General features: G+C 27.9%; 8 protein-coding genes, 1 non-coding gene and 1 pseudogene across 11 annotated transcripts in view; 3 read left to right on the forward strand and 7 right to left on the reverse strand.

Moving 5' to 3' along the window:
* LOC111312463 (HVA22-like protein a) overlaps positions 1-701 on the reverse strand; it is a 1,938-nt gene extending 1,237 nt beyond the window's left edge. Inside the window, exons 1-3 of the mRNA XM_022912736.2 lie at positions 470-701; positions 329-355; positions 82-204 (exon numbers count right to left, since the gene is read on the reverse strand). Coding sequence (XP_022768471.1) covers positions 82-204; positions 329-355; positions 470-531 — 212 coding nt within the window. The 5' untranslated portion in view covers positions 532-701. The remainder of the gene's footprint in view (positions 1-81; positions 205-328; positions 356-469) is intronic.
* Positions 702-3,021: 2,320 nt separating this feature from the next.
* LOC111312469 (transcription factor bHLH47-like) lies at positions 3,022-5,828 on the reverse strand. 2 transcript variants are annotated; one of them, XM_022912759.2, is made up of 5 exons: positions 5,686-5,828; positions 4,952-5,051; positions 4,346-4,461; positions 4,028-4,155; positions 3,022-3,920 (listed from the first exon to the last, which is right to left on the reverse strand). In XM_022912759.2, the coding sequence occupies exons 2-5, from the start codon at positions 5,014-5,016 to the stop codon at positions 3,480-3,482; spliced, it is 750 nt and encodes a 249-aa protein (XP_022768494.2). In that variant the 5' UTR covers positions 5,017-5,051; positions 5,686-5,828; the 3' UTR covers positions 3,022-3,479. The 2 variants fall into 2 exon arrangements, with proteins under 2 accessions (XP_022768494.2, XP_022768486.2); XM_022912751.2 differs by lacking the exon at positions 5,686-5,828 and having other exon boundaries at positions 4,952-5,669.
* An 8,635-nt stretch (positions 5,829-14,463) lies between these two features.
* LOC111317433 (transcription factor TCP14-like) lies at positions 14,464-17,171 on the reverse strand. The gene has a single exon (XM_022919863.2). It carries the CDS (start codon positions 16,894-16,896, stop codon positions 15,676-15,678), a length of 1,221 nt encoding a protein of 406 aa, XP_022775598.1. The 5' UTR covers positions 16,897-17,171; the 3' UTR covers positions 14,464-15,675.
* Positions 17,172-24,770: 7,599 nt separating this feature from the next.
* On the forward strand, positions 24,771-26,081 carry LOC149516899 (uncharacterized). The gene is made up of 2 exons (XM_089765951.1): positions 24,771-25,286; positions 25,943-26,081. Exons 1-2 carry the CDS (start codon positions 24,882-24,884, stop codon positions 25,943-25,945), a joined length of 408 nt encoding a protein of 135 aa, XP_089622077.1. The 5' UTR covers positions 24,771-24,881; the 3' UTR covers positions 25,946-26,081.
* A 2,308-nt stretch (positions 26,082-28,389) lies between these two features.
* LOC111312481 (NAP1-related protein 1-like) lies at positions 28,390-33,942 on the reverse strand. Its single transcript, XM_022912774.2, has 10 exons — positions 33,674-33,942; positions 33,029-33,151; positions 32,878-32,928; positions 32,624-32,695; positions 32,359-32,469; positions 32,207-32,268; positions 31,300-31,360; positions 31,146-31,202; positions 30,992-31,036; positions 28,390-28,844 (listed from the first exon to the last, which is right to left on the reverse strand). Exons 1-10 carry the CDS (start codon positions 33,800-33,802, stop codon positions 28,767-28,769), a joined length of 789 nt encoding a protein of 262 aa, XP_022768509.1. The 5' UTR covers positions 33,803-33,942; the 3' UTR covers positions 28,390-28,766.
* Positions 33,943-41,268: 7,326 nt separating this feature from the next.
* Positions 41,269-44,424, reverse strand: LOC111317442 (protein PHYTOCHROME KINASE SUBSTRATE 1-like). The gene is made up of 3 exons (XM_089766219.1): positions 42,451-44,424; positions 42,327-42,362; positions 41,269-41,614 (listed from the first exon to the last, which is right to left on the reverse strand). The coding sequence occupies exons 1-3, from the start codon at positions 43,801-43,803 to the stop codon at positions 41,570-41,572; spliced, it is 1,434 nt and encodes a 477-aa protein (XP_089622345.1). The 5' UTR covers positions 43,804-44,424; the 3' UTR covers positions 41,269-41,569.
* Positions 44,425-46,500: 2,076 nt separating this feature from the next.
* TRNAL-AAG (transfer RNA leucine (anticodon AAG)) lies at positions 46,501-46,581 on the reverse strand. The gene has a single exon. It is a non-coding gene; the product is annotated as a tRNA-Leu (tRNA).
* A 1,023-nt stretch (positions 46,582-47,604) lies between these two features.
* LOC111317453 (glutathione S-transferase U9-like) lies at positions 47,605-48,660 on the forward strand (annotated as a pseudogene).
* A 1,094-nt stretch (positions 48,661-49,754) lies between these two features.
* Positions 49,755-52,494, reverse strand: LOC111312485 (eukaryotic peptide chain release factor subunit 1-3). Of its 2 annotated transcripts, none has more exons than XM_022912787.2 (3): positions 52,424-52,494; positions 50,246-51,741; positions 49,755-50,125 (listed from the first exon to the last, which is right to left on the reverse strand). In XM_022912787.2, the coding sequence occupies exon 2, from the start codon at positions 51,691-51,693 to the stop codon at positions 50,383-50,385; it is 1,311 nt and encodes a 436-aa protein (XP_022768522.2). In that variant the 5' UTR covers positions 51,694-51,741; positions 52,424-52,494; the 3' UTR covers positions 49,755-50,125; positions 50,246-50,382. The 2 variants fall into 2 exon arrangements, with proteins under 2 accessions (XP_022768522.2, XP_022768532.2); XM_022912797.2 differs by having other exon boundaries at positions 52,283-52,494.
* A 12,428-nt stretch (positions 52,495-64,922) lies between these two features.
* On the forward strand, positions 64,923-66,597 carry LOC111312496 (myb-related protein 306-like). Its single transcript, XM_022912807.2, has 3 exons — positions 64,923-65,235; positions 65,506-65,635; positions 65,717-66,597. The coding sequence occupies exons 1-3, from the start codon at positions 65,103-65,105 to the stop codon at positions 66,447-66,449; spliced, it is 996 nt and encodes a 331-aa protein (XP_022768542.1). The 5' UTR covers positions 64,923-65,102; the 3' UTR covers positions 66,450-66,597.
* The last annotated feature ends 77,582 nt before the right edge of the window (positions 66,598-144,179 follow it).

Raw genomic sequence — 144,179 nt, forward strand, 5'->3', positions numbered from 1 at the left:
CCCTACCAAGCAAAACCAAAGCCACATATTTTCCATCGTACAGCAATACAAACTGGATCATTAAAGTGCAAATAAATTTACCATTCAATTACTTTGGCAAAGGTGAGCTCCAGCAATGTTATCATGGAATACAGAACCCAATATGTAAGCCATTGTCTGTCATCGGCACGCGACTCAGACTCAATTGCCCTAACTGAGGCATAGCTATTTAAGAATTCAACACCACACAACAGTTAAATCAATCCAGTCTCAAATTCTGACAACTTCTGAACTACATCATCTAAAAAAAAGAGCAAATTAAACCCAAAAAAAATTGAAAAACACTTACAGAGGATACAGGAGACTAATAACCGGCCTGCAAAATCAACCAAATCAAATTAGCAAATAAATATTTAAAAAAGTAAGAAATAAAAGATAAAATCTTGGATGTGTCTGAAGAAGAAGAAGAAGAAGAGGAAAGGTTAATTACCCAGCAAGAACATCAAAGTTCTTAAGAAGAACCTTAAGGAAACTTCCAGCCCCAGATCCCATCTCTGATGTCCTATGCCCTTTTTTAGTTTCTTTCCTGTTTCTTTCTGAAACCTCTCATCTCAAAACTAAACAAAGGGTAGGGTTTGGCTTTGTTTATGTTCTTGTTGGTCTGTTTCTTTTTCCAGTGACAAGACTGTGTACTTGCGTTTTTGCGTAAGAAAGCTACTGACGCAGAAAGCTAGTTGAATATAATAATTTATTCTCTGCTTCCGGTTAATTGGCGGAGTCATCTAAAGGAGGATAGTTAACAGTGAAAAAAACGGACGGCTGACAATGTTCCTAACTTTTTTTTATGCCTCTAAAATTCGGGTAAATAAATTGCACAAGATATATTATATATAATAATTTAAAATAATTAATTATAAATCGTGTTGATAACGTAATAAATAATCACGAATAAAATTTACATTTAAAAATTTTTTTTAAAAAAAATTAATTTTAATCGATTAAATTAATTATTTGTTAATGATGTTCTTAACTTTTAAACGAGGTTTTTCAGTTTTTTTTATTTTTTAATCTCGCCTAAACCATCGTTTAACTGCTTGACTCAACGTTATGCTTTTAAATCTTTTTAAACACACAATTTTTAAAAGAAGGGTAAATTTCATTAAATTAAAGATATCTCATGAAATTTAAAAATCGATATTTAATTATATTATGATTTGTTTCATTAGTTTATTAACATAATTAAAATTTTTCAGAGTTTTCTTCGATACCTACTTCAAAGAGAGAGAAACAATAAAAAAAAGAGAAAAATGGAAAAAAAAAAAAAAAAAGGACAAAGCAAGTAAAAACAAGAAACAAGGAGGAAATGACTGTCAATGATTAAATATTAAGATCCGTCATATGATGTAGATGTTGGGAGTTGTTTAAAGAAAGGAAGAAAAGTAAGGAAATGAACAAATTTTTAGGCCTTTGTTTTTCTTCATTATAATAAAACAAAATAGTATTAAAAAAATAATAAAACCAAAACCCACGCAACTTTGACGAAGAAACGAGCAAAAAAATCAAGAGAACGAAAGAGTTGGGCTGTAGATCCAATTATTGGGCTTTCATTCACTTCAACATGTTAATCAAATTTAAAATTCAAATCCAATTAGAAAGTAAAATTTTTATTTGTAAATTGTGAAGAATTATTTTTAATATTTTATTTTATTTTTTGTTATTGTATTGTTAATTTAAAATCAAACATTAATTTAATACAAGAAATAAAAAGATCATTGAAAAAAATTAAAAGTTAAAATAATATTGAATTCATAAAAAATTAAAATTATAAAAATGAAAATCTAAAAAGTTTTTAAAATTTTTAAAATTAAATTTTGATTAAAAAATTATATGTATTCATAGCATTTGAACAATTTGCCAAGTTTTTTTATTTTCTTTATTGGGGGAAATGAGATCCATTTGATGCAACTAAATAGATTTGATAATTTCAAATAAGATATGATATGATTTTAAAAAAATAAAATGGTATGATTTAAAATTTTAATAAAAATTATATATTAATTTTAAAAAAGTAAAAGTGTGTTTTATAATTGTAATGTCAATATAAATTGTATAATAATTTTTATATTTTATATATGTTAAATATAAAATAAATATATATAAACATATAAATTATCAGACAAATCACTCTATGAAAAAATAAAATGAAGAGATTTCTTTTATTATAATTAGGGATGCCAATTGATAGGGTATGGGGAGAATAAAGTATTCTTCATTCTTATTTTTGAATTTTTATATTATACTCATCCTCGTACTCATATCTAATGCATATTTTAAATCTATCTATATTTTCATTTCTACACATATTTAATGGGTATGAATAATTAGGGATGTCAATAAGTAGGGTATGAGAATGATAGAGCATTCTCCATCTCTATCTTCGGATTTTTATATTATACTCATTTTATAATAATTTTAATTAATCTAAAATAATAATTTATATTACTTAATAAAAATATATTTACTAAATATATATATATATAAGGTATAGATGCGGGTACAAGTATGAAACATGTGCTATATTATTCGTCTTCATTTTCATAGTCAATTAAAATTTAAAATCATATGCATCCCAATCCTATACCCATTATGTAAAATCTATCTCTATCCCCATTAAGGTTAAAAATCTGATTCCTCATTGAATATAGGTAAAATTGACATTTCAATAGATAATCTCCATACTTATAGCTTTTTTTAGAAAATAAAACCAAAATTTATTTTTTAGCTTTTTTTATCTTATATATTTAAGTAATTTTTTATAAATATATTATATATATTTAATAAAAAAATATTAATTTTAATTAATCTAAAATAATAATTTATATTATTTAAAATCTATTTATTAAATATGTATAATATATATATATATATATATATAAAGTATGAGTATAGAATGTGTGTTATATTATCCGTCTCCATCCCTACACTCAATAAAAATTTAAGATAATAAGTATTTCCATTCCCATATTAATAATGTAATACTCATTCAAGTAAAACATCAAATTTTTTATTGAATATGGATAAAATTATGATCCTACTTAGAATCACAGAATTGCCACTTGCTTTGTCCAGCAAGTTCTTTACAAAAAAAAAAAAAAGCGAATTGCCCTTAAATTCAGTGAGCCTCTGCCAGACCAGAAAGGCGAGTCTTTTTAATCTTTTGCCCCACATGGTCACGCGTTGAACTTACGAAAAGTGTGAGTTGTTGCGACCACAACTCAACGGGTAACTGGATTTTTGACTAAATGGACTTTTGCCACACCAAAGGTGGTGGTAACTGGATTTTGCTGGCAAATTAATTCCTCTTACATTCACATCAACATTTGTCAAACTGTTCTCAAACAACTCTGTTGTTCAGTTACTTCAATGCCTTCAATAATTACCTCTGTTTTGTGGAGTTGAATGACCAAAAGCAAAGGTTAGGAATTTTGCAGAAGTAGCATTTACAAGTTAGTTGGACTTTTCTCCCCTGTTCTGCAAATATCATTAAGTTGAAACTCATTACTGATTGCTGACTGCTTCCCAAGAAGTTGAGAAGGCCATGAATCTGCCGGAGTGGGATACCGAGCATGTGGTTTGCTAACAATGGAGTTAGCCATAGCCGCTGGTTGTGGGGAATCAGGCACAGGATAAGACTGGATGTCGGCACGAATAGGAACAACAATGAGAGCAGATGCTTGTTGCAAAGCAGGTTCAACAGCAGGCAAACCAGGATGATCTCCATGAAAATGTGATGACAATTCTGTTTGCTGAAAGTCAGGAGGAGGCTCATTCAGGTCAGGTTGGGATTGAGCCACCCTTGTCCCTATCTCACTTTGCAGCTTCTGAATTTGAGTTTCCAGGGCCATGTTCTCCTCCTTCAGCTCATTCTTCTCAGCGTCCATCTGTCCACATTTCGGATGAGTGGTTGAATAAAAGCAAGCATCAATAAAATGGGGAACCATTTTTCTACATTCAAAGAAATTATCAAAGACAAGTTTAGGGGTCTTACATAGTGAGATTCCGATAACAAAGAAGCATTCTCCTTTTTGAGGGACTCAATTTGACCAACCAAGTCCTTTAATAGCCGAGTAGCTTCACATAGAATAAAGGCCTTCCCATTGTTCTGCTGATTTGGATCTGCACAAGAAATTTCTCCAAGTTAGACATAGAATGATCTATTAACAACTCAAAAAGGACGGATCGTACAAATCAAAACCTATGCCAATCATTAATAAGCATCACTTCTATGACTGGACTGAAACAAAGTTCTAGTCTTAAAGAAGAATAAGATAGAACAGGAACTTAATAAGAGCTTAAATTAAATTACCAAGAGCATTTGCCAGGTCAAGGAAGAGCTCATTCAAATGCTCACGCTTGAGCTTCTCCCTCTCAGCCTTGTGAATTCTTTTGGGAACCTTTCCCTTGGTCTTAGGAGTACAGGACCTGCATCAAAAATAGTTTTCAGACAAGCAAAATTCGCTGCTTTCTTCGACAATTTAGGCACTCAGTATGCATATTTTCATTGCAGCCAGAACCAGATGCCTCTGGAAACGCTTAAACGGGTATGTGAACCATAAGTTATACACTATGAAAATAAAAAAAAATCCAATATCATTCCAAGTTAAATATGCTGTTATGCAGACATCAACCAGTGGCGCATAGACAAGCAACAAGTTGTACAGCTAAAAAACATCAAAAAGTTAGAAACTAAAATGCATAAATAAAGATTGATAACTTTGCTACAAAATTTTGAAGCTTCAAACTACAATCAGTTATTTATCTTTTCTCCCCTTCCATATTTGACTAACCATGTGATCATTATGAGTTGGGGCTAACAACATTGAAAGATATGGTTTTAAGCCATGAATTTAGACACAAACCAGCAATTACAGACAAGAGGTAAATAAAGCTCCTAAGATCTTCAGTGACTAACCTGACGACAGTTGTCTCCACTGCTGCATTTGTATTCTCAACCAAAGGAGGAGTCTCAGAACCCATGTTAAATCAATAAATTTAAATAGCACCAGAATTCCCTTAAAACACCAACATAATAGCAATTTAAAATCTCAAAAGTTCATTATCCCTTCATCGATGTTTTATAAAAGAAAATCAACAAAAGCAGAAACCAATTGGAAAGGGAAAAACAATTGCACTACAGAAATTGGGTATTACTTCGCAACCAAGGAAGTTGAGTTTGAATGCTAGTTAAATCAAAGAATGACCTTTTTACAGGAATTGAAGACCTTTCTTTTTTCTTTTTCTTTTTTTTTTGCCTTTTCTCTTTTGCCAAGAGTGTTTCCCAGAAAATAACAACTACCGCTTAAATCACACTTCATTTGCAGCCCAAATTAAACTTTGTTTCATCTATACTTAAGTTGATTTAAACCCACAAAAAAATCTCAAAGTTCCATCTAATTTACTGAAAAATTATGATCAAGCAAATATATAATTTTAAGGCAAGCTCACCATTTTCTTATCAATCAAAAAGGGCAAATCTAAAATCCTAAAATCATCCATCTCAATAAATCACTAACAAAAAGAAAGACCCCAGATCAAGACCAACCTAGGCCAACAAAAACAAGAAAGACCCACCAAAACCCACTTCAAGATCAAGTTGTTAGAGATCCAAAAAAGACATAAGTGAGGAGACAAGGATTGTGAAACAACCTTTGAAGAACACAGGCCTGTGTTAAAGGATGATGATTTTACAACGAGGAAATTTGAGGCTTAAGCAGTGTCCTACGGGAAAGAGGATTTGTGGCGTAAGTAAAGAGAACACACGGAGGCGCGTGGCTACCAACTGACAAATGGTTAATTGAACCATTACACGTGGACTTTAACACGTGCCTTCATTACTACGAGATTTAAAAAACAAAAAAAGAATAAATGTAATTTAATATTACTTTTACGTGTAAATATTTAATTAATTTGTCAAAAGGATAATACTGTGACATAAAAATTATTACATAAACCCCTTATATCTAGTTAATTATAAATTTTATAATAATAATTTCATCATAAGTACATAACAATTTTCTTAAATTAATAAACCATGAATTTATTAATAATTTATAGGTAAAATAGACATATGAAATAATTTTTCATAAAGAAAGGGTTTGTTTAAAAAATAATTACTACTAGATCGTCACATATTAAGACGAAATTCATTTCAGTAAAATTCTTTTCATTATTAAAAGTAAAAAAAAAATTTAAAGTATTGTCTATAATTGTTATATTTAATTTTTATTATGAAAAAAATTTGAATTTTTTAAATAAAAATATATATTTCAGAATCAAATATTAATTTTTATTCTTGTAAGAAGTATTTCAAATATAAAATCTTGAATGTATTATTTCAATACGAAAAATTATGACATTAATAATATTTAAGAAAGATAATAAATTAAAATAAAAAATGAAAACATATATTGTTCGTATTAAAAAATATTATATTTAAAATTTTTACTCATGTATTGTTTTATATTTTTTTATTTTTTAAATGAAATAAATTATTTATGAATTGTAAGATTTAAAGTTTGCAAAAATGAATAGATAATCTTTAGTTTATTTTAATTATAGGCAAATACATTAATTGAAACATTTATTTTATTTTACACATTTTTCATCACTTAATTTGTTAAATTTTCATAGGATTATATCAGATAATTAACTCAAAATTCCATCTCAAACTTTAAAATATTAAAGATTAAAGTAAAAAAAAAAGTATTTTGATAAAATCCCAAATATACTATCATTATTTTTATAAAAGTAAAGTTAACGGTTTCTAAGTTTGGAAAAGTAGAAGCACGTTTTTAAAAAAAAAAAAAACAAAGAAAAAAAAAAAAGGGAGAAGCGCGTGGCGGGCATAAGATAGCATAGTGTGGCGTACCTGGCTGACGGCTCAATTGAAACAGAAAGAATACGTCTCTTTTAGCATTGGATAGATTCGTGCAGAGGCGTGTGCCGTCCACCAGCTCCAAAAGTGAAGGTGTTTTATTTTTTTTCATAAGTTTTTGCCATACGAAATTTAAATACTTGTAAGTTGTATGGTAAAATCTTTGGTTCTTGGACCACTTCGAGGAACTTCGGAAGAGTCTTCCTCTTCCTAGGAGTGGAACTACATAAAAATATCAAAATAATTTATATTTAATTAATTTTAATTCATATTATATTGATAAATAAATAATAAATAAAATAATTTTAGATAATTAAAATATTTTAAAATTTTAAAATTAAAATAAAATTTTACTAAAAATTTAGAAACCATGATACTATTACCATTTTTTTTCTTTCATCAAACTTCATTCTTTTCACTTTTAATTACTAAGAAATCATGGAATGAATATAGAATGAGAAATTAAAAACTTCACAGGGGAAGAAGTGGCAGAGATTACTAGAAGAAGGAGAAAAAGAGGAGCTGGAATTCTGGAGGGCCATTGAGTAAAACAAAGCAAGAAAGAACAAGATTAAAGCAACAGTTTTTGAATGGCTCCACCAATTTCTAACTCTACCCATTGCCATTTCTTTGTTTTTTCTTTTTTTTTTGCTTTCTTAAATTAACACCCAATGAATGAATTATGCCATTCCCGAAGAAAAGGATCAGAAAATGGTATAGTATTTAACTATTTCTAATTCTCTACGGAGTAGAAACTGGAAAAAATATCGAAAAATATTCAACACAGCAGAACATGGCCAGGTCTTTCACATGGACGTTTTTGGGCCTTAACTTGCCTACAGGCTACCATTTCAGTTCCTTCTTTTGTCCTGGACACCGGGACTAGTCAACTGTTCATTTCACTCTAGTTTTTTTTTTTTTTTTTTTAAATAAATGGGAGGTTCGATTTAACCCTTAATACGTGTTTTTTCTATAAAAAATTTTAGATTTATTTTTTTATTTTCTAAACTGTAAATAATAGAATTATATTTATATATATAAAAAAAAAACCAAACAAGTCAGATTAATAGCAGTGAATTCAATTTTTTTTTTTCTGAAATATTTATTTATAATATATAAAATTATCGACAATTTTATTCATTTTAGCTATAAAAAAATTTTAGAGGAAAATTTAAATGGTTCCAATATTTTTTTTAATTTTTAAGTGTCCATAATGTTATTATTAATTATTATCAAATACACATCAAATGATTTTATAAGAAAATTTAAATATGATTAATAAATTAAAAATTAATTAAATAATTCTTAAATCGTTATTTTAAGTTAAAAAATTGCCCTAAATTCTTTGAATTTTAAGTTGGCCCAAAGCCCCAAACATAGAATCGAATGTCAAGGTATTCTTACACTTGGGCTGGGATGCGACCACTAAATTTCTAATAATCCCTTTTAACTTACGCGTTAAATATTAGGCTAAAGGATATAAAAAACCACGGAATTATAATTCAAAAATAATTTAAATTCTTATTTTTAATTGTAATTAATCAACCTTTATAATAGTTATTTACAATCAATTAAATTTTCATTTGAGTAAAAAAATTAATATCGTTAATTTTTTTAATTAACTAAGATAAAATTTCATGTAATATCAATAAAATAGATGAAAATTTATCATATGACATAACTAATATATGTAAATATTAAATAAAATAAACTTTTTCTTCTTTTTCTTTTTATTTGTCTTCTCTATTTTGTTTTTTCCTTTCTCTCTGAGATCTCTCTAAAGATTTAACTTATTGTAGTTTGGGGATTAATTGATTTAATTTTTCTATATGATTAAATTTCATCCAATTAAAAAATTCAACTAAGTCAAAATAAAAGATTAAAAACTTGATTAATTATAATAAAATATTAAGGGTTTAAATGATTTTTAATTATGATTCAAGGGCATTTTTGACCATTAGCCTAAATTTTAACATAATAATATAAAACTAATCATATATTAAATTATTAAAATATTTTTACCATCGTTTCATAAAAATTTGACACATGAAATTATATTTAAAAATTACTATAATACTCTTATTAATATATATATATATATATATATTAAATTTTAACATAATATAAAGTTAACTATGTATTAAATTATTAATTTCACTGAGATTATTAAAATATCCTTGTGGTTTTTTATTAAAAATTGACATGTATCCTAAATGATTATAATATATTTTTATTATAATTGCAAAAATGCTTCGTTTACTATAAATCAGTTAAAATTACAATGATGCTCTTCTTATCATAAATTGACAAAATTATTATGATGCTTTTACTGCCATAGTTATGAAAATGCCTCTTTTACCATAATTTATCAAAATGGTTATAATATCTTTTTTATTATAATTATAAAAATATTCATTCTATCATAATTGACTTAAATTACTATAATATCTCATATCATAATTACAAAATTACCATTATAATTTTTATAAAAAATTAACATGTGACTTTTTTAAAAATTATTATAATATTTTTATTAAATTACATATTAAAATAATTATAAATATATTTAAAATAAAAAATAAAAATAAAAAATTTTAACAGAAAAATAGTTCATCTCAATGTAACGAGTAATTATTTCTAATATATATTTTAATTAATATTATTAAAATTTAAATCTTATCACTAAAATTAAAAATTTTTTTACGTGACTGTAGACAAAATTACTATAAATTTATTAATGGGTCTTTTCAATCTTAATAGATTTATGATTAAATGTTTGGTTGGTAACAAACAGGCAGCAAACAGATACTACGCATGCAAACTTGATTAACCAGACTTCACTTTTTGCCACCTTCCTCTTTTCATTGCTGCTTTATATCACGTGAAATGTCTTGTAGTTCCTTTTTGTATGGGAAATTGATTGGAGAAAATACACTCAAAATTTCAAGGTAACAATTCATAAAATTAACAAGAACGTGCAGCTTTTTTTTTCTTGGATTAATTGGTTTGTTAAAACATTTTTTAATACAATCATAAATATCTTAAATTTTTTTTTTGGAATTTAACTTTTTCTTTAATGATTTTAAATTAATTTTTCCTTTAAATTATGAAATTGATTGAGTTAGTAAATATCAAATACCTGTAATATTATCCCTAAACTTTTAGTATAGTTGTTAAAGGAGCTTGATGGAGTATCAAAGATCTAATTTCGAACTAAACTTCCTCTTTTCTCTTACTTGTATTTAGGAGTGTAATCGAGTCGAGTCGATATAATGAGAAGCTCGAACTTGAACTCGAATCCCAACTCGCAGCTCGATATTCGGTTTGAACTTGATCGAGTTTCATTTTTTTAACTCGATCTCGATTTGTGATTGAATTCGCTCTACTCGAACTTACTCGATTAAGCTCAAAAATATATAAAAATAAACTCGATTCTTATACTCGATAAGAGCTCGATTATTTGTGCTCAAGTTCGAACTCGAATTCGAGATATTTTATTAATTAAAATAAAAAAAAATAAATATAAAAGCTCGATTAGGCTTACGAGCTACTCGAGCTGAGTACAAAAATATTCGAACTCGGCTTGAGCGATGAGTCGAGTTATTCGAGCTTGAGTTCGACTCGATAATAATCGAATCGAATTCGAATTTTATTCAAATCGAATCCGAGTAACTTGCAAGTACTAATATATTATTTACACTTTTACTTGTACTAAAGCTTTACTTTTCTAATGTAATAAAATAAAAAAAAAAGAATACCTGTAATATTTATGTTCCATTTTCACTGTTAGCATTGAGACTTTTGGTATACTCTGATACTGAAATGTAAATATTTTCACTTATCTAAACTTTTTTCTTTTAAATTGATAATATTCAATCCTTAATTTTCCCTTTTGATTTTTTTTCTAATTTTTAATCAAATAATAGGGAAGTATAAATTGATGGATTAAAAATTATATTCTCATGTTTTTCATATTTTTGATTAATTAAAAAAATGTACCAATGAACAAATGGCTTTAATGAAACAGTTTATCAACCATTTTTTTTAGTTCTAATTAAGTGCCAAATGTAGGAGCTAAAAACAATGTCCCTACCATGAGAGCACTGTCAAGGCCATTTATTTTATTGTCAGACAACAAAACAGCAGATGAATTAAAGGTGCTAGCTCTTGCTTGAGTTTTGAATGCAGTCAGGTTGAGTTATATTTTTTCTTTCTGTTCAAATTTATGTCTTATAAATCCTTTTTAATTTACTGAAAAAAAAAACTGTAAATAACGTATAAAATTTATAATTTAAAATTTGATATAATGATATAACATAAAAATATTATAAAAATATATAAAGATAATATAAATTAAAATTTTTTAAAAAATTATATATAAATTTAATAAAAATTAAAAGATATACTTTATATTTTTTATATCAACAAAAATTGTAATATATAATTTTTATATAAAATATTATATAAATATAAATTATTAATATATTACACTATATAAATACAAAACTATCATTTTTTTGGCAAAAAATGAAATTCGAGGATAGATAAATTATTTAATCTCTCAAATCACGATAATATGTATATTCGAGATGATTTTAACAAATGATTATTTATAAAATTCAAACTCGAAACTTTTTCATAATAAAAAAAAATTTTAATTAATTGAATCGATCGCTTGTTGGTCGTATTTATCATTTTTGATAACATAAAAGCTGAGGGGGAAGAAATCCCAAAATCAAATAACAACTAAGTTGGATTGGGTTGATTAATTTTGTTGGTGGGTCTTGATAAAACTTACCTCTTTTTGCCAACTACCAACCTGCAGCAGGTACAACTCTGAGCAGTGGAGCAAGCAATGTTGTCTGCAGAAGGATGAGCATCATCATCAAATCATGGAAGGATTAAGAGATATTCTGGGCCCAAACAAGGCATTCAAAAACTGGCATTAAGGGATTTCCCGGGCCAAAATTAAACGAATCTGCTGTTGTTATCAGCCACTAAGCAACACCAATTGACAACTAATTGCAGTCCCCAAAAGCTGAAACCCCTTACCGACTTGTTTGTGCAACCACCGAGTTGAGTGGTCTAATCATGCAATTTTGGATGGGGCGGGGGGCCTTGTTTTTCATGTGATTGTATCAATGGGGTTCAAGTCCATGTGCTGAAATTGGGTATGAACCGGACCGCTTCCATTACTCGATGATGGTTTAATTTTTGACACCATTTCCCTGCACAAACTTCCATCCATTGGTCAATAAATGCCCCAACATGTGCTTGTATTAAATTGGAATCAACATTTTAAATGCTTCCCTTTGCCCATTTTATTACCATGCAGGCATGCTCCATTTAGATATATAGATATATATATATATATATTATATACACTTGACTTAGAACTGTGAAATTGACTTGAACTTGAAAAATTAATTCGATTTTTTTGAATTCAAATTCAATCAAATTTAATTTGACCAAAAAGCTCAATAATTCAAACTTAAATTGATTTAAACCCTAAAATGACTAATCTACTAAAGGTCGAAATGATTATACTCCGATATAATTTAAACCCAAATAATTTGAAAGATTGACTGTTAAACCTTAAATTTTAAAGCATAAATCGTAATATATTAAATTAATTAAAATAATAATATAAAACAAATTAACAATATATTAATATTTAATAATTTTAAGTTTTCTATTAAAAAAATAACTTTGAGTCAAAGTTTTTTTTTTTTTTTATATATTTTTAAAAATCTAAACCAAAGATTTAGAAAGATGTTGTATATAAAACTATTTTAGGTTGCCTTTGGATTTCAAAGCACCCCCAAGTGGTGGTGCCATTACAATGGGGAGTTGTCCAATTCGCACTGTACAGTCATTTTTGTTTCCTTTGGATTCAATTGTGCCACAAAAAACATACTGGTTGGTCACTGTTATTTTTGTCCACTGAAACACCACCCATTCAACTATTTTTTTTACCCTTAAGTTTTTATTATAAATATAAAAAATATTTTTATAATTTTTTATTTAAATAATTTTAAATAATTTTTTAAATTTAATATAATAAAAATATTATTATTTTTTAATAAAATTAATATTTGCCATAAAAATAATTTAATAGTTTTTAATAATTTATTAATATTATAAATGTTAAATAATTTAAAATTTTTATTATATACAAATTTTAATATAATACCGTTGATGATCATTTTTTTCTCATTACAATTCATCTTATGATCATCACTGTTATTGTATTCAAACACATATTTCATCATTAATTTTAATTTCACATTTACAATAATTAATCTCACCTCTATAACAATTTTTAATTTTACCGGAGTTCATTACACTACCCATCCAATTAAAACCTTAAATTACATTTTGGTTGATAATTTTAACATTTATCATTTATTATTTTTTTCCAAAAAGCAAAAGACAAAATTACCAACTAAACAAAACCTTAATTAAGTCCAAGTAACTTCTACTATATGTTGTTTTTAATTTTCATTAACTAGTTTTCTTGTTTGTCGAATTTACGAATTAGCTGTCGACTGTAATAATAGAAGTAGTAATGTAATAGCATTGATATAGAAGGAAAAGCAACTACTTTCATAAATCATATTTTAATTTCGATGATGTATATATGTAATTGCATTTGATAATTGATTTTGATCAATATATAATTAGTTTTTACAAATTACAAGTAGTACAATCCGCTCAACAAACGCATGGAAGAACATAAGGGTTAGGTTCATATCCATAGATTTAACACATTATTTTTTTAAAATAAATTCATATTATGAAGATCATAAAGATAAAATAAAATTTATTATAAATATTAAATATTATTTTTTTTATAAATAATTATATGAATTAATTAAATTAAATATAATTTTTTTTTTCGTATCTAAATATATATGTGAGATGTGTTAAATGATCTGAATTGAAAAAACAATATATAATGCTTATGCCTATTTGATGACTTTCTTTCTATTGTTTGCAATCATTGAAATAACAGAGACTATTCCCAGTTTGGACCTATATGTTTTCCTCTCATCTTTTTCCCTCTCTCTATATATCTTTATTATCCTTTTCTTTTTGATATATAATAATTTAAGAAAAAAAAAAAACTTCAATTTGCTTCAGTGGAAACTAAAAACGAGGGAAAGAAGAGCATAGAGAATGAGAAAGTGTCGAAAAATATTACGTCTCTTGTAATTTTTTTTTATATACTTTATGGATGAGGATGTGTTTAATTAAATAAATGATTGTCTGCATGAAAATTATATGTAGATCCTAATGATGTAATAACTAAGATGCCAATGACATGATGACTAGGGCATAACACCTTTATTTTCATATGATTTTAAAGAAAATGAGCATGAGATTAATATGAGATATTTGGTATGATAGGGTGTCGGTCATATATGAAGATATTTTAGAGAAAAGTTCCACTTATGATTATCTCTCAGTCTCACCACCATCACAGCAACACAAAAAGATTGTTGTTTGTTATTGTGAAAAGAAAAATATAACTAAAAAAAAAACCCTAATTTTGCCTGGGAAAAATATATGGACTCTTAAGAAAAGAGCTCCATTTGTCAACTAAAGAGAAAAAAAAAAAAGGTCGTCTGAAACAAATTTGACGACAGTAACAACTTGGAAGGGGAGAAGAGGGAATAGTATTCGCATAGGAAAGAAACTCTAAACTCCAGATTCCACATCTTTAGCTTCAAACAACTACTACTAATCAGACCCAAGCATTCAATGTTGCCCATCAATAAAGGAATGGCCCACAATCCACCCCAAAAAAGAGAAATTCAACGGTCCAGATTAATGAGTTATGATCGGACCCCTTTTTCATTTGTCCCTCTGTAGGGTCATTAACACCCACCGACGATCTCAATGGTGCCAGCAAAACTCTCTTACTTTTCATTTCTCTCTTTAAGAGAGAGAGAGAGAGAGAGGAATGATCCACCTGTTTGTCAGTGACAACGTACATTGGTTTGGGCAATGAGTAGCAGCTGGGACCCACCACCTGGAACTGATAAGATCTGGTCCCCTGTCCTATTACCTATTCTCTCCCATTTCTCTGAACAATCTTAATCATTGATGCAGCAACACCTTGAGCTTCATGGCATATATTAAAATCAGAATGAAAAGGAAAGGAAAAGAGAAAAGAAGACAAAAAAAAAAAGTTGTAAAATTTTTATTACTGCTACAAAGAGCAGTAAAATTTTTAACACTGTTTCATCTCTATCTCTTTCTAATACTACACTAGTGTACTACAGAGAAAAGAAAGGGAGTGGAAAAAAGGGAAAAAAAAGTAAGGGAAGGAAGAAAATTCAATTGCTGGTTAGGTAGGAGACTTGCCCTAAGGCATGTGTATAAGTTAATTTTCTTTTTCATCTCCAAGACAATTGCATAAAAATAATATAAGCACCTCTTCCAAAACAAAATTACACAAACAAATGATGAAATGAAATTAATATTGTGTAATAAAATAAATATAAAAAACCCCAAAAAAATTGACGTTTTCAACCAAAGCAGCCAATACCAATGTTAAAAATGGTGTCTTATCTCTCAAACCCCATAATATTATTCACACCAAAAAATTAATTTCTTCCTTTTTTTGGGGAATAATAAAAACTCAATTCTTTTTTTTTTTTTTTTTTTCAAAATAGCAATCAAACCTCACGTGTGTTACACATCAAACTACACAACAGGTCAAAAGAAGCAAGGATGATCCATGGTGATGATCATCTCTATGAGTGATGACTAGTTCCATCATGTCGATCATCGCCACCACCACCACCACCTCCACCGTGGTGTGAATGGGACCCGCTTGCTTGTGATTCCGATTCGCTTGAGCCGGAGACTTGCCGATAATGATTCATTCCGGTTAACATATTTAAATGCCCTTCACTTATGCCACTACTTCCACCACTACCACCACCACCACCACCACCACCCCCACTAGTTACACTGCTTGAACCCAATTGTTGGCCTGGCAATAAGGCCATTGGAGCAGGGAAATTCATGAAATGCAACCCACTAGACATAGTACTCCTATACAAGGCACTGTTATTAACTGAAGGAAATGTCCATATAGGGTCACCACTCATAACTTGATTATTAGAATTAGTTACCATCCAAAAATTAGCTGGAATCTGACCGTGACTTGCTGGAATTGCCCCTGTGCTTGACTGCAACAAGTAAGCTCCCATTTGATGTTGTGAAGATAAATCTTGTTCAAGTCTTCTTTTTCTTCCTACAGTACCTTCTTCAGTTTCTGATAATTCCAACGAAGTACTATTGTCACCCAACTCTTGCTTCGCTTGGAACATGGAATTCAAGTTACTACTAGATTGGTAGTTAAGGAATGTTGGAGTTGTTTCTAGGCCAATCCCAGGGAACAAACTTCTACGTTGTTGCATAGATAAGTTGGAGTTGAAACCTGAGGATCGTAACTGAGAAGGAACTGAGATGCTTGAGCCTGAGCTACGGAGGGAGATGTTGAGGGAAGTGAAGTTTGCTGGGATAGTGCCAGTGCCCGTGGAGGCGATCACTGCAGGTTCAGCTTGTTGGAGTAGCCACTCGATTGTTTCACCATCGGATTTGTGACCTAGTTCACGAGTGAGTTGAAAAACCCTAGCTGCACAAAGAGCTGGCATGCGGATTCTACGACCCCGTCCATCGACCTTGGTGTGTCGATCTTTGGTTGAAGTTCGTTTAAGGGGTGGTTTCTTGGAAGGTTCCGGTGAGATTTGGAGGCTTGAAATGGAACAAGCTGTGTTGGGTTGATCGGCAGCGGAAGAGGCTGGGAGGGGAAGGAAAGGAGGGGAGGAAGAGGAGGAACAAAGCTGGTTCTCTTCTTCTTTCTTCTCAAGTAATTGGAATGGGAAATTAGGGCGGTGGTGTTGTTGATGGTGATGATGGTGGTCAAGGTGGTGGAGTTGATGATGATCACTTCCTCCTCCTTCCATGATAGTATGAAAGTAGTAGGTTGTTTCTCTAATGGCTTTCTTTCTTTTTCTTTATGAGAGAGCCTAGCTACTTGTGGTGATCAATGGGGAGTCTTTAATTTAATCTTTTTGTGGGTCTTTTGATATCTTTCTTTTTTGTAGACTAAATGTTTAAAGGGAAGGGAGTCTTTTGATTTTCCTTCTTTTTTTTTTTTGGGGGGGGGGGGGGGGGGTGGAGAGATTTGCCGAAATTCCTTTGAGAATTGATGTGTTTTGAGAGAGATCCAGAGAAAGTGAGGATAAGGGAAGAGGCAAGCTTTACGCAACAAAGATTATGACTGGGAATTATATTGGTGGGCTTTAAAAAGCAAATATTCTTTTTAGAAAAGAAATGGCTTGGTTATTGTCTAGGGAGGGAGCGTATTAAAATTTTCTTAAATTTTGAAAAGAAATAAGAAAAACAAAAAAAAAATTATGAGAAAAAAAAAGGAAAATATGGATTTTTGTTTGTTTTTAATTTCTGTGAATCTGAGGCTCCTTTTTATTGTGGTTGGACAGACCCTTTGGTTCAGACTCCACGTGAGGTGCTCTTTTTATCATTCAATCCATAAAGACAATGGTGGCCGAGGTGGGCCCCGATCCCAAGTCAAAAGATTGAGCGACTTAGAAAGGAAATATTATCAGATGGGACCCATCTCATTCAAGTAATCATTTCATTTTGCGATTGGCCTTTGCCTTTGTTCTTAACCTTTGCCTGGTGAACTTTGGGATTCCTCAAAGCTTTGCCCTTCCCCTTTCCCCTCGTCAGCCCTTTTGGTTAGGGTTAAGGTAAGGGTTAGGGCCTATGGTTCAAAGGATTTTCAAATGTTTTTTAGGTTAAAAGATAAAAATGTTTTAAAATTATAATTAAAAACTATTTAAATTTTTAAAATTTTATTGCATTCAATTGAATTTTTTATCTTTAATTTTAATTGAAATTAACCTTTAATTGAATAAAATATAATCAAGCTTCAAAATTAAATCAATTAAACCATTAAAAGATTTTAAAGAGAGGTAGAAAGAAAAAAACAGAAAAAAATTATTTTATTTAATTTTCATAAATATTAATGGTGTCATGTGATATACTATCATCTATGTTATAGACATCACATAAAATTTTAACTTAATTGGTAAAAAAATTAAAAGGTATTAATTTTTTTATCTAAATCAAGGCTTAATTGGATGTAAATAAATATTAGAAGAGTTGATTGACTGCAATAAAAAAAATAAGAATTTAGATGATTTTTTAATTATGGTTTAGATGTTTTTTTATATCTTTTAGCCTATTTTTATTATTTTTTTTAATTTTAGATTTGATAATTTTCAATATCATATAATAATATATAAAAAACATAAAAGTGATATGATTTAAAATTAATAAAAACTATATATGAGGTAAAAATTTAAAAATAAATTTCGTATTTGACATATATGATATGATAATTTTTATGTTTTTGTACATATTTGATACCAAATAGGCATGATAAATATACAAATTACCAAATCTATTTTATCCCATTTCTTTTGATTTGCTAACAAATACCAAAAAGGGATAAATACACATTTGGCTCCTGTACTAAATATTTTCTATCAATTTGGTACCTAAAAAAATAAAATTATTAGTTAAATATTCAACTTTCATTCTATCATCTACTTTGATATCTAAGACTAATATTATTAAACAGCTTATTGATATGGTATGAATATTCAATGAGATGCTGGCATATGTCAAAAAATCTAATCAATACCGTATCATCAATTGCTACGTCAGTATTAAAAAATTTTCAAAAAAAGTATAAATAATTAAATTTTTTTTAAAAATCTAAAATATTTTTAAAAATATATAAAAAGTAAAAAAATAAAAAAATTTTAAAAATTATGTAAATTTAAAAATTCAAAAAATTTCAAAATTTTAATAAATTTCTAAAAATTAAAAAAAAGAAAAATTTTAATAAAAAATTACCACATTAGTATTAAAAGAAAATTTTAAAATAATTCTAAAAATTTATATAAAAAAATGAAATATTGTTAAAGATTATAAAAAATTAAAATATTGAATTTTTTAAAAAATAAAAAAATATGAAAATTTTAAAAAATAAAAAATCTAAAATTGATAAAAATCTAAAATTTTTTTGAAAAATAAAAATAAAATTTAAGAAAAATAAAATTTATTTAAAATTAAAAAAAAAGGTTTACAAAAACTTAAAAATTTTGAAAATTAGAAAAAACTAACTTTTTTTAAAAAAATTCTAAAAAGTTTTTATTTTTTAATTTTAAAATTTACATCTTAATATTTTTTTGAATTTTTTAAATTTTCTTGGATTTTTATTAAAATTTTAAAATATTTTTTGTTTTTTAGAATTTTTTAGAATGTTTCATATTTTTTTTAAATTTATTAATTTTTAGAATTTTTTCAAAATTTTCAAAAAATTTCAAATTTTTTAGTTTTCAATTATTTATATTTTGTGAATCATTTTTTGAATTTTAAGAAAATTTTATTTTATTAAATTTTTTTATTTTTTTGAAAATTTTAAATCTTTTTATTTTTTTATTTTTATTAAATTATTGATTTTTTTTCAATTTTTTTTAAAATTTCATATATTTTTAAAAATTTTTATAACTTTTTAACAATGTTTAAGATTTTTTTAATTTTTAAAAATATTATAAATTTAAAAAAAAAAAAATTTTGAAAATTTGAAATATTTTTAAAATTTTCTTTTAATTTTGACCTATAATTGATGATGTTACATTAACTAAACTTTTTTAACACGTGTCAATATTTCATTAGATGTTTACGTCACATCAACAAGTTGACTAATAATATTAGTTCAAAGTGTCAAAGTGGATGTTAGAATAAAAATTAAAGTACTAAATTGATAATTTTATTTTTTAAAGTATCAAACTGATAATAAATGTAAATTACGTGTGAGATAAACTATTATTTAATCCTAAAAAGAAAAGAAAGAGAGAAATCACTTTGGATTAAGATTTTTTCCCAACTATATATACTAGTTACTTTGGATTAATCGTTGGAATTATCTGCTACATGTGAACAAGTTTCTTGGATAATTTGGATTCTAATGGAGGGAGTACAATCAAATTTCCCTTTAATCATTGCCAAATCCTATTGCCTTGACTTAAATAGTGCTATTTGATATCAGCTGTGTCTCATCTGCACAATATATTTTGTTTAGTAAAAAATAGTCTCATTTTACCAACCATTTTTTTCCTCATTATTGCTACATGTCCTCCCACACGTCCGAAGTTGTGACATGTTTAAAAGAAAATTGTGTTTCTGAATTCAACCACCGAAATTTCAGTTCTTCATGATTTGTATCAACTGCTCCAGCACAGGAACCAACTTAAAACTTGCAGCAGCAACCCATACACAGAGCTGGCACAAACAATAACTCATATTGGTTTGTTATTCCCATAAACATCGAAGCTGATGGGTGGCAATGGATTGGATTCATTGATATCTTTTCCCCTGAAAACGTTTTCCCAAACTGAGATAAATAAGCAATGATGATCCTACTGCATGGAAGGCAGGCAGGCAGCCAGGCTTTCTGGTGCCAAATCTAGCCAGATCATTTTCATTAGTTGGAATTCCTTTAAGGCTCTCTCACTGCTCCTGATTTCCGTTCATTTGAGCAAAATCAAGAGGAACAAAGCAAGCCCCTTTTCGGTTTTTCCCTTTCCTTAGTGTACTTCTTGGCAGGTTGGAACTTGGCTTTAATTTGCATCATTATTATTAATTGCTGCTGGTGGAATAACTTAGGTAAATTATTTATATATTTTCAACATTGCTTTTAATTGCTTAGTTTATCTCTATCTGCATACTCCTATATAATTAACAAGCATTTGACACTACTTTTTTTTCCCATTGTATGATCAACATATTACACTATATATATCTAACAAGCACATATATATTGAATGTTTGATATGTGAAAGATTAAGTATATAACCCCAACATATGATTAGTGAATAGTAAAGTTTTATATTATCTTTTTAGAATTCAAATTTGAGAGTTTCCAAAGTTTGATTGGAGGACTTCCATTTCACCAAGAGGTGATTTTAGTTTATTTTATAACTGATGAGAACTTTCAATTTAACTTTCAAATGGACAAACATTTAACTTGGACTCTATTTTTAATTGGTAGAACTAGAATGTCCTTTTGAAACTCAACATATATAGCATGTTATAAAAAATGTAAAAATTGAATGCGTTGTACCAAAAATGCAAGAATACTATATGGTTGTATCTATAATAATAGACTAGTTTTATTTCTTTAAATGCAATCTGTCCCTTCCCATTATTTTCAAAGTGGTTAGCATCTGCATGACCAAATTTGTAGGTAACAATATTTAACTAGGAAATATTTGATGTTGTGTTGTACAAAATAGCTGGCTGGACATAATACAGATGAGACTATGCTTTAGAGTGAAAGGTGGGATCTTTTCTTTTTGTTAATTCTTTTTTTCCAACTTCTTCAAGATAGTTTGGGATTGCAGCTTTATTTTAGACAAAGCAAAAAAAATTATCTCTCCCTCTCTTTATGGCTGCAAACTAGATCAAAAGCTTGGTTGAGTGCGGAATCAACTTAAAAGGTGTTTTTGTTGCTGAAGTGATCAATTGCTTTGTTTTTTTTTTTTTTATATAATTAAAATTATTAGAATTGAATCACTAAAATTAAAAATTCAATACTTTATCAACATGTTAGGTTGGCTCAATTGCTTTAGGTTTCCTTCTCTTTAGTCTTTAATATTTAATTTCTTTGTTTGCCTTTCAGAAACTTTGACAAAGCCATTGTGCTTGACCTTACTATCTTTTGCCATTTGGATTCCTACAAATTTTGAATTTAATTGATTGCTTTTATAAGCATTATAACTCCATAAATACAGAGCTACTTTTAATAAGCTTTGAATTATAGCTTTTTCTAGGTTGTTGATTTGATTTAATCAACATAGCATGTTATTTTTGGCTGATTTAATGAATCTTTTTGTTGTAATGCCTGAGATGGTGACAATTTGAATAATTAGTTGAAGGTAGTGTCCTTTTGTTCATTATAGGTTTAATGAAATATGAATTTGATTAAATAATTGTGACTTTAATAATGTATATGGATGATTCATACATGGGATTTACTGCAAACCATCTATATTATGCTTATTGATAATGCAAGAACATATGTAGGGCAGCAAAGTTGGCAGCACAAATTTGCAGGCACAAGTAAAATGTTCATGGCCTCCACCTTTTGCAGGGGGCAATTAGAGAAGGAAAAATTAGAAAAGACACAAAAAGGAAAAGAAATACGAACTATTGTAGTAGTAAAAACGTACCCTGGTCCATAATTAACAAATGACAACCACATAAAAGAAAGTTAGTTTGGATTCATTTATCGCACTGGGGACATTTGGGTAGCATTCTGCGGTTACAATTACCCCGATTATCAGACTGGAGGCGAAAGGATTCAATGAATAATTGGACCCTTAGGGCGGTCGACTGCCACTGACGGATCCACATGTAGAGTGACTGTGTTCATCAACGCTTTTAAAAATTAAATAAAAAATTTAAAAATTTAAATTAAATTATTTTCTAAACATTTTAAAAAAATTTTCCTTCACTTCTTTTTGTTGATAAAATTAATAAATTTTTCAAATTTTTATATATATATATATATATTATAAGTGGACATCTGTAAAAATATTCTGAAACTGTCATAATCGACTGTTTTAGTGTAAAAATAAAAAATCTCAACGTCAATATTGCATTTACATTCAAAAATATTTTTATCATAAATTTTAATTTTATTACCATAATACCCTAATCTTTATTTTTAATTTCATTGTCCATCTAAATGATCCTTAATAAACAACGGTCTCCCACTTTGTAATCTAGTGCTGAATTTAGTGATATAATGCAAATGTGAATAAGATGTGAGGCAAATTCCAATGCGTCAAATGCATGGGGTGGACTACTGTGGATCTATCAGTTTAGACTGCTGGAGGTGGTACCAGGGATGAACTAATAGTTGCCTGTGCCCCACCAAGTTCTGCATGTGGAATGTGGACATTTGGCCAGGAGCTATGGGACGAGAGGTGACTTAGCCCACTGTTGCCTTTTCAGAGACCAAATGTCTTGCCACTTATGCAGGCTTCTGAAGAAGACAGTTGACCGTCCAACTTAGCTTTAGCCTTTTGCTAAGAGCTCTTTAGTATTTTATCTGCTGTGCTGGGAGCTGGAGATCGGCTGCCAATTTATGGTTGCCGCACGACCAACAGACAGGAAAGGTGGGGGCTCATGATCTGCCTCACATCTTAGTCACGTTTGCATTGTATCACTGGTTTCTGATTTGACTCCCCATCCACTAACTAGCTTGCTGGTCTTCTTTGCAAATTGCCATGATCTGATCGTCATCTCTTCACTGAATGGTCTTATGTTGCTTTGAGTGTGCGTCAAACTCAAAGCCAGGGCCACCAAGCTGGATTCGAGAGAAGAAATGAATGCCCCGAGTTCAGTAATGGTGGGGGTTCAGATTCTAATAACTAACCATCATATGAATATTGTACACTAATTTTCTTGAATTGTGACATAGTAATTCATATATACATACATACACACACACACATATATATATATATATATATATATATATATGAATTACCTGGGACAAAGTTAGCTGCTAGCAGTTCAGACAGTTCTGTCTAGAGGGATTAATTTAGAAAATCCTATTCTCCTACTGTTACTAGGTCAGGATGCTGATGTTGAATATTATATTTTCAGGTCAACCTAAAGCAGACAATTTTGTCATATGTTAATGGGTAAATATCATGAGTGGATCATAAATTATAAAAAAATATATTTATATGATATTTAAATTTAAAATTTTTTTAATATAATATATGAATTATGAATCTATTAATTAATTAATATGCTATTTAATTTGACTAATTTCAAGTGATAATACGATATGAATAAATAATTTTACATGTATTATTTTAACTAATAGATTCATAATTTAAATAATATATTAAAAATTTTTAAAATTTAAATATTATATTAAATATTTTATTATAATTTAAAAATTATTCATAATATTAATTTTATATTAATATTTTATAGTATGAAAATGTGTTTTTTTTTTTTAAAATTATTCAATGGGAAAAAAGGAAGCCAAAATATTAGTGGAAGGTAGTGTGGCAAAGTAGCCCAATAGCCAATGCACATGATTTAATTTTTGATCTTGGGCTGAATTCAAATCCACCAAATTAGGCCTCAACAAGCCTAATTAGTCTAGGGTTCTTGTTTTTCAAGCCCAATAAAAGAATTTTACATTCAATAAAAATGGGAAGCTCGAAACCCCTTTTAATAAAAATAGTTTGCCGATTATATTTGAATGTTTGATTTAATAATAAATAATGTATTTTTTTATTTAAATAATTAAATTTAAATAAAAAATACATGATGTCTACTATTAAGGATTTTTTTTTTCATTTCACTTTTTTATTGTACCCTTTTTAGTTGTAAGTAAATGGGAAGTAGACTTTAATTATCAAGTATCAATATGAGATTAGATGAGTTTACGAATTCGACTCGATTCGATTTTAAAATAATTAATTAAAATCCTAAATGATTTATCGGATACACAAAAAATTTCAGGTTAAAAAAACATTTTAAAAGTATTATGGTAGCTTATTCACGTATATCCTAGTAAAATATTAGTGTTTAATACGGTAATTGTATTTGATTTTCCGAAGGTGTGTAATTTTAAACTACATTAATAAATTAATTCATCATTTCAACAACATTAAAATGTTTTAATTAAAATTTAAAAAATTTTACTGTAGCGGCAAAATATGATGATGAATGGAATTGTATAAAATTTCTAATAAAAAACACCCAATATAATGCATGGTAGGAATGGTTGGTGCAGTGGAAAGTGCAGCAACCCTTAAGTCAACAGATGGTTATCTTTCGCATTACTTGGAAAGACAATCCAGGGACAGAAGCAAAATCCAAAGCCAAAATGGGAGATGAAGTAGCTTCTACATCTGCAACAGGTTTCAGTTTGGCTGACGAGTTGGCTCTGGAGAACTATATTCTTGGGCTTGGTTTGATGGAGGATCAGGACGATCATGTCCCATTTCCCCTATTGAGTCCCAGCAGTAATCAGGAGGCTCATCAACCAGTATCTTTTGATCGTGAAAACAGCAAAAACGGGGGTGGAGTACATTGCTGGAGTGATGGGTGGTCGGCTGTGTCAGGGGCTCCCAGTTTCACTACTACTTATGGTCCAGACCTCGAGGAACAGCACTTGACACCCCTTGGAATCACTGAAATAACTATTACTCAGAAGCGGCAGAGCCAGGTAAGTTTTTCAAAGAGAGGGATTATTTGCACTTCAGCTTTTTTTTTTTTTTTAATACACCTTAAAAATTATATTATAAATTTAATTTTTAATTTAAATATTCATTAATTAATATATTTTTATCTTTAATGTCCCATTTCGAAAATAGTTTTTTTTAAGCCCTTAAAGGTTTTCGGATTAAAAATTTTTGAAAAAAAAAAGTTTAATTTTTTTTAAAAATTTTTAGAAAATTTATTTATGAAAATTTCGAATTACACTTAAACGTTTTAACGTAAAATCTTATAAAATTAAATACAAATCAAACAAAAAATAAAAAAAATATTTATCTTTGATTTTATGTTTTTTAATTTTAAATGGATGAATTTTTTTTTTAATTTAGTTTGATTGGATTAAAAATCTTTTAAGATTTTTGGTTTAGAAGAGAGAGAGAGGGGGTGTGGTGTGAAAGAAAAAAAAATGAGGTGTTCGAATTTTTTGAAAAATTTATGTTTTAGATATGAGGTGTGTTAAGTAAAAAATTAAATGTTAAAAATAGGTGTGTTGAGTGAGTATTCCTTGAAGCGCAAATAGCAACACTCCTTTTCTATTCTAATGACTTGATTAATAATTGCTGATCTGCCTGTTACTTATATCCTTTATATTTGTACGTTCATTAGTAGCGGACAATGAAGGATCAAGGGCAATATCTAGCCGCTCATATTTTGTAGGGGATTGCTCACAACAACCTGTCTGCATTTCTCCTGACCTCCTTTTACCTTCACAACCCACTGTCCACCAATTCAAAGTTTTCAGCAAGCCAATGGGTAATTTGCAGGTAAAAAACACGAAGTACTATGTGAATGGCTCATTTGTAGTTAAGGAACTGCACTAGAAGATTAGTGTTTAGCAAGTCGTCTATCGTAGACTATACTATGTTTTAATCAACCTGGGGCATCTACACTTGACACACCAAGAGGGAGAAGGGAAAAAATTAAATAAACCTGGAAACTAAAAATTAGTTTAATTGATTTATACAATCATATTTAAAAAGTGACGATTTGAGTTTTAAATTTTAACACTTATAATCTTTTCGCCTATCACTAGACCGTAGACTCCTATGTATAAAAAAAATTAAATAAAAAGAGAAGAAAAGATAAATACTTAGTATGATGCAGGTGAAACTTTGTTAATTTCTTGTGAATTTTAAGTATGGCTTTAAGTATGGCTTATGATACCAATTCACCATTCAAAACAAAAAAGGAAGAAGGAAATTTAACAAGTTTTGGGTTCCATAATGCTTTCTATTATTCTTTTACATTAACTGTAACTAGAATTCCCGGTTTGCATGTTATATTTTGTAATTTTGTATAAACCAACTTGAAGTAGTCATTTTTAGGATATTACTATGTTAACATATGATTGTGCCTTGAAGTAAAGGACCTAATTACTGAACGTCCATTGATAGAAGTTCTAGATTTTATACAATGTTTTTACCAATTTGGAAATATGAAATTAACTAAGCTTTTCAAGTCATTATCACACTGCTGCCGAAATAGATTGATGAACCAATGCGAAGGCCTGATGTAGTAAAGATACAAGTTTGGACTTGGATTTCTGTGATTTTTTTTTTTTTTTTGGGTACATTTGAAAACTAAAACCTGAAAAGAAATTGATATGCTTTCCCTTAAAATTGAAATTGATTTGATTCCTTAAAATCTTGACATTTACCAAATTGATCGAAACAATAAATTCCTTAGCAAATTTATTTTCTTTAACGTGCAAAAAGTAGAAAAAAAAAAAAGTAAACTAATATCTTCAGTAAATGCAAATAAAAATAGAGTTCCTGGCCATTTTAAACTCACTATAATTCATGACCTTCTAACTATTAAAACTAAAGACATTGTCACAAGTCACAAGTTTGTTGTGATTCCTAACTTTTAAAATAAATTTTGTACCTAAAAATCTTTTATGGTTACCGCTAATTCTTAACATATTTTGAAACAATTAAATGAGTTTACTTTTCATTTTATGGTGTCTAATCTAAAACTTGTCCAATTTCATTAAAGAACATGGTTGATGAAGTTTGCAGTATGACAAATTTTAATTCCTTCCAAATTGAAACATTACATGCCATGAAAAATACCCTGGATAATCACATAACGTCAAGCCCCTCAACTTTCAAAACTTTTTCAAGTATGATGTCCCGGCAATGAAAATTGAAGATCACAGAATGAACATGGATGATACAGCTAAGTATAATGGGTGATGCGAATTTCATCTTCAGGTCTAGTTGACCACTAATGTGCCTGGTGTAGGGTTAACAGGAACCCATTTCAACTTCCAGACCACCAGCTTCGCCCTGGCACATGAAGCTGATGCAATTGAAATCTTCATGTTCTATTAAACCATTGTTCTCAGTTTCATTAGCTGGGAAGTAACGAAGTGCTACAATGAAACCCCAGCTCCTGTCATTATTGAATTCCTTGGGGAAAACTTTCTGCTACAGGCTGGTCTGTTAACTGTTTTAACAATTTTGTCAGAATGATTTAAAATTATTCTTATACTTAAAGGGTGCTCATACTAGCAGGATTCTATATTCATTGAATACGATCATTCACTTTCTAGATGCCTCGAGATATGAAAGACATAGGACACGTGACTCAAAATTTCGTTCTGAAGAGCACCATAATTCCATAAGACAAAAGGGGGAGATGGTGGATATCACGCCCGAATGCAAGCTTTCCATGTCTCAATATTTTGCCCAACAGAAGGGGGAAAGGAAACATAAACCAACTTCCCTAGCCAGCGTGGTAATTCTAACAACAATAGTAATGCAAGACAAAACTATCAGCCATAAGCATTAATGCCAATTCCACTTTAACCTTTCGTATGACACTGGCTCTCCTAATTGTTTTGGCAAACAACAGTAAGAGCACGCTCAAGTTCATTATAGAAACAATCACTTAATACGACTCAAATTCATAGAGATGTCAGCTCAATGCTGACAGCTATATTCGGTATTTTTTCAAATACAAAGAGACTATACCAAATAGAAAAAGAGATTGTGGATGCTGAGATTTAAAATCTCATACGTTCTAAATGCTGCCTCCCAAAAATGATGATATGAACTGAGTCAAGTCTTGAGTTCCTATATTCAGCATTTCCACACCATAATACAATTTTAGTCTTCTAATTAACGGAGTTTAAACAAAACTAAGATAAAAAGCCGGTATTCCAATATCATTCCATGTCCCCACGGGGAGGAAACCAGAAAAACAAAAACATAGAAAAAGATCAAGAAGGTAAAAGAGAGATAGGCAAAAAGAAATGAGTTGAAAGCTATGCTGACAATAATGCCAGTTGCTTATATAGCAAAGAAAGCTATCTTAAAGAAGGTCATCCTCCCCATAACCTTACTTAGCAAACACTACAAGACAACTTTACACAAGTTCTTAGTAAAGCAAGGCAAGCGACAAAGACAATTAAGGCCAGTAAGTGATTTTAGTCATCATCACCACCATCATCATCATCCTCATCATCATCTTGATCATCATCATCAGAGTCATCTTCTTCTTTTCCCTGTCAATGGACAACAGTATAAGAGAACAAGATGCAGGTGAAATATATTTTGCCTGGGTCCAACAAAATTGTCTCTTAAGCAATGAGTAGGGCTCAATAGTAATTATAATATTCCACTTAAGTGGGATTGGTGCAAACTTTAAACAAGCTTGAGACAATCGGATAGAATGATGTCTATTTAGTATAAAAAAATTGGCTAAAATAACAAGACCCTAAAATTTATCACTTTACTTAAATATGCCTTTATACTTTTATTGCAGTTCAAAAAGCCCTTAACCTTTAATTTAAACCCAAATAAGCCCTTAAACTTTAATTTGTATTCAAATAAACTCTTAACTTTTAATTTGTATCTAAGTAAACTCTTAACATAAATTAATCTTTCGTATAAAATAAGAGCTTATTTGGATGCAAATCAAAGACAAAAGCTCATTTGGGTACAATAAAAATATAGGAACTTATTTAATTAAAGTGAAAAAATTGACGGACTTTTTTAATATTTTATCCAAAAAAATTTAATCCAAAAAAATTCAATCTGACTTAAGAATGTGCATATAAATGATCTAAACATATAATAAATGAAATTTTGTTGGTCTCTGTTATTTTACCATCTTTAAACAGAACACATAATTAAATCATTGGCAATTGACCACAATGTTTTTATGTCTGACAATATTCAAAAGCAGTAACAAATTCCAATAGGGTTATACCTAAACAGTGACCTAGATGCAAGTATTCCCTAGAATAAAGAGATAATGTATCTAACGTTTTCTCAAATCACCACAATTTTCATTATTGCTATTTCAACCTCATTACAAATTCCAATAGAGTTATAACTAAACAGTGACCTACATGCAAGCATTCCTTAGAATAAAGAGATAATGTATCCAATGTTTTCTCAAATCACCACAATTTTCATTATTGTTATTTCAACCTCATTCTCCCACTTTCCTCTATACCACTAAATCAAGTACGTCATTGGTCAATATTCCAAACTACAAAAATCTTCATTCTGAACCTCAATCTTAATTTGGTCAATGATCATTCATCTCACAACAACTAAACTTTCTCTACACAAAATTCATTCCAACCAATTACCATAAGCATCTCAAATTATACTATTAAATGCCACCTGCAAGCTCAAAGTTCTTCATCCAATGTATGATTCCAACCATGCTGAATTTGATAGAGTTCTGGAGCTAAACTAATCCAAGGTAATCTAAAAGGCATGCACACAAGACAAAATCCAAATATCCAATCCCACTGATTTGGGTCAGTAGGATAAAACCTTTGCTCAAGTATCCTAAGGCCAAAACATAACAATACATGTTATGAGAAGTAGAGACATGGACCTAGTTCCTACCACTATCCTGCTTTAGCAGGCTTCTCCAGGATTAGTATGGCAAATATTGGCATGGCATGCTAATATATTTATATAATGCCAATCGGTCACTTCTGCATTACTTTAGTACAATCAGTACAGGAATCATATCAAAAGAAACCAGCATATTACAGCATTCACTACATTGTAGAGTAGTAAGCACACTCTTAAGTCATAAAGAAGAGAACAATAATTTCCAACATAAATTAAATTGTCTTCAATAACTAAGTAGTACATGATTATTAGAAGAACCAGTTATAATTATGAATACCTAAACCACAAGGAAACTTTAAAGTCCAACTGCAGGTATAACAGCCAAATTCATACGGCAAGCTCTAGCAAGTATATCTAACACAAATGTCACCATAATTCACAACCACCCAGCAAAAGGAAATGAGCAATCCTCATCAACATATACTTTGAAGAAAAAGTATGAATCCTTTCCAACCATTTCATAAAACCCTAAACCCTAGTAACCACTGTCTATATTTACATTTTGTTATCACAAATTCCTGATTCAATTGATAAATTCACATTTTAACTGCATGAAAAACTCTATCAAATATAAACTACCAAACAAATTTAGCACAAAATAGAACAAACTACTCAATCTTTGGTGAAAATTAAACAAAAAAAAAGTTAAAATAAGGACCACAAAACCTACTGCAATGCAATTTTGATCTGAAAAGAAAAACAAGGTAGAAAAAGTGGTATACGAAAAGCATGTATTAAGTTTTTCAAAGAAACATAAAAAAAAAAAATGACGTACCTCTTCATCACCTTCGTCACCATCAAAATCCTCTTCATCAGCTTCCTGCATCAAAGAAGTTACCAATAACATTTAGCAAAGGAAGCAAAACATGATTTTAAGCAACAGGCATGTAACAAATCAGGGGAAGAAGCCAGAAGAAAAAGAAAGTTACATTGTTGAAATAAGTAAGAGGATTGGGCCATAAATCCTCCTTGATAATCTCTGCTACCTGTAATGTTTCTCAAGTGAAAGCTTAGACCATCTCTGATACAAAATGAGACCAAAAAAAAAAAAACTACAGAGACAGCACATGCATATAGAATTACCTCATCATGAATTTCATCCATGTCATCTTTCGGCTGAGCATCAGTAAACCAGGTAAAGAAGCTGCATTAATGTGTAAGAAATTTAGGACAATATAGAGCCGATTCGCAGCATGACTGTGTCAGAAACTAGGAATCAAATACAAGACTGGCATAAATTGATGCAAACTTTACAACTCAGCAAATGGTTAGCATGTTATAGTTATAATGCAACTTACATGAAAATAAAAAATATGCATAAATACATACCATTTAGAAGCACATGATAAAATATTTGCCAAGAAATTACAATGAATAAAACTTTATTAGAGTAACAAGACGAGGACTCAATAATACACAATGCATATATAAATGCTAATCAGACTCTCTTCTATTCAAAAAATTGAACCGGCCAATATCTTTAAGAGCAAAACCTAGTTCTAATAGCTAGGATATCCTCCTTACGTATGAGTAGTCTTTGAACAAAATTCAAAATAATTTTGAAATTTGTTACATATATCCTCTTACTTATCAAATCTTAAATATATTTAAACAAATACTAGGATTATATATTCTTACATGTATATTTATCAAGAGGACATATATATTCTGTTTATATGTTCTCTGGTTTCCCCCGTCTTTTCCCTTATCTCCATCATTTCATTTTCCTTTGATGCTTTACAGTTTGCAATTTGAACTTAGAAGATTCATCTTCACTAGAGAGGAAACTCAATCTGTCAAGGTTTGGCTCGATAAAACAGAAGGAAGATGACTCATAAAAAATGAGATTCTTATAAAATGCTACGCTAAAATAGGAGAAAATTATTAAAACATTGAGAAAACAGTAACAAAGTGGCTACATTTCACAACCTGAAGTTGTTACAGAAATCCTAAGACAGAGAAAATTGATTGACAGGTATGATAAACAAACCTTTCCTCAGCAAATTGCCGTTTGTTTCCTTTCTTCTGATGATTAACTCCATTTGGCAAGCCCTTGACATTTAAGGAAAGTAATTGATAAAATAATCCAGGAAAACAGATAACAAGGAGATGAATAGACATCATAAGAGAAGAAGCCCTCACCATGCCCTCTTTCCACTTGATTTGGGTGGCAGCAATTTTGGTTCCCTCGTCAAGGAAAGTAAAGGTCTTCGTAAGCTTTGTATCTTCAAAATATGGATTGGGGTTGAAGTTCTGAAAATTATAATGGAAGTCGGTCAACAAATCACCAGACCGATTAGAGCATGAACTGATATTCCTTCTACCAGCAGTTCAGTGCAATGAAAAGAAACTAAGAGCAATTTCAATTGCACACAAAAAAGATAAAAAGGAACATAAATTAACTTACAAATGTAATAGAGTATCCTGATTTCAGATCTTTAAAATCCTCCACTTCAAGTGAGCTAATATGCTTGAATATCTACCAAGTATTAACAATTGAAAAAAAGATGAGGAAATCAGAAAGCAGTTAACTAAAATTACATAACAGGCAACCATCCAGAAACATTTTTTTTTATAAAAGAAAATGGAACCAAGAATCAATTTTGCAACGTAAAAAAAGTGCAGAACCAATTTCAGTTTGGGAAAGAAGTGACATTAAACCTTCTGATCCTCTTCAGTCAAAAGTTCACCAAGAGCAGGATGACTCAAGAACTGCGCATGAAGAATGCTTGTCAATTTAAAACCTTCTTCTGCACATGGAGACAGATTTTAAAAAATCCCTAAATTAATAGGAAAGAATACAATCACTTACAGCTGTTAACCAGAAATCAGGTATCGACTTGATGATTTCATTCCGCTTATCATAGACTGGCTTGCGTATTACATTGTACTTCTGCTCCACTTCCAAGACTTTCTCACTCGCTTCCTCATTGATCTAAAACCAAAAAGGAACCAAAAAATTAAATATAGAAACACCAGATGTAACATTTACCACTTCATCAATAAGCTCATAAGCAAGCATATCTATATTAAATCACCTTCTCTACAATAAGACACAATAACCTGAAGTAACCCCAAAAAAACCGGGTTTAACGAAGAAGGGGGAATAGTAGACAAGCTTTCTACAATAATTCAGATATATCCAACATATAAACGACATACAAAGCCGATCAGGTACATAACAATCACAGAAATAATATTTGTAACACTTACATCATTGAACCACAGTTGAAATTACAAAAAATTCAATACTTAAGACACTTCAAACAACGTTCGATAAAAATTATCCCCGCAAAACAAAAGGAAATCCAAAATTTTTTTAAAAAATCCAAATTTAGCTAGTATATTTTCCTCAAATTTTCTCATAAGACCCTAAACAAGCAAAAAGTTAATAATAATCAGCATATACATGCACCGGTATATAAATGAAAGTAAAATGCAAATAAAAGAAATGGACCTTTTCAAGCTCGTCTTGGATCTCTTGAAGCTTCTCGATGGAAAGGACGAGGTCTCCATCGATTTGTTCTGAGTTCTCTTCTTCTCCTTTCTCTGCTACTTTCATCTTCTTTCCTTTGTCTACCACCATTTTTTCTTTCTTATTCCAAACAAAAAAAAAAGAAAACCCTAACCCTAAAAATTTTGCCTTTTCCCTATCTTTTGCTCTCGTTCTCTCTGTTTCCTCTTCTCTCTAAAACCCCATCATGTTTTCTCTCATTTGATAAACATAGAAAAAAAATGAGTGCTAGGGTTTTGGGAGTTTATATAAGGTCTTGTTGTGATATACAAATGGACCAATTGGAATCTGACAGCTGGAAAATAAAGCGTATTATAGTCATTTGATTGAGAAATATAAGGGTAATATGGGAAGAAAAGGACATTCAATCTTTTGATGTTTGGACACGGAATCTTCTAAAGTACTTCAGTTACGAAGGCGTTACACACTTCCACTCGATATTTTTATATGTTTATTTTAGCAAATCGAGTACTACTTCGGTCTACCAGAATCCAAAAAAAAAAAAAAAAACTTAAGCCCACGAAATTATAGATGTTCAGCCCAAACTAAAACGACTTCAGAATTTTAAAAGATATATATAAGAAGCATCAACTTATATTGATGGAAATTTTTTTAGTTTTATATTTTTTAATAATCGATTTTAATAAATTTAAAAGATAATATTAAATTATTTTTTACAAATTTTTTTATTTATCTTTCTTATCTATTTGATCTATTAAAATTAATATTTATAAAAATGTGTAAAAGTAAAAAATTTTACATTAATATAAGTTGGTATATTCTTTTATATGCATAAAAATGGAATGCACATATAAGTAGTAAAAAAATGAGTTGATATAAGCAAAAATTTTCATTTTCACTTGTCCTTGTCACACTTTTTTAATTAATTTTTTATTTGTAATGCATCTAAAAAATACGTGTCACTGTATTAATTTTGTTAATAAAACTTAAAAATTTTAGTATTAATGTATTTGATAATTTTTTAAAATAATATTTTTACTTTATGGGAGACTATCAATTGAAGAATGGATATTATTAACTCATGGGATAGCTTTTCCATTAAATAATCATTCCATTAATCAAATGCATGCATCATTGTGCATGTTGAAATAAAATATGAAATGAAATAACCAAACATTTTGCTATAATATTTTTCACCCAAATTTAAATTTAATTTTTAATATTTATTCTGAAATAATGAAAATGGATTTATTCTCAATTCAAGTTTTTGAGCATTAAAAAAAAGAAAATTATAAAAAAAGATTTTGTCTACATATGATAGATTTTCACCACATATGCTCCACCTTAATGAGAATAATTCATAGAATTAGATGTATTTTATCAACTTATAGACAAAATCTTTGTGTTTCTAATATATATGAATTTTGGTTCATTCATCAAATAAACTAGTAATCTGAATTATTGAATTGATGATATGATTATTTTTTGGTTGATGTGACAAGCTGCATAACATGTTATTGGTTAAATAAATACATGACACATAATCTAATGGAATTGTGATGAATTAATTTTTATTAAAATTAATATTATTTTGAATTAATTATCATGTGCATCGTTTGTTAATAATGTGAATTAATTATCATGTGCATCGTTTGTTAATAATGTTATATAACTAGCCATGGTAGTAAAATAAATAGTATCATCAATTTAACAATACACATCATAAATTTAATAATGCTTTATGGGAAATATAAGAATAGGTTTTCAAAAACTTCTTTCCTTGAGCTATTCTCATCCTATTAGTTTATTAATTGATTAATATTTTACTTGTAATTGGGGCTCTGATACAAAAAAAAAAAATAATTTACAGAACGGATATTAGAAACAAGTAATTTGTAGTTCAGGTATAAATCAAAATATTTTAACTAATACTTAAGACTTAAATGTTCTTTTAGTAAAATGTTGAGCAAGTGATTTACCTTTTATAGATAATCCTTTTCGTTATTGTAAGCTATTAAAATTTTTTCTTCTGAATTAATGGTCTGATATTTTTTTTAGAGTGGAATGGCTGATTTTAATGAAATATTTACAGTCAAATATGGAATTTAAAATTTAAAATTTAATCTTATTAGTTATTATTATTTTTTGTTTAATTGGATATGTTAGCCTTTAAGTATATATTGAATTTAAAAAAGAAAATGTGTCAAATGCCTAACTAGATTACGATTACCACAATGGTTTTCAAAATATTCTTTCCCAATCAAGCATACAAAAGCAAAAAAATAATATCATTTCAATTTATTATCCATGCCAAACCTTTTGACATGTTTGAAAACTCTCCCACTAATCGAAATGATGAAACTTTCATCATCTTCTTTTCATCACCTTCAAAATCCCCCATATTCTTAAAAGCTTTCTCTTTCAGAGAACAATTGCTGGCCATTTTAATCTCCTTTATAATCTTGACATCTTCATGTAGAACCTTTCTCTTAAATTAGAGCAACTCATTGCAACAAAAGTTTTGGATGCACAAGCCACTCATTTTTTGTTTAAGTACCAATTTTTAATACCTGGAAGACATGGAGACACCTCTATCCAATCTCCAGAAATACACCTATCCATACATCTATCAATTCACCACCTTTAACCACTCAACTTTCCCAAAAAAATTATGTTTCTTATAGTACCGTTGTCAACTTTATCATATTACGATTGAATTTTCCTTGTATGATCTCATGAAACATTTCTAAAAGATATATTAAAGAATCATTGACTTAAAAAAGAATATTCTTAATCCAAATCATGAAATCTTGAAACATTTTTTCCCAAAGATTTAGATCAATTCCGTTGTGGAATCATTGGTTAAAATTTTATGAAAGATATACAAAACACTTCTGTTCACCACATCACTATCTTTTTTTACAAATCATGTCGATATGTCACTAACACAACCCAATACTTACACAAAAATTTATGGTTCTTAAAGATAATCTCCCGCAAATTCAATGTATGAGCATCCACATGAATATCGTGAATTGCAAAGAAAATAATGTAAACTTAGTAAAAAAATTTCCCCTCAAACATGGCCTTCCGCCAAAGATGACACTCTATGAGAAATGCTTCCATCTAATTGCATCTATAAGCTTTACACATATATAAAAGGTATATGAAACAAGGCTTTTAAGACCATGGTTAAAGGTTTTGCCTCTTGATATTGAATTGAAACTCAAGCATACATAATCTTTTTCATGGAATCTTTATGAAAACCACTTGAAGTACTTAATGAATCTTTGCTATATTAGCAAAACTCTTAGAATTCAATTTATATTGATGATCTGGAGTTTGATTTAAACCAATGATTTAATAATTTTGAGTATGATTCTATTTTTGGAGTAAATAATTCTTACTTGAATCTCCCATAAATTACATCCAATCTGCAAATAAAGCTTTTATCACAATTAAGGGTGTAAATGATATACAAATACGTGCAAGTTACTCGAGTTTAGCTTGAATAAAATTCAAATTCACTTGGTAATTGTTGAGTCAAGCTCGAGCAGTTTGACTTATCGAGTTAGTTAAGTTCGAGTATCTTAATATCCAGCTTGTGAGTCTAATTGAGTTTTTAAATTTTAATATGTTTTTATTATTTTAATTAAGAAGTTATTATTTTAACTTTATATATATATATATATATATATATCAATTCGAGCTCGAGCTCGAGTTTGAACATATAATCAAGCATAAAAATGAAACTCATTTTTATTAAACAAGCTTAATCAAGCAAGTTTGAGTATCTTGATTTTTATTTCGAATTGAATTCGAGTTTGAAAATTAAAACTTGATTGAGCTCAAATCAAGTTTCGAACAACGAATTTCGAATCAAACTCAAGGTTGAGATTTTCACTATAATTTTTATTGTATTGACTCAACTCAGCTTGATTGCACCTTTGATCACAATCTTATTCCAATAAAAATTATCAAGCTGTATAATTAAAAAGAAAAAAAAGTGCATTTTATTTTAATCATGTGTCTACTCGATAAATGTGTCTTCCTTTTTAATTAGTGTGTAACTTGATTAGCTCTTTAATATAAATGAAAGCACTAATATTTTGGAAAAATAAATATTCATTAAAGGTATATTTGCTCATGATTTATTTAATTTTTTTTATTTTTTATGGGGTATGATATAGGATTTTTGGTTACATAAAAAATTTAGATATTGTTTGGTTGAGTTCAATATTTAGATTTTGTCTAACTTTTATTTTGGGTGAACTTTATTAGAGTGACCAAATTTGGTACACTTAACAAATTTTAGTATCTTGTATTGACAAATTAAAATTTAATAACCTATTTGGAACTTGGGTGAAAATTTAATGACATTTCATGAAATTACATAGGTTTAATTAGTTGATGTGGCAGATAATGTGGTGGCCATGTTATTTTTCTATCAAAATTTAGATGGAATCCGTTAAGATGATCGATTTTGTTATACTTTATAAACTTTAGTGACTTGATTGAGACAAATTAAAATTTAGTGACTTAAATGGAACTTGAGTATAAGTGCAATGACTAATGATGAAATTTAGTCCAAATATTGCCATATAAGAATTATAGTTACTTTTCCAAGCCTATATATATATATATATATATATATATATATATATGTATGTATAAACTCTTATGTAAAGAAGGCAAAACTTTTTTTTTTTTTGTAAAATATAAATTCTTAAAAAAGGCTTTCCTTTGGCTATTATTTTCCTCTCGATCTAATAGTTGATTAATCTCTTACTTTTATGATTAAACAATGATATGTTATATGTTTTGCAATTGCTATAGTAAGGGATCATTTACATTAAAAACCTTATGGAATTAATAATAGACCATTGATCTATAAGAAAGAAAAAGTTATTGTTGCAAAAGTTATTAGTAAGTTGTCGTAGCAAATTGTATAATTTCATAAAAATTAAGTTACTTGCTTGTCATTTATGTCAATTGGGTATTTAAGTCTTAAGCATCAGTTACAATATATTAATTTATGCCTAAACTACAGATTACAATGGCAGATCTAAGTTGTAAAACACAAAAAAATTTTAAAAAATTGAAAGAAAATATTTTATTGAACACCTTTTCTGTCATCAAAATTGGTAAATTCTTCTTAAAAAAATTTGATTCTTGGTCAAATGATTGTTTAGTTAATATTGAAAATGATATATTAGCTATAATGCAATTTTTTTTTTTTTAAGATATGAGAATTTGTCGTTGAAAATTATAATAATAAAATAATATATTATTTTAATTATATATATATATATATTATAAGTAGATACTCTAAGAAAAATCTTAAATTACTACTGACTGATTATATGTTTACGATATCACTCTTATAAAGGCCTTTCACTCTCTAATTAAACAAAATTTTTCTATCACCAAGGAAGACAGTCTCACTACAATAGCTTGAAAATTTACATATGTATAAATTCTAATTAAATAAGTACTTGATAAATAAGTAGATTAATTAAGAATTCAAATGTCATATGCTATTGCACCTAGTGCTTGATGCAATAACATGTGTGTAACTTTTCCTAAAAGAACAAGTTCGAATATCTTTTAAAAAATAAAAACCAAATCATATGCTAATGTGTTTCTAAACTCAAGGTAATTTTTGGCCAAAAAAAAACCTTAAGATAATTATGGTTACCATATAGAAATCTAGGTAAGATTTTACAAAGCCAAGACAATTCTATTAATGTTATACCTGCTTTTGGAAATGCCAAGAGTTTGCTTGCTGTCACTATTTCCATGAATTCAAATCAATTTCTTTCTTTTTTTTTTTTAATTGTCTATATGCTTGACAAAGTCCTTTGGAATACGCCCCTTTAACAACAAAGGCATATGATAACAAAAAAATCGTTTGTTATTATTGTCCATTGACAGAAAATGGGAATTAGTTTTGGAAGAACTGAAAAAGAGAAACTTCATGAGTATTATCATGCATCAATGCTAATTGCAGAAGTAACCAAGAAAAAAAAAACACGGTTAAAATTTTATTCTTATGCTGCAACTTCTTTGAAGTTTTTTTGGTTTTTTTTTTTAGTGCAAAGATCATTTTTAGCCTGATCAATCATATAGTCTCACATGGTTTGTAGTATTCACCATTTTTGTTTAATTCCTCCTCTAATAATTCCATTAGTTATGCTTCCTTTTCGGGTACAACTGGTGGGGTCAATCTTTATGGTTCGCATAAAGTGTTTTTGCCTTTCAGCTTGTATTATGTCCAAGACATTGCTTAACAATGGCATGGCCTTTGGTCCATTTTTCTTGTTTTGCCTCGCCGACATGCCCTTCTGAGTGTTTTGCTTTATGGGTTTATGCTGATGTTAGAATTAGATGACAACAGTAGGGTTTTTAAATTCATGCTCTGTTTTTTTTCTTTTTAATTTTCTTTTTAATGGTTCAAGTGGAGTTCATGATTCTCACTTCTCATGCTTAATAATCAGTGGTTGCCCTATTCCAAGTGGTCCATGACAATTGATAACTATTTGTATTTCAACCACCACCAACATTCCATTGCTAACCTGTGGCTTAATTTTTATTAATAACCAATATTAGAATTTTTGTATATAATTTTGATCTTTTAAGGTTGAATGTGATGGATAACCTCTCCTTTCCCTCTTTCAGTTTTGCATTTATCCCTCTTCATCACATCATGCCCATGAGTCATGCCTTCAGAATTCCAACATATATTTGTTCCTTTTAGGATTAGGTGCAGTTACCTAATGCATGTTTATGCCTTGTAAAAGACATTGGATTTTGTTAGACGCTAAGCGTCAAGGTCAGCCCTTTAATCGCCAAGTTAGCTCCCGCCAATACCCACCAACCATAAGATAGTCAAGGCTTAACACCTGGCCAACTAGCCATCTACTCAAGCAACACTTCCTCACACTGTAAAAACTAAGGTTGGAGCACACATACATCATTGGAACCCCCTTACTCTAGGGCTCCCTTACCTTCTTCATCTTCTTTTACATTCTTCACTCAACTGGCATGAGCGTCAAAGCATGCTCTGGAGCCCTATCTCCGGCGCCCCTCACCCGTTCTTTGTCTTACAAGTCAGCTCCTGACAACCTTCCAGCGAAGCACCGGGTCATCCCTTCCAAAATACCATCAATAGATTTCTTTAGTGTATATGACATCTGTGATATGTAATTTCAGTCTAATTATAGTTTGTTGCAAAGAAAAACCTCATATTCATCCATATGTTTGCAGTTCATCTGTCTTTCTTAGTTTGCCAGGGTGATTTTCACCATTCCATCTCAAGTCAACAAGCATAGAGATTTTGCTGCTATGACCTAAATAACTTTATTTTACTATCTGATAGGATTTTCCAAATCTAGAATGGATTGTTTTTACTGGATACCTACCTAGTTTCTATGAGATGAAAGGGAGAGTAGAGCATGGGGAACCACCCTCACATCAACCTATCATTTTATGATGGTTATGGAATTTATTGTAGCTACCCAACTTGCTGCAATATATATATATATATATATATATATTTATATATGACTGACTGCCATCAGTTGAAGATGTCATTGTGGGCAGCATTCTTAGTAGTTTCCATCATTAAATTACAACCCTATTGAAAGTTGAAACTTTCAGCTTTCCATTAAATCCAATGGGCAAGGAGAAAGAAACTCGATGCCACAATTTTAGAACTAGTGGCGCCTTTTCATCCTATTGTTATGATTTGCATGTGTATCATGCATACTTGAAAGCTGGATTATCCATCTTCCAAATAATTAAAATTCTGGATAAGATTGAATTTAGCTCAGTTGGTTCATGCATCCATTTGTAAGAGTTGGCATCTAGTATGTTGATTCAAATTCCAACATTTGCAACATCTTCGCTGCTGCAGCTTCCCTTCTACAAAATAAAATTCTGGATAAGACTTAAGTAACTTTTTTTCCTCATAACTACAAGTAAATAAAGAAGTACAATATCTTGTCATTGAGGTCGTGTATTTCAGTTTGGCACAGATGGATTGCATTATAATTCATGATTCAAAGGCAGAGTTAAATGGCAAAGGTAGGAGTGGGATTTTAGAACATATATCATATATGCCACTTTTCTAAAGCATGTATCTTCATGTTTTAAGATCTTCAGTTTTGGAATAGAGAAATAAATGCCATCGCAAATCTCTATATATGTTTGTAGTCTCTTAGGTGAGGCAAAGATGGCTTGTTAAAAGGCAAATTCACTCAAAAGTTGGAAAGAAGCTCCAAAACATGAATGTCCCCCCAGTTGAATATAAAGAGAATAAGAATAAAACTTGAACACATGAATAAAAGGTAATTGATTAGACAAATGTGGTCTGATTTAACCCTCTTTTGGGTCCAATTGCCTGGACAAATTCAGATTCTCATTTTATGTTTCCAGGCTGTTATGCATTTTAGTGACACAAACTATATGACCTTTGTTGCTAAATTTATTAGAGAGAAAATCGGTACTTAAAAGGAATAGAGAAGAAGAATAATGCCGACTTGAAATTTATATGTAATATTTAGGAGAAATTACATAATTAAAAGAAAATTTATGTCAAATGGAAAAGTTTCTAGCTATCTTCTTCCATAATCACCTTTGATTTACCCGTGCCCCGCTGCATAGGCAAAGGCTGCATAGCATGTGCAAAAAGGAAGAATAACAGTGAGATTTCTCATGGAAAATGCTTGTTCAGCTCATGGGAAATCAAGATCTTTTACCTTAATATCAGCTTGTAAGAGTCTTTCTGGCATGGGGTTGACTAATTTTGGAAGCTGGTGCAGGTGAGAAGGATTTGACTTCTCATCACTTCTGTATGCGGTTTCAGCAACCATAACTGCTTTGTGACTCTTGCACCCCAATATCCCGCCTGTTCGGCTTCTTTGTGTCTCTTTATCAGGCAAAGTTTTGCCGTTCGCCACTCTACTGTATGTTTTTGATCCCGGAGCTTTAATATTTTCTTTTGGTTTCTTTTCATCATAATCTGAAAGAAATGAGCAGTCAGCAGCATTGGCACTGACGACACTCCATTCAATGCTGGTCTTGCTTGGTGCATATGGGGTAATGCAGCTAGACATGCCATCAGATGCTTGTCTTGTGAACAAGGCCTGACCGCAATCGAATATGTTATCTATCTCAAAGAGATCTGAGCTAGCATCACTCTCAATATCATCGCCTACCTGGCTGCTTCTGTAAATAGATGACATGGTTGGAGCATTTGGAATGGCATCCCAACTTAACATGGACAGTTTCCTCTCAAGGTTATTGGCTATGTCTCCCTTCTTCATCGCAGTGGAGCCAAACACTTCCAGGGATTTCCGTGGATCATCCAATTTTGTTTTAACTGTCACATTTTCCTGCCCCGGTTTCACAACTGGTGGTCCAAAGTACACTTCTCTGTTTGATCCCACGCTCATCTTATCGAAACTCTGGCTGTCAAACTCATCTTTTACCTGATATTTTGCTTGGGGCAGTTTCCTCCTATCCATATTGACATGCCTGTGATTGATTTGGATGTGTTCTTTTCTGTAATCTTTTCCATGATCAACATTTTGATTGACATAAACAGATTTCCCATTTGAACAAGACCCGATGCAGCTAAGAATAGAGAAAAAGCTCCTTCCATATGCATTCTTTTGCTTGTTTTCAGATCGATTCCTCATAGAACTTTGTAACAAAACAGTTTGGCTGCCCCAACTTGCCTCAGAACTTGCACTTGGTGTGCCAGGCCAGCGCCTTGGGGTCATCTGATGCAGATCAACTTGTTTTTCCATCTTAAGACTATGCTTGTTAGAATAATTGTCATTAAGCCTTGGACTGTCATCATCCAGTTTCATGTTGAAGTATTTTTCAGAACCAAAGACACTGATTTCACCCTCTTCAGCCTTATTTCTTTCTAAGCGTACATGAGCATGAATTCCTCCACTCGGAGCAATGGCAGGATGGGGATGCTGAATTGCAGGTTCTATAAGCTTGTGCACAAAGATCTCTTCAGCTGTGCTAAGGTAAGAAGAGAATGAGACCTCGCCAAAACTACTGTTTTTCCCCTTCTCACCATCCCCTATCTGAGACATGCAGCCAGGTACAAGAAGATGTCTTTGAAGTTTCAAGGACTAGAAAGTTAAAGAGAACTACAGGACAAGGAACTAATGCAGCAAAACTTGGGAGAAGCAGAAACCAGGTGGAGAGGGATTCAACTTGACAAGGTGGCCTTTCAAGTTTTTTAACTAGAATCTTTTTGATTCGAGGAAGGAAAGGAGATTAACTAGCTTCTTGAGAAGCAGAATTGTGTATATGTAGATTTGTTGCTGTAGGGCTGCAACTTTTCAAAGAGGTCCTACTAGCCTGGGGCTTGATTGACAATTCATCATCTTTTTTTTTTTTTTCTCGCTAGATGTACTCATAGTTTTCATTCTCCAACTATTTTCCTGATATGGAGAATTATCTTCATTTTTCTTTCAACACTATGCACATATAATTCAACACTGTTTCATCTTCAGTCTGCTTCTATACATGGATGGTGTGGTGACAAGTTGCACATGCCTGCAATTAAAGGTCTCTACCATCCATGGGAGAGAAGCTAGCCTATGGAATGACAAGAGTCCAAAATGGTGCTGGTAGTAGAAGTGTGGTGAACAAGAAACAGAAGGTAGATTTACCTAATGCATTAAACAATAATAGCAGCAGAGTTAAGAATTCAAGTATCTTAGATCATCCACACTAAAAAAAAGAATCCAGATTTTATGGAGATGTGAATCCCAATTTATAAATGCTCACAATAATTGGTAGAAAAAATGTCGTTATCATTGTTATCATCATCATCATCATTCATCATTTCCTAAAAGGAAACAGCTTTAATTTCTTTATAAATTGGTAATCACACTTTCTTAAAGTGAATGAATTTTTTCTGCAAAATATTCAAAAAAGGAGCAATAAACAGAACAAAGAAAGAAAAACTAGGCACCCTTAAGGAATAAGACAACTTCCTCAATGAAGAAACTGAACATAAAAATTAGAATATACAATTTTAACTATGACAATGATATGATACAAAAAAGGACACGAAAGTGATAAGATTTAAAATTTCAGCAAAAAATTGTATATAAATTTGGCAAAAAATAAAAGAATATGTTTTGCATTTAGAATGTTCACACACATTATGATATCATAATTTTATATTCCATACATTTTAGATATGGTAGACAAATACGCATACACTAATTGTCAGGTCTAATAAAAACCATTAGATATATAATAATAGAGTTAAAAGGGAAGAAAAAAAAGGATCTTCCTTGTCTAGATAATGACACTGATATTTGTAACAACTCTTCTAGACATCTTTATCCTCATTCACAACATTGCAGTGCTAACTGATAAATGAGTTATAGCCCCGTCCGATCGCCAAGGCCGGGATTCCTGTTAGACGAATTGGACTCATTTGTGCAAGAAATGGATTCAATTATTGTACTATGGCAAAGCTACTTTGTCATTTCCTTACAATTCATGGCTTTTTCTTGTGTCTTACAAACTTTCCCTCAAGGCCTTTCATCACAAAATGGAAAGGTGGGAAGACTTGGATTAAAAACTGAAGATCACATCTGGACAAAATGCTTCTGTGATGATAAAAGATAAAGCCAAATGGGTTGGTTGAGTCGATAAGGTTAGAATGGTTTCCCTGTAAAGCTTATGTTCGAATCCCCTGTTAGCAGTTCTTGATGCACGATCCGTAAATACAATATAAGTAAATTTTAAGACCTAAGGTCTTCTGTGGCCCTGAAATAGGGAATACAATTGAAAATCAGTAATATGTAGCTTTCTGAAAGAGGGTGGCCTAATCTAAAACTTTTTTTTCTGTTTTTAGAAGAATCCAGGTTAATCTATTACAGAGAATGCTGATTCACTTGCTAAGATACATATAGGTGTTGCCATCAGTTTCTTGTGCTAATGAAAAATAAGAGCATTTCAGGAAAAGATTAGTATAAAGCTTCCTCATTTTACTAATCCGCTCACTCCAAGGACATTGTATTATTTTCGAAAGCAACTCGATACTTTATTTACTGCAAATACTACCTTTTCTGAGACAAAAGGGGGCCATCCTCATGATCCACCACCATTCTTGTATTCCGTCTCATTCCTCCCACAATTTTCTTTACCTTGATTAGCACGTCCACAATTTGTAAAAACTGAAGTTCATTTCATACATGCTCTTGCCTCTTTTGTAAAGTTAATATCTTAAGAACCAAGATCCAGGGCGTCAGTGATTCATTTCATAAGATCTTCAATGACTTGTCAATGCCATCCACTTGAAATTCTAGGCACCCCTGTCAAAAGAATCACAAGCACAAGCTAGCGAGGCTGGTAAAGCCTGCTGGATCCTGGGTGAGAAAAATGAGTGGAATCCAAATTTTATTAAATCACGATCATTGGGTTTTGTTTTGGTTTGGTTTATGGCTTTGTTGCCGTGAGGGAGGAGATTCTTAAGAAGACTAAAAGGAAGTTTTCTGAATTAGTTGTTTGTAGTTTGAGATTTGTGGGCAAGTACAGTTCGTTGAGAATCTGGCTCTCTGTATTTCGGAGGAAACTGACTTCGAACTTGTTCTGTTCTATGTCCCGTCAAAAGAAAAATTTCTATGTCCGAAATAAAAAGCTTAAATTTGGAAACTGACTTCGAACTTGTTCTGTTCTATGTCTCGTCAAAAGAAAATTTTCTATATCCGAAATAAAAAGCTTAAAAGCTTAAATGTGGAGAAATTCAAAATAAAAAACTTAAATGTGGAGAGTGGGATTTGAACCCACGCCCTTTCGGACCAGAACCTTAATCTGGCGCCTTAGACCAACTCGGCCATCTCCACCTTCGACTTTTGTGATTGAATTTTATATATAACTCTATTTTATTCCCATTTCACGAGTTATTTTTTTTTTCTGCTCCTTTGAAATGGAAAGTCCTGAACCCAATGATGGAAGAACCGATGAGAATTCTGGAAAGAAATAGATAAGAGATTAGATTATTAGTTAGTAACTGCTCAAAGGCTGATTCATAGGATGGTTAACTACTCTCTCAACAGATGGGTTTTCATATAAATTCATGAGAAAAATAAGAGATTTGGGTTATATATATATATATATATATTATATAGTATACATTTTATAGAAAAGAGAACGCATTGGAGGGGATGAATTTGCGGAGCATCCGCATCATGTTGTTCTTCTGGAAAAAGAAGATCTGAAGCACCAAAGCAGGCCGAGCGGGCTATGGCTTAAGTTTTAGGTACTGGTCATAAAAGGAATAGTTCGAATCCCGTTGTTACCACTTTTTCTTTTAATATTTACAAACATTTTGTTGAAAAAGTTTCATTTTTTATTTAGCTTTTAGAGGCTTGCTATTTGCAAACAAGGCATCAAATTCTGCTCTTCTCTAAAAAAAAAAAAAAAGAAAATAAAAATCGATTTCTACATTAGTTAATATTTATGTCATTTTTTAGTATAAAATCTTTATATATAAGATGTGTCAGTTTTCAATAATCATTTTTTAAGATGAAACGGATTAAGGAAAGAGAAATCAATTTGAAAAGTGATGGTCCAAGAGAATACAGATAACAATCAAATTATCCTAAAACTTTAAGCAAATTCAAAGAAATATTTTCAATTTTTAATAACAGAAACAAGCATGTATAGTTAAACAAAAGTTCCTTAGATAACAAGGAAATGATCCTTTGATCCATTACCTAGTCAGTGAACACATCAATGATGTAAATGACATGGAAACACTTCATTGATCGTAATTCTTTGAAGGGCTGTTAGGTAAGCAAAAAGTTGACAAAATCCATAAAGAAGATTGTTTGTAAATAGTGTCTGACAAGAAAAGCTTTTGAGAGATGGGAGAAGAAAACAAAGTGATACTACATGGGACGTAGGCTAGCCCTTTCAGCAAGAGAGTGGAACTGGCTCTGAAACTTAAAGGCATACCGTTTGAGTATGTGGAAGAAGATTTGCAGAACAAAAGCCCACAGCTTCTCCATTATAATCCTGTTCACAAGAAGATTCCTGTTCTTGATCATAATGGAAAGCCAACTGCTGAATCACTTGTCATCCTGGAATATATTGATGAAACCTGAAAGAACAGACCTCATCTCTTGCCGGAAGATCCATACAAAAGATCTAAAGTTCGCTTCTGGACAAGCTTTGTCCAGCAACAGGTTAGTGAATGATGGATGGTAATACGGGACATATTAAAAGAGTGATTGATTCTATTGAAGTTTAACTTAATCTTCAAGATAAAAGGAGGACTAATGCTTATTTTCTTAAATGCATCTGTTTGAATCAATGGTCACGTGATCAAAACAGATGAGGAAGCATAAGAGAAAGCCATCAAGGAATTGTTCAAGAAATTAGAGGTGCTAGAAGAGGGAATAAAAGAGTTTTTCCCAGATGGCAATCCTTGCATTGGCAGCGACAATATTGGATTCCTTGACATTGTAATGTTGTGACTATTTGCACCCCCCCGAAAAAAAAAAAAAATTCAAGAAGAGGTTCTTGGCATAAAGATTATAGATCCATAGAAGACTCCATTGATATTCTCATGGCTGATAGCTATAACCCAACTTCCTTTGGTGAAAGAGTCAACTCCTCCTCATGATAAGTTGGTGGCACTTCTTAAATTTCTTAGAGAGAATGCCCTCAAATATTCTTCAGCTTAGAATCATGTGGTGTTTGCTTGATGTTATTAGGCATTGTTCTAGCCTTAAGTTCCTTTCATATGACTCAAATAAACAGGAGTAAAAGCTATATTATCTATGTGGCTTAGATTGTTTGAACAAAGCCTAGGGCTTCCTCAGCAGTAAAAGCTATATTTCATTGGCGATTCATGCATTTTCAAACAAATATGATTCTGCAATTGTCAATGACAACAATTTGAGTTAAAAAAAGTCATGGGACTTATGATGGCATTGATTGGCATGATGAGCTTAGTCTTTGGGATTAGGTGCGTTTATTAACCAGGATTCAAGCACTGCAAGAAAAGAATTACTACTACTATTTTCTTTCACCTGTTGCTGGATATAGCTTGTTCTAATTCCAAGGATCATCAGGCAGGAGTTGTGGACCAAATTTTCCACGCTTCCATGAGCACTATGTAGTGTAGTTTTCCACTGGGAATTAAACAAGAATAAAAGCTTCCTCATAGAAAGGATCATACTTGAGGAGAAATGAGGTGACGTTGTTCATCAAAGTTACTTCCGCATTCTCAAATGGTATGCCTTCTTCAATCTTTATTACCTCTCTGTCTTAACTTGGACAAGTGCTAAGCTCATTTGACCAAGTTCTAATGTCATAGCATCATATGAAATCCGAAAACAATAAAATTGTATAAATATTGCATTAGTCGAGTCAAAGTTTCCCCCCTATTCCATTCATAAGATTTGCACATCTCATATATATATATATATATATATATTCTTGTGTCAATAATTACAATTAAATCAAACTAATTCAATCCAAACTCAAATGATTCAATCATTCATTGATTTGAATTGACTTGATTTAATCATTCATTAACTTGAATTCAATCAAATTCAAACCCGAAAAAATAATTCGACCCAAAATAATCCAACTCAGACTCACGCATTCGCCACCCCTATACATGCCTCATCATTTTGGTGTCATACTATGCAACCAAGTCAAACTAATTATCACATTCCTATTAAAATATATTTAATAATTATTAAATTAGTTATAAAGAAGGACACAAGTGATAATATTTCAATCTAACTTGTGACGTTTTAAAATTTTATCCATTGTAAAATAATAATTCTTAATTACATAATAATTTTGTTGGAAAAATAATGAAGTATTAAAAAAATTATAACAAGAATAATAGAATTAATATGAATAAAAATAAAAATATCCAAATAATGTTATGAATGAGCTTAAATAACAATTTTATAACTATAATATGCATATACATAATCATTTAAACAAAATAAATTCCAATAAGTAACTTCTCGAGTAAAACAAAGCATAGATTAACTTATTACTAAATATAGTTATCTTATTAATTCAATAAGATATGTTTCCAATAAGTTGGAATCAGGAAACCACACATTACAACGTCCACGAGAAATAAAATATGACAAATCATACTCTTTCAACCAAAGGCAACTAGGGCATAACACGAGCATTATTTCTACAAAGTAAAAGAGACAAACAAAATAGCTCCAGACAACCACAGATTTGTAACCGTGGCAATGTTTAAATAACAGCAATACGCTATTTGAATATATGCAAGGGCCCTGGTCCAAGAAAATAGAAAGGAAGCTCCATAGAATTCCTAGCAAGTGTAAGCAATCTTCCCAGCTATGCCTTTTCGACATTTTATCTGCTCCATCGTTTGGTTAAAGCCTGTTGTGAATCATATAATGGCATTTAGTCTCTAAAATGAATAAGCAAGTTACCTTTTTTATGGGTAAATAATAACCTAGAATTTATCGAAGTAAAAGTAACACATTTTAAAATCCAAACCTTAATTAGATGGATGCATGGTAAACTTTTGAGGTATTGTGAGCAGCAGCAGTATCCGCGACAGCTCCGGCATTGGTGCAGGCTTTGCTTTCAACCCCATTATCCTGCACCAGTAATGGGGTAGGGTTGATTGATTGCTATTCAGAATCATCATAGACTTCATCATCAGAAAGCTCATCAAATGATCTCATGTCAAGCTGGTATCGAAGGATACCTCCTATCCCACCAAACCCCCTGCAGAACTGAGAACCCTCCTGTGATTTGTTGGTAACGAACTCAAGACTACAACCAAACTGCTTGTATTCATTAGCAAACCACTCTAAAAGAGCCATCTTCTCCTGAACCTCCATAACAGAGGAGGTGGCTGAATCACGAAAGTTGCTCTCATTAGCTTCCTGCTCCTTGTTCAAATGTTTTATGACAACATCACCGGTAGTAGTGTTCTTCAGCACATACCTAGTTATGTCCAGATTTTCCCACACAATAAGTATCTCAACAGCTCCCATCTCCAAGGCCTTCAATGAGTCATCCACACCAAAAACATACTTCCCAGTATCTTGACTGATCTCCTCAAAGTATTTCCCTATTAAGCGCTTCTCCTGTATAAATTTCACATTTGACAGGATTTCTGAGGAAAGCTCAATTGCCTGGTTGAAACCATTCTCTCCTCCATAAGAGACATCAACCACATTCAGAATCTTAGCCTGAAGCCGCTGATCAAACATATCTGATTGGCTCAGCTCAGTTTTGAAATCAGCTGATCCAGCCAGTATCAATCCAGAAACGTTAGGCTGGCTGGTGGCAGGATTGATAAAAAACTGAGTGGCAAGCTCAGCAGTCTTCCTCACATAGTTGTGGCGCTTTTCCATTCGAAGTCGAGCAAAACGAAGGGCTGATTGTCCACCTCTCCCATGCTTCTTTGGAAGATCAACACTGAACTTATGAAGCACCTCTCTGGTGTTACCACTTAATGTCCCGAAAAGAGTCCCATTACCATCCATCACAATAAAACCAAACTTGTCATCTGATTCCAAAAGTTCATTCAGTGCCTCTGTGTGAAACTTGTTGTCACAGAGATAAAGAGATGCATTTATAGGCCTGAAAGGCTCAAAATCAATTGTGACTTTCTTCTCCTTCCCATCTTCAGTCACAATTGTTCCTGTGTAGAGCACAAGCCCATTGGGAGGAACCTTACTATAAAGTTTGAGCCTCTGCTGTGCAGAAGTGATTGCACCTAACACAGATTGACGATTAACTCTGCTTTTGATGTTTGAAGCAGTTCCAAATTCATCTCCCAACATCTTTGTAACCCTCGCTATCTGATCACGTGGAGGCATTATGAGTGATATCATGCTGGTGCCATTGCCTCTAGCAGCTTCAAGTGCTTTAATCAGCTTCTTGATCTTCCATATCTCAATATTTTTATCAGTTTCGTGACCATCTGCCATTGTTAGGTAAAGTAATAATTGCCGAAAACAAGCAGCTACAAAATTTACCTAAAAAGCCACCAAAGCAACAAACTATAACTCAAAAGTATTCAAATCCATCACTCCCGCAACATAAGACATAAAAATTTTTCTCAAGCGTATAAATCAATAAACAAAAGAGTCATAACAACATGAATATTAACAAATAAAAGATCTACATCCAACAAACTGCCAAAGATAAAAAGCAAGTGTTAATCAAATCATAAGCACCATCCAGTCTAAGTCACAGCAAGCATCAAGCAATTGTTTATATTTGTGTTAACAAAACCAAGTTCCAATTAATTCTGCGAACAGCCATCACAAACTTCAAATAAATTAAAGAATCAAGAAAAAGAAAAACACGGGCCGCTTAGTAATTGGTAATACTAACAAACAAGATCTCAATGAATCCCCTCAACACTGAGGCTTTTTCAATTTGTTTATCCATGGTATTTGAAAAGAATAGGCAAAGTTAAACCCCAACTATTCAAAAACAAAAATCATCAACAAAGTGAAATTTGAAGCGATTTACGCGCTAGGAGGAAACAAAATTGAGTGATACAGTTCATACTTAATTCCCAAAGTTGCTTTGAATTTGATAAAAGATCGAATCAGAAATCAGACGGAGATCAAATAGGAAAAGAAAAAAGAAAAAAAAAACAAAGATTAGCAAAAAAAAAAAAAAAGGAAATTAATAGATAGAGAGAGAAACCTGCGCGTAATCGCCTTCAAAGGAATAGAAGAAGAGGCTGTAAAGTTGATAGGTTGGGAGCGCACGCCGATAAGAATATTTGTTGCTTACTAAAACCAATATAATGTAAGACGGCTTTTGGGTAGAGGTGGGAACGGTACGGGCGAGACGCGTTTTCTCTCGTCCCAAATTTAATCCGATTTTATAAATTCAATGCTCAAATTTGATTTGATTTAATGTTAAAATATTATTTTAATATTTATAATTTATATATATGAAAATTTAAAATTAATAAAATATTATTTTTTAAAATATAAATATAAAATTAAATATAAATATAATATAAAGTTAAATAAATAACAAAAATAATATATATACAGAATCGGCTTAAAACAAATTTGTATAAAATCTAATTTGACTTGATATTTTTGCAACAATACTCAATTTTATTCAATTCGAAATTTTAATTAAAAAAATAATTTTATAGAATCAGATTGGATGAAAAATTTAACCGGATGAAAAATTTAACCGGTAGGAATTGAATTATCAACTTATTTTGAGTTTTAGGAGAGAGAAAATAAAAGCAATTACAAATTAGGGTGATCTGACAAAAATATTTATAATTGATATCATAATAAAAATAATTAATAAAAATGTGAATACGTAAAATTAGACAAAAAAAAATAGGAATTTGCAATTAAATTTATGCATACTGCCGTTGAAGGCCATCGGTCGGGTTATCAGAAGCAATGAAGAAGTAAAAAAAAAAAAAAAAAACACCAATGAATTGCTTCAACAAATGGATGTATTAGAAGAAAAAGATGAAAAAAACTTTCCCCGATGGCACTGAATGAATCCAAAACGAGAACATAGGGCTCCTGGACATTCTAATTAGAGCAACATTTAGTCCCTACAAAGCTCTAGACAAAATGCCCTCAAATCTTCTACTTGGCACTTCTCGTGAGAAACTATCAATGTTACAAATATGAAATTTGGTGGCCTAAATTAAGTTTGAGGAATTACAAAACCATCAACTATGACCCAAAAAAGAACCAAATTTCGTAAAAAGACATAAAAGAAAAATGAAAAAAAAATCTTATTGAATAATCGTATTTGTTTTGATAAATTTATTCTTCCAACAATTAAACCTACTTTGATTATATCAAGACAAATAGAAGCAAGGAACTATGCAATAATATGAAATGTACGCCATGATGAAAAAATATGAGTACGTATATTTTAAAAATAATCAATTACGATAAAACCTACAAAAGTAGGTATGGATTGGAGGAAAGGATCTGTCGAACGTTTGGCAACTATTGTTAACCCGAGCTGAGTATTTTATGAAGTGAGCAAACTAGTCGAAAATATAACAAGAAAGGCTATTTCAATAATGGCAAGCTTGCTTGCATTTGGAATAAAGCCTGTTGGCATATGTATCAACTTCTGTATCAGCGCAGCTACTGCGGTCTAAATATTGGTAATTGAGAGTCAATACTGTTTTAGGAAAGTCCACTGTCTGCTATGTTTCCAATACTTCCTTAATTCTTGTGAGCTAAATGGCAGGGATGAATGCATGTATTCTAGTGAGGTGTTTATGAATATTTTTAAAAATTAGAAAATAAAAAATTTTGAAAGTTCATTTATCTTTGATACTTTCAAAAATTTTGCTAGACACTCTCAAAATTTTCACTTAAACATCATTCAATCATAAAAAAAATTTCAAAATATGAGAAGGATATATATGTTGAGAATGATGTATTTGATAGTTTTATGGATTGATATGGCTATGTTTTTCTTTTTTTTTCAAAATATGAGAACTTGTCTTGATAATTATAACAATGTAGCAATATATTATTTAAACTTTTTATTTACAATTTTTTATATATTATAAATGACACACCAGAAAAGAATCTTGGATATGTCACTTGTAATGGTTCAATGTGTTATCTTTACTTTCTTTTCAACCAAAAAGAAGAGCTAAACTGTTTGCCAATTTGGAGGGGAAGATGCCTTTCTGGTTGTCAACTGAGGGATCTCCAAAGAGATGGAGTAAGCAAGTTTGTCGAGGTTCCTGGTGCCTTTTTACCACAAGAAGAGTACCCTACGATGGTCGCAGAGGAGCTTTCCCAGTTTTTGCAAAAGAATTTTGAAGTGAATGCTTAAAATCCTTCATGATGGTTCTTCTAACTTCTGAGGGACAGAGTTTTCTTCCATAACAATCCAGCTCTAACATTTTCCCATTGCTGGTCAGAATGCTTGTGTCAATGCAATTGTACCCAAAAGGAGACCCTGTAAGATGACATCTTTATATTTATTGGGGGTAATGATGGTTGATGAAGAGAAGTCATGTAATCAATTTGGGTACCCAAATGGCAAAAAAATGCCTGAGATTAATGCTTTGATAATTGCTTCCTTCACTCTGCACTTTACATGGTGATTTGTGAGGATTATTTATCTGCGTTCAGGCTTTTGTTTGTCAAATTAACTTCATCCAAGCCCAAGATTCTTACATTTTCTTGTTTGTGTTGCCCACCATCTCCCAATCAATGAAGCCTTGGACTGGGCATCGGCCCACTGTCCTGCCGCTCAGGCAATATGTGTAACCTATTGATAAATTGCTAAACTTTTAATTTTAATGTCCAGAATTCAATAAAAAGAAACTGCAAGAAGCAGTGACCTTACAGTTAAAATAATAATAATAATAATAATAATAATAATAATAATAATAATAATAATAAAATGAAATTGTGTTAGAGATGGAATACAGATTTTTAGTCTTGGAATAGTAAATGCTGCTGTGCAGAGGAGGCATTGATGGCATTGCCATTGACAACTGAGTCTGAGAAGGCTACTCCTCTTAATTGTGCGCTTATAAAGCTTGCAACTTGACATATCTTTAACTTTCGTACTTAACTAAGTGTTTAGTAACTGAACATATCATTTAGCAAAGGAAAAAGGTTACTGTCCTTTGTGTAGTCTATGATGTAAAGAGTCCTTTCATGCTTAATAGAGAAAAAAAAAACCACCAGACTTAACGGTATTTATCGTTACAATTAAATTAAAGGGCTAGAGTCCATAAAAAAAATGGACTGGAGATTGAGAGAGAGAGGTTCAATCTAATAGTGAGAATGAATCATTCTGGGCTTTTAATTTTTCTATTCATCTGGGCTATACAAGAAAAGGGTTGTAGTCACTAAATCACCCTTTCATATTTCACATTTTTTATTTATTTTTCATTGAATAACGGAATTCGAATCCTACTCTTTTGATTAAAAAAATCATGAATCAGTATGATTGAATTAAATGCTTGAATGCATCCAAGTTTAGGTCATGACTGTTGCAAAAGAAATTGTAAATGGTTACTGTGAGAATAAATTCTTTATCTTTTTTGTTTATAATTGTGCTTTTAGTAACGTTTGTTTTCATCATTTAGCAACGTTTATGATTCACTTTTCATGAATATTCAAGTTTTCATCGCATATATAACTGTTCAAGCTGTGATAAAAGAAGCTTGAGTTTGAATTAACATGGGGTTGACATTCTAATTAATTAAGCCAGACCATCAAATTAAACCTAAAGTTCAATAAACTAGCTATAAAACATCTAGGTTTGATTTGGACCCTATTAATTTACATGAACATGAACATGATGCACGTGAATGTGGAAATTGCAACCTTTAAGCCATCTTAGGTATAACATGTCAAGATGTTGCAATTAAGAGATTTTATGATTTTAAAAAATTTTAGAATTTTTACTATATATTTGAAGTTTCTTTTCTTATTAATTCAGGAAACTTATATTGTTAAAGTCAAATTACAGTATTATTAGGTTTTCTCTAATCATCATATTAGGTAATATTATGCATTAATATTAATTCGGTAGATTTAGAATATATTTGACTTTGGGAAATGAAGTCTAATTGAATAATTTAAATATAAATTTTTCAAGTTTTAAAAGTGTTTCTCTATTTCTAAGGATACCATTTGCTATTGTTTTGTTGGAAATTAGAGTTGGCACCGGGGTTGGTTTAGCGGGTTTGGATTGAGCTATTTTCGGATTTTGTTTTTTTAGATTAGGATTTATTTTGAGTTTAGATTATTTGGATTTATATTTTTTTGGATTTGGATACTTTTGGATTTGAGTTTTTTTGGATTCTAATAATTTTTTATTCGGATAATTTTAAATTCAAACCATTTTGAATATGAATTATTTCGGATTCGATTCAATTCGAGTTATACGAGCTTATTGTTTAGATGAGTTTGAAATTTTTTTTAAATTTTATAAGTTACAAACATATTTTTATAATTTAGAATTAAGGATTAATTTCATTTTTATATAATTAAATAAAAATATTACAAAAATGTTAATATTAAATTTTAAAAATAATATATTTATATAAATATATATTATATATTAATTTTATCTTTAAATATTATCTATTATTTTTTAGTTCATTGTAAAAATTCAAGTAAAAATTAAAATACTCAAATTTCACCAGCTGAGTAATAGACATTATTAAAAAGGATTAGTTGTCTTGTGGAAGACTATAACAATATTGAATTAGTTGCCTTGTGGAAGATGATTAAAAGTTTCTTATTACAATGTATGTTGATATTTTACTTTATAATAATTTTTTTGTTGACAAAAAAATTGAGAAATTTTTATTAACAATAATTGTGTTGCTTTAATTGTAATTTGTAAGATCAAATTTTGGATATTTGAGTGACTTGATCTTGATGATGCATTATTCTTAAGAATTTGAAAACTTTGGTTATTTGATTTTAGGAATTGAAGAATATATTTTATTTTATTATATTTGTTTGAATATTGTACTGTTTAATTTAATTATTTTTTATTTTTATATTTCAATTTTGAAATAATATATTTTTATGTATAAGATAATGTTTTTTATTTTCAAGTAAAATTAATATTTTTATGTAATATGTTTGAAACATTAAAAAATATAATTTAAAATTATTTTTTTATAAATAATGGTATTAATGTTTTTCTTAAAACATAAAATTAAATCAAATAATAAAATTATGATATAATTTTTTTATATTTGAATTATCAATATATTAAAATTAAGATTTAATTATATGGAATAAGTATAATGTATCGTTATTATAAAAGAATATTTTATAATGAAATTAAAATTAAAATTAATGATGTTATTTTTTTTGTTTTATATTGATCATTATTGTAAATATAACGAGATGATAGTGTTAAAAATCATTAGACATTAATATTTAATGTGTTTTAAATTACATTTATTGTATAATCAAAGTTAAAATTCTAACATTAATTTTGTTGATTATTATTGATATAATTATTTAATATGATCAATAATAACAATTTTTATTTATTTAAAAAATATATAATTATAGTTTTGGTTTTTTTGAGTTATAATTTGATTTTTTTTTATCAATTTTATATTGGATTGATCTCGAATTTGAATCATTACGAATTTGAATTGTAATAGATTCATATTGTATCGATCTTGAAATTTTTTGGGTTTAGATTTTTTGGTTATAGATTTTTTTTGGATTCAAATTTTTTCATATTAGATTTTTTTGAATTTTGAATTTTTATTTTTTTATCAAATCGGGTTGATTTGAATTAGATCATGGATTAATTTGAAAAAATTTTTGGACTTAGATCAACTTTATCACCTCCATCGAAAATGATGATGAACTTGTGTTTGTTAATATTTAAATAATCAAATTAGAGTTTCATATGATAATAGTAGTAATGGACAAATCCAAGTTTTACATGCATTCATTTTTCTTACATTTAAATTACAGTTTTTTAAATAGATAAAAAATTTATAATTTTTAAAATTTTTTTAGACTTAAACTAAAAATACGAAATATATTTTTTATTTTTATTAAATGTATATTATATTTAATTTTTTTATTATTTTTATATTATATTATTATATCGTATCTCTTATTTCTTGAAACTCATCTTACAGTAAACGCGTCATGCTGCAATTGGCTTAGACAATATTTTCAAGTAGGAAACCATAACAGCGACAATTCAAGATAGCTGTCGTATCGTCCTTTGCCTTTAAGTGAACAGAAGAATTTCTGAAGAGTTTCACTTTTGTATACCGTAATCAAAGGAACTCAAACTAATTATATCAGATCATGGGATCAACAGTCAACACCTCACAAGTTTAAACTGCACTGAATCATTTGTCGGCTTAATGGGACCCAGTTTTTTAATCAATACGTGTCAATCTTTTGGCGGTTTTATATATGATCTGATCTCCAGCTATTTTCTCCTAGTTTATCATCTGTTTGACAAGTGTCCCCCACTGCCCTGATACAAACAAAATCGACGGTGGTAAAACGATTAAATTAACCAAAAAATTTAGAACCTGAACACCTGGCAACCAAATTGAAAGAACTACTGGTAAGTGGGCCCCAACCCATATTCCCTATTGTGGGCTCCCACTGTTACCTAACTAGGCCCAATCATGGAGGCAGCGGTCCTTTTGGGCAATGTCTTGCTCTTTTTCTCTCTCCTTTTACAAGATTATGCTTATCAAACAAAATGTCTAAGAAATCCCAATTTAATAATTTTGAGTTTGGAAAATGAAATAATCGGGACATAATTTTTTAAATAAAAGAACACAAATGTTGTTGAATAGTATTAATTAATATATTATTTGTAATAATTTTGCATTAAATACAATAATAAATAATTCATGATTTTTAATGTATGAAAAATATTATTTTATAGAATAAATTTACAAGTGTCTTAAAAGCATTGGTTAGTAAATTTTATATATTATTCAAAAATTATATAAAATTGTTTTATTTAATTTGGTATATGGTGACATAATTTAAGAAAAAGACGGTTTCTATTAAAACTCAAAAAAGAAAAATACGGTTCCTAATTCCAAGACATAATTTTTTTTCTTAATTAAAAAAGAACTGACTATTTACTCAAAATTTTTTTTTTAAATACATGGAAGGTGCATTACATATTATGGATTTCTAGTATTATTTTATATTCGATAAATTATTAGTTTATGAATTTTATATATTATCAATGAATTAAATAAAAATATTTATTAATTAATAAATATATTAATTTTTAAAATAAATATATAAAAAATAAATATTTTTAAAAAATTTATTTATTAATAAAATGATATCGTTTAATTTATTTTATTATAAAATAATATTATTTGATTCACTAAAAATAAATAATATTTATAAACAAATAATATATTATATATAAATCCTTAAAATAAAAGACAATTCAAGAGCTTAAAGATACTTTTTTTTTTTTTTTGCTGGAGGTTATAAATATTGTTTAAGTATAATTAAAATATTATTTAAAAAAGGATTTTACATTTAAATTATTAATTTCACTAAATTAAAAAAAAATAAATTAAATATTGCCACTAAGCACCGTATTTTTGTGAGTTAATAATAACTAGTTTCTTTTCTTTTCTCTCTTTTGATTTTATTTATTTATTATTCTTTTCTTTTCCATCTTAAATGTTTTTTATTTTATTACGCAAGTGGACGGGACAAGCCGACAAGGGTAGATAAAGAGAGAGCATAACTTAAATGAGAAAATAGAACAAAAAAGATGTTCCTTCAAAAAAAAAAAAAAAAAAACTAAATAGATATGAATGCACGTCAGGAATTAATTAACAATATATCCCCTTCGCTTTTTACGCATCGATTTGAGTTACAATTATTGTTTTCCAATTACTCTCTTTAAATGTGAAATCATTCGTTGCATCAAGATCAGCCATACAAGTGTCTTATAGGCCATATCCTTGGATTCCGTGGAGGTGTCCGGCCCCACAAAGCCATGTAGGCTACCTCTAATCTTGACATTTGGTAAGGCGTCTTTATTATAAATATATATATATATATATATAAATATTCATTAATGCATGAACTGAACCTGGGCTATATATATAGATGTGGAAGATGAATATGAAAATATGAAAAAATTTATAAGTATTAAAAATTAAAAATTTAAATTATTGAATTTTATTTTTTTAAAAAATAATTATAACATTAATTAAATTTAAATTTAAATTCAAATAATTCATCTCATTTTAAAAGAATTTGAGATAATTTGAAATTAGATCGAGTTAATAATTTTTCTTTCGTAACACACCAAAATTAAAATTTTATGTTGTCATATTAATATTATCATCCTTGTATAAAAATTATTAAAAAAAAAAAAAACTCATGCCTAATTTTTTTTTTTTGCAATAATTTTCCAAATTGAGATGAACAGTTTAGAGAATGGACTAAGAGTCTAGGAGCCTAGGGATCTAGTTTTCTCATCACTTCCAAGTGCATGAACTTAATGGCAAAGATCGTTTTTATTTTTTAGCGTTGTCGCAAAATGTGAAAGGCGAGAAAAAGAAGAAAAGGGTTAGAGATGGCGAAGGCTCAAGACCTAGGAGAAACAGACAAAAAAAAGGATGATTTCTGGAAATCTCATTTGCTATACTTGTCTTAGTGATCTCGATATTTCAGCAATGACTTAAATTTCAACGCAAAACCAAATGAAAAAAAAATTGCTTTTGTTTGCTTATTAATGTTTTGTCATGGACACATGGGTGTAAAATGAAACAGACTTTGCTGCGTCGAACATGATATTACAATGTTTTTTCTCCTTCGTCGCCAATGGGCCATGTGGCTTGGGAAGTGTCCATTTCAGCAACCCCCGCCCAATAAATACTCACTCTCTCGAGTAACAAATAGTCAAAATGTTTATTTAAGAGTGATGGCATCAAAGTCTTCAAGTTTGTCAGCTCTTCGCTGGTGATAAGAACACATTAACATGGTTTTGCTTTTGCTTTCACTGTTGTCCTTATTTTACAATCAACCACAAATTTTAATTGATTTTATTTCATATTTATACTATATAATGTTGATGACCCAAAGTTGTATTTGTCATGCCATGAATTGTGGAAATAATGATGGATAAGGTTGGAAGACTTGTTTTTCTTCCTCGCAATCTCCTAAAGCAGTATTCAACTCTATCCCCTCGCTTGTGTCTATATGAACATTTATTTTACTTGATAGAAAAGATGTAAAGTGACCAAAATAAAAAATTTATTAACTTAATAGTTAAAATTTATAATTTAACTATTAAAAATTAACAAAATTTCAACTCTTAACCATTTTTTTCCTCTATCAAGTAAAGCTTAAAAGTTCAGTTTGAGTTATGGTTTTCTCTTATATCCTTCCTTTTTTTTAAAAAAAAAATTTCTTTGATTTTCTTTTTTATTTTTATTAATCTGACATCAAATATGAATCTATTGTTTGGTTATTGTTATTACAAGACAAGATCACAAGATGAAGCACCAAAAGGCAAATTTATCTTTTTGTCCGAAGTCATCCCATCTTAACTCTTGAGCCAAAAGCCAAATGGCCTATATTCAGGTATATTTGAATATGAACAGTTATACGATGTACTATGACGAGAAATAATGTATACGATCAGGGTTTTTTTTTTTCCTCTATCTTTCCTACTTTTCTTTAAGAAGTATTTCTTTCAATAATATTTAATTATCCCACATGATATATGGATTAAATATCGTATATGAAGAGTACAATAATGAGAATATATTGAGTATACCAATTGACTACCTTTATTTGGCTAGATAAATGTAAATGGAGAGGCTTTTCACAGAGCAAATTCAACTTGCAATTTGGGATGATAAGTCATAATCATTACAAGAAATATGATATTTGACAACGATATTTGACAACAAAAATTTCATGTTCTGCATGCTACAAGGTACTGCAAAACGTGTTTGCAATAATTTTGTTATAATATTCTTGTTGCAAAGGGTTGTTTGTATTTACCTAGTGCAAACACAACACTTTTTATATTACAACAAAGAAATATTTTACAATATTACGTAAGTTACTTCAAAAGTTACTGACAGTTGTGTAGCTTGTTATTAGAGTGCAAGATTTTTAATTTCAATAATCAAAATTTCGATTTGAATACCAAAAAAAGATACTTCAAAAAGTTCCGTTGTTAAAAATGAAATTTCTTATAGTTTTTAATGTTATATTGGCATTGGACATTTTAAAAAATAATTGGTCTAATACTGATATTAGATAAACCTAGATGGCAAATTCTTGCTATATATAACAATGAAATCGTCCGTTGATGGATTCCCTAACCCCTCAGTCCCATGCCATGAATTTTGCAATACGTCGTTTAGAGCTCCTTTTGTTTATATGCTCAAAGAAAACTTGTTTCGATAAATTTATATTATTAGAAAGTTACTCTTTTTCCAAAAAATCCACTCGGAAAGTTTCCTTTAACTCGTTCGAAGAAGGTCAACTCGATTGCTGCAGAAGTTAGTATATATAATTATATGATATGATATGAATTCATTTTATGGTTTGACATGGGGTTTTCAAAAGTTTCTTTCTTTTAGAAAACAAGGCCATTGACTTGCATCGACAACGTTATCTGAATTTTTTTTAATTGATGAAAAATGTTCCTATGATCTTCCTCAGCGGCAAACATCTGTTGTTGTTTCAACTTGCAATCAATTGCTAGGGTAATGACTGATGAATGAACTGCTGGGTGCTGATTGTCTCTACGTGGATCGTTCTAATTGATTTCCTGTAAGAAACTTGAGTAGTCATCCAACAAACCTAATTATTGACATGTCGAAAATCCCTTCGATGGTGGTTCATTCTTGCCTCCCAAGACGTTACTGATTCTACTTTCGATTTAGCTTTTGGAGGGATTATCTGTTACACTAATTTGATCTCTTTAGGATTTTAGGGATTAACAAAATCTGCAAAATTTTGAATGAGTTTGCTAAATGTTTTGAAAATCGATAACAATAGCGTATGTAAATAATATAAAGAAGATAAAAATGTATATATTTTGTTCGAATTATCCGGACTCTTAATCATTCTTTTTTTTTTTTGAATTATATATCATACAGTGGCGCACCTCACGGTGAGATTTTTTGCTCCCAACTGCACCATTGATGTGCTATCCAAATGCACCGGTGATTTTGGAGGCAAAAAGTAGCCAGAATTCCATAACACCGGGGTGTGATGAAATCCAAATAAACCCGGTTTATAATTGGATTATCGCTTAACTAACAGTTACGAACAACTTTTCTTGGCCATTAGTTGGTAACAACTTATATCATTACTAATTGTGGCATCCTTACCCTACTTAGTTAATATGGATCGATTTTCGCGATGCAGATGTTGATTGCTTGAGAAGGACTACAAGTAGCCAAGCAATCTGTCACTATAAACTATTGGAACTAGGAAAATGTCTTCTTACTCTTCCTAATTACTTCCTCTCTTCTCTCTCTTTAATAAATGAGTAGGGCATGCAGCTTGCACGGATGCAGTTATTTTCTTTCTTCCTTGCTTTCAAATTAAGTTATTGAATTAATTCACAATTTGTTACGAATTTATTAAATAACCTTTAATAATAAAGGGTATGACCTATAAATTGCATGCCCTTAAAGTTGACAACTTTTTATCTCATGTATTATTGATATTTGATAATAATAATAATTCTCTTTATGGATAATTACTTTTCCTTTTTACACATAACATTCTATTTTTATTTGAAGAAGGTTACAAATTTGGCTCTTTGAGCAAAAAAATTCATGTATCAAACAATATTAAAATGCAAGAACTTTTTAATCACATAATGAAAATAATTTCCGATCATCTCATAAAACTTATTTTGTCTGATTCAAAATTTGAATTTGAAACATCTAAAAGGAATTTTCTAATTCTATTCATCAGGAGTTACCTTAAGAACATTTTTTTTGGATAATCAACCAAGCAAACTGAAGTTTTAAACTTCCTTTTTCTGTAAATTATTATGTTGATCTCTTTTATTGAAACTTTAACAAATTACTAATTAATATTAAAATTTATGATTGATGTATTGTCAGTTTACAAATTTTATACACTATCAAAAAATTATATTTATATATATATATATATATATATATATGCAACAAGGATCACTAATCAACAATGGGTAACATGCAAAAAATAATTTCTCCGTTACTATTGATGCATATCTGCAAATTAAGAATTCTACTTAATTACTTAAGGCCTTAGGGTTACTTTCCCATTGATGCAAGCATCACAGAGTTTTTGGAGGGGTGTTTTTAATTGTACATGAAAAACCGACTTTCTTGTATATAAATTGTAAAAAATTAGCTTACCCTAGAAAACCTAGTCACTGACTAAATCATGAAACGTAGCCATTAAAGAGGATAATAATAAGAGGTAAAATTAGGGGGCTTCCACCTCCAACTCAAAAAATATACCCCATGATGAATGACACACGGCTTTGAGAGAGAGCTGACTTGTGGCAAGCAATGAGTAAATGATGTTTGCTGTCCGTTTTGACTCTTTAATACAAATCCCTTTTACATCATCACTCAGGTCAGCGTAAACACCTCTCTCGGCTTTCTTCTCTTCTCTATATATAGATAAGGCAAACCCTTGCCCTTAAGGCTTGTCTGTCTCAGCATCTTTTCTCTTAGGATAGATAAATATTCCTAGATTTCAAATTCTAGCGAGATAAATATTAAATCAAGACCCTTTTTTTGTTTGAGAAGAATTAAATCAAATCTTCAACTGCTCAACAACAACTTGTACTAGTGTAAGGTGAAAGAGAGAAGAAAGTGGAAATGGGTAGACCTCCTTGCGGTGACAAAATCGGTGCGAAGAAGGGACCATGGACTCCTGGAGAAGATATCATACTGGTCTCTTATATTCAAGAACATGGACCAGGAAATTGGAGATCAGTTCCTAGCAATACAGGTAAACAATTCTTGGTTTTTAGTTAATTTAATCCCATTTTCTTGGTTTTTAAAATCTGTGTTAGTGTTTTTTTTTTTTTTTTGAACTTTTTTTTTGGGTTGTTGTGATCATTAAAGAGGGGCAATAAATATACAGGCTTATTTTTTTACATTAATTCATCTGGTTCCTTCTATTACTCTCTTTCAGAGATGTGTGGGGTTAATAACTTTCATCTTCTCTTTTGGGGTTTGGTTTTATTCACAGTTGTTTTTTTTTATGTTGATTTTTCAGGTTTGCTTAGATGCAGCAAGAGCTGCAGGCTCAGATGGACTAACTATCTCCGGCCAGGCATTAAACGTGGCAACTTCACTGAACAAGAAGAGCAGATGATAATCCATCTCCAAGCTCTTTTAGGGAATAGGTAAGATCATCTCTCTCTCTCTCTTCCTTTCTGATGTAAGGAGGGCAATAATAACAATGAAAAGTTCTTTTTTGGGTGCAGATGGGCTGCCATAGCTTCCTACCTACCTCAGAGAACAGATAATGACATAAAAAATTATTGGAACACCCATTTGAAAAAGAAGCTGAAAAAGGTCCAAACAGGCGTTGATGGCCAAAGTCAAGATGGGTTCTTTTCTACACAATCAGTCTCAAAGGGGCAATGGGAGAGAAGGCTTCAAACAGATATCCGGATGGCTAAACAGGCCCTTTCTGAAGCTTTGTCCATTGATAAACTAAACTCTTTAACAGGCTCAAAGGACATCAACCTCTCTCACCCTTACTTAAGACCATCTCTATCTCAAGGATCTACTTATGCATCAAGTGCTGAAAACATATCCCGGTTGCTCGAAAACTGGATGAAAAATCCACCCAAACCAGCCGCTCATCAAACAAATTCAGGTGAAACAATGACTCAGAATTCCTTCAACAACACAATGACAGCTGGCTCCAGCTCGAGTGATGAAGGAGCATTCAATGCAACTACACCTGAGGCTTTTGACTCTTTTTTTAGTTTCAACTCTTCCAATTCAGATGTTTCTCATGAATCCGTCTCGGTGGATCAGAACGCCAATTTGACCCCTGAAAACAGCCTCTTTCAAGAAGAAAGCAAGCCCAATTTGGGGACTCAAGTCCCTCTCACATTGATAGAGAAATGGCTCTTGGATGATAGTTCAGCTCAGGCTCCTGAAGACCTAATTACTATGACTTTAGAAGATAGTACTGGTCTGTTTTGATAACATCATCTTAAATTAGGGTTCCTTGTTTGTTTTTGGGAGGAGAAAGAAGTGTAAATTACAAGTATATCCATATTATTAGTTATATGCTTTATATGTACTGGATCATAATAAATTAGAAATCTTCTCCTATCTTTTCTTTATATAACTTGGGAATTTCTTCGTTACATTTTCTTGAACCTTGTGATCCAAATTTCACATGTATATCCTAAAAATTACGGTTAGAATTGGGGTAATTTCAATCATCATTTTTAAAGGTCCAGTAAAGTTGAATGAATTTACCTAAAGGAAATATAATGCTAAACAGTCTGAAAAAGTTACAATATCCAAATAGAGATGCAAAACTTTTAGAGTTGAAGTGAACATTCACATTATCTTTTTTTCATGTCATGATATTTGTATCTTCAGTTTTGATCACGGTTTTTAGATTAAGGACATATTTGAATGGTCAGTAAAAATGATTTCATAAGATTGAAAATAATGGTGATAGTAAAATTAACTTACATCAGTATAAATATCATGACATGATATATGTAATGTGATAAGGAAAATTTTCACTCTGAAATTGTTCCTCTGCTGATCAGTCTGAAATTGGGATATGACCTAGTAAACAAACTTGGAACTTTTGCATCTTTTGCTAAAATGGTAAGCTTAAATTGGCTGCGAAACCATTTCTCTTATTCATTATGAAGTAATATCAATCCATTACTGCATATTTTCTTAGAATGGCACTGTAATAAATCCATTTTGACTGGCTCATTTGGATTGAAAGGGGTCCAATCAGAAAACGCGGCTGTAACATGATGAGAATCTCTCTCACTTTGTTCCCAGATCTAAAAATACTGTTATTAATTTTGAATGACGTAAATCATCCTTAACTATGATGTTGAAACCTGAATTTAAGCAATGGTGACAAACTGGTCTGGCGTTGTTGAACATAATAATACCAAAGGGTAAGTCAGCATTACCAGACACTTGAGTCAAGAACAAGGAACTAACTACTTGTACTACAAGAAAACTGTCTGACATTCAAAAAAATCATTAATAAAATTTAAAAATTCATAAAGTATAGTACAACAAGCTTCGTACTGTGTATATTTTGATAAATTTTTAATTATCAACATAGATTTATATTGATGATTTTTAAAGTGTTAAAATAACTCATAGAGATATACTAATGGTTCAAGTCTGTTAATAATTATATATTCATTGATATAACATTTATTGTGTGTTCTATCATTATACCTTTTACAGACGATTAGCACCCATCAATAGTATAAATTTGTATGTTTTAATTTTTTTTATTTATATTGATGATTAATGCATGTCAATTAGACTTATAGTTTTTATTTTTCTTACTATATCAACGGTTAATACCTATCAGTATAAATTTGTATGTTAGAATTTTTCTTATTTATGCTTATGGTTACTGCCCATCAATATATATTTTATTTTTTATTATATTTTACTGATGATTGGTGAATGTCAATATAGCCTAAAATATTTCAACGGTCAAGTACATCGATATAAATGTTAAGACGTTGGTAATTTTTTAATTATATTTTTAATTATTAATATTAATTTATTTATAATCAAAATATGATTTGTTTTCATATAAAGAAAAAATAGACAATAAAATAAAAGATATCTAACAACATTAAAACTACAAATAAATTTTTTATAATCCACAAATTTAGTATAAGTCAAGAACTAAAGTCATTGTACCAAGTCTGATAAAACAAATATCGATAAAACAAACATCATTAAATGTCTATAATTGAATGTCTACAAACATGTTACTCAGAATAAATAAACAACTTTCTAAAGCAAATGATTCAATCATAGATTTCTACAAATAGGCATCTACGTAATATAAAAAAACATAATTAGATAATCCTTGTAAATTGTCTTATATATACAGAAGGTAAGAATAGCGAGAAATGGCAAAAAGTCATAAAAAACCAACCGATTAACTATTGATAAGAAATAAAAATCTATATGATAAACAAAGTGTGCATGCCTATGACTAATGGCCAACATTAGCCTAGATGTGAGATGTAAAAGAAACAATTTAACTTTAAATTAGAAAAAGCAAGTAGGCAAAGGCATAAATATTTATACATAGACAACCTAAAATAAAGCTGATAGCTAACACTCTGTCTATCAAAGATGTGGCTCCAAAATTTCTTTTTGCTCCTATATGATTAGGCTTTAATAGCCACATAGTGTAGAAATTTGGTACAACAATTGACCATTAGTGAAATTTATTTTGGTCAGATAAGCATCCAAGGTAGAATACATCCAATTTGAGAATACAAATGAGCTTAATCTAATTTCCAATAGCTACCTTAAAAAATAAAAATTTATATAAGCTGCATGAAATGCCATTGCATTATTTCAATATGATAAATCGAAAAGATCCACTTCATTGTCAGCGGATAATCATTCATTCATATACTAGCAAACATAATTTTATAAACATTCCATTCATTAATGTAATCACCAACAACATAATTAAAATAAATTTAGGCTTCAAATAGATAATAGTTGTAAGACTAAATGAAAAATACTATAACCTACTAACATAAAAAATAGAAAAAATAATACAAAAATAATAATGCATGGATAAGTCCATACATAAACACAAACTTAAATACAATACCATCATTTGATTAATCAAGCCAAGCACAATAATCAAACTAGACGATGAAAAAAGCTCTAAGCTTTAGTAAAGTTAGTACATAATATAAATGAACTTGGAAAAACCATATTGATTATTTTTGTGTTTGATTAACTAATGAATGATCTTTTGTGGGACTAATTTATGAAAAAAAATGCATGAATAACTTAATGAATAGCCTAATTTGAACGTGTAATCTCGTCATTTCTTTAGTTTAATTCCAAATAATAACTTAATAAAATCAATCTAAGATTGTTTTAGTTAACAGAACTATGATTAAACAAATAAATCTAGGAATGCCAAAGATTCGAATACAATGTACAATAAGATAATCTTTAAAGACCTACACCATGGCAAAATCCAATTGCATGGTTTTAAATGCATTTAGTATTTTATGTATAAACTATATTGCTTACAATTTCTTTATAAGACAGTTTTCATCCATAAATATATATATATATATATATGCATTAGTTGTTTAGCATCCGAGGCATAAAGCTATTACCATACAATAAAAAAAATTCAATAATTGACCAAAAGAGTGCCATCAAATCATTAGTAAAAGACAAATAAAGGTGGGTAGACATACATGTTTTTGCGAACAAACTCTACCTTAATTGTTGATAATTTAAGTTTTCAGTTACTGTTAATTGAAGCTTTAGCATGTTACCAACTAAGCTTAGTAAGTAAAATACAAAAAGTTGAAATAGGCATCCCTAATGTGCATAATCACTAGTGCATGGTATTTAAATTTTCAAAACTTGGGTTATTGAGTAAAATTATTACTAGCAACAAGTAAGCAATTTAAAAAGCTTAGAACCAATCAAACATTTAAATACAAAAATCATTCAACTAACTAACCTTAATTAGCTAATCTGAGTAATATCAATCATATTAATTTGAAATAATTAAAAGATTAGAGCAAGATTATACACTTTGAAATTGCATCATATCATCAAAAACTTGAAACTCTGGGACAAAGAGGATCCTAAAAATCCAAATCCTATTAATATCAAAACAATAAAAAATTAACTTGAAGTTGGATGCAATCCAGTGAAAGAGTAAACCAATCTTGAATAGCAAAACAAATAGAAGGAAAATAGTATGATTGCAACAACCTAAAGCATAAAGTAGAGAAATCTGACATAAGCATTTTTGGAAACAAGTTTAGGTAGCTTATCTTTCTTGAAGCAGAGTGTAAAACTCATTAATAGTGAACTTGATTAATGGGTATAGAACCTTCTTGGATTTATTTTTCATGTCAACAGAATTCAATGCTTGGAGTTAAGGCTGTTTCAGAAGATTCAGTAAAATCTTTACTTCCATTCTACTGGTCCTTGAAAAATCAATTTGTTCATCTTTGTTTGCAGTGCTTATCATTGAATGAAAGCTTTTTTCATTATCATTAGAAAATTGGACACCCTAAAAATTCTAACATGAAAATTTCTCATAATTTAAAAAAGAAATACTTAATTAAATTGGTTAATTTAAGCTTCCAATTATAATAAATTTTAGGGATTAAAATTTAAAAAGAAAAAAAAAAAGGCAAAAGAAACATATAGTAATGTAATCAAAAGAGACTAGCAGTTGACAGAGAAAGATAAACGGTAAGCTGAGGTGAGATGGGAAGAGTTGCCATTGTTTTTCATATCTAGTTTGCATTTATACTTTTTTTTATGGGTTTTTAGAGAAGAAATATAGAGATTTTGAAGAGATAAGGAAATTTAATACAGCAAAAGGAGCTTTTTTGGAGGATTTTCATATAATTAAAATACATAGTAATATTATTAAGCATTCTATTTCCATGATTATTAAGGCCTTAATAATGTTTGATTAAAATACATAATAATCATGGCTACCTCTTTGATTAGTAAGGCCTTAATAATATTTTAGTACATATATTTAATGAAATTATCAAATTCATTGATACTAGAGTTCTTATATTTTATAAGTGAAATTAACAAGATGATTATATATTAAAAATAAAAAATAAAGTTTTTAATAAAGTTTTGATTTATTGACAATGAAGAGTCTTTAAAAGTGTATGGTTCAATTTTTATTGTGTGTGGATTTGGTTCAATTTATGTTGGATTTGTATTCTAATCTATTGATTGATTTTTCAATGGCTTATTGAATGTAATATATATTTTTTTAATTGTTGTCAATAACTTGTTTTTTTGTCCAACAATTATTTAATTTAGTGTTTAATTTTTGGGAAGTTTGAGGAATTATAGTTTTTAAGAATTTTTATTAAAGGAAAATCTTATGAATTAATATTTTTCAAAAAAGAAATTGGGAATTAATATTTTCTTTGGAGGTTATATTAGCAGTTATTATTATAATCATCAGTATATAACATACCTATACTTACGGATATTTATATGTTGTTAGGAAAAATTTACCTATATCAACAGTTGTACAAAGTGTTGATATAGATATTGTATATTCTAATGGTATTAAAATCCATCAATATAAATATCTTTTACGAACACAATTTAATTGTCAGTATAATTAAACGTCAGTAAATGAAAAAAGTCATTTGTGTATACTAATGAGTAGATATAACCGTTAGTATATCCTATGACTATACTAACAAGTAATTACTTATGTTGGTATAAGTATTGTTTACTTGTGGATAGTTTTACTATTTGAAACTTATATTGATAGTTAAAATACAATCCATTAGTATATAAATAAGTATATTGATAATTATTTATATATTGTCAGAAAAATATCAATATATACTGAAGAAAGAATAAAGTATTAGTATAAGCATTGCCTATACTGACAGTAATAAAAATCAATAAGTATAGATGCTTTTTACTTACATAATTTTATTGTAAGTATAGGTAATTGTCAGTATATAATATACTTATACTGATGGATAATTACATACCATCAGAAAAAGTTTATCTATACTGACAATTATATAAGGTGTCAGTATATATATGATATATTCTGACGGTATTAAAAAATCATCAATATAAAATCTCTTTTACTAATACAATTTAACCATCATTATAATCAAGTATCGGAATATGAAAAATTCCTTGTATTGTTGTTTATATAAATAAAAATAGTACAATTTATGTGTCTTATCTTTTTTTCCAGTGTTTCCTTTAGAATTCTTCATCTTCAACCTCTCTTTCACTCTCTTTCTCTTTATATATATATATATATATACATATATATCTAACATGCACATATTTTCATCCTTTGTTTCCTAGAATTATGATATGTGGACTATTACATATAGAACATTCATTTACCATGTAAGACCATTAAGTTGCCAAATATTCATTTTGAGTTGCCAAATCATTCAAGTTTAATTATTCCCTTTCTATATCTTTCATCCTTTAGGATTCAAAGCCAAGAATGATCCATCTTGCATTATCGGCTGCTTCCTCAATACTTGTTGATGATCTATCAAGTACTTTATTCTTCAATTGCCTTTCGAAGAAAAATATTTCATCAAAGGTATGTTACTTCCAATTGAAACAGAATAAACTTCATATGGCTTTAAGAATCCATTTGAACAAAAAAAAAATCCACTATTTTAGAAAAAATCGCCAAATTTAGAATTTGTTTAATTATTATTTGACCATTTATTTTTTATTCAAGTTATTTGCTTTTTCTCTTACAAATAGGTATATTTCTTCTTTTTTTCCCAATTTTAAAAATTGTAGTTTTATTATATTATCATTGTGCTATAGTTTGGGTTTAATAGTAAAGATTTTAATGCTAAAAAGTGAAATAAATCAAAACAACCGATTAGTGATTTGAAGATGAAATGAGTAAGAAATTTATTTGGGATTGTGAGTTAATTCATAACTTAGATGAGATTCATTTGCCTTTTTTTTTTTTAAAAAACGGAAAAGATGATATTTTTTTATTTTTACCATTATGACTTTTTCATTTTAAAATCTATGAGATATTTGAGATGTGACGCTTTTATTTTATCTTTTGAAATGTATCTTTTATTGTTGTAATATATATTAGATAATAAAATGATATACCACAATATCGCTTGAATAGCTATATTATATATATGTATGCATTACTTTCATTATTCCCTTCCAAATAAATTAATTGTTGCATACATTGAATAGGAAAATCCTATATAGTTAGCCTGGAATTGTATTGGAAATATGCAAAAAAATACCTCTTTAACGCAATACATTGCATGTTTGTGGCCTTCCCACCCCCTCCCCCCCCAATTCCTTGGATTTGGATGCCTAAGTATACTTTTTAATAAGAAAAAATACCTCTTTAATTGCATTGGAAATTCACCGAAGAAAAAAGAGAAGAGGATTGAATTTAGTAAAATGTGGCACTGGTAGTTTTTAAGGAAGTGGTAGTGTTCTTTATAAAAATGTGGTTTTATAAAATGAAATAAATGATATATATTCTCAATTTTATATTTATTATTATTAGTATATGAATTTATATTTAATTTTTATGTAAATTCAAAAACTGAATTGATATCATCTAATTCATGATATCAAATACTTTCAAGAGCTTCATATATAATATAGATATTTTTTTAAAAATTTTTTTCACTTCTAAATAAGCGTATGTTATTGCCAAAGATATTTTAGATACGTTTATTTATCTCATTCATTATTTGATGTTTTAATAACTGTGGATTAAGTTGTTATATCGGTATTAACTTACTAAAAAGAACCGAGAGCATTTAAATTTTTTGAGCAACAGCTAAGCGGAAATCCAATTAATGATTATATAACCTGCAGAAGATCCACGTAAATGGGTGCGAAGGGCCTGAGCCTGTTTCCAGGAGCCCGTAACTTGAGCCATTTTGCAAAACCCAGGGTAGCCAAACCTTTTGAATTGGGCTTAACATTGAAGTGTAGGAAGTGTGTGGAGGAGCTGCAAACAAGGAAGGGAAGAGCATGGCCCAAGATTTGCACATAGTCAGATGGAGAAACAAAGCGAGAAAAATCAAATTTGGTGAAGGCTCTTGTTCATGCAGCTGTCAAAGGAATATGTTTGTTGGCTTTGGGCACATGCATCCATGTGCTACCGCTACTTTCACTTGGTGTAGGACTAGGTCCACAAAACAAACCTCCTCTCGTTCTATCATCTTCATCAAATTAACTTGACGTAGAGTAGGTCCACAAAACAAACCTCCTGTCCCTCTCTGCTCATCATCAAATTAATTAATTTGTGATAGGTACGATAAATGAATTAGTTTTATTTATTTATTTAATATTATTTATTTTATATATGTAATATATATATATATAATTCATATAATAATTAATTTACAATATACTTTAACTTGATTTGTCAAAATTAGGATAATTATGAACTAATATAAATGTTAATTAAAAATCAACTATTAAAAAAAGATAATATTAGAAATAGTAATAAAAAAAAGCTATATATTTCTTTCATTTTCATTGTCCAAATTTTATTTAATATAAAGATAATAAAAACATGATAAATAAAATTTTTAAAAAATTATTTATCCAAAAAATAAAAAATTATTGATTCATGACTTACCAATTAAAGCTCAACAAAACATTAAACATTAAATATGATATTTACTATAATTAAATTAAATATTAAAGAGATGTTATCAATTACAATTTAATTAAAGAACATATTAAAGAGAGATTTGACAATTGTAGATTGATATATTTATTTTTTTAAAGTTTATTTGACACAAGGTTAAAATAGATTTGGTTTTGTTTATTTCTTAATTTGTTAGATATCTTTATTTGTTTGTATAATTTTTGTTTATACTCCTTTATTAGTCCATTCTATTCACTTTTTTTTTCAAGAAATAAAACTTTTTAAAATGATATTGAAAGTCATGCAATTTACTGAGATCTGATAATTAATATATGCACTAAAAATAAAGGTTCAAATTGTATACTCTTAAAATCGTTTTCATTATATTATATTTTATACTAAAATTCTTATTATCCTTTGCTTTCTTCAAAAATCTTTTAATAAATAATTCATTTAATTTTACAACCCTACATAATGCTTACAATTGAGAAATATAAATAAGAAAATATAATCATATATAAGATCAAAATGTGGAGGCTTGATTTAAAATGATCTTTTAACATATAGTATATACTACATATAATATTGAGATAGAAATATTGAGCAATGAAATTTTAAGCAATGATTTTTATAAGAACATCATTGTGATAATTAAATAGTCTAATTGATTTCTAACCAAGTATCCAATTAAAACAAAATATACAAATGGAATGTAAATTAGAAAAAAACTATATTAAAAGAAACCTTTACAATATAAAAAGCAAAATTGGAAAATAAAATTAAAAAAATTCATGTTATTTTTTATCTAAAAAAATAAAATTTTATTATAATTTTAAATTCTCTTTAAAGACAATCAAGTAAAAAAGAAAAAAGAAAGAAAAATTTTTGCAAATATTGAAAAAAAAAATCAAGACAAACTTATTATATTCAATTTATTGATAAATTATGATGAACACTCTATTATATAATATACAAGTAATAATATAAAAAAAGAGTTTGTACATACCAAAATAAAAATTCCAAAGAGGCATAATAGATCAAATGAACACCTACAATAGATTAAAGCAAAATCTTAAAAAAATCAAGATTAAAATGATAATTAACTTGAATAATAACCAAAAAAGCAAGAAATATAGAAAAAAGAAAGCAAGAAATAAAAAACATGTAACATAAAAAAAATAATAAATTAAAGTTGATAGTCATTTACATGTTTTTACCTTTGAAAATCATTAGTGCTATTACCTTTCCTGCATTTTTGAAACCTAGTTTACTCTTGACATCATCTGCCACCACTTTTTACAGTTTATTCATTGTTGAGATTAAATATTATTGAGGTTTTAATCTTGATGTACCTCAATTGTTCAAATGATTTTTTCTTTTGTATAATTGTTATAATTGTTTTTTTTATTTTTAGTTTCTTTATGTTTTTCTTATTTCTAGAATTCAGTAGATCTTCAAATGATTTAAAAGCTACTACTATGAAAATTGGAGTTAAGGTTTGATTCTTTTTTTTTTTTTGTTTTAGTTTTTGAGTTTACATTATTTTTGCTTTGTTTTTGTTGTTTTTGTTTGGTTTTGTTTCTGTTTTTATCTATTGAGTAGATGAAAAATAAAGTTGTACAAACTATTTTGGTAGTTGGTTTACTAAAACTACACAGTTGCATTAATGTAAATGTTGTTGTAATTGTTGAAATAATATTTGTATTTAATTGTTAAAAAATGTTTATTTGTGATTTGTATTTTTATTGAGTTTTATCTAACTAGGTTAGATGGTTAGTCACAATAAACTTAGAGAAAATAGACTTGCAAGATTAGTAAGGATGCTAGTTGATGAGTCTGATCTTTTTGAAGTTTAAGTTTTTGTCAATCATAGGAGTCATGTAACTATGAATAGGCTTAGAAGGTTAAATATACTTCTTTCTAATAGAATAAGATGACAAAGAAGTTTAATTATTTCTTATACAAGTGATGTCATGTTTGGTGAAGTTAATAATGTTGTTCTCAGATTACCACAGTTGTTTCTAATCAAGTGAATAATAGTGATAATTTACTTGATTATACTGTTGTTCAATCTTTCAATCATGGTTCTGTGGTGAATTTTGATATGATTAATCACAATATAAATCATGTTAGGTTGCATTCAGTTGTGGAAAATAATGATGAGTTAAATATTATGTCATTTGAGTGTTTAACAGGTGATGCATATTTTGATTCATTTGTTAATAAACCACAAAATTATGATTATCTTGTTGGTCTTAGCAACTATTGACTGCCTATAGGTGAAAGTAGGTTAGGTCATGTTAATAGAGAAGTAGGTGGTTATGATTCTGTTATGCCTTTATCCGTTGATGTAAATTTGAGTGATTCTAGCGTTGTTTATCATCTAGATTGTGAAAGTATTGAAGTGGTTACTGATTTCTCTAAGTCATTCTGAATATTTCATGGTAAATATTTTTTAATGACAAGTTTGTTTTTTTTATATTGTTTTGTTCTTAATATTACTAAAAGCTTTCTTTTATTATATTATTAAGGTTTTGGTAGCATTTTGAATACTATTATTGATAAATTGAATGAAACAAATGGGAAGCCATTTGAAGGCAATAGTACAAGTCATTTAAGTAAGTAAATTAAGTTTTAAGAAATATATTACTGTTATAATGTAGAATCAATAAATGTATGATGAATAGTTTCCTTATTCTTACATGTTTTATTTGTTTAATAAAAAGATATTTTGCATCTTATAGCTTTGAAGGTTTTAGTTATGTTTGTCCTTTTTGTGGCGCTTATATGTGGTATGAAAAGAGAATTGATATTTAAAAAAGCATATCTCATCTTGTATTCTCTCTTTGTTGTAAGCAAGGAATGGTTAAGTTACCTCTTTTTAAGCCTATTTTACCTTTCTTAGATAAACTGCTTGATTATGATAGAGGTGCTAAAGCTGCTCATTTTAGAGAGAAAATGAGAGTTTATAATTTGATGTTTCAATTTATTTCAATAAGAGGTAAATTTGATGATTTTGTTAACAATTCACAAAAACCTTACGTTTTTAAAATTAATGGATAGAATCATCATCGAATTGGTTCATTGTTGCCTAATATGGGTTGAAGATAAAGGTTTGCTCAACTTTATATTTATGATATAGAGAATGAAGTGTCGACTATAATGTTAGCTTTGAGACGCAATGATGAAAATTTAATTGTTGATCTTGAAATTATAGATGATTTGATTAAAATACTTGATGAAAAAAATAAAATAGTGAAGGGTTTTAGGATGGCACGAAATAGGTTTGCAAAATCTGATTATATTCTAATGTATTTGAAATTAATAAGTAGCATAAATAAATATGATTAAAGTTATCATACTTTTACTGCATCTGAAATTGCTAGGTTGCTTGTTGGTGATATAAGAGAGTTTGATGGGTAAAGAGATATTGTTGTTGAGCATAGATCAAAAAGCTTAAAGCATATTTCTGATTAGCATCTTTCATTTATGACTATGTAATATTCATTGTTATTTTCGAGAGAAAAAGATGGTTTTAGTATTGGTCTCTCTTACTAATCAAAGTAAAATTAAGAGAGAAATAATTACCATGCATGAATATTATGCTTACCTTATTCAACAACGATATGTATAGAAGAATACATTATTGAGAGGAGGTAAGTTATTTTAGTAATTTATTGTGGATGTGTATTGTAGTATTGAGGAGATGAAGATTCAATACATCAGACAAAATCAAAAGCATATGAGGTCTGAATTGTATAAAAGAATAAATGATGTAATGGAAATAGGTGATGAACAAGCAAATGTTGTCAAAAAATGTATTGTTTTGCCAGTTTTTTTCATAGAAAGTCTTTAATATTTATTTCAGAATTATCAAGATGCTATGACAATTTATAGATATTTTGGGTATCCATATCTGTTTATAACTTTTACATGTAATGCTAAATGGGTAAAAATTTAAGAAGTATTAAGTTTGATCATCGAATAAAGAGTAGGGGATAGATCATATATTATACACAAGATTTTTAGGATTAAATTTTGACATTTGATTGATGATTTAATGAAGCATAATTATTTTGGCAAAGCTATTGGTGGTATGTTTTATACCAATTTTCTTCAATTTTTAATTTATTGGTTTTTTAGTTTGTCGTTTAATTCACTATTTTTTTATAGTAACATACATAGTTGAATTTAAAAAATGAGGACTTTCACATGTACACATTCTTTTATGGCTTCATTTAAATGATAAATGTTTTTCTCCTGAAGCTATAAACAAGATTATTTCAGCTAAAATTCTTGATGATATTTATGATTCACTAGGTTATGAAGCTGTTACTAATTTTATAATACATGGGCTATGTGGTGTGACAAATAATTAGGCTCCTTGTTTAGTAAAAGGAAAATGTTCAAAATTTTTTTCAAAACAATTTCAAGCTAAAACGATTATAAAAGAAAATGGATTTCTAGTTTATCAAATGAGATCATAGTTCTATTGTTATTAAAAATGGTGTTGAGTTAGATAATTATTTTGTTGTACCTCATAACATTGATTTTATTGTCAAGTACTAAGCTCATATCAATGTAGAGATCGGCAGTTAAATAAAAGTTATTAAATATTTATTTAGTTATATTAATAAAGATGTAGATAAAATAAGAGCAGTTCTTTAATGAAGCAATCATACACAACAATCTAATGAGGAATGAAGAGTGGTAAACATTGATGAGGTCAGAATGTATTTAGATTGTTAATATCTTTCTACTTATAAGGCATATTGAAAGTTGTTTGAATTCTTGATTCATCATAATGAACCATTAGTTCAAAAACTGATCATTTACTTGTTAGAAGAGCACAACATTTACTTTTCTAATAGAGAAACGTTGTCTAGAGTGGTTTAAAAATCTGATGTCCATAAGACTTCATTTACTGAGTGGATGATTACTAACAAAGAGTATGAAATTGCTAGAATATTTTTTTTATACAAAATTTTCTACTCAATAGGTATGGTATAAAGCAGAAATGAAGTAGAAAAAAAGACAAAATGAAAGGTCGGTAGGTAGAATAGTATACTTTCATCTTGCAGTAGGTGAATTATTTTATATGCGTATGTTATTAAAATTATTAAGGGACCTAAAAGTTATGAAGAGTTGAAGACTATTGATGGAGTTTTGTATTCATCTTTTCGACAAGCATGTCAAGTGCTTGGTCTTTTGGAAGATGATGAAAAATGGGGTGAGGCTTTGTTTCAAATGTTGGAATGGGATACAAGTCATGAACTTAAAAAACTGTTTGTCACAATTATACTATTTTGTCAAGTAGTAAATCTAAATGCATTTTAGAAAAGTAATTGGAAATTATTGGTAAAAGATATTGAGCATAGGTTGAAGCAAGCTATTGGTGTTACACAATATATCATTCCAAACTTTGAATCAAAAAATTATGTTCTTGTGGCATTAGAATGGCTTTTCAATGAGCATTCCACTTCTCTGATAGAACATAAACTATTTATGTCTTCTAGTAGAAACATGCATTGAATATTTGACAGACTCTTGCATGACGAATTATATTATAATTTCGCAAACCTTTATCGACAACATTTACAATTATTATCGAATTTAAATGAAGAACAAATGCCAGTTTATGAAGCCGTTAAATTTTCTTTTCACAATAATGACGGACAAATGTTTTTTTATTTATGGCCATCGAGGAATTGGAAAAACATATTTGTAGAACACAATTATATTTGGTGTGAGGTCATTGAAAAAAATTGTGTTTGCTATAGCTTTATCTGGTATAGCATCTTTATTTTTACCTAGAAGTAGAATAGCTCATTCAAGGTTCAAAATTTCTCTTGATATCACTGATTTGTCAACATGTGAAATAAAAAAAAAAAAAACACAACTAGCAAGATTAATGCAGAATACAAGTCTTATTGTTTAGGATAAAGCTCCTACGATGCATAAAAATTGTTTTGAAGTTTTAGATAAATCTTTGAGAGATGTTTTAAGTGTTTAATCACCATATGAAAATAAAAAACCTTTTAGAGGACTAATTATAGTTTTAGGAGGTGATTTTATGTAAATATTACTTGTGATCAAATTTGAAAAAAGGATTGATATTATGAACGCTGTAATAAATTAATCTGCTTTATGGCAGTACTGTAAGGTTTTTAGGCTTGAAAAAAAAAAGATTGTTCAGAAATGATATTGATGAAGAATCTAGAGTTGAACTTGAAAGTTTTGTAAATTGATTGTTGGACATTGATGATGGAAAGGTACCAGATGAAGAGAAAGTAACATAGATTAAGATACTATATGACTTATTAACTCCTAGTTTGGATGATCCTGTTAATGCTATATGTTTAGCAATTTACACTAATTTTCAGTCAAATTTTGTTGATTTATTTTATTTAAGTCAAAGATTAATTGCTACATCATACAATGACATTATTGATTTTGTTAATGCACACATACTTGAGTTAGTTTCAGGGAAGTGTTATTATAATTCTGACACAATTTTAAAAGCATCTAATTCTTTATCAGATACAAATTTGTTATACCTTTTTGAAATTTTAAACTCTCTTAAATTTTCAAGCATTACAAATCATAAGCTTTAGTTAAAAGTTGGTTGTGTTATAATGCTTTAGAGAAACTTAAATCAAACTTTTGGTTTATACAATGGGATAAGAGATTTGGTCACTCAATTAGTTTCTAATGTCATAGAAGCTAAAATTATAACTGGTGCTCATACTGGTGAAAAAGTCTTTAGACTTGGAATTGTCATGATAGTTAAAATGAAAAACTGCATTTTATCTTTAATAGACAATAATTTCTTGCCAGAGTATGTTATGCTATGATAATAAATAAAAGTCAATGTCAAACATTAAATATAATTGGTTTATACTTACCCAAACCTGTATTTATGTATGACTAATTATATATTGCTCTTTCAAAAGTGACATCTCACCGTGATTTGAAAATTTTGATTCAAAATGAATATGACATAAATAATTCTAAAACAAAAAAAATAACATACAAATAAATATTTGACAACTTGGATCCAGGTTAGTATGCATTAAATTTCATTGTTGTTTTATGTTTTGTACTTAATTTTCTCTTTTTGCTTCTTTTTTAGAAATGGTTTATAGTTAGAATCATGATTGTTATAGTTATTATAATTGTATTACTTATTTATGATCTTTATTATATCTATATTCAAAATATTTAACCTATATGTAACATATCTATAACCTGAGTTTCAGTATGTTTGCAGTAATGACTATTTTTGTTTCTTCTATTTTCTTTCATGTGTTTGAACTGATTATGATCTATTGTTTACTTTTTATGTCTATAAGACTTTTTTTTATATTCTTCTTTTTTTATTATTTGTATAATGTATTATACTATATATCACTGTTTTGTATTCACAAAGTGTTACTTTTGTTACAATTGATTAGTCATGACTCATTGCCTTTTATCACAATTATCACAAATCGATGATAATCCAATTGTGAAAGTCGGGATAATGCAAATTTGAGATTCTATAAATCCTAAAACAAATTAGTTCATGACTTTTGACTTTCTTGCTATAGATACTGAGGTATGATTAAAAATTAAATAACTGAATAATTTTACATAATTTTTTTATATAATATTTTAATATGCTTTTCTTTTTTCAGAATAATGTTATGCATGGTATCATTAGAAGTTTAGAAACAAAAAAATTTAAATCAATACTGAAAGAAGGTGGTGTATTTTAGGGTTCTTGATAAGCAAATCGAAAACATCTTTTAATTCTATTTGTGGATAAAATATAATCACACTCATTAAGAATTCACAGATCAAAGAAATGGAAGATGATTTAACTGTGTATCCTCAATATTGTTTCTCATTCCAAGCATATATACACTTGATGGAAGAGTAAATGAAGACAGATATATAATAGGTTATTTAATATTTACTTTCTTTCACCATTGGGCTATTACATTTATTACAATTATTTAATCTCTACTTACTTTTAATATTTGTGTATTATAGTTATTCACTTTCTATATTTTGTTTTTACTAATTTGAATGCCTCTTAAAGTAGCTGTGCATAGATGTTATTGGACTATTGAGATTAATAGATTTTGCACAAGGTGTTGAAATACAATCATACAAATGAGTTGTTAACAAATGAGATTTAATCATCTAAGAGCTTAAGTTAAGAAAAGTTTTCTATTAATGAATGCACATCAAGATTTTTTTTTCTCATGTTTGATTTTGTGTTACAAACATTGATTTGATTTTCATTATACAATGAAAAAACTTTAAATGTAACAATTTGCAAAGACACTCTAATTAATTAATGAGAAACAACTTTGTGAAGATATTGAAAATCCTGTTTTTATAGTTGCAAGAGCAATTATAAGACATTACAAAGTTAATCTGTAAAAAATCTTTTTTTTCAAAGTTACAAATATAGTTTAATTTGAATAATTCTAATGTACTCACATTTTAAAGACGAGGAACAAAATTGTTATAATAGGTGAACCATACATATCTTCATGCTCTACAATGAAATTTTATGCAGTTATCGATATTCCAAAAAGCAAAGAACTCAAGGGAAAATATGTTGTTTACTCCTTCCAATGATTTATATATAATTTTAATACAATTTGATTATATATTCTTTCTAACCTTTTATTATCTCAATAAATAAAGGTTTGAAAATCAAAGGTTAAAAGTTGATTTGTTTCATACAAAAAAACCCTATTTAGCATTCAATCATAAGTAAAAAAAAATGAAGCAAATTTTTATTGCAAATCTTCTCAGTTTTAATTTAGTTGAAATCAAGCTAATATTGTGTAAATATAGCTTGCAACTTTTCTTTAAACATATGATTTTTTGTTTCTTGTTCTCATGTTTTCCTATTACCTAAATTTGCATGCAGAAAAAAATTAATTGTTCTTTTATTTACTTAAAATAACAGTTGAGTAAAATTTGTTTTATAATTTGACTTTTATTTACCTTGTCATAATGTTCATTCTTCAATTATACATTTTTTTCATTTATTGTGACAATGAATCATATAAAAAAAAAGAAAAAAAAACTACTTGGGTTAATATTGTGACAACAAGGTATAATGTTTTTTTTATACTTGTGGTTACAAGAAAAAAAGATAGTCAAAATTTCTATAAATAAAAGGAATGACCTACATCAGGTATATGATATATACTAAGAATAAGTTCAACACTTAACTATAATGGCTTTGGATGCATGATAAACTCTAGAAGATTGAAACCTTTTCGATTTTTTTTCTTGGCTGGTAGATTGGTAATATAAGCATTAAACTAATCGTGGAAGATAATGAATGATCTCGATATTTATGACATTTACTTTAAGAGAATGACTGCAAAAAAAGGATTCACATACTTTTTAAGTGATTGAATGCAAAACTTTAAGTAGTTACATATGAGAATTGCATTATATAGAAAAACAAAAGTAGTAGAAAGTTTAAAAATTAGAAGATAAGATGAAAAAAAATAAAATGCAAATGAAAATGTCTTTGAAGTGTTTTAGGAACAAAAGGACAAATTTATGCATTTAGCTACTCCTAAATATATTAATACCAAGTTTTGTTGTATTTTTAACTAGCCAAGTAGACAACGGCTCCAAAGTTTTTTCATAGAAAACAAAAAAAGCTTTAACTAGACCTCTGTCTGTATTCTTAGCTAGCCAATTAACTAATAGCTTCAAGATTTTAATATCAAAATAGAAAGATGAGATTTGAATGATTTAGTTTGTAATAGTTAAAATATTCTTTTTTCCATTGTTTGTATGATAATATAATATATGAACAATGATTGGAATGCTTAGTATATAAACTCAGTTTTGATTTCTTTTCACATATTTAAAACTTAATGTTCACATCTATTATATATATTCTTTTATTTTACATTTTTTTACATGTAATTCAATAAAATGAATTATATGGATTTGAAGTTTGTTTTACATCTCATCAAATAATGATTCAAAAAAAGAAAGAACCACTAGTTAAATCATAAAGATTTAGTCCTTAGTCTATAAATGGTTGTTTGTGAAAAAGTTATTCCAAGCCTAATAATGTATACTACCTTGATGTATGATCATTGGCTAATTAATAGAAAAACCAATGTTTTCATTGCTTCATATTCAATATGTTGTAGAAGATTAGGCAAAATGCTAATTCATATATGAGGAAATCATATATACAATTACTTTATTTTAAATATGCTAGTGTAGCTTGACTATATCATTCTTTTTAAGTTTTCTTTATCAACTATTTTTTTTTCTGGTTAGATTTTATTGTTTGTACATATCTCATTCTTATATTTGTTTTTTTACTTCTTTGATAGAATGAAAAATTTTCGTGTACAAATAACAATTATAAATGTTGATCCATCTAATAGATGATTTTACAATGCATGCAATCAGTGCTTAAAAACTTTACGATAAGATCATGGGTCATTGTACTGTAATGAACATAGAGAAAAAATTTCAATGCTTATGTTGGCTTTTTATATTTATATTTATTAGATAATATTCATATTGAGAATTTTGCTTATTTTAAGTTTTTGCCAACAAAATCAAGCTTAGCATGGTTATAAAAGATTTCATTAAACAAATAAATATTTTGGCATTTGGAAAACCAACTGAAAAACTCATTGACTCAACAATTCAAAAAATAACTTCCAAAGAGAAAATTGATAGGTTTACTCTTTCAACACCTATAATTGAATTATTTTTATAAAAAAAAGGTGAATTGTTTTAGAATATATACAAGTTTACTTTACAAAAAAAAAAAAGCATTTAGGAAACTTGTATATATTTTGAAGAAAGTTACTTTTTTTAAAAATTAATTTACAATTCCATCCCTATTATACGAAACAAAAACTCTTTTTTGTATATACAAAAAAAAGCTTTTATTATTGTCTAACATTAAAGTTACAATTGTAGAAATAAATCACATTACTTCATCACATATTTACTACATATGTACTTTTCATAATATCTTTAATGCATAAAATTCAATTACAATATTGAATTATTCTACTAAATCATTATTAAACATATGAATATTCTAACAAATACAATGCATTAACAATGTCTACATTAACATAATTAAATCTAAATATACATTGTAAAGCATTGATAAAATATAGTGTATAGTATATTATTTAATTATTACTGTAGTGACAAACATTTTAAAAATCCTAATGTTAACATGTATACATTTATCAACTTTGAATAAAATATAGTTATTCATTTAAATATTTGAATATCATATTATATGTAAATTGTTTGCTAATAATTAAATTTTAATGTCTCAAAAACATAAATATTTAAATTTGTTTTAACCTTTACAAAACAAAATATACGTTCATTGTATAAAAGAAAATTTCATTCCTCTTTCAAAACAAAAGTATTTAAATTTGTTTTAACTTTTACAAAACAAAATAAATAAACCCAAATTTTATACAACAATGGCCCACTTTTTAACAATTTTAAACAATTTCTAACAAACAAAAACCTAAACTTGCATACAATTATAGTCTTGGGCTTAAACCAAAAATATCATTGACTCAACTTTTCTCAGCCAATTAACAAAAAGCTCAAAAACTTTTAACTATGTTAAAAACTCTTAAAGCATCCTTTTTAACTTTTCGCTTTCTTTCATAAAAAAAAAAGCAACAAAAAACTCTCTGAAACTCTTGAAAATTAGAATGTTTGACGAACAACGACAAAATTTTTCAACTTTTTCTAGATGAAAGGACATGCCAAAATTCTTCAAAGTCGTCGTCCAAGGCTCTTTCTCCATAAATTGTTTAGTAAGCTTTTACTAAATTTTAAAATTCTTTCAAAAAAAGTTAATACATGTATAAATTCTTTTATTTCTATGTTATTCAAAATAAAAAAAAATATAAATTTCATAATATTTTAAAAATTTCTCACAATCTATTCTTTAAAAAAATTATTTACACAACAAAAAACAAACATGTAAACACAAAAACTATCAATTGCAAAACTCTGTCTTCAAAAAGGTTTTAACAATAAAAAAATGTGAAAAATCTACCCATAAACACAACTATGTTACAAATGCATGGTTTGTTATTGCATAAAAAAATAAGAGAATTTTAATAATTTTAACAGATTTTCTTTTTGATATAAAATTTTTGAGAATTAGGTATAGCAATCACTGTGAAAAATTCATAAATCAACAAAAATATTTAATTATTTATTTTGAAAATTCTTTACTAATAGTAAAAATTATTTTCATTATCCTATATCTCATTTAACATATGCATGTCCAATTTTAATATATATATATATATATATATGTTTCACATGCACTTTTTCTTTTTATAAGGATTACTATACTTATATCAATGTAAATGTAATAGAATATTAATTATGTATAGGACAACTTTGAATACCAATCTTTCACTTTGTTTTGCAAAAAAAATAAAAAGAAAAAAAATGCTTAGAGCAAGCTTTCTAACTGATGCCTTTGATTTAGTCACTGAAAAGTAATAATTAGTTATATTGTCTATTATATGAAAGCAAGAAACTGCTTTGAATAAAATTTACAAATTTATTAATACCTTTTAGTAGAACATACTGTTATGATCATAAAAAACTTAAGTTATAAGCTTTTACCATACTCTTATCACTAATATAATAAAATTGAACAAAACTTTTAGTATCTACCAAGAGCATTTATTAACAGCTACATAAAAGATATTTAAATACCAAAAGTTATATATCTTAAAGGTTTACTAACAAAGATATTTAAAATAGATTTGGTACGAGTAAACAATAAAGTTTATCTTCAAAATGGTTGAAGAAACTTCATGATTACCCACAACATAAAATTCAAGGACTTTTTAATGTTCAAATACAACAATGATGTCACATTTAATGTTTATCTTTATGCCAGAAACACTACTTTAATGACAAATATTGTTCTTCAAAGAAGAAAAGGTAAAAATTTATTTTCAAATCCTAAACTATGTTAGAAATATCAAATTAACTTAATATTGATTTTTTTAATAGATGAACAAGCAAAAAATCAATAGCAACATCTTTATGAAATTATTGAAATAAAATATTCAAGTTCAAACACAAGTTCTGACATTGAGTTTCCTCTCTTTCAATGCACTACAAGCATAAGAAATGTTTGAACATTATACATTTAGGTAAAAAAAAATTATGTTTTATACCACTTTAATTACATAACATACTTTTCTTCACTTACTTAAAACAAAATAACTATGTTCTTAACATTAATTTTTGTCATTTTGTTTAATCTGTTTATACATATTAATTGTCTTGCATATATTAATCAAATATACATGTTTTACAAATAAAATGATGTTGAATACAATCAATTATATAATTAATTTGTTATTTAAAACTTGACAATATTACTTTAGTGATATTCATGTTACACTAATTTTATTACTATTGTATTCATATTCATATTACACCAAGAGTTATATCAACTTTATTATCACTATATTAATATTCATGTTTAAACAAAGTAACATTAATACTTTATTTTCACTATAGTCTATAATTTGAACAATATTAATTGTACTCATGATTAACACAATTTGAACTATTTATATACCATATTTCTGCAGTGTTTGTCAAATAGTTCTTTTTAGCTCACCTAACAAATGTAATCCTTTTAATTTATTAAAATAATAAATAGATTCCTCTATTCAAAATACTAGCACTAAATGAATCACCAAGGAAAAAGATGGCATGTTCATTATATTTACAATGAAAAAAATAAATGTTTCTCAGGTGATTGGTAACATTTTGTAACTAACAATAAGCTTAACCTTAGGGATAATGTGTTTTTCACATGATTGTACTAAATAAATTTGACCTTTTTATTTATCGTACTGTATGAATAGACAACTACATGAATGTTATTAGTGCTATTTTGTCATATAGTTGTTAATATCTCTACATTGCTAAAATACACTTTAATGCTTATTCCTGTTTGCAAAACATTTTTTGTTCTCTTTTTTTCATACAACTACTGTTTCTATATTTTGTTAAAAGACATTTTAGTTACCATTTCTATATACATAGATTAGTTTTAAAGCTTTAACTATGTTATTAATTGTTTTTACAATATTTAAAGTTTCGACCAAACCAATAGTCATTCACTTCCTCCATAATCAGAAAAAACAATGATACTTTAAGATAGAAAATATATTAGATTGATTATATTCTATGAAGTTCATTTATCTAGTATTTTATCTTTTGAGCATATACTGATTGAAACTTGAAATACTCCCTACTGTTATTATTTCCAGCTTTAATCTTTATCATGGTTGACATTATTCTAAAATTTTTGTAAAACACCCATGTTAACTACTGTTTTATGCTTTGAATTCATTCTATTAAACTCTTCAAATTGTAACATTGTTAGATACAAAGTTAAAATTTTTGCAAAAAAACCCATATAAACTATTGTTTTCAACTTCAATTTACTTTGTTAAATTCTTCAGGTTATAACATTGTTGCACACAAGCTAACATTTTTGCCTCCATAGCTTTTTTCCAACATATAAATCCTTGTTTTATCCTTAAAATAGCCATATCTTCGACTTAAAAAAGAATTTCATTTTAGCATATATTTTTTGATAATTTTTTTTTTAAATTTAATGAAACATTTCACTCTAACCTTTTTTTTTTAATCTTTTCAATACATTTTTAATATTTGAAATTCTAAATGTATAAATTTTATTTTGATCTTACATGCAAAAAACTATTAACTTTTTTAATTCCATGCACTTTGAACTAATGTCTTTCACTTGACTTTAAAACCATAAAATTAAACAAAATCTAAAATAAGAAAATTTCCTATAAACCTAACTACATACATTACCCTATATATCCCTAATTCTAAATATAAAACCATGATATTAAAAAAAGTTTAAAACAATAAAATTATAAATAATAAGCAACAATTACAAAATCTAACAAATCAGTATTTATAATCAAATCAATATTTATAATCAACTGAATACACATTTTAGTCATCATTTAAATTCCTTATAAAAAAAACTTCACAAATGTTTTTATAAACTTCTTAAAACCCATATTTAGTCAATCTTTTAAACCCAAAATTATGCTTACAAAATGTAAACTATGCTTACAATTCTAAAATTATAATTTCAAACATCAGTATGCCTATAAATCCAAAATCAAATTATAATAACTGCAAACCCAAAACTATACTTACAAACCCCAAACTTCTACTAAAAAGTATTATTATTTGATTCAGTAAACCCAAAACGTCATCACTTTCAATCCAAAAAAGCCAAATATTTCAAACTTCTTTCTTAAACTTCCCTAAAATCCTATTAAAATTTTGACAAAATCTAAACGTCAAACTTAATTTCTACCAAATACTTATTATCTACAGAAGAAAGATTAGCTAACAACAACTATTCTTATGGTCAATATAGCAAAAATCTAATGAAGTTTCATAATTCACCATCATTTTACAACATTAAGATATCATTCAAGATCTTATGGTAAAATCTTTCAAATCTAACTTGATTTTATTTTAAACATCTAATTCTTTCAAAATATATGCACAATTTATGTATGATAATCATGGCAATAATTTATGTGTGGTTCTTCTATTTTTTCCATTTTATATTCCATGTAACTAAAACTTTAATCAACCAAAGTTAGGGTTTTATCTTTTTTCTATATCTAAAAAAAAACACCTAAATTTAGTCTTATTAGATATATTCGGATCTGCTCATATTTTATCAAAATTTTAAATATATAGTTTAAGTTGTAACTTGTGAAACTTTGTTTTGTTCTGTAAAATTTGTCTAATTTAACTTTTATCAAAGTTGTTTTATCCCTTTCTACCATGTTTTCACTCATATAAAATTATGACTTTTTGAACTTTACTCTCTATATCTCATTTAACTTGTACAAATTAACTTTTATTAAAGTTGTTTTGTCTATTCTTTGTATAGAATTCATTGAGATTATTTAAATTATATATTGCTTTCAATCTGGTTGCTAAACAATTAGAATGAAGATAAAAATTGACTGTTTAAGTAAAATATATCTGATAAACATTACTAACACTAAATCATTCAAAAAAATATTAATTATTTACAAAATTTAATTTAAATGAATAGCTGTTGGAATATAAATATCAAGTTCCTGTGATAAATAGTATTTGTATTTTAATAAAAAAACACATAAAGCTCAAATTCACGTTCACTTTCTATTGTTTTTTTATTGGTATTTTAACTTGGTAATTGTTTAATTGTCTTTGTTATAAATGTTTATATAATTTTTCAATTGAATTGATAAATTTTTTTATTTCGTTTATGTAACGAGATTTTTAGTATAAAAGATATTTATCAAAATGTCTTTTGGTGTTATCTATCTTGGTTCTTACTATTGTTAACTTTTTGCTATTGCTATTACTGCCACCATTAGGTGGATTTTCATGATTTATCACATTTATACATAATTATTTCTTATGCATTTTTGGATTTCCATGTATTTCACTTTGTCCAAACTATAAATGATAATAAAAGTACAAATAAATTTTAAACATAGTTTACTCTTTAAATATCATTTATCATTGTAAATAGTTTTAATAATTTGATTCAGCAATGTTTTATCTATTATTACTTTGTTATAATAAATACATTTTTAACAAAATCATAAACTAACTATTTTCATTATGCTTTATTATTATAGGTACTTCTAGAAAGTTTCAGTGAACAACACTTATTAAATATTTCAACTCTAACACCTGTGCAAATTAATAGTTTTCTCCCAAATTCATTCAAAATAGAATTGAAAAAAAACTAATGGTAAATTATGCTTGCAAAATGGATGAAAGAAATTTGATAAAGTACATATTTTTGAAAATGATAACATTTTAATTTTCAAATACAACAATAACATGAATTTTAAAGCTTTTTTACTTGTTGAATCAATTGACCTACAAGAAATACAAGGTGATATCTTCATTTGACACTTATTACATTTATTTCTTATGCATTTAAATTATGCTTATTATTTTTTCTACCATTTCAATTGAAGAAAATTTAAAAAATTGAAAAATCTTTAATTCTAATTATCATATAAAAAATGAAAATGATGCTTACTATGAAAATCCTGTTTAGCACTCAATCATAAGTAAACAAAAATGAAACAAGCTTCTCTTATGGATCTTTTTAGTTTTAATCCAATTGAAATCAAGGTAATACTGTATAAATATAGCTTGCAACTTTTTTTTTAAACATATGATTTTTTGTTTCTTACTCTTATGTTTTCTTATTAGCTAAATTTGCACGCAGAAAAAAATTAATTATTCTTTTATTTACTAAGAATAACAGTTGAGTAAAATTTATTTTACAATTTGACTTTTGTTTACCTTGTAATAATGTTCATTCTTCGATTATATCTTTTTTTTTTCATCTGTTGTGACAGTGAATCATATAAAACAAAAAAAAAAAAGAAGAAAAACTACTTGAGCTATTATTGTAACAACAAGGTATGATTTTTCTTTTTTTATACTTATGGTTATAAAGAAAAAAGATAGCCAGAATTTTTATAAGCAAAACGAATGACCTGCATCAGGTATATGATAGACACTAAGAATAAGTTCAACATTTAACTATAATGGCCTTGGATGCATGATAAACTCTAGAAGATTGGAAGCTTTTCAATTTTTTTTCTTGCATGGTAGATTGGTAATATAAGTATTAAACTAATGGTGGAAGATAATGAATGACCTCGATATATATTACATTTACTTTGAGAAAAAGATTGCAAAAGGAGGATTCACATACTTTTAAGTGATTAAATGCAAAACTTTAAGTAGTTGCACATGAGAATTGAATTTTATAGAAAAGAAAAAGCAATAGAAAGTTTAGAAATTAGAAGATAAGATGAAAAAAATAAAATGCAAAATGAGAATGTCTTTGAAGTGTTTTAGGAACAAAAAGGCAAATTCATGCATAGTCAACACATTTTTAAAATCATTGTCAAGTTTTGCTACTTTAAATCTATTAATATCAAGCTCTGTAGTATTCTTAACTAGCCAACTAGACAATAGCTCTAAGTTTTTTACATAGAAAATAAAAAAGGCTTTAACTAGACGTCTGTTTGTATCCTTAGCTAGCCAACTAAATAATAGCTTCAAGATTCTAACATCAAAATAGAAAGATGAGATTTGAATGATTTAGTTCATAATAGTTAAAATATTATTTTTCCATTGTTTGCATGATAATATAATGTGAACACTAATTGAAATGTTTGGTGTATAAACTCTGTTTTGATCTCTTTTCATATACTTAAAATTTAATGTTCACATCTATTATATATATTCTTTTATTTTACATTTTTTTCACATGTAATTTAATAAAATGAGTTATATGGATTTGAAGTTTGTCTTACATCTCATCAAACAATGATTCCAAAAAAGAAAAAACCACCAATTAAATCATAAAGATTCAGTCATTAGTCTATCAATGGTTGTTTGTGAAGAAGTTATTCCAAGCCTAATAATGTACAATACCCTGATGTATGACCATTGGCTGATTAATAGAAAAACCAATGTTTTCATTGCTTCATATTCAATATGTTATAAAAGATTAGGTAAAATGTTGATTCACATATGAGGAAACCATATATACAATTATTTTATCTTAAACATGCTAGTGTAGCTTGGGTATACCATTCTTTTAAAGTTTTCTTTATCAACTTTTTTTTTCCTACTTAGATTTTATTGTCTGTACATATCTCATTCTTATATTTGTTTTTTACTTCTTTTATAGAATGAAAGATTTTCATGTACAACAACAATTATAAATGTTGATCTATCTAATAAATGATTTTACAATGCATGTAATCAGTGCGTAAAAAATTTGCGATCAGATCATAGGTTACCATACTATAATGAACATAAAGAAAATATTTCAATGCTTACATAAGTTTTTTATATTTATATTTATTAGATAATATTCATATTAAGAATTTTGCTTATTTTAAGTTTTTACCAACAAAATCAAGCTTAGCATGATTATAAAAGATTTCAATGGAAATGAATATTTTGGCATTTAGGAAACCAACTGAAAACTCATTGACTCAATAATTCAAAAATAACTTCCAAAGAGAAAATTGACAAGTTTACTCTTTCAACACCTATCGTTAAATTATTTTTATAAAAAAAAAAGTGAATTGTTTTAGAATATATACAGGTTTACTTTACAAAAAAAAAAAAAAAGCATTTAGGAAACCTATATATATTTTGAAGCAAGTTATTTTTTTAAAAATTATTTTGCAATCCCATCCCTACTATACAAAACAAAAACTCTTTTTTTGCATATATATGGCAACAAAAAAAGGTTTTATTATTGTTTAACATTAAAGTTATAATTGTAGAAACAAATCTCATTACTTTATCATATATTTATTATTTATGTACTTTTAATGATATCTTCAATATATAAAATTTAATTATAGTATTGAATTATTCTACTAAATCATTATTAAACAGATGAATATTTTAACAAGTACAATGCGTTAACAAATGTCTAGATCAATATAATTCAATCTAGATATACATTGTAAAGCATTGATAAAACAGAGTGTATAGTATATTATTTAATTATTATTGAAATGATAAACATTTAACAACCCTAATATTAACGTGTATACATTCATCAACTTTGCATAAAATATAGCTATTCATTTAAACATTTGAATACCATATTATATGTAAATTGTTTACTAATAATTACATTTTCATTTCTAAAAAACATAAATTTTTAAATTTGTTTTAACCTTTACAAAACAAAATATACGTTCACTATATAAAAAAAAATTTCATTCCTCTTTCAAAACAAAAGCATTTGAATTTGTTTTAACCTTTACAAAATAAAATAAACAATGCCAAATTTTATGTAACAATGGCTCACTCTTTAATAATTTTAAACTATTTCTAACAAACCAAAACCTAAACTTACACACAACTATAGTCTTGGGCTTAAACCAAAAATATCACTGATGCAACTTTTTGCAACCAATTAACAAAAAGCCTAAAAACTTTTGGCTATGTTAAAAACTCTTAAAGCGTCTTTTTTAACTCTTCACTTTCTCTCACAAAAAAAAAAGAACAAAAAACTATCTGAAACTCTTGAAAGCTAGAATGCCTGACGAACAGCAACAAGATTTTTTAACTTTTCCCAGACTAAAAGACATGCCAAAGTTCTTCAAACTCATCATTCGAAGCTCTTTCTCTAAAGATCGTTTAGTAGGCTTTTACTAAATTTTAAAATTTTTTTCACAAAAAGTTAATGCATTTATAAATTCTTATATTTATATGTTGTTTAGAATCAAAAAAATATAAATTCCATAATATTTTTAAAATTTCTTACAATCCATTCTTTTAAAAAAAATATTTACATTACAAAAAACAAATATGCAAACATAAAATATCAATTGTAAAATTGTCTTCAAAATAGTTTTAACAATAAAAAAAAATGAAAAATCTACCCATAAACACAGTTATGTTATGAATGAATGGTATGTTATTACATAAAAAAATAAGAGAATTTCAATAATTTTAACAAATTTTTTTTTCGATATAAAATTTTTGAGAATTAGGTATAGCAATCACTATGAAAAATTCATAAATCAGCAAAAATCTCTAATTATTTATTTTAAAAATTCTCTGCTAATAATAAAAATTAATTTCATTATTCTACATCTCATTTAACACATGCATGTCCAATTTTAATATATATATATATATATGTTATGCATGCACTTTTTCTTTTTATAAGGATTACTATACTTATATCAATGTAAATGTAATAAAATATTAATTATGTATAGGATAACTTTGAATACCAATCTTTCACTTTGTTTAGCAAAAAAATAAAAAAAGAGAAAATGTTTAGAGCAAACTTTTTAACTGATGCCTTTAATTTAGTCACTGAAAAAACAGTAATTAATTATATTGTCTATTATATGAAAGCAAGAAACTACTTTGAATAAAATTCATAAATTATTAATGCCCTTTAGTAGAACATACTGTTATGAGCATAAAAAACTTAAGTTATAAGCTTTTACCATACTCTTATGACTAACATAATAAAATTGAACAAAACTTTTAGTACATACCAAGAGCATTTTTTTAACAGTTACATAATAGATATTCAAATACCAAGAGTTGTATATCTTAGAGGTTTATTGCCATAGATATTTAAAAAGGATATGGCATGAGTGAACAACAAAGTTTAATTTAGAATGGTTGGAGAAATTTCATGATTGCCTATAACATATAATTTGAAGACTTCTTAATGTTCAAATACAACCATGATGTCGCATTTGATGTTTATCTTTATGTCAGAAACACTACTTTAATGACAAATGTTGTTCTTCAAAAGAGAAAAGGTAACAATTTATTTTTGAATCCTAAACTATATTAGAAATAACAAATTAACTTAATATTGCTTTTTTCAATAGATAAACAAGCAAAAAATCAATAGCAACATCCTTATGAAGTTATTGAAATAAAATATTCAAGTTCGAATAGAAATTTAGACATTGAGTTCCCTTTCTTTCAATGCACCATGAGCACAAAAAATGTTTAAACATCATATATTCTGGTAAAGAAGAACTATATTTTATACCACTTTAATTACAGACATACTTTTCTCTACTTACTCAAAATAAAATAACTATGTTCCTAACATTCATTTTTGTCATTTTGTTTAATTTGTTTATACATATTAACTGTCTTGCATATACTAATCAAATATACCTGTTTTATAAATAAAATGATGTTACATACAATCAATTATACAATTAATTTGTTATCTAAAACTTGATCATATAACTTTTATTGATATTCATGTTACACCAATTTCATTATTATTGTATTCATACTCATATTGCACCAAGAGTTACATAACTTCATTATTATTGTATTAATATTCATGTTTAAACAAAGTAACATTAATACATTATTTTCACTTTAGTCTGTAATTTGAACAATATTAGTTGTACTCATGATTGATACAATTCAAAATACTGGCACTAGCATGAATCATTAAGGAAAAAAATGGCATGTTCATTATACTTACAATGAAAAAAAAAATGTTTCTTAGGTGATTGGCAACATTTTGTAACTAATAATAAGCTTAATCCTAGAGATCAATGCGTTTTTCACATGACTGCACCAAACAAATTTGACGTTTTCATTTATCGTATTGCATGAGTAGACAACTATGTAAATGTTATCAGTGTCATTTTGTCAAACAACAGTTAATATCTCTACATTGCTAAAATGCACTTTAATGCTTATTCCTATATACAAAATATCTTTTGTTCTTTTTTTTTCATATAGTTACTATTATCTGTATTTTATTAAAGGACATTTTATTTATCATTTTTGTATACAAAGATTAGTTTTAGAGCTTTAACTATGTTGTTAATTATTTTTATAATTTTTAAAGTTTCAACCAAACCAATACTCATTCACTTCCACCACAATCAGAAAAAACAATGACACTTTAACATAGAAAATATAGTAGATTTATCATATTTTATAAAGTTCATTTATCCAATATTTTATCTTTTGAGCATATACTAATTGAACCTTGAAATACTACTTGCTGTTATTATTTTCAACTTTAATCTCTATCATGGTTGACATGATCCTAAAATTTTTGTAAAACACCTATATTAACTACTGTTTCATGCCTTGAATTCACTCTATTAAGCTTTTCAAATTGTAACATTGTTAGATACAAAGTTAAAATTTTTGCAAAACACCAATATTAACTATTGTTTTCAACTTCAATTTACTTTGTTAAATTCTTTAGGTTGCAACATTGTTGTATATAAGTTAACATTTTTGCCTTCGTAGCTTTTTTCCAACAAAAAAGTCTTTACTTTATCCTTAAAATAGCTATATCTTTGACTTAAAAAAAAAATTCATTTTAGCATATATTTTTTGATAATTTTTGTTTAAATTTAATGAAATATTTCACTTTAGCTTTTTTTTACATTTTTAATAGTTGAAATTCTAAGTGTATAAATTTTATTTTGAGCTTACATACAAAAAACTATTAACATTTTTAATTCTATGCACTCATAACTACTATTTTTCACTTGACTTTAAAACCATAAAATTAAACAAAATCCAAAACAACAAAATTTTCCATAAAACCTGACAACATACATTATCCCATATATCCTTAGTTCTAAATATAAAACCATAAATTAAAAAAAGTTTAAAATAATAAAATTCCAAACACTAGGCAACAATTACAAAATCTAACAAATCGGTATTTATAATCAAATCAATATTTATAATCAATTGAATAAACATTTTAATCATCATTTAAATTTCTTACAAAAAAATTCACAAATGTTTTTACAAACTTCTTAAAACCCTTATCCAATCAATCTTTTAAACCCAAAATTATGCTTACAAAATGTAAACTCTGCTTACAATTTCAAAATTATAATTCCAAACACTAGTATGTCTACAAATTTAAAACCAAATTATAATAACTGTAAACTATACTTACAAACCCCAAACCTCTACTAAAAAGTATTATTATTTAACTCTTTAGCAAATCCAAAATGTCATCACTTTCAATCCAAAAAGGCCAAACATTTCAAACTTCTTTCTTAAACTTCCCCAAAATCTTATTAAAACTCTATCAAAATCTAAACGCCAAACTCAATTTTTACCAAATACCCATTATCTACATAAGAAAAATTGGCTAACAACAACTATTCTTATGGCTAACATAGCAAAAATCTAGATGAAGTTTCACAATTCACCATCATTTTACAACATCAAGATATCATTCAAAATCTTAGGATAAAAATCTTTCAAATCCAACTTGATTTCTATTTTAAACATCTAATTCCTTTAAAATATATGCACAAGTTTTGCATGATAATCATGGCAATAATTTATGTGTGATTTTTTTGTTTTCACCATTTCATATTCCATGTAACTAAAACTTTAATCAACCACAGTTAGAGTTTTATCTTCTTTCTATATCTTAAAGAAAAAACACCTAAATTTAATCTTATTAGATCTATTCAGATCTACTCATATTCTATCAAAATTTTTAAAACATAGTTTAAGTTTTAACTTATGAAACTTTATTTTCATTTCGTAAATTTTGTCCAATTTAACTTTTATTAAAGTTGTTCTGTCTATTCTTTATAAAGAATTCATTGAGATTATTTAAATTATATATTACTTTCAATTTAGTTGCTAAACAATTAGAATGAATATAAAAAATTGACTACTTAAGTAAACTATATCTGATAAACACTACTGACATTAAATCATTCAAAATAATATTAATTATTTACAAAATATAATTTAAATGAATAGCTTTTGGAATACAAATATGAAGTTCTTGTGATAAATAGTATTTGTATTTTAATAAAAAAATACATAAAACCCAAATTCAAGTTCACTTTCTATTGTTTTCTTATTGCTATTTTAACTTGGTAATTGTTTAGTTGTCTTTGTTACAAAATGTTTCTATAATTTTTCAATTGAATTGATAAATTTTTTTATTTTGTTTATGTAACGAGATTTTTAGCATAAAAAATATTTATCAAAATGTCTCCTAATGTTATCTATCTTGGTTCTTACTATTGTTAACTTTTTGCTATTATTTTTACTGCCATCATTAGGTGGATTTTCATGATTTATCACATCTATACATAATTATTTTCTTATGCACTTTTTTATTTCCATGTATTTCTCTTTGTCCAAATTGTAAATGGTAATAAACGTACATATACATTTTAAACAAACTTTACTTTTTAAATATAATTTATCATTGTAAATAGTTTTAGTAATTTGATTCAATATTGTTTTATCTATTATTACTTTATTATAATAAATACATTTTTAATAAAATCATAAACCAACTATCTTCATTATGCTTTATTATTATAGGTATTTCCAGAAGGTTTCAGTGAATAGCACTTATCAACTATTTCAACTCTAACACCTATGCAAATTAATAGTTTTCTTTCAAATTCATTCAAAATGGAATTGAAAAAAACTAATAGTAGACTATGCTTGCAAAATGGATGGAAGAAATTTGATGAATTACATAATTTTCAAAACGGTTTTAACTTTCAAATACAATAATAACAAGAATTTTGAAGCTTTTTTACTTGTTGAATCAATTGACCTACAAGAAATACAAGGTAAGATCTTCATTTGACACTTATTACATTTATTTCTTACGCATTTAAATTATGCTTATTATTTTTTTCTACTGTTTCAATTAAAGAAAATTCAAAAAATTGAAAAACCTTTAATTCTAATTATCATGTAGAAAATGAAGATGATGCTTACTATAATAATCCTATATTCCACTGTTTGATAACCAACATAAATGTCGGAATAAATCCTACCTTGGTAAAAAGTTATACATAAACTACTACCATGAATTTTTATATCATTTCACTTGTGAATAAAATTGAATAAACCATGAATTCAAAATACCTACTAACAATATTTTTATCATGTTCTATATACAAAATATTCTATCTTCTTTTCACAAGTATCTCCTAGATCAATATATTTTAATTACCTTACTAATTTCTGAAGAGAACAAATCCTAAAGTATTTATTACAATGCCTGAGACAAAGCATTTACAAAAGAATAAAGCAAATTCGTCACTGATAATTACTTGAAAGTTGGTGATTATTATATCTTTAGCATAATCAAAACCAACACTTTCAAAGTCATCATCTATTCTAATTATGAATAATCTTTTTCATTACTATGCTATAGAGTTTAATTTGGTTTCTATGTTATGTTCAGAACCAAAACAATATTTTCTTCATAATTTAGCTATAAACTATATTATTATCAGTATGACAATTTTAATCAAGCCCATGACATAGCGCGGGCATCACATCTACTTTAGACAAATTTGTAGGTTTTTTAATTTTAAAATCTAAGATTTTTTTTTTATCTTAGATTGAATGCAGATGGAACACAATTTCTTCAATAAAATTACAAAGATTGTTGCTTCGAGTTTTTGAAATTTTGAAAAAAATTTCATAAGCATGTGTTGAGACCTTGAAATTTTTCAAAAAGGATAAAAAGAGAAGAATATGAAGGTATTGATCAAGGTATTGAATCGATTTGATTTGCAGGAAACTTTAAGAAAAGAAGATGAAACATTATTTTTATTCCAAGAACTACAAAAATCAAAATAAATCAATTCATGATAAGAAAATTGAAAAGAATAAGCGAAAATGATTAAAACAACTCTTTTTATTAATCCTGTACAAATGCAAGGAATTTCTAATTTTTTTTAATTCTTTTGTAAATAGCTTTACAATCGTAATAACTCAATATTAAAGAAAAAAAGAGTTGAAATAATTATCCTTTGCATTATTTTTATTTTTATCAATTGTCACATGTCAACATCAATTGGATAAAATATATATGTTGGATATATATTTTTCTTTTTTGATTTTCTTTTTGTCTTTTAATATCTATATCTATTAGGGGTGATAACAATTTCGATCAGATTATATTCGTTTTCGTTTTTTAAAATATTATGTTATTATAAATTTTTAAAATTTGATTCGAATCTAAACTAACTTTTCATGAAATTCAAATTGAATCGAATAGAATTTTATTAATTTGATTTATTGATTTTTAAATTATTTTAATATATTTAAATAAATTTTTATATAAAATAATTAATTTAATTTTATTAAAATTAAAAAAAATAAAACTAATAAAATATGTAATTTGATTAGGTTCATTTTGATTTTTTTTTACTTTTTACTTTTCGATCCAAACTTAATATATATAAATATATATATTTAATAACCAAATTTAATATGAATTGAATAAAAAAAGTAATCTAAACCAAACTAAATATTATAATTTTAAATGATTTTTGATTTTAAAAATTTTTTTACTCCTAATATCTACTCAGCTCATTGAGCTAGGGGCTAAAGGGCTTTGGGCCCAGAAATGGAAAAAAGATATATGATTGGTGGGGTGGGTGTATTACATTGAACAACGTAGAAAATATTAATGGCCTAAATCCAAGCACAGCATAAAATTCCGGTTGTCTCTTACATTGAACAAAACGACAGACTTTCAAGTGTTGGCATTTGGACTAATGGGTATTTGGGCCTTACCCCTTCCTGTTTTTTTCAAGGGATTGAAGGACAGATGCTTTTTGTCTACACATAATAATCCCTCGTTGCAAAAAACGCTTTCCATCCCAAAATTGTGGGCCCGAATTTTTTTTCATAGAAAGAATCCCAAAAATTAAGAAAAGAAGAAACCGAATAAAAATAGCCACAGAAAACAAAATAAAGCAGAAGTCAGTGGTGTCCTCACTTTAAGCCTTTGATAATTCTTTCATAGTTCACCTGGTGAAAAGAACAAAAGCATGGCCAACTCTGCATGCTGAGCCTTCCACACATTTCATGTATACCCTTTTTTTGACCCTCTTCTCTTGCAAACAAATGGCTTCTCTTAGTGGTCAATTCAATATGAGCTTATAATAATTTAAGTTTTTAAAACATTATGCTTCTTATTTCTGTCTCTCTTGCTTGGTATGATACCTTTCTTTTGAGTACATGAATTCTAATTAAAGACCAGACTTTGAAATGAAGAGTCCATCCTCAAATCGAATTAGAGAGGGAATGCATTTTCATAAATTTCAAATCTTCATTTGGGCTGCTGATGGAAGAAGAAGAAGAAAATGAAAGAAAGTAAGAAGGTAGAGAGAAAGTGAAGAAAAAAATGGGTGGTGGTTTCTAAATTTTAGTTTTTATATTAAATCAAAGTGCACTATTTTGAAGAGAAGAAAAAAGAATAAAAAAAATTAAAATAACAAAAAATCTCTTGAAATTTATCATTTTATTTAAATAAATTTTTATATTTTTATTATATTTAAATAAATTTTTAATTTATATCAAAATAAGATTTTAATTTTCAATTTATATCTAAGTCTTTAATGTAAATTCGTTTTTTTTTTTAAAGTAAGAATTTATACGGATATAAATAAAAAATAAAAAATTATTTAGAGATAATAAAATATAAAAATTTATTTAAAAATAAAACAATTCAAATAGTTTTTCAATATTCTAACCCAAAAATATGTTGCCAACCTTACTCTCTACTTGAATCAAGCTTGATTTCAAGCGCAATTCAAACCCAATCTCGTTGTTTGAGGGTTTTTTTTTTTCTTTTTGTGTTTATAAAAGAGGGGAAGAACTCACTTAACAATTTCGAGGATCTATTAATAATTGATTGACTCATTTAATTAAGATTTATTTTTTTCGATATAGAAGTTTTGGGTTTGAATCTTGTTAATAATCGTTTATTGAGTTTATCTTAAATGTATGACTTACATTTATCTATCTTAGACTATTAGGTACGGTATATTTTACTCTGATATAAGAAACTGAACAACCTATTTACTTTAATTTTTTTTTTAAATTCTTTTTTGAGGATCTAAGCCTAGGATTGGCAACCGGGTCAAGTCGGGACGGATTTTTGCTCGTTCCGAATTCGACCCGATTTTATAATCATAAAAATCAAACTCGACCCAACCTGAAATTTTTTTTTTAATTTTTTCATAACGAAATTTGACCTGACCTAAAATTAATAAAATATTATTTTTAAAATATAAATTATTATTTTTTAAAATATAAATATAAATATATATATAAATAAATAATTTAAAAAATTAATTTTTATATAATATTGGGTTGGGACGAATCGGGTTTACCTAAAACCAAAACCCGATCTGACCTCGAATTTCTTTTTTTTATATTATCCGACCTGACTTGATTTTAAACTCGATTTAAAAAAAATAATCAACTATATGAGATCGGATCGGATCGAAACCCATAAAGAGCGAATTGAACTGCCAACCGTGTCTAAGCCTTGAAATTCTTAAAATATCCTCATTTATAAATTTCATAACACTAGTTGGAGGATTAGCCAAAACTCCACAATCCTTGTTCCCTCTAAAACGCAACCAACTAAAAAAAAATTTTGCACAAAAGTTAACATAACAAAAAAATAATATAATTTTATTTTTAAATATATAGAAAAAATGAATTTCCTTTTAGAAAATAATCTTTTATATATAGTCTGGGTATATTTAAGAGGACAGACATGAACTATGGCTCCAAAAATAATTTAACACCTTTATACATATCACTAGCTTATTATTCGTACAATGCATAAATTATTTTTATTTATTTAAATGTGTTTAAATATATAATTTAATATAATTTAATTATTTAGATGTTTAATATATATATATATATATATATATATAAACTACAAATAATTAAGATATCAAAATATAATAAAATTAAAATTTTTTAGTTAAAAAATTGAAAATATATAATAATATTTGAGAAAAAAATAAAATATCCAAAAGATTTATATATAAATAGTATTATTGAGTACACTAAAAAAATATTAAATTGAAAACTAAAAGTTTCATGACTTCTAATTAATTTTTTTTAATTTGTGCAATTTTCATCTTGTCGATCATTTTTATACATTTGCAAGTTATATAATTTTAAAATAAGTTTTATTTATTTAGAAAAACAATGATTTTTAAATATTTAAATAATATATGAGATAACTTACTCACATATATATTTTTTGCATGAGTTTTAGTAATATCTTGATGTTTAACATTTATAAGATTTGCCAAATTAATTTTTATACTTATTTTAAACTTTACATTTAATGCAAAATTATGCTACCATAAAAGTTGAAATAAAATAATTTTAAATTTTAAGTAATACAATTAAATTTTAAACAAATTTTTAAAAATTTATTGTAAAAAGATTTCAATAAGAATATGTGAATTCTCATTCATAGGATTTTATAATCAATTTCAAAGGTAAAAGAATTTGCTTATAGCTTTTACGACTTACGTTTCACTTTCAAAAACCTCCAGATTATGTTTGATATAATTTTGTGATTTTTGATACATTAAAAACCCTAATTACACCTATGAAGGATTGAAATTATCGAAATACCCTTTAGGGGTATTTTCATAATTTGATCTTTCAAAAGTCAGATCTTCACGAAAAACTCCAAATCATGATTAATTATTATTTTATAATTTTTAATGCATTAAAAACCTTAATTAAACATTGAAAGGTGAGAAATTATCAAAATACCATTTAAGGGTATTTTTGTAATTTGACGTTCACGAGGTCCCTTATTTGCGAAAAGTTTCAGATCATGTTTTGATATTATTTCATGATTTTTGATGAATTAAAAACATTGATTGTACTTTAAAAGGTATGAAATTACCAAAATACCTTTTATGAGTTTTTTTTGTAATTTGACCTTTCTGAAGTTGATTTTTCACGAAAAGTTCAGATTATAGTATTATTTTATGATTTTTGGTGCATTAAAATCACAAAAACAAAGATGGATCATAAGCTTTCAAGAAAATCATAAAAAAAGGTTTAAAAACTAATAAGGGTAAAATTATCTTTTCTTATTGAAACAGTTGCACTAGCAACCGAGTTGTGTATTATAATTTTTTAAAATGGTTAGATTTAAATGTACAATGATCTTATGGCATATATTGCAAGTCTTGAGCACCAACTTTAAAGAAAAAGATAAAAGAATTATTATTCTTGGATGTATTTTGATCTAATGATTGTGATAAACATCTTGACTCTTTGAATAAATAAATATAACGTTGTAGGGACTCTCTTTTCCAGCAACAAAAAAAGTCCACCAAAAAAAACTCTTGAAAAAAAAATCTCTCTTGTGGAAGAAAGCTTTTTAGATAACTTCCTTACTTTTAATGCATTTTTCATCTCCATCCATATAGTTCTTTTCATTCCTTTGATGGTATGTTGGCTACCATTATGTGTTTTAATGAGCTTTTGGTGAAGTAATCTTATTATTTTGTGTTTCCATGTTTTATGATTTTTTTGCTCCATGTTTTGTGATTTTAGGAAATGGTTTTCTTCAACTAGTTATTTTGGTAGTTTGCTTATGTTCGATAAATGTTCTTACTAATAAAGATAGTTTTTTTGAATATGCTTCCTAAGTGTTTAATAAAATAGAAATATGATCTTTTACTATGTTTTTCGAGTGTTTGTGAAATTGCATTGGTCATATAATGGCAAGGTAGTCTAGTTTCATGTATCATTTGCATTTTAATTAATTGTCATGTGCATTATTCATGTAGCATTTGCATAATCATCAAGCCCTAAATAAACTTCAAAACCATGATTTTTTAGCTTGCTTCGAAAATTAGCTTAGATGTTGAACATTTTTTAGAAAATTCACAAAAATCATGCTAAACCCTAAATCCCAAAACCTAATCCTAAACACAATTCAAAACTTAAACCTTAAAACCAAATCTTAAATCCCAAAGTCAACCTCTAGACCCCAAAGTCTAACACTTAAAACCAAACCCCAAAGTCAACTCTTAAACCTTAAAGTCAAAATTTAAACCCTAAACTTAATCTAAACCCTAAAACCAAACCCCAAATCCTAGTCAAGCTCAAAACCCTACTCAAACCTTAACATAAATCATGAACCCTAAACCTAACCTTAAATCTCAAACCAAACCCTAAAACCTAAACTAAAAACTTAAACTCTATCCCAACCTTAAACCCTAAAAGTTAAACCCTAAAATAAACCCTAAACCCTTAACCTCATCTATGCCAATACCCAAGGCCATCCCAAAATTCAAGGGCTTAGTATAAAAACCTCATATGAAGTAATTTATTTCTAAATGCCGCCTAGAGAATAGTGTATTTAGAAAATTCTATTTCATTAAGTTTTTCGTATGATTCCTTAACCCACAGATAATAATAAGATTAAACAAAAGAAAAGAAATAAAGATAGAATCTTAAGTATAAATAGTAGCACTTAAGCTCTGCTTTAAAGTTGAAGAATCCGAGTGGTTTGTTTATATATAAGTACCTGATCCCAAAATCACATCTCATCATAATGCATAACATCCATTTGCTTATATTTATCTTTAGATTGTTGTTTATATTCATTTCACATGTTTATGCCTTTTAATTATTACTAGTTATTTGTTATCTATAGCATCACATTTTTTTTTTTTTTCATAATGTCTTTCATGGAAAATGTTATTTTAAAAATATGTATTTATGAAATAAAACTAAAATAACTTTAAAAGGGAATTAATTATTAGTATTATGCCTATATGTTGGAGAGTCACAAATAGTTATTATTTGTAAATAATGTTATTTTTATTTTGAGAAATATTGTGGTAAATCTTAGACAGAAAGAGTTATTTTTAAATTTTGCTTAGATGTTAAAGAATTTTAAAGTAATTCTTTAACCTAAAGATTTTCATAATATTTCTAAATAAAACTTTTAATAAAATTGATTTACTTTTTTAAAAAGTGAAGGGAATTATTATTAAATTTCATATTGAAATCATTTTTATTCAATATCAAAGATAACACATGATTAATTGGTACCTTTTTTTAAAACAAGCATTATAAGGGTACTAATCTTTTTTCACGTATAATTATACTCTTAAACCTACCTCTGTTTTCAAAGAGCAAAAAATATTTTTGATAAATCTCAAATTTTTTTTGGTTTTATTAAAAAGATAAAATTTTTAGATACCTAATTACATCTAACACAAAAAAATTGATAACGACTCCATATTTTTAATTTTTAAAATTTTACGAGTTTACGGACTCGTATATTACAACAAAATACAGCATTTAAAGAGTAGAATTTGCGAAAGTAAGGGGCTGGCATGTCATGGTGGTGGAAAGAGATGCAAAAGGAGTTATTTCACAGATCACACAAACACAGGGCACTAATTTATCGTTGATTGGGAACCAGATGGAAGAATTACAGATAGGTCTAGCAAGCTTTCTGCATTAGCAATGCACACATGTCCAGAGGGAAGTGAACGGGGCAGCACATAAACAAGCAAGAATGGCAGTGGAAAGTATGACAAATAGACACTGCAGGTTGAATGAATGTCCAGTTGATATAGAAAGCATTGTAATCCATGATGCTATTGACTAATCAATGAAAGTACTTCCTTTTCTTAAAAAAAAAAAAAAAAAAAGGAATTCTATGAATTAATGAGGGAATTTGTGGTAAATAAGAAAGTAAAAAAAAAAAGCACAAAATTACTAAAAAAAAACTATCAAAAGTATTACAAGAAAAGACTAAAAAGAAGTGGTTCTCATGTTTTGATCTAAGTTATAGTATATAAAAATTATTTTTCTCCGATTTTCGAAGCCTTAAGCTATATGATCGATTGTTAATTCATCATTTAGCTGTTGCACTTAGTTGAACGAAATAAAAAAAAAATTGTAATGTTAATTAATCACATAAAGCATATCATCAAAGATTTTCTTTTTTCTTTTTTTTTTTTAACTTGATAAATGTGATTGGAACCAAATTATTTTAACAAGAAATATATGCATTAGTTTTTAAAATTGAAGGCACATAAGTTCACTTTTGATTAATATCAAAAGAAAAAATAAATTAAAACACAAAAATACAAAAATAAAATAAAAGAAAAGATTAATTATCATGTGTACAAAAAAAAAAAACCTAAAAATTCTTTCTCCAAATTACTCCCAACTAATTTATTTCATGTCTTAATTAACCTTCTAATAAATTTTTATGTCTCATTTTAGGTGTTGTTAAAATTGAAAAATCTCTCATTTTGGAACTACTTTAAATTATTGTATAAATATAAATATAGATTTTAAAAATATCAATTAATTTTTTTATATTTGAAGTTTTTAAGAATAGAAACCCTAATTATTAGATTAATTTTAAATAACCATAAAGATATAAAATAAAAATAAAATAAAGAAGTTAAAAAAAAATTATCATCTATAACTTATATATTTTAACAAAAACTTATAATTGTTGTATTTTTCTCTTTGATAAAAAATTTATAATTTAAAATATATTTTAAAAATAAAAAATTATACTTTTAATCACATAATTTTTAATTTAAAAATAAAAAATAATCACTCTTGCACTACAATAAAAAGCTAACACAGACAATTTAACTTTCATATAATACACACATTTTAATACTTTTAACGTGAATTGATTAATAAAAAAATAAAATTAATTAACTCCACGGGTAATGGGAGAGTGAAATTCTAGTAATTAGATCAAGATTGATGTAAAAAAAAGTTAGGATAATTACCGTTTGAGACATTTTTACTTTCATCAAGTGCCAATGTCAGCAAAGTAGGATCAGTAGACCAAAGTATATGTATGTTAAGATGGTTGATATATATTTCTCTCTTTGTTTTCTTTTTGTCTTTTAACATATATTTCTACTCGGCTTATTGAGCTGAGGGCTGAAGGGCTTAAGCAAGCCTTCATTTGGGCCCAGAAAGGGGAAAAAGATATGTGATTGGTGGGGTGGGTTGTATGGTCCTCTCAAAGAGGAAAAGATTTATGGCCAAAATCCTATAGGACATCATAAAATCCCGATTGTCTCTTATATTGAACGAAAAGACAGACTTTAAAGTGTTGGCATTTGGATCCATTCATGGGTATTTGGGTCTCAACTCTCAACCCACCCTGTTTTTTTTTCAAGGGAAAGAAAGATGCTTTTTGTCTACAGAAGTGATAAAGTTTGAATCAGAATCAAATTCAATTCAAATTTTTTAAATAATATATAATTTTATAAAATTTTAAAATTTGATCCAAATTTAAGTTGATTTTCTCTTTAAACCTATCAAATTTGAATAGAATTTTATTGATTTAGTTCATGGATTTTTAAATTTTAATTTTTTATATATTATTTTAATAAAATTTTTAATATATTTATATATAAAATAATTATTTTATTTTATAAAAATTTAAAAAAGATATATAAAATTAATAAAAAATATATTTTAATTCGGTTAATTTTTTTTTATTTTTTACATTCCAATCTAAAATATAATCCGAACTTATTATATACATTTAATATTTAAATTTAATCCTAATTAAATAAAAAAATCTTAATCAAAATTAAACTGTACACTATAATTTTGGATCAATTTTCATTTTTTTCACCCCTAATCTGCACATAATAATCTTTGGTTGCAAAAAAACGCTTTCCTTCCCAAAATCGTGGGACCAAATTTCTGTTCATAGAAAGAATCCCAAAAATTAAGAAAAGAAAAAAAAAGAATGAAGCAGAAATCAGTGGTGTCTTCACTTTAAGCCTTTGATAATTCATTCTTTCATAGTTCACCGGGTGAAGAGGACAAAAGCATGGCCAACTCTACATGCTGAGCCCTCCACACTTTTCATGTATCTACGACATACATCATGAGTGGAATTAGTGGGTTTAGGTCTCTATGCTAAGTTTTGAATTTTGATAGGCTAATTAAGTTGCATCAATCTAGTCAAGGTTTTCAATCTGAACTTTTAGTCAAGATTATCCATATAAATAAAGCAATTATATATAGGTTAATATGTAAAATAACCTTTATATTTTACATTTTTTTTGTAAGATTGTTACTTAAAAAATAAAATTTTTACTTTAATACTTCAATTTTTATTTCATTAAATACTTTGTTAATTCATAATGTTACAATTAGTTAAGTGATTAATATAATATGAATACCTAATAAATTTATACCACATGTCATAAATCTTTAATTATCATCAAGTTAGCTATTATCACATCAACAAAAAAATTTTGAAGAATATTTTATTTAAATGCTGATATAAAAAATAGATAATGTGACGATGAATGAATATTTATATTACGTATCATAATTTTATTGAGTATTAATATCATTTATGCAATTTGACTAATCGTGTTAGTCCAAAATACCAAAGTATTTTGATGGAATAAAAGTTTGTATACTAAAATAAAAATTTTATTTTCTTTAAGTATCAAAGTGATAGAAAAATGTATAATACAAGAATCATTTTTGTATTTAACCCCTCTATATATATAAATAGAGGAAGTATCAAATTGACAAAAAATGTATATTACAAAGATCATTTTTGTATTTAACCTTTTTGGAGGAAGGATCAACTTATATACAAAAGTTTTATACTTTTTTTAACTATTAATTTTAATAGATCAAAGAAATGGGATTTATCCCTTTTTTTTTCTTTTTTACTAGACTCTCTCATCCTTTAGATCTATTAAAATTAATGGTTAAAAAATATAAAATATTTTAATTTTATGCTAATGTAAGTTAAATTTTCATTGTGTGATATATATATATATATATATATATATTAATACTACATGTAGATACCCATCTGTGTTTGAGGTTAATCAAGGTCGAGTTTTGTTACTGTTACTATTTTTGTGTTATTAGTATTATTATTTGTTATTATTATTACTATAGTATAGTATAGTATATTGTTATTATATTATTATCATTATTATATTTATTATTAGTATAGTATGTTATTACAATATGATATATTAGTACAGTATATAGTACATAATATTATATTGTATTAAATTATATTATTATTATTATTTTCTTTCCTTCCTCCTTAACCGGTGATGAAGGAAACTAAAATCTAGAATTGAATTTGATTTACCCGGTCAAGGGTCAATCAGAACCAAAATCAAGAGATTTTTATTCAATCCAGACAAATCAGCAAAGAATTAGGCTTAAAATTTGATTCGGGCATAATCCAATTCCAGGATTTAAACTTGAATCGGTTCTGCCCGATCTCTAAGTTGATTGAAGATTGCTTATAAATTGGATAATGTTTATGAGAATAGGATATGGTAGATTTGGTGAAAAAAGACTCAGTATTTAAATTTCTGAAATTTTGGGTTGCTAGGATTTCAAGATTTAGGTTTCTAAGATTTTGATTTTTGGGAACTCTGGGTTTGGTTTGAAGTTTTTGGGTTTAGATTTGGGTTTTTAGGATTAGGTTTATGTTTCTAGAAGGTTTTTGAAGTAATTTGAAAAAATCTTGAAATTTCTAGGATTTTTTTGAAAATCTAAGTTTTTGGGATGAATATTTGAATTTTTTTAGTTAAATTTTTCGATGAAGTTTCAGTTTTTAGGCCAGATTTCGACCACTTTTTCAAAAACCAATGAGTTTTTCTAGTTTCGATTGAAGTTCTTGGCTTTTCTAAAGAGAGGTCAGAGCATTTTTGGAGTTAGGGAGAGAGTAGTTGATTTCTGAAAGGAAAACATAAAACTTGACTTTTATAGAGCTTTAAAACGATGCCGTTTTACCAAGCTAAGATCCGTGCACAACCTAACTGGGATCCGTGCGCCATTCGTGGTCTGACCAGACTCGATTGTAGGTTTTTTTAAATTTTATTTTTACTTTTTGATTTTATTTTTATTTATTTTATATTTTGAATTTTTTGAATTTTATTTTCAGTTTTGTTTATTTATTTTATTGACTTTGATTATTTATTTATTTTTACTGAGTAATTTATTATTTGTTAAAGATTTTATAAAATTCTATTTTTATTAAAAAATAAAAACAAAAAAATAAAAAAATATTTTCTAATAAATTCATGAATTCTACCAAATTATTGGATAATTTTCATAGATTCAAATTTTATGAAATCTACCAAACTATTGAGAAATTTCATAAATAAATTTCAAAAAGATAAAAAAATAATTTTTATCCTCCAAACTATTGGAGGATTACTTCCTAAATTAAGTTTTACTAAACTATTGAAAGATTTAATGAACTTTCTCAAAAGAGTAAAATTTTTATAAATATTTTCAAATAAAATCTCACCAAACTATTGAGAGATTTATCTCAAAGTAAATCCTACCAAACTATTGGGAAGACTTTACTATTTTTTTAAATAAAATACATTAGTAAATCCGACGATGGAGCCTTTTTAAGGTGGGACACTAGTCTCTATGAATACTTCTGACGTGAGAGAATTATTTTAAATTGCTATCAAACTATTGAGGTAATTTTAGGATTAATTTTTAATATTAAGAATGTTGGTAAATTACAAATAAATTTAAAGCTTGGATAATTTAAAATCAAACTGGTACCATCCTTAAGATGGGCACTGTGAGGATGCTATAACTTTTTTCATGCGTAACTGTTCTCTCGAACCTAAATCTGATTTCATAGATAGATTTGATAAGGTGGCTAATCACACATTAACAAACAAGATTGATGGTGACTCATCTAATCCATGTCTAGCAGTAGGTTCATGGATCTATACGTTATGACAATTTGATGACTCTATTAGAGATTTTGAGAGTCAGGCCAATAAATGATTTCTTATTATCCAAGCCTTAATAAATTTGAAATTATTTTTTTATTTTATTTTTTTTAATTGCTTATATTTATTTAGTTATTCATTTATTTATTGTATATATCCATCATTCATTTGCATGTGCATAACATAGAGCTTTCCACCTGAGCTCTACCCTTATGAGGGAATGAAGTAATCATGACTTTATGAGATTTCATGTCTCCGTATGGGCTTGCGAAACACTTTCACTCAAATTAAATTTTTTCTGCTTATAGACTATGATGGGCGAAAATTTGAATGCCTTACTAGTTTATAATGGATAATAATGTAAGAAATAATTTGAGAACTTTCTAGAAGTAATCCAAGCCGCATATAGTTAACTTTAAGAGCCCAACCATTGATAAAACCATGTTTTCCCCTGTGTTAGAAAAACCTAAATAGGACACTTGTTTGGATGTTTATTTTACTTATAAGCATATATATTGCCTTTTTTTGTATACTTTAGTTATGTATGTTGGTCTTTGTATTTATGTATTATTTTATGCTTACTAATTTTTCTTCTTTTATCATGTATTTACATCATTAGATTTATTATAAGGAATATTTGCCACGAAATAATTTAACAAGAAAAATCTTAATTACATCCATGGAAAGCTTAGCAAAGTCCTCTACTGGCCTAAAAATGAAGTCTAAAGAGTTGAAGCTTGTAAACAAAAAGCTAAAAAAGGAAGTCCAAACATTGGAATAAGAAAAGCATAGAGAGAAGAGTTTGTGTGTTAACTTTAATGTAACACGGTCATCCACTAATCAAGAATTGGCCTAATTTTTGTAAAAAAACAGACAATTACAGCCAAATTGCAAGAAAAGGATGCAATGCACGTTGAAGCACAAAAACATATCCAAATGCTTAATAAAGTAATGGTGAGAATCATAGCGCAAATAAGGGCCATGACTGAAGAATGCGAGCAAGTGAATGAGACATACGTAAAGAAACATAACCAGTTAAAGTCTCTATTTGACCAAATCACTATGGCTGTTTACAAAGCCAAGGACATGGTAGAAATGGTTGAAAAATGGAAGGCAAGGTACCACTAGTGGGAACATATAGTAAAAAATTGATAGATTTTCTTAATGAAGTGCGAAGCTAGTATCGATGAGTTATGGGTTTCTTTTCTCAGTAGTTCTACACTTTTCATGGATATAATGTTGAATTTGGTTAAAAATGACTTTTAATTCAATAAAGATTTTTTTATAACAATTGTTATGTGGTAAAATTTTCTTATTGCACTTATGCCTTTTGTTTTTACATTTATTTTTATACATAATTTGAAGGTTCTATAAACATCATTTTAAAATTGCACATTGTGAAAATCAAGGTTTAAAGATAGCTTAACACCAGTATTATACCTAGGCTAAAGCCAAAAAGATGGATCAAAATAATGCAAACCATTTTGAAAGGTTGGTAAATGCTCAGGAGATAATTGAGGGAAAACTAAGTAAGATCCTCGAAGCTCTATAAAAGATAAACAAAAAAATAATAATAGAAGAAGATACCTTACATGAAGATATTGAGTCACTACATCCTCCAGGTTTTGGTTTGCATTAGACCTAGACTATTCCAAATTTTCAACCACAACAAACCATGTTCCCAAATTACAGTCAAGGGAATGTTCAAAATTATACTAATCCTATGTTTGTTGAAAAGGCAGTTAAGCCCATTCAAATTCCTAAATTGGATGAAACAAAAGAAGAAGTGAAGTTACAAACGGTTGTAACCTCAAAAGATTCAAAGATTGATCAAACCATAAACATGATTGAAGAAAGATTGCAAGTTGTAGAAGGAATAGATTTTTATGGCTCCATGGATGCTGTTAACCTTTGTTTGGTCCCAAATGTTGTGATCCCTCAAAAATTCAAAGTGTCAAAATTTTAAAAATATGATGGTACTAAGTGTCTCGTTACTCATGTCATAATGTAATATCATAAGATGGCAGCACACGCTAGCAATGAGAAACTACTCATGCATATTTTCAAAACAGCTTAACCGGATCTGCTACAAGGTGGTATATTTAGTTGGACATGACTCGTATAAAATTGTGAAATCATTTGGCTTGATCCTTCATCAACCAATACTACCACATCATAGAATATGGCTCTTGATCGTTTTTCGTTTCAAGGTATGGAGAAGAAAGCATTTGAATCCTTCAAAGAGTATGCCTGAATATGGTGGGATGTCACTACTTAAGTATAGCCACCACTAATAGACAAAGAAACAATGGTGTTGTTTGTAGGTAATTTAAAGTCAGCATACTATAAATAGATGATAGAGAACGCGACTAAGAATTTTACTGACATGGTGATTTTGGGTGAGATAATTGAGAATGCAATAAAAAAGATAAATTGAAAGAGGGAGAATCCTTTGTTGCTAAAAAGATGCCCAAGAAAAAAGAAAATGAGATTCAAGCTGTGAGTTTCGATAGGCAGCAATTCAAAAACTACCCTCAGTCGATCTATCCCATATATCACCCTATCGTAAGTCATGCTTCTATTTCACCTTACCAACCAATTACACGACCATCTTAGCTAACCATACCAAGGCCCTTTGTTCATCCAACTACCCCAATAAATGGTATGTGAGAATCTAGAAACTGAAAAAAGCTTATATTTGACGATATTCCCATATGCTACACAGAATTGTACCAAGAGCTTTACAAAAACCATTTGATTACTCCCGTTTTCACAAAACAACTTGTACCCCTTATCCCAAATGGTATGATTCCACTACTCATTGTGACTATCATTATGAGACAACTGACCACTCTACTAAAAATTGTATTCTTTTAAAACATAGGGTGCAAAATCTAATTAAAGAAAGGTTGATAAGTTTTGACATCAGTGGAAACATAGCATTTAATGTTAGTGGTAACCCATTACCCAATCATCTAGGGGTATGATCTTGGAAAGGTTGATTAGAGCTGATTATAATCTTAGGGCTTCTTAAAAATAGGAATATCTTTTATGTACTTGGATTTCATCTTTTTTTTTTTATTTTAATAAAAGTGACATATTTGATGTATTTTTATAACATTTTTTTTGTGTAAATCTCTATTCTTTACTTTTACCTTCTCATACATTTTTCTTATATCTATTTTTTGATATCAAATAATGAGTATTCAGATAATCATGATAATAATTCAGGATTCGATTTTGAAAACATCATTTATAATGATTTAATTAATAAATAAAAATTATTGATTCATTAGAACTGCTGAATAAAAAAAATAAATCTAGATTAATAAATAAATAAAATTAATTAACTCCACGGGTAATGGGAGGGTGGCATTCTAGTAATTAGATCAAGATTGATGTAAAAAAAGTTAGGATAATGACCGTTTGAGACATTTTTACTTTCTTGTAGTGCCACATGTCGGCAAAGTAGGATCAGTAGAGTAAAGTATATGCATGTTAAGATGGCAGATATATATTTGTTTGTTTTCTTTTTCTTTTAACATATATTTCTACACGGCTTTTGAGCTGAGGGCTGAAGGGCTTAAGCAGGCTTCGTTTGGGCCCAGAAAGGGGTAAAAGATACGTGCTTGGTGGGGTGGGTGGTATGGTCCTCTCAAAGAAGAAAAGATTTATGGCCAAAATCCTAGAGCACATCATAAAATATCGATTGTCTCTTATATTGAACAAAAAGACAGACTTTACAGTGTTGGCATTTGGATCCATTCATGGGTATTTGGGTCTCAACTCTCAACCCACCCTGTTTTTTTTTTAAAGGAAAAGAAAGATGCTTGTTGTCTAAGGAGTGATAAGGTTTGAATAAGATTGAATCAAATTTAATTTAATTTTTTTAAATAATATATAATTTCATAAATATTTAAAATTTGATTCAAATTTAAGTTGATTTTCTCTTTAAACCTATCAAATTTGAATAAAATTTTATCGATTCAGTTCATCGATTTTTAAATTTATTTTTTTATTTTTATATATTATTTTAATAAGATTTTTAATATATTTAAAATAAAATAAAATTTTTATTTTATAAAAATTTAAAAAATATATAAAAACTAATAAAAATATATATTTTAGTTTGATTAGAATTTTTTTAAAAAATTTTTCACATCTCAATCTAAAGTATAATTTGAATTTATTATATACATTTAATATTTAAACTTAATCCTAATTAAATAAAAAAATTTCTAATCCAAATTCAATTTTACACTAAAACTTTGAATCAATTTTCATTTTTTTTTCACCCCTCGTCTACACATAATAATCTCTGGCTGCAAAAAATGCTTTTCATCCCAAAATTGTGGGCCCAAATTTCTGTTCGTAGAAAGAATCCCAAAAATTAAGAAAAGAAAAAACAGAATAAAGCAGAAATCAGTGGTGTCTTCACTTTAAGCCTTTGATAATTCATTCTTTCATAGTTCACCTGGTGAAGAGGACAAAAGCATGGCCAACTCTGCATGCTGAGCCCTCCGCACATTTCATGTATCTACGACATCATCACGCGTGGAATTAGTGGGTTTAGGTCTCTATGCTAAGTTTTGAATTTTGATAGGCTAAGTTGCATCAATCTAGTCAAGGTTTTCAATCTGAACTTTTAGTCAAGATTATCCATATAAATAAAGCCAATATATATAGGTTAATATGTAAAATAACCTTTATATTTTACTTTTTTTTTTTGTAAGATTATTACTTAAAAAATAAAATTTTTACTTTAAAACTTCAATTTTTATTTCGTTAAATACTTTGTTAATTCACAATGTTACAATTAATTAAGTGATTAATATAATATGAATACCTAAAAAAATTGTACCATATGTCATAAATCTTTATTTTTTGTCAAGTTAGCTATTATCACATCAACAAAAAAATTTTAAAGAATTTTTTATTTAGATGCTGATATGAAAAATAGATAATGTGACAATGAATGAATATTTATATTACATATCATGATTTTATTGGATATTAATGTCACATAAGTAATTTGACTAATTGTGTTAGTCTGGAATACCAAAATGCTTTGATGGAATGAATATTTGTATACTAAAATGAGAATTTTATTTTCTTTTAAGTATCAAAGTGACAGAAAAATGTATAATATAAAAATCATTTTTGTATTTAACCCATCTATATATATAAATAAAGGAAGTATCAAATTGACAAAAAATGTATATTACAAAGATCATTTTTGTATTTAACCACTTTAGAGGAAGGATCAATTTATATACAAAAGTTTTACACTTTTTGTAAACATTAATTTTAAGATATCAAAGAAATGGGATTTATCCATTTTTTTTTCTTTTTTACTAGACTCTCTCATCCTTTAGATCTATTAAAATTAATAGTTAAAAAATATAAAATATTTTAATTCTACGCTAATGTAAGTTAAATTTTCATTGTGTGATATATATATATATATATATATATATAAATAATATCCTTTAAGGAATCTGACATTGGCACATGTTTTCTTTTTGTTCTTTTATAGTTGTTTTACATTTGATAGGAAGCAACATGGGATTTTTTTTTTTTTGTTCTTTTACAATTCTTTTATATTTGATCGAAAGCAAGAGGTAGAAGTTTCTTTTATAGGTGTTTTTTTTTTTTTTTTTGTTCTTTTATGTTTGACAGGTGTATTTTAACTCAATATTCGAAGCTCCTTTTTTTCAATGTCCATTACCCTTTGAAAGAAAGGAAGTCTGGCGTGAAAGAGAAGCTTCTTTGGTGTATATTTTTTGGTCCTTTTTTCTTTTGATATTTTTTTAAGGCATTTTTGGGTAAGATTTTTAGCTTCTTTTTTTTGTTTGTTTCATTTTTTTGGATTTTGTTAGGATGATTTTGGTGTTATAAATTTTAATTTTATTTAATGTAGTTGGATCATTGAATGGGGTTCCAGATTTGTGGTTGTGAAATTTGCATGTTGTTGTGATTTTTTTTTTTGAAAGGATTTTCTCTTTAAATGTTTTGGTGTTAAGATGAAAATCAATTTTTAATTGTTATTTTGTTTGACGATTTTTTTTTTATTGGTATTGTAATAAATTTTTTGTAAGAATGTATTTTTTTAGTGCATATTTTTTGGTGTTTTTTTAGGGATATTTTGTTTTGCATATTATTTAAATGAAATTGTGACTTTGTTTTCTATTGATCTTTTTTTTTTTTGTCTCAAGATTTGTTTAACTTTTTGCATATTTAATTTTCAGTTTAGCATGAATTGTATTATATGTTATTTTACTTTATTTATTGTGTATGGTGTATCCAGCAAAAAAAGAAGGCTTTAAAAGCCCCAATGCTTAGAGATATTTTTTGGAATTTTTTTTTAAATTTAAAGCTCCTCCCCTCTGTTATAAACAGAGGAAAGGATTAACAATAGAGGAGAGTCAGTTTAAGATTTAAATTTTTTTTTTATTTTTTTGTACTTTCATTTTCAGTTTTTGTATTTTTTTAGTTGTTAAATAATTTATTTTCAGCATTTTTCTTTTATTTTTTATTGCAGTTTTATTGTTTCTTAAGTGTTTTTTAGTGTTATTTTAGAATCTTTCATTGTAGTGGTGTTTGTTTTTTTGCATATTATATATTTGATTCCTTTATCATGCTTGTCAAGTGTTTGATTTTTTTTTTTTATAATATCTTGGTATAATTAAATGAATTAATGAATCAAACAACTTGATCTCTTAAGGATCGTGATCATGACAATAAAAAGAGCCATTTTTCTTAAGAAAAATTGTGATGGCAAGTTTAGTGATTCATATCACATATAGCATGTGTGTGTATATGTAATTTATATTTGATACACTGTTATTAAATCATATGATATCACTTCATTAATGAGTAAATATTAACTTTTAAAATAAATATATAAAAATTAATAATTTTTAAAAAATTTATTCATTAATAAGATAATATTATCTGATTCACTTCATTAATGAGATGATATCATTTTATTCATTAATAATATATAGAATATATACATTAATAGTGTATCTAATATAAATTCATATATATATATATATATTCATCTCTAGAGTATGGAATAATAGCAGTATTGAGTGAGCCGTTTCATGGGTAGTTTCCGAGAAGAAATTATATATATGGAAAGGCAGAATATATATGGAAAGAAATGTAGGAAAATATATACTTCAAATGACTGAGTTGTTCCAATGGGTGGAAATCTGTATGGATTTGAGTTATTCTTGACAATAAAATATCTGTCCTTGCAATGGGACCATTGCTGACGTAGTCTTTGCACCTCTTAATAACTTATTTCAAATTTTAATGCCACGTAGTCTGACAATAAAACATTTATGAAAGCAATTCTCACATAATTTTTAAGATTGATCATTTGTTAATTGGCTTTTTTTGAAATGCTAAAATGTCTGAATTTATCTAGTTCAAAAAAAATCTCCGGTAGATCCAAAGAACTTCCTTTTTTATCAACAGATATGGATCATAGAAACCTAAAAGGCCTTGCCAAAAAAAAAAAAAAAAAAGAAACAGTCTTTTATAATAATATATTTATATCAAATAAATTTAAATTCAACCTTCAAAGTAAAATTATTAATTTTATTTATTTTTTTATGTAGTCTCGTAATCTATTTTTATACAATACAATTTAAGATGGATTAAAATTATATTAGTATTTATTTATTATATACACCAATTATTATTTATAAACCCTTTAAATTAATAAGATTGTTACAAGGGTTAAATTACAATAACGTAAATTTAACAAAACTTAAAAACTTTATTTGGCCACCAACACAAATCAATTATCAAAAATCAAATTGACTCTCTAACTTACTCCAAATCTCTATCCAATTATCAATATATATATTTTTTAATTTTTAGCCGACTAAAACTTTTGGTCTCCATATAATTCTACTCTAAATCTCTTTCTCTTGCTATCTTGCAAAAATTGGAGATAACTTTGTAAAATGTTAGAAAAATACTCTTAACATTTAATTTCAAAGTTTTGGTTTTATTTTTTTAAAGATATATAAAAATAAAATTATATGTATATAATTTTATTTTTATAAAAAAAATATTGTTTAACTATTAAGTTATTTATTTAACTTCTCTTAGAGAGTATTTGATATGAGATGATCTATTTAAAAATTATGGTGATCTACATTCAGTAATTACATTACTTTATTAGGTAAAAATTTAAAAATCTTATATGATAATAATCTTAAATCATTAGGGTGATAAGATAACTATTTTGGGGAATGATCTGGAACACAATCTAAAGGATGGGAAAATTTTATCATCATAGGAAAATAATTTTCAATATTATTTTAAAACTAATTTATCCTTATGAAAAATATAGTTAACATTACTCCAAGAAGTTCGCTACTAATATTTAAAAAACAAAACTAATTTTTTTAATCACTTATTTTAAAAAAGTTTTATGTTATAAGTTTATATTGATTAGAAAAAGATAATGAATTTATTTAATTTTTTAGAAATTATTTTTATTAAAATTGATTTATACTTTATAATTTTTTATAAAATAATGTTTAATTATTTTATAAATTATTGATTCAATAAGTATTAAATATTTTACCTTTTTTCAAGGTTATTTTAGATATTTCATACTATATGATTTATTTTTTCATATAATACAAAATATAATGATTTAAAAACATCAACGATTTATAATATTGTATCAAACATGATAATCTAAAATCATCAGTGATCAAATCCCCTTTGTATTCTTATGACTATGGTAATTAGGTCACCATAGTGGTCTTGAAAATGATACCAAACACTACCTTAGAGTGTTTGATATGGATGATCCATTTAAAAATTATGGTGATCTACACTTAATAATTACATCATTTATTTGGTAGCAATTTAGAAATCTAACGCAATAGTGATCTTAAATAACTTAGGTGATAAGATTGCAATATTGGGGAGTGATCTGATTCTCAATCTAAAAGATATGAAAGTTTTATCACCATGGAAAAATAATTTGTAACATTATTTTCTAACTAATTTAGCTTTATGAAAAATATAGTTAACATTACTCTAAAGAGGCATTTGGTTTGCAGAATGTTGGATTTTGGGAGAAAGTCTAACATCTGAGAAAGTGTGATCTCTAGAGAAAAGTGTGAATTTTAGGGCATCTCATTTTAAGATTCTTATGTTTGGGTGGGGGGAATTTGCATTTATTAAATAATGTATTTTTACCATAATATCCTTTACAACATAACAAACACAAAATTTTGTTCAAAATAACAAACATGACAAATGATGTCTTTATCATTGTTTTTAGTCCAGGCCTAAAACCAATTAGATTTGGACTCAACTCAAGCCTGGTTGTTAATTATTATTATTATTGTTATGTCATTTTATTTGTACCTTATTCTTTTATTTTCAACTTTATCCGTACATCTTTTTATTTTAATTTTATTGTTGTTGATCTTTTAGGTTAATTTAATCATTATTTATCTTATTTTAGATTAGTGAATTATCTGATTAAAAAAAAAGAAAAAAATTGAACTTTTATTGGTGAGGGTCTTGATAATTTTGTGATTTGAAGATAAAATTCTTGGAAGATAAATCATGTATTTTGAAGTTTGATCATATCTAAAACTTCTATATCTTAAGGATTTATGATCTATAAATAGAATGAGCAAAAAAAAAAAAAAACTAGAACAAAAATAAAGAAAAATCAAGTAAAGACCAGCATCAATAGCTAAGCCTAATTCCCTGTAAAGCCACCATTACACCTCAATTCCCAAAAAATCCATTTCCAGCCATAATCGCACAACCAGTGAACAAGAAACACAAAAAGAAAAAAACTAGTCAAGCCCTTACCTACACCAAGGCCACTAGCTTAAACCTTTTATCATTGCTAGCCATATAACAAACAATAAAAGCAGAAAGTCAAATTTTCACCCTTACTGTTCAACCACCATTAAATATAAAACATCACCTGCAATGCAACCACTTGACGACCTACAATGTCAATTCAAATAGAGAGAAGTCAAATATCCATAGAATAAACCCAGAAAACAAACCTAGTCCTAGGAAAGCCATAACCTTGCAAACAAATTCTAAGAGCACATACCACAACCATTACCCAAAGGTCAAAAGAGAAGAAGAAGACTAGAATACTAATGATAAAAGTGATGTAGACATAGTGGTGAATGATGACTAACTATGTAATTTTGGGAGATTAGAACCCATAAGCACTAAGAGGCCATTAACATAGTCAAAACCTGAAAAGATTGAACGGTGAAAAAGAACAAAAATAGTAAAAAAAAACCATGATTTTTTTTCTAAATATACCCTATTAGAGGATGATTTGTGAGAAATTGACCACAGATATGAGATAAGTAGGTCGAAGGGAGGTTCGTGGTGAATTTTTGGCATCAATGATGGTCAATTAGCAACAGCGCACGATAGTGATGATGGTAAAGCTTTATCAATTTCTAGGTTTTTTAAAGGATCGATCAATGTTCATTTGTTTGTTAGTGAGAACAATAGAGAAAAAAACTTTTAGAGAGAGAAACAGATTGAAAAATGATTGGAAAACAAATGAAAGAGGATTTTATACCACTAACAAAATGGCACCATTTTTGGCAATAAAAATAGGGTTTCTTTTAACCTTTTTTTAAAGTTCGTGTACCAGCCCATTTGAAGATCTGACCTGACTGCAAGCTTACTTAATATTTGAATAATTGAGCCATGGAGCCATGCCACTACCCACAAGCCACTAAGCCAAGTTGCAAGCTATTTTTTGGGTGTGTAGCCAAGCCACCACTTTCTTTCTTGAGTTGAGCTAGATTCAACTTTGTGGTATTTTTTAATTTTGTTTTTATTTATATGTGCCATTTGTTATTTTGGGGAGAAAATATGTTTTCAGATACAAATAAAAAACTTACCAATATATTTGAGGGTTTTAAAATTTAAAATAATTTTAAGAAAATAAAATTTGAAGAAAACAAATATATATATATATATTTTAAAAAAAGCCTCACCAACATATTAGAGGGCTTGTAATCTTATTTTCAAAATAAGGTTTTACTAACACATTGTAAAACCTTATGAATTTTTTAAAAACAAATTAAATTTCAAAAACAAACAAAAAGATAATTTTCAAAAAGCCTTACCAATATATTGGAGAGCTTGTGGTTTCATTTTTTTTTTTGAAAAATAAGATTTTACCAACATATAGGAAAACCTTATGACTCATTTATAAAAATTAAGTTTTAAAAGAAAAAAAAACAGTTTTCATAAAATCTTATAAGTTTATTGAAGGATAATTTTGGTAGAAAATCTTACCAACATATTGGAAGATATTTTTAAAAATAAATTACTTTCAATAAAAATTGAGTTTTTGAATCTCCAATGATAGAATTGCTAAAGCGTTGCAAATAGTAATATTTATGTAAATTCTTAGGTGAAAAAATCTTTTTAAAATTTTACCAACATATTGAAGAATTTAGATAAGAATTTTCAATATGAAGATTGTAAATCTCATTTATTATCACAAATAAAAGTTTTGTACAAAAATTAAATGAATCCAACAACGGAGCCTCTTTAAAGTGTGATAAATAGTCTCTTTGAATACTCATGAGATAAAGGAATGTCCTAAAATTATTATCAACATATTAGAGTAATTTTAAGATAATTTTTAATAATTAATTATTTGGTAAGGTTTTAAAACTTTTTGGATAACACGAAATCAAGTTAGTACCATCCTTTAATGGCTTATTAGAGTGTTATAACCTTCATCACACGTAACTATACTCTCAAACCTAGTTATGATTTTGTAAACATGAATCTACTGTTTAAAGATGCCCAATCAAGTTTGGAATTTCTTTTTAAAATAAAACAGATTCAGTTAAGTGGCTAGTCACACCTAAACAAAAAAAGATATATGGTGACTCCTAAAAATATGCCTAGCGATAGGTTTACAGATCTATACATTATGACAATTTGGTGGCTCTATTGGGAACTACAAAGAATCAAGCCAGTAAACTCGTGTTATTCAAGGCCTAAGTTAAAATTAAAAAATTTTCTTTAAATGTTTCATTTATTTTTAATCATACCATATTCTGTCATTCACTTGTATGTGCATTACATGAGTTCCATACCCGAGCTTTATCTTTTAGGAGAGAATAAAATACCTACACTCTTATGAGATTTCATGTCTCCACTTGGGTTAGCGAAACACTCGCACTAAATTGAACCTTTTCTACTTGTAGCTTACGATGGGTGAGGATTACAGTGTATTATTATTCAGTGATGAATAAAGATGTGAGGAACAATTTGAGAACCTCTAGATTGAAGACCTAAATCTAGTATAGTAAAACATAAGAAACTAACATTAAGTTAAAGCCATGTCTACCTATTATTAAAATGTAACCCTAGTTAGGAAATATGAGTGGACTTTTTTAGCTTCATTTGTATCAATTTTGTGAGAAATTTTGTTTGATCTCTTATTTATTGTTAAGTTATTGTATGTTGTATTTTAACCTAACATCATTAAAATATGCATTCATCCATGCAACGTAATATGAGAAATATTAGTACATGCATTTATTTATTTAAATTATACATTGTTATTGTTATGCATACATTCATGTGTTTATACATCATAATTTATTGTGTCAAGCATTTAATGCATTCATTAATTCATTCATTCATATAGGATTCTTAAACAAGTTAGGTTAATCTTGAAAATTTTTACATAAATACTTAATAATATGATCATACTAATTATGGAACACAAGATTCAATGATAGCTTCATTGTCAAAAAAATTTAATTCAAGCTACTAATCTTCAATACAACACTTAAGCCCAAGCCAAAAGAATGGAATAAGAGAATGCAAGTCATTTTGAGAAAATAGAGAAGGCCCAAGAAGATCTTAAAAGAGAGTTGAGTAAAATTTTAGAAGCCCTAAATAAGTTTAACAAAGGGGAAGCTATGGAAAAATATGCTCGCCCTTAAGGCCATCCATCACAAAATATCATTGACCCCTTATACCTTTTTGGGTATAGTCCATCTCAAGCCTAATTCACTTAAGGAATTCTGTCACAGTAATTTTGATTCTCAACAAGATATACCTATCTTGGAATGCCTTTTGCATAAACTCAAAAGCATTTTTAGAGATGTCAATCATATATTTACGAAAAAAGTAATAGAATCAGTACAAGTTCTCGATCTATATGATCCAAAAGAGAAAGAGAAGCTGAAGTCTAAAGTAGTTGAAACTGTAGAAGACTCAAAAGTTGAAAGGAATATAAACTTATTAGAAGAGAGATTACAAGCAATTGAGAAGATAGATTTTTATAGCTTTATAGATGTAGCTGGCTTATGCTTAGTTCTAGATGTATTAATCCCATCAAAATTCAAGGTCTTGAAGTTTGAAAAATATGATGATATAAAGTGTTCGATAACTCATGTTATCATGTACTATCAAAAAGTGTTTGCCTATACTAGTGATGAAAAGTTATTGATACATGTATTCTAAGACAGTCTTACTAGCTTTGGTGCTAGATGGCACATTTAATTGAATAAGACCTGTATCTGCTTGTAAAAAGACCTTGCTTGAATGTTCATTACCTAGTATCGACATATTACATATGGCTCCTAATTTTTTTTTTTTTACAAAGCATGAAAAAAAAAGCAACATAATCATTTAAAGAATATGCCCAATGATAGAGGGACATAACTACTCAAATCCAACCATCTTTGACTGAGAAAGAGACTATAGTTATACTTTTCAACACTCTTAAAGCTTTATACTATGAAAAGATAATTGAAAAGAATCTCATTGTCGTGGTAATATTTGGGGAGATAATAGAGAATGCCATAAAAATGGAAAGCTTAAAGAGAATGATGCAACTAGTATAAAAAAAATTGGTGCACCAAGAATGGAAGAAGAAGGTGTTCAAGTTGTGATTTATAAAAGAAAATAGGTTAGAGGTTTTTCCCCACACCACCCTTATTTAATGTACCAACCTTACTACCTTATTATAAATAACATTTCTCAAAATCCTTATTTTTACCAGCCAGCCCAACAATCAATTCCTTATACAAGTCCTTATCATTAGTCTGTTGCTTAACCATTGAATGGTAAAAAAAGTCAAGAAACATTCTAAAAAAAATTCTAATTCTAATTTTTTATCTTTTGCCTTTATTAGTGAAGTACTAGTACCTCACCCCAGTACCTTTGAAAGTAATTTCGAATCCATCAACAAAGAGTTATGATCTAAACAGTAAATGTGATTATCACATAGAGGCAATTGGGCACTTGGCTAAAAAATAAAGTTAGTTAAAAGAGAAGATTGAAAGTCCATACAAAGTGGCACCTTAACCCAATAACTTTTTGAGCAAACGAAAATTTGCTCTACCATAGGTTGATTTTCCTTTGTTGTGATGTCTTGAACATGAATCCATTGTGGGAAAATTTTAGAAATTTGTAATAAGTTTTCATTTTTTTTTCAATTTTAATTGTTTGGATTCCTATATAATTAATTTTTCAAGTGCATGTGAAAAATCTTAAGAAATTTGGTGATTATAATTAAGAATGAGCATTCTAAGCCATTTCCATGAACATTTCATTCTTTTCAAAAAATTGAGAACTTTGAGAATCTTTAGCAATGAAAGCTTCACAACTTCACTCCATTTAACCATGATGAACCTTAATAATTATTGATCTTCATTTGGGTTATGAGTAATGCGATGATCATTTAATTTATAAATCTTTTAAGGCACTTTCTTAAGCTTTCTAGATTTTGGTAATTTAATAAATCTTAAGGCTATTTCAAATACTTCACCAACCAAATTCCTTTGTAAATTTTGATTCTTATATTTTCTCAAGTTGTTTAGTATCTTGATTTGTGCAACATTCTTATTCTTTTTAGTCCTCCACCAAGTGATTCTCCAACCTTATCTTGGGGTAAATTTACTGAAAGAAACCAAACTCACTTAATGTACCAAATAACCCTTGAACATCTGAATGGATTGTGAAAAAAAGATAGTTAGATTCACTTGAAAAAGTTAATAAAATGCATGAGTTACAAAAAAAAAAAAAGAAAAAAAAAGAAAAAGAAAAATAGAGTAAAAAAAATATGATTGTGACATCATGCATATAAGACATATAAATGAAGCTAAAATCAATGAGAAAAAAATTATCTCCTAAAAATTGCTTTTTAATAAAAAGTATCTATATTTGAAATGAAAAGTAGCCATATTTCAAATTCCTCTCATAAAAGAAAAAAAAATCCATTTGCTACCCCTTTTGAGCATGTTGATTTTTCTTTATGAACCCAAATGAAAGATCATCCTTCAAATTTGGGGGCAAGTTCAAAAAAGACAAATCTCATTAAAAGGGCATTTGAATCTTATGTTAAGGGGCTAGAAAATAATGCCTTATATTAAGGGGTTAAGTATGAAATAAGCTGAGTTCCAAAATTTTTGAACTCATGCAAAAAAAAATAATAATAAATAATAAAAATATGAAAATGAATGCTTTTAAGAAAGGAAAATGTCCTTTGAGAAAGAAATAATCCTTGTTTTAATTGCCTTTAAACACGTATTTTAACTCCATTTGTCATTTCTTTCAAAACTTTAAACCCTGACATATGCTACGTCTTTTGAAAAGTCTTTTTGGATCATGCGTTGATACCTAATGTTGGAAAACTTGCTCTTTAGGAAATCATCAATTTGGTTTTAGAATAATTTCAAGTATTTAAACACATGTGAAATAATCATTGAAAAAAAAAAGAGAAAAAAAAAATAAGGCTATAGGGTAAAAACCTAAAAAAGCAATCTACAGTAAGAGTAAAATTTTGAAAGCAACTTATAAAACTAATTGATGCAAAAAGCATTAGATAAAGGCATTTTCGAATGAACCTTAACGTATTGAAGACTTTTGAGAAATTTAAGATCAACTTCATTTTGATGAATTATTTTTAAATCTGAGCCTTCTTCTTATTTCTTAAAATTTGAAGCCTTACATGACCAACCTTGGCATTTATTAAATTACCATATATCAAAAACTTAAAAGAGTGTCAAAATACATTGCATTTTAAAAAATCATCTTCATTTGTGAGCTTAAATGAAAAGCCATTGACATTCATTTCCTTATCAGTGGCTAAAGTCCCGTTGATAACTAAGATCATGATATGCCAAACCATTGCATTCCTTTTGAAAAAACGAAGTTGTGATTCGTCACATTTTTTTAGATAGTAATCACTAGTTTTTAAGCATGTGGCAATTTCCATTGATATTGGCAAAAATTTTTGGGCTTTTGAATTTCAATGCTCATTGTGGGAAATAAGTAAAAACTATGATGAAAAATATATTTATTGGCTAAAGAGAAATGCCAAATGTAAGGGACATCTAGTCAAAAAGACTCATTGACAAGAAGAATGGTTTTTAAGAATAAAAGGATTAAGCCAAGAAAATGTGAGAATTTTTTACCTTAAGGTTGTATGGTAGAAACTTGGAAGGAAAGTTTTGAGAATCATGGTGCCACAATTAAGGACATATGGTATGGATTTCATGCATTTTATTCATTGTTTGCATTTTATGCATTATATGCATCACATTTTTTCCTTTTATTGCACTTATTGCATACTTTCAATAGATAAGAAAGATAGAAGCTCAGGTTCAAAACTTTGGTTGAGAAAATAAAACTTTGCAAGATAAGATTTTTTTTAGATAAGAAACTTATAATGATGGTATCTAGTGAAATTTTACTTTAGAATATTTTGTTAAAACTTTCAAGTATCATTTTGAAAGCCTCCAGGTAATACTTCTTAAAACCTTTAGGTACAATTTATAAGTCTTCCAGGCATGATTTGTTCAAAGCCCTTTGGGTATGATCTTTTTATAACTTTCGAGTATCTTTCTAAATGTTAAAGTTATGGAGCCTTCATATGAAATGAGCTTTTTCAAAATTTGATTTATAAGATCTTTGAGCATAATCACCAAGTCCTTTGAGCATGATTTATAAATCATCCAGGCATGATCTTTTAAAAATTTGCTAGTATCTTTCTAAATTTTAAAGTTATAGAGTTTTTGTATAAAAAGAGTTTTTTCTAAATTCAATTTGTAAGACCTCCGGGTATAATCACCAAGTCCTTCAGGCATGATCTTTAAGACCTTTGGGTATGATCTTTTTAAAACCTCTAGGTATCTTTCTAAGTTTTAAATTTATGAAGTCTTCATGTTGAAGAAGCTTTTTCAAAATTCAATTTATAAGACCTTTAGGCTTAATCTTTAAGTCATCCGGATAAGATTTGTAAGTTTTTCGAGCTAATTGTGCTTTAGAATTGAGATTTGTAAGACTTTCAGGCATAACCTCTTAGTTTTTCAGACATAATCAATAATACCTCTGGTATGATCATCAAAACCTTTAGGTGTTGTCCTTAATTTTTAAAATTGTTTACCTTTATTATAGAAGAGCCCTTATCTTTAAAGTTGTGTGCCTTTATTTTTTTTAAGAGCTTGTCACAAAAAATAAAAAAATAAAAAAATAAAAAAAATAATAAAAAAGAAAAAAATTGAATAATTTATGCAGAAATGTAATGGGTATCTATGTCTTTGTGCAATTTTTATTTCACAAAAACTGTATAAAGAGGGTAGCTATCGATACCCTATTTAGTTTGAGACCCAAAACTAATTGGGTTCAGACTTGATTCAAGCCCGGTTGTTAATTTTTTTTATTATTATTGTTTCATTTTATTTGTACCTTATTCTTTTATTTTCAACTTTACCCATACATCTTTTTATTTCAATTTTATTGTTGTTAATATTTTAGGTTAATTTAATCATTATTTATCTTTTCAATTATTGAATTATTTGATTAAGAAAAAAGGAAAAATCGAAGCTTTTATTGGTGAGGATCTTGATAATTCTGTGATCTAAAGATAAATTCTTGGAAGATAAATCATGTATTTTGAAGTTTGATTCGATCTTAAACTTTTATATTTGAAAGATTTTTTATTTATAAATAGAGAGGACAAAAAAACACAAAAAAAGGGAACAGAAATAGAGCAAAATCAAGCAAAGACCACTCTCAATAGCCAAGCCTAATTCCCAGCAAAACCACTATTATACCGTAATTCTTAGAAAATCCATTCCCAACCACAATCACATAACCAGTGACTAAGAAACACAAAAAGAGAAAAACCAGTCAAGCCCTTGCCTATACCAAGGCCACCAGTTTAAACCTTTCATTACCACTAGCCACACAACAAACAACAAAGGCAGAAAATCAATTTCCCACCCTTACCGTTCAACCACTATTAAACACAAAAATCACCTACAATGCAACCATCTAAAGACTTACAATCTCAATACAAACAGACATAGATAAGTCAAATATCCACAGAACAAACCTAAAAAACAAACCCAATCTTAAAGAAGTCGCAACCTTATAAATAAATTCTAACAATACACACCACAACCATTAACCAAAGGTCAGAAGAGAAGAAAATGACCATAATATTGGTTATAGAAGTGGCACAAATGTGGTGGTGAATGATGACCACCTGTGCAATTTTAAGATATTAGAACCCATAAGCACGAAGAGCATTAAGGGACCATTGACATGCCTAAAACCTATTATGATTGGATAGTGAAAAAGAATGAAAACAGTGAAGAAAAGTCATGACTTTTTTTCTAAATCTACCCTATTGGAGGATGATTTGTGAGAAATTAACTATAGATATAAGATGAGTAGGTCGAATTGAGGTTTGTGGTGAATTTTTGGTATCAATGATTGCCTGTTAATGACAACGCATAATGGCAACGGCAGTGGAGCTTCATCAATTTTTGGATTTCTTAAAAAACTAATCGATGTTCATTTGTTTGTTAGTGAGAGAAATAAAGGAAAAAACTTTTAGAAAGAAAGAAGCAGATTGAAAAATAACTAGAAAACAAATGAAAGAGGAATTTTATACCACTAATAAAATAACATTATTTTTTGCAACGAAATCTGGTTTTCTTTTGACCCGCTTCTAGGGTTTGTGAACTAACTCATTTAAAGATTCGACCCAACTGTAAGCCCGTTTAATCTTTGAATAATTGAGTCATGGAGCTAAGCCATTACCTATAAGCCACTAAGCCAAGCTGCAAACTATTTTTTGGGTATGTAACCGAGCTACTTTCTTTCTTGACCCGAGCCGGATTCAACTTTATGGTATTTTTTATTTTGTTTTTATTTATTTATTTCATTTGTTATTTTAGGGAGAGAATATGTTTTCAAATAAAAATAAAAACCTTACTAACATATTGGAGGGTTTTAAATTTTAAAATAATTTTAAGAAAATACAATTTGAAAAAAACAAAAAAAAAAAAAAACTTACCAACATATTAGAGGGCTTGCAATCTTGTTTTCAAAATAAAGTTTTACCAACACATTAGAAGACCTTATGAATTTTTTTTTCTAAAAATTAAATTTAAAAAACAAACAAAAAAAAATACTTTTTAAAAATCCTTATCAACATATTTGAGGGCTTGTGGTTTTATCTTTTTGAAAAATAAAGTTTTACCAACATAATGGAAAACCTTATGATTCATTTATAAAAATTAAGTATTAAAAGAAAAAGAAAAAAAAGTTTCCATTAAATCCTACAAATATATTAAAGGATAATTTTGGTAAAAAATCTTACCAACAAATTGAAAGATATTTCTAAAAATAAATTGTTTTAAATAAAAATTAGGTTTTTGAATCTCTGATGATGGAATTGCTAAAGCATTGCAAATAACAATATTTATGTAAATTCCTATATGAGAAAATCTTTTCTAAATTTTACCAACAAATTGGAGAATTTAGATAAGAATTTTCAATATCAAGATCCTAAATCTTATTTATTATCACAAAATAAAAGTTTTGTATAAAAATTAAATGAATCAAATGATAGAGCCTCTTCAAAGTGTAATAAATAGTCTCCTTGAATAGTCATGAAGTGAAGTATGTCTTAAAATTGTTACCGACATATTAGAGTAATTTTAAAATAATTTTTAATATTTAATTATTTAGTAAGGTTTTAAAGCTTTTGAATAATACAAAATCAAGCTGATACCATTCTTCGATTGGCGTTGTAAAGGTGTTATAACCTTCCTCTCACATAACCATATTCTTAGACCTAGTTATGGTTTCGTAAATATGAATCTACCATTTAAAGATGCCCAATCAAGTTTGAGATTTCTCCTTAAAATGAGACAGATTCAATTAGATGACCAATCATATCTAAACAAAAAAAATTAGTGGTGACTCTTAAAGACAAGCCTAATGATAGGTTTACATATTTATACGTTATGACAATCATCAAAAGAATGAGGGATTTTATATTTTTTATAAAATTAAAATTGTACCAATTACTGCATTTATATAAAAAAAATACAGTAATTGGTATAATTTAAAATAATAACAATTAATAGTCACTGTGTTTTTGTTAAATAAATGCAATAATGAGGTTATAAAAATATTACAATAATCAAATACTGCACAATGAATAAATAAATGTTGTAATTGTCATTTAATAGTTTTAATAAATCTACGATGAACTATTACTACATTTATTTAAAGAAACACAGTAATAGTGTTTTTAAAAAAATTACTTGTCTTAGTTATTGTGTTTAATTAAAAAAATAATAATTGATTGTTTTTAAAAAATTACTTCACTTAATTACTGCGTTTACTTAAAAGAAACGCATTAATTGATATATTTTAAACCATAAACCCCATTTGTTTTTAACCATTTTATTTACAACACCTAAACCCTCAACTAGTAAACTAAGCACCTAAAGCAGAAAACCCTTATTCCATTGTCTGACCACCCTCGTTGCTATGTTTCCATTGTCACCACCAAGTTAAACCGTCACCATTATCATCGAGCCTAACTCTAGTAAGTCTTTTTTTTTTCAAGTAATGAATAGTGTATCTGTGAATTTGTGTAGATAATTTTAAACAATGAACAATTTGTTGAAGTCTTTCCTTAATCTAAGCTATTGTCCATTTGTATAATATAGTAATAATCAGGCATCAAGAATTGTGTGTTTTTTTAGGTGTGATGATTATTTAATTGTTCTTTTTTATTTGGATTATGTTATTCTTATCTTTTTCTAGAATGCCATTTTCTAATTAGGTCTTTTTATTAATGTTATTATTATTTTAATATGATAATCTTAATATATATAACAAATTATTATTAGATTTTCTCTCTTATTACATGCCACTTTACTACTTTATCTAGTCTAGGCCTATTCTCTATATGGTAATAAAGATAGGATTATTACATTACTAACATAAATTGGTTTATATACAATAACTGAATAAGCTATTTAGTTAATGGCCTTTTTAGGCAAGTTCATATTTCAAATGTCATGCTTTCAGTAGATATCTTGTTATTGATCAACTTTGTTTGAGTTTCCTGCTTGATTAAATCTTTGTTTTCAATGATTGATTTAGTTTATTGTGAACAAGGAGGATAATTTTGTCTACACATCTCTATAAGATTTTACAATGACATGCATACTACAAGAAATAACTACTATTAGCCATGATGCAAAATCATCATTCATAGTCATTCATCAATATGCAAAACTAATTGTTTGCTACTAAATTTAACATAGAATGAATATACAAAACAAATTGTTTATTGCGTTTGCTATATATTATGCCTAAAGATCACAATGCAAAAGCATCGTTCATATTGTCATGTATTAATATGCAAAACAAACTATTTGCTACTAATTCAACATAGAATGAAAATGCAAAAGCATCATTCATATTGTCATGTATCAATATGCAAAACAAACTGTTTGATACTAATTCAACACAGAATGAATATGCAAAACAAACTGTTTGTTATGTTTGCTATATGTTATGCCAAAAGATCAAAATGCAAAACTATCCTTCATATTATCATGCATCAATATGCAAAATAAACTATTTGCTACTAATTCAACATAAAATGAATACTCCTAAGGTGAGAAAAAGTTTCTATAAATTTTACTAGAATGATGGAAAAATCTTACAAAATTTTTTTATATTTAAATAATTAAATTAAATAAAACTAAAACAAAACAAAAAACCACTTAATTAAAGACCAATTTAGTACAATACAAAGTTATTTTGTACATCTTCAAATGAGCAATGTGGGAGTGCTAATCCTTCTTTAGACATAACCATACTCCTAAACTTACTTCTGCAACATAAACCAAAATTTATCCTTTTTACGAAGTCTTAACTGAACGTAGGATTTATTTAAAAGGAGTAATTTTAACTTGGTAGCCAATCACACCTCAATAAAAAATATTGGTGGTGACTCCTGATATATTACATCTAGTGATCGAGTAGTCAAACCGATACGTTTTGACAGCTTAGCAACTTTACCAAGGAATTGTGCCAAAAGAGTCAAGCCAAGAAGTAACTTTGTGTTGCCTTAGGAATTTTCAATGGTCTAATTTGTTATTATTTTTGTTTTAATTTAATATTTCAAATTATCTTATTTTACTTATGTTATTATTTTTTTATTGACTTATATTTGTTATGGGAAAAATAAAATGTCTACTTCGACATGCAAAATGATTACATTTTCCTTCACACATAGTATATGTGCATATGCATGCATAAGCTCTAGACCCGAGCTCAATCCTTTTTAAAAGGAAGTAAAGTACTTATCACCTTCGTGAGGTGATAACCTTTGTACAGGTTAGCGAAATACTACCACTCAAATTGAACCATTTATGTTTGTAACCTACAATGGATTAGGATTTGGGTGCCTTGTTAGTCCAACATATACAACAGTGAGGAACAATCTAAAAGCTTTTTAGCTTGTCTAATATTCATGCCCAGCATATAAAAAACTTAAGAAACTCACCTTAAGATAGAACTATGCCAACTCGTTGTATAGAGTTATAACCCAAACTAGGCCATATGAAGGAACACTCTTTAACAATAAAATTTGACATTATAATTTGTATTGTTTTATTTGATTCATTGTATTTTCATGCATTTGCATCTATTGATCTTCATATAGGGAGGTATTTGCTACATAGTAATTGTCAATGAGGTGATTTCACTTGTATCCATGGAAAGTTTACTACAAACCAAGACTACAACCACCCAGTATGAGACTTCTAATAGTTTAAAAGTTAGATTTGAGGACACCCAAAACAAAGAGGGAGATTGTCTACCAAAAGATCCTATGCTCACTCTTCCAAAAAAAAATACATCTCAATCTTAAACAAAATGATTTTACTAATTTGATTAGCATTTGGGAATGTTGGAGTGAAACAAGATAGAAAGATTTTCATAAAAAGTATGAGGATTTGGCATTACTCCTTTTAATGGTTATCGATAATAATTTGGTCCAAGCCATAGTATAGTTTTGGATCCCTTGTACAAATGCTTTATATTTAATGAAGTGGATATGGTACCAATAGTTGAGAAGTATTCGATTTTGCTTAGCCTCAGCCATTCAAACTTAGATAAGATTTATTGGAAAAATAAAAAGTTAGGCTGTCATAAAAAGCTAACTAGTATAATGGGGGTCAGTGTGTAAAAGGTTGACAAAAGTGTAAAGTAAAAAAATAAAAGTACTTATATACCTAGGATTTTTCATGAGATCACTTTATTGAGTGTTTGAAAAATGATTGAGGTATGAGCATGATGGCTCTAGCTCTTTATGGGATGGTGATATTTCCTAAATTTTTAAGACACATCGAAGCTACAATGGTAGATTTCTTTGACCAAGTGGAGCATCAGATAAGTGTCGCACCATTAATTTTAGCCAAAACCATTTGGTCTTTAAATCATTGTCGACAAAAAGGTGATAGGCACTTCATCGGATGTTTATAGTTGTTGTATATTTGGATAAAAGCCATCTTGAATGTAAAGAGGCTAAATTTCGTAAGCCATACTTCACCACTTGCATACCAATCAAAAAGTTTTGTGAAAGTAAATGGCCAAAGCCAAAGTCAAAGAATGAATGGATCTTAACTTTATGCAAGTTTACAAGTGAATATGTTGCTTAGAGAGCACCATAGATGCCATATGACTCGATACTATTTAGCTGCAGAAATTAACCTTAGATCTCCTTTTTAGGTTTATGGAGTGCTATTAGTTATGCCTCGATAATGGTGTGAAGGCAATCAAGCTGTAAACAATTTATCTCGATGACACATTGGCTCAACCGATTAGAATTTGCATATACTGATGTAGGTATTCTGAATAAGATATAAGATATCACCAAAGTTTTGAAGTAAACTGTCTGGGTGTATAAAAGGAGATGCACAGATGATACCACTTTAGAATATTTTGTTTGGCATACTAGGCAAGCCAAAGACATTATGCTCCTTCCAAATGAAATTTCTAATGGCCCAGTAAAACTTATGCCATGAGATCCTTTGCTATATGTGAAAATTGCTAAACGAAAACTCCAAGAAGAGGGATGAATTGAAAAGTGATAATAAAAGACTTCGCCAAGATATAGGGAAATTAGAAGATAACTTGAAGAGACAGAATGGTAAGATCTAGAAGATTGGTCAGAATCAAGATAATTGAAAAAAATCTTTGAAGATTCAAGCCATGCACTTTCATCTACTACTACTAAGCTAGGGTACCTTCAGAAAGAAATCAAAGGTCACAAATTGAGATACAAAAGTGAAAAAAAGAATGTCATAAACTTAGAAGAGAGAAAGACTCACTTTGGGTTTCTACCAATGAATTAAGAGAACAGTTGTATTCTCAACAAATGTCGATAAAAAATGGATTGATGAATGTAGGCAACTTTAAGTATATGATCATTTTCGAGATAGGGGCAAAAGATGGAAACAAGCATTCTTTGAAAAATAAGAGCATTTGAAGCATCTATTTGAACAAATTAGTAAAACAAAGCAACAAAAATAAAGAAAAGGGTGAAAAAAGTGAAATCTAAAATAAATCCTATAGGAGAACAAAGGTAACATCTGCTATACTATTTGGATGAGGCACAAGACCAATACCGATAGATCAAGGCCTTTGGAAACTATAGATGTTAAAACTCTTCATAGAAGTAATTTCAAGTCTTGTATAAAACAACTTTAATAGAGAATCCTTTTGTTAACATTTGCTATGTAGCAAGTATCTCATTATGCATTCATACAAGCCATTTAGTTTTACAGGCATGTTTTATCTCTTTTCGAAACTTTTCCAGAACGATGGGATGATTTTTTTTCTTGCACAATGAATATAAATCTAGACATCATTTTTATGGCATAAAAATAATAATAATACAACATCTTAATTTTGAAATTGTGGTAACAAAAGTTTAAGGATAGCTCAACCTTCGAAAGCTACAAATAAACTTGTCCACCACTCATATAGTACTCACTCATGAGTCAAAGCCATGGAAGAAGAACAAGTCAATCGAATGGATAAGATAAAAAAACCACAAGATAAGATAAAATAATAGCTTAATATGATAATGGAAATGATGAGAAAAATGAACAAAGGAAAGGAAGTGCCTAGAGAAGAAGTTGCTCAAGAAGGCCACCAACAATAAGATGATGAAGATCCCTCATATCTACCAAGTTTTACTTTACATCGAGCTCAAACCTTTCAGAGGATACAACCACAAGCAACGTCATTTATTATAGGGTACCCCTATGTCTATCCCAACATACTTATAATAGTAAGACTTACCTAATTTCAAGGTAAGTTATTCCTATGTTAAGAATGAAATCTTCAAATCCAATTTAGATGCTAGATCTGGATGATAGTAAAGAGATAAAAAAGCTAGGAATAAAGCATCTGAGATAGTAGAGGACTTGAGTTCCTAACAAAAGAGGAATTGCTAAAAGAAATACTTATAGCTATAAAAAGAATGGATTTTTATGGCTCTATGGATACAGTTGAGCTTTGTTTAGTTCCAGACGTGGTCATCCCACCTAAATTCAAAGTCTCTAAGTTTGAAAAGTATGATAGGCCTAAACGTCCAGTGACTCATGTGACCATATACTGTCAAAAAATGTTGTGCATGCTCACATTGAAAAGCTACCAATGCATATATTCCAGGATAGCCTTACGAGTTCTACAGCTATATGGTATATTCAATTAGACAAAACTCATATCCATTTTTGGAAAGAGCTTACGAGGGCATTCTTTATTCAATACTGACATGTTAAAAATCTAGCTTTAAATTGCTTGTTTCTATAAAGCATGAAAAAGAAAGCAACCGAGAGCTTCAAAGAATATGCGCAATTAAGAATTTTGCAAACATGGTGATCTCAAACGAGATTATTGAGAATGTTATAAAAAATGGTAAGCTCGACGAAAAAGAGACAAGTGGCACAAAAAAAAAGCTCCTAAAAAAACAGAATGAAACATTAGCAGTGAATTATGTAGGACAACAGATTGAAAGATTTACTCTATTTTATATTTATTTTTGACCCAACAATTGAAAATGTTTATGTCTCAAGATCAAAACAAAAAATTCTAATCTTGATGAGATATCTCATGATCTTTCCATTAATTGGACTGTTATTTATGAGTTTACCAATGTTACAACATCTATTAAACAAATAGATCCTAAAATTATTGAAATCTTTAAACCTCAACCCTTTGATTCAAAAATCAAACCAAGATTTATGGATCTTAGAGATTTAACTGTCCCAACAGAATGGTTGTTAAAAGATATAGATAAAAATAAACTTGCAACCAACAGAGTCAATTTTCTTAATTTTTTTAGTTAAAAAAAAAACCTTTATTTTAATCATCCCTCTAATCCTAATCCTGGATTAGTACTTTCTCCTTATAATATTTCATTATCTAACTAAGATAATGATGATACTGAAAGTTTAAGTAGCAATCAATTTTTTGCTACCCTTTACAAAAATTCTTTTTCAATATTTCAAAGATCTTTTAGTACAAACAGTACACAAATTCCTATTTTTCCTGAAGATAATCAATTTTAACCTTCTATTTTTCATACAAAAAATTTTATTTTAAATTTAAAAGCTTCTTCTAGAAAGAAAAGAGAAGAAATTAAAAAACTACACATTATCTCTCAATATAAAATCGGAGATGATAATGTAATTACTTTTTCTAATAAACAACCTAAAAGGTTTTATCCCTACATTAAAGGAGAATTTCAGTTTCAAAATATAAACCATATTTTCTTCACGTTTTGATAGATATTGATACAACAATCTCCAGTTATAGAAAAAATGCTTTACCATTAAACAAATGAAAGCTTATGAAACATCCAATAGCCATAATAGGCATTGATGGTAAAGAAAGTATCATAGGATTTAAAGCAAAAAATATTCCTATATTTTAATAATACTAAATTTGTTATTCCAAAAATAATTTGTTTTCCTGATATGCATGGAGATATCCTTTTGGGAACAAATTTTTTACATAATTATTTCCTTTTTAGTCTTTATGAAAATAATATATTTTTAATGATAGATAATCAATCTATCAAAATTCCTTTGATAAAAGTTTATAGACATTTTTTATAAAGATTTTAATCTAGAACCTTTATCATCTAAAATCAAAATAATCAATGAAAAAATTGGTTATTTACAATTTTAAAAGAAAATTTTAGTGAAGAACCACTAAAATTATGGTCTAGAAGCCCTAAATTTTGTGATTTAAATATGGTAGATCCAAACAAGATTATACAAGTAAAACCAATGATCTGTACTAAACAAGACATAGATGGATTTGAAATACAAATTTCAAATCTTCTTTCAAAAGGGTTAATTGAACCAACAACTAGCCTTTACTTAAGCCCTACATTTTTAGTAAGAAATCATGCAGAATAAAAATGTGGTAAACCTCGTATAGTAATTAACTATAAGAGGCTTAACCAAAATTTGGTTTTTGATGGTTATTTTATACTACGAAAAGATGTTTTGATAAATTTAGCAAAGAACGCTAAATACTATAGTAAATTTGATTGCAAATCTAGATTTTGGCAAATCATGCTTTCTAAAAAATTCAAACCTTTAACTACTTTCAGTGCAGCAACAGGACATTATCAATGGACTGTTATGTCATTTGGTTTATGTAATGCCTTTCAAATATTTCAGAGGTGGATGGATACAATTTTTGCAAAACATGTAAAATTTTGTTGCATTTACATTGATGATATTTTAGTATTTTTTGACACTCTGGATAAGCACAGGAGATATCTGAATATTATTGCACAAGAATTTATTACTCGTGGTAATATATTCAGTCTAAAAAAGATTAAGTTAGAAAGAACAAAAATAGAATTTTTAGGTTTGAATTTATCTTCCTATGGTCTTTCATTACAAGATCATATTATTTCGAAAATCAAAGATTTTCCAAAAAAATGGGAAAATAAAAAGCATTTACAACAATTTCTTGGTCTTTTAAATTATGGAAGACAGTTTTTCAAAAATCTCTAAAAAAAAAAAACTTTTGCAAGACAAATTAAAGAAAGATGTTGAATTTACCTGGACATCTTCTGATTATGATATTATTAAACAAATAAAATCAGAATTAACTTAAATACCAAAGGAATATCTACCTAAACAATGTAATTACCTAATTCTTGAAATAGGTGCCTTAGATGAACACTGGGGATGTGTTCTAAAACCAAAAGTTCAAAATAATGAACTTATTTATGGTTATAATTTGAGTAAGTTTATACAAAACAAGCTTAAATATATTATCTTTGAAAAAGAGTTACTAGCAAAAAAAATGTTGTTACTCAATTTCATATTTATCTTGCTCTAGAACATTTTACAATCCGAACTGATAACCAATTAGTAAAGGATTTTTTTTTAAAAAAAAAAGATGAACACTAATCCAAGAAAGATTAAATGGTTTAATTTTTTATGCCAATATAGCTTTACTATTGAATTTATTAATGGTGATAAAAATTTTCTTACAGATTTACTTAGCAGACCTTATGCATATGGGTAAAAAACCCTTGCAGAATCATGAAGGATAGAGAATAGTAACAAGAAGCAAACTAAAAAGGTTTTAACTTCTTCCTCTACATTTCCTCTATCATCACCAATTCCTAACCCAAGAATTTTTATTCATACTCCTCATGGCTATCTACCACATCAAATTCCCCAAAGACCTTATCACCAGTTTCTTACATTACAATAGTAAGGCAGCATTCTTTCTCATAATTTGCTCAAAATCCAAACCAATGGACACCCATTTCTTATTCAAAAATCATATCTTCAATAGAACAACTTTTGAAAGATACAAAAATGAAGGATATAGAAATAAAAAAATTTCTATGATCTTGGTCTTCTTGTTGACATATACAATATGCTCAACAATATTTGAAAATCCCATCTTTTCCAAAATAAAGCTCAATTCAGAAAAAAGATGGCCAAATTAGTTGAATTCTAAGCTAAACAAGCTAAAGAAAAATTGCTCTTTGATCAATTGGTTTTCAAAAATCTTTTTTCTTCATATCTGTTAAAACAACAAGATATTGATTTCTTTTTTATACCAAAAAACCAATTATCTATTTAAGAAATAAACAATTTCTTGATCTCTATGAATATTTTGAAGATAAACAATCTTCAAAATTAATTCAGTTAAAAAGAATTCTTTTATTTGAAAAAGTTGTAATATTTCTCCTAAAAGAAATATTTCAAAAAATAAATTTGTCTATACTTATTAAAACATAAAAATTGTTACAAGAAAAATTCTCATAATTTTACTTCTTCATATATCTACAAACAAAAGATATAGATGAACAAATTCTTAAAATAAAATTCAAACTTGATCACAAATCATTCGATATAAAAAGTATCAAATTAGGAATTGTTAGAGAAATTGTAGTCTTAAACTTTTTCTTTTCATCATCTCACCCATTTTCTAGCATTCATCAAGTCCTAGTTTTCTAAGTTTGTCAAAAACGACAAACATTTCCTTTATGTTCATATACAAATTCTCAATTTACTTGGAAGCTTTCAAAGAGAAAAATTGTTTCAGCCATACCAAACATGGGAAGTTTTCAAAATAATGTCAGGACCAAAATTGGAACCATCAATGGATGCTCTTGAAAATTCGAAATAGTTAATTCAAGCTATTTAGAAGTTTTCAAATCTATCAAAATACCAATTCCACATCAAAATAACCATGATGAATATTGCAAAACATTTTCTATCACTAGCAAAAAACTAGAGTTGTCATTGGATTTCAGCAACAACTAATGGTTGAAGAATTTTTATCAGAAAATTTTATACAGTAGTCAACCATGAAATCATAGTAGAACCCCAAATAGTGGATCTACTCTAACAGTTATCTAAAATGAAAGATATTGATCATCCTTAACATCTTCTATTCCAATATCAAGAAAGTTAGTAAATGTGGAATAAATCCAGAATTGATCACCACGGTCTTTTAATCCAAAAGACGAAGAGCTGATTAATCTGGATAATATTCAAGAAAGATAAGCTAATCCAAGCTTATCCCTTTTACTATAGCAGGCAGCTAAAAAATAGCTCAGTCTCCAACACCAATCACTATAGCAGACAAGTTGAAATATAGCAAACAGCCACAATAAAAGGTGTACAGTAAAAGATGAATAGTAAATAAATTGGTACGGTAACCTAACCAGGGTTAATCAACTATTGTTAAAATTTAGCTATAAATTAGACATTATTTGTACTAAGAAATCAAAGTCTTCCAACAGCCTTTCTCATTGCTCATTCTTCTACTTTTTCTACCTTTTTCTTTACCTTCTACACCATCCTCTGTAATATATTATCTTTATTTTTTTGTTTGTTTATTTGTATTTTTCTTATTTCATCCTTTCCTCACTTCTTCTCCTTGTATGGAGAAGATAACATTTGTAACCATGTGGGGCATATTCTATTACAAAGTTATGCCTTTTGGATTAAAAAAATATCGATGCTACTTACTAAAGAGCAATAGTGACTCTCTTTCATAATATGAGGTATAAAAAGAGAGAAGTATATGTGGATGATATGATTGTAAAGTCTCATGAAGGAAAGAATCACATATTTAATCTCAAAATTTTGTTTAATAAGTTAAGAAAATTTCAACTAAAGTTGAATTCTGCCAAGTGTACATTTGGTGCAAAATCAAGAAAATTGTTGGGCTTTGTGGTCAGTAAAAGAGGAATTGAAGTGAATCTAGATAAGATACATGCCATTCAAAACTTATCCCCTCTTCACACTCTAAAAAAAGTGTGAGACTTTTTTGGAAGAT

Source organism: Durio zibethinus, chromosome 9 (assembly GCF_047325235.1).
Source record: "Durio zibethinus cultivar Kanyao isolate XHJ-2024 chromosome 9, ASM4732523v1, whole genome shotgun sequence".
Lineage (NCBI taxonomy): Eukaryota > Viridiplantae > Streptophyta > Magnoliopsida > Malvales > Malvaceae > Durio > Durio zibethinus.

Excerpts from the sequence above, each read along its gene's own strand:
- LOC111312469 (XM_022912759.2), bottom strand. The coding sequence starts at position 5,016 with ATGGGTTCTGAGACTCCTCCTTTGGTTGAGAATACAAATGCAGCAGTG. Across the intron at positions 4,156-4,345 it reads TGACCTGGCAAATGCTCTTG|ATCCAAATCAGCAGAACAAT; the intron begins GTAATTTAATTT and ends TTTCTTGTGCAG. Across the intron at positions 3,921-4,027 it reads TGTTATCGGAATCTCACTAT|ATGGACGCTGAGAAGAATGA; the intron begins GTAAGACCCCTA and ends AAATGTGGACAG.
- LOC111317433 (XM_022919863.2), bottom strand. The coding sequence starts at position 16,896 with ATGGAAGGAGGAGGAAGTGATCATCATCAACTCCACCACCTTGACCAC.
- LOC149516899 (XM_089765951.1), top strand. The coding sequence starts at position 24,882 with ATGGTTATCTTTCGCATTACTTGGAAAGACAATCCAGGGACAGAAGCA.
- LOC111312481 (XM_022912774.2), bottom strand. The coding sequence starts at position 33,802 with ATGGTGGTAGACAAAGGAAAGAAGATGAAAGTAGCAGAGAAAGGAGAA. Across the intron at positions 32,269-32,358 it reads TCAAGTGGAAAGAGGGCATG|GGCTTGCCAAATGGAGTTAA; the intron begins GTGAGGGCTTCT and ends TTAAATGTCAAG. Across the intron at positions 31,037-31,145 it reads CTCTTACTTATTTCAACAAT|GAAGCTGATGAAGAGGATTT; the intron begins GTAACTTTCTTT and ends TCTTTGATGCAG.
- LOC111317442 (XM_089766219.1), bottom strand. The coding sequence starts at position 43,803 with ATGTCTCAGATAGGGGATGGTGAGAAGGGGAAAAACAGTAGTTTTGGC. Across the intron at positions 42,363-42,450 it reads TCTTACAAGCTGATATTAAG|CCTTTGCCTATGCAGCGGGG; the intron begins GTAAAAGATCTT and ends CATGCTATGCAG. Across the intron at positions 41,615-42,326 it reads GGGGCACGGGTAAATCAAAG|AAGGGAAGCTGCAGCAGCGA; the intron begins GTGATTATGGAA and ends TTTATTTTGTAG.
- LOC111312485 (XM_022912787.2), bottom strand. The coding sequence starts at position 51,693 with ATGGCAGATGGTCACGAAACTGATAAAAATATTGAGATATGGAAGATC.
- LOC111312496 (XM_022912807.2), top strand. The coding sequence starts at position 65,103 with ATGGGTAGACCTCCTTGCGGTGACAAAATCGGTGCGAAGAAGGGACCA. Across the intron at positions 65,236-65,505 it reads ATCAGTTCCTAGCAATACAG|GTTTGCTTAGATGCAGCAAG; the intron begins GTAAACAATTCT and ends TTGATTTTTCAG. Across the intron at positions 65,636-65,716 it reads CAAGCTCTTTTAGGGAATAG|ATGGGCTGCCATAGCTTCCT; the intron begins GTAAGATCATCT and ends TTTTGGGTGCAG.